Here is a 144,179-nt window from a genome sequence, read left to right as displayed (position 1 = left end):
GGTCCTTATGACCGCTAAACAATTTGTTTGAATTTCAATGAAAGAGAAGAGGGAGAAATGGGGTTTAACGTCCACTCGACACAAACTAGGTCATTTCGGGACTAACATATGGTTCAATTTTTCTACAATAATTCGATTGCCGTAGGGGTCTTTAGCAGTGGGAGAAAATCGGACAAGCGACCCTACTCCTTATCACGTATAACCGGGGAATCGAAACCGCGCCACTTGACTCAATGACAGACCTTATGATACAGCGCACACGCGCTAACTATTCGGCCATTCCCCCCTCCCCCTTGAATTTGAATGAGTTCAGACAGTGTCACATGTGTTAAATGTATTGCATTCATACAGTCCATGCTCTATTGAATTATTAACGCAATATAGGTGGCAGACGCGTGTAGTGATCTGTTAGCACAGAAACTTTTCCTAAACTCAGAACTCTTCCCTGAAACATATTGATCAAAATCGTATATTAAATCTCGATAGAGTAAGGAAGCTTCCAGCATTATTATACCGGGCTATACTTTATACCGGAAAACACCGGAAAACGCCATGTTATACTGAAAACACCGGAAAAACACTAAATACCGCGGAAAACACACTAAATACCGGAAAACACCCTAAATAGGGTGCCAGTCTCCGGGTTACCTATTTAGGGTATTTTCCGGTATTTAGTGTGTTTTCCGGTATTTAGTGTTTTTCGGGTGTTTTCCGGTATTCAGTAAAACATGGTGTTTTCCGATAGTTTTCGATGTTTTCCGGTTGTTTTCCGGTGTTTTCCGGTATATAGTATTGTCGATTTTATGGCTGTTATAGGCCCACGCGTTAAGGAGATGACATGCTTATTCAAAGTAGTACTGACACTGCTATTTTCAATCAAACGTCGCGAGTTGTATTGCTTGAGTTTGGGACACTGTCTGTACCTGCCATACACTATGTGCAGACCTACCCCACTACCTCTTTTACCAATCATTTACGGATATGTACCTACCCCACTACCTCTTTTACCAATCATTTACGGATATTTATGGATGTTTAGTCTCGTTCATCTAGTCGCTTCTTTACAGATGGCACTCGAAGGCATTCTTATTCAATCAAATAGACCAAAAGGTTCAGAAAGATGGGTTAATAATTGCAGTCTTTACGTTCAACATTGTTGTATTGAATACATTGGTGGCCTTGTGCCACTTAACAAATTTGGTGTAAATAGTTTTAAAACATTGGCTAGAATTCATAAGTGGCCGTACTATCCCCTCTGTGGTTAATGTAAACTATTGTTCTGACTATTTAAACAAATTGGCAATTAATATTATCAATGGCACAATTATGAGGATTTTGAACCATTTTAGCACCGTTATGTAGAATAGAAGATAAATTGTTTATATTTGCAATGAAGGGTAGACCTATATCAATTTAGGAGACGTTTACCCCGGTTGATATAATCCAGATACTGAATTACTTTAGTTTTATAAATAACTCAAAAAAGACCACCTATCTATTCGTTTGTACAATAGTGAGAAAATATATTTTTGAAAGGTTTAAGAAAACGTCAGAATAAAGAGATCATTAACAAGTGTGAAGACGTGGCTGTAGTTACCCAGTTGCCTTAATTTGTATTGAGTTCTAAACACTGAAGAGGCGGTCATCAGACCCATGAAATGCTGAAGAACCGTTACACCTTTGCAAACGCCTGGTGCTTATGCCTATCGTGTAATTTACAATTTTCTTTTCTGTTACTGATCCACCAGTTTCTCCACAAACTCGCTTTTTACATGGGGATTCTACTGTTTATCAACTTCCAGATATCGCACACTACTTTTGTCAAGTCATTGATCAAAAAGCCTACATGAGAGCGGTGTTCTATGACATCAGTAAAGCTATTGTCTGCAGGGTCTGCCATGCTGGACTAATGTCACAAGCTTGAAGCCGCGGCGATACGAGGAAACATTATACTTAGAAATGAAATGAAATGGGGTTTAACGTCCTACTGTTCTGCTCCTAAACTGGGCTAATGTAGACGGACATACGCCATACAGTGTGCTATGAGGGAAATTTTGCCCGGGCAGCGGCGCTACGGCCTACTCTTGTATCGAATTCCAACTGCCAAGGGATCTTTTACGTGCACGCCAATGTGTACACGGGACCTCGGTTTTCCATCCCATCCGAACAACTAGACAGCTATCCTTGTCAGGCCCTCCGTTCTGCATCACTGACTAGGAGAAACCACGCAGGATAATCTGGATGAACTTTCTCGGCCAATGCAGGGATCGAACACCCGACCTCCAGGCTAGCGAGAGAGAGAGAGAGAGAAATGGGGTTTAACGTCCACTCGACACAAACTAGGTCATTTCGGGACTAACATATGGTTTATTAATTTTATTTCAATAATTCGCTTGCGCGTAGGGGTCTTTAGCAGTGGAAGGAAACCGGAGGACCCGGAGAAAACCCACGAGGTTGGACAGGCGACCCTACTCCTTGTCACGTACAACCGGGGATTCGAAACCACGCCAGTCGACTCAATGACAGACTTTATGATACAGCGCGCGCACGCTAACCATTCAGCCATCCCCCCCCAGACTAGCGAGCCAGCGTCTTACCCACTTAACCACCGTGATCCCCCCATTATACTTAGAGGGACAGTTGGAAGAATAAAAGAAATCAGTGTAGTTATATATATTTTTTTTAAATTTGGCTTAGCTTAGCAAAAAGGACCTAGAAATTCCTTGAGCTGTGGGTCCTTATGACCGCTAAACAATTTGTTTGAATTTCAATGAAAGAGAAGAGGGAGAAATGGGGTTTAACGTCCACTCGACACAAACTAGGTCATTTCGGGACTAACATATGGTTCAATTTTTCTACAATAATTCGATTGCCGTAGGGGTCTTTAGCAGTGGGAGAAAATCGGACAAGCGACCCTACTCCTTATCACGTATAACCGGGGAATCGAAACCGCGCCACTTGACTCAATGACAGACCTTATGATACAGCGCACACGCGCTAACTATTCGGCCATTCCCCCCTCCCCCTTGAATTTGAATGAGTTCAGACAGTGTCACATGTGTTAAATGTATTGCATTCATACAGTCCATGCTCTATTGAATTATAAACGCAATATAGGTGGCAGACGCGTGTAGTGATCTGTTAGCACAGAAACTTTTCCTAAACTCAGAACTCTTCCCTGAAACATATTGATCAAAATCGTATATTAAATCTCGATAGAGTAAGGAAGCTTCCAGCATTATTATACCGGGCTATACTTTATACCGGAAAACACCGGAAAACGCCATGTTATACTGAAAACACCGGAAAAACACTAAATACCGCGGAAAACACACTAAATACCGGAAAACACCCTAAATAGGGTGCCAGTCTCCGGGTTACCTATTTAGGGTATTTTCCGGTATTTAGTGTGTTTTCCGGTATTTAGTGTTTTTCGGGTGTTTTCCGGTATTCAGTAAAACATGGTGTTTTCCGATAGTTTTCGATGTTTTCCGGTTGTTTTCCGGTGTTTTCCGGTATATAGTATTGTCGATTTTATGGCTGTTATAGGCCCACGCGTTAAGGAGATGACATGCTTATTCAAAGTAGTACTGACACTGCTATTTTCAATCAAACGTCGCGAGTTGTATTGCTTGAGTTTGGGACACTGTCTGTACCTGCCATACACTATGTGCAGACTTACCCCACTACCTCTTTTACCAATCATTTACGGATATGTACCTACCCCACTACCTCTTTTACCAATCATTTACGGATATTTATGGATGTTTAGTCTCGTTCATCTAGTCGCTTCTTTACAGATGGCACTCGAAGGCATTCTTATTCAATCAAATAGACCAAAAGGTTCAGAAAGATGGGTTAATAATTGCAGTCTTTACGTTCAACATTGTTGTATTGAATACATTGGTGGCCTTGTGCCACTTAACAAATTTGGTGTAAATAGTTTTAAAACATTGGCTAGAATTCATAAGTGGCCGTACTATCCCCTCTGTGGTTAATGTAAACTATTGTTCTGACTATTTAAACAAATTGGCAATTAATATTATCAATGGCACAATTATGAGGATTTTGAACCATTTTAGCACCGTTATGTAGAATAGAAGATAAATTGTTTATATTTGCAATGAAGGGTAGACCTATATCAATTTAGGAGACGTTTACCCCGGTTGATATAATCCAGATACTGAATTACTTTAGTTTTATAAATAACTCAAAAAAGACCACCTATCTATTCGTTTGTACAATAGTGAGAAAATATATTTTTGAAAGGTTTAAGAAAACGTCAGAATAAAGAGATCATTAACAAGTGTGAAGACGTGGCTGTAGTTACCCAGTTGCCTTAATTTGTATTGAGTTCTAAACACTGAAGAGGCGGTCATCAGACCCATGAAATGCTGAAGAACCGTTACACCTTTGCAAACGCCTGGTGCTTATGCCTATCGTGTAATTTACAATTTTCTTTTCTGTTACTGATCCACCAGTTTCTCCACAAACTCGCTTTTTACATGGGGATTCTACTGTTTATCAACTTCCAGATATCGCACACTACTTTTGTCAAGTCATTGATCAAAAAGCCTACATGAGAGCGGTGTTCTATGACATCAGTAAAGCTATTGTCTGCAGGGTCTGCCATGCTGGACTAATGTCACAAGCTTGAAGCCGCGGCGATACGAGGAAACATTATACTTAGAAATGAAATGAAATGGGGTTTAACGTCCTACTGTTCTGCTCCTAAACTGGGCTAATGTAGACGGACATACGCCATACAGTGTGCTATGAGGGAAATTTTGCCCGGGCAGCGGCGCTACGGCCTACTCTTGTATCGAATTCCAACTGCCAAGGGATCTTTTACGTGCACGCCAATGTGTACACGGGACCTCGGTTTTCCATCCCATCCGAACAACTAGACAGCTATCCTTGTCAGGCCCTCCGTTCTGCATCACTGACTAGGAGAAACCACGCAGGATAATCTGGATGAACTTTCTCGGCCAATGCAGGGATCGAACACCCGACCTCCAGGCTAGCGAGAGAGAGAGAGAGAGAAATGGGGTTTAACGTCCACTCGACACAAACTAGGTCATTTCGGGACTAACATATGGTTTATTAATTTTATTTCAATAATTCGCTTGCGCGTAGGGGTCTTTAGCAGTGGAAGGAAACCGGAGGACCCGGAGAAAACCCACGAGGTTGGACAGGCGACCCTACTCCTTGTCACGTACAACCGGGGATTCGAAACCACGCCAGTCGACTCAATGACAGACTTTATGATACAGCGCGCGCACGCTAACCATTCAGCCATCCCCCCCCCCCCCAGACTAGCGAGCCAGCGTCTTACCCACTTAACCACCGTGATCCCCCCATTATACTTAGAGGGACAGTTGGAAGAATAAAAGAAATCAGTGTAGTTATATATATTTTTTTTAAATTTGGCTTAGCTTAGCAAAAAGGACCTAGAAATTCCTTGAGCTGTGGGTCCTTATGACCGCTAAACAATTTGTTTGAATTTCAATGAAAGAGAAGAGGGAGAAATGGGGTTTAACGTCCACTCGACACAAACTAGGTCATTTCGGGACTAACATATGGTTCAATTTTTCTACAATAATTCGATTGCCGTAGGGGTCTTTAGCAGTGGGAGAAAATCGGACAAGCGACCCTACTCCTTATCACGTATAACCGGGGAATCGAAACCGCGCCACTTGACTCAATGACAGACCTTATGATACAGCGCACACGCGCTAACTATTCGGCCATTCCCCCCTCCCCCTTGAATTTGAATGAGTTCAGACAGTGTCACATGTGTTAAATGTATTGCATTCATACAGTCCATGCTCTATTGAATTATAAACGCAATATAGGTGGCAGACGCGTGTAGTGATCTGTTAGCACAGAAACTTTTCCTAAACTCAGAACTCTTCCCTGAAACATATTGATCAAAATCGTATATTAAATCTCGATAGAGTAAGGAAGCTTCCAGCATTATTATACCGGGCTATACTTTATACCGGAAAACACCGGAAAACGCCATGTTATACTGAAAACACCGGAAAAACACTAAATACCGCGGAAAACACACTAAATACCGGAAAACACCCTAAATAGGGTGCCAGTCTCCGGGTTACCTATTTAGGGTATTTTCCGGTATTTAGTGTGTTTTCCGGTATTTAGTGTTTTTCGGGTGTTTTCCGGTATTCAGTAAAACATGGTGTTTTCCGATAGTTTTCGATGTTTTCCGGTTGTTTTCCGGTGTTTTCCGGTATATAGTATTGTCGATTTTATGGCTGTTATAGGCCCACGCGTTAAGGAGATGACATGCTTATTCAAAGTAGTACTGACACTGCTATTTTCAATCAAACGTCGCGAGTTGTATTGCTTGAGTTTGGGACACTGTCTGTACCTGCCATACACTATGTGCAGACCTACCCCACTACCTCTTTTACCAATCATTTACGGATATGTACCTACCCCACTACCTCTTTTACCAATCATTTACGGATATTTATGGATTTTCGATATATATTATTTTTAATTTGACAAAGTCAGTTCTTTATTAAACAAAACAGGTACATTCAAGCAAGCAGTGCGCTTCTGTCCCCCTCTGTCAGTCGACTACCGAGTGTGCTAAAAATAGATCTACATTTAGCAATAAGGCCAACACAAGACAAATACAAGTTAATATCAATCTAATTAAAACACAGATCCTATTTCGTTTCGTTTTTTATAGTTCAAAATTTCGTTTTATTTGTCTTCACACTAGGATCTGGAAGAGTTGTTAACAGGCGTTCTATTTGATGTGAGGAATTAGCCAATGAAACGGGGTTCTCTGCACGGAACTGTGGGTAAACCCCTAGAAACGTCAACGCTGATTGATTAATCAATGTCTGGCGTCATAGGGTCCAAAGCCGCTCGTATGATCCCTGACGCGACCTCCCAGTACAACTGGTCAGATCTTCATGTAGGGTAGTCCATCGAAAGTATGAAAAAAAAACCGAAACGAAATATAGATCTGTATTTTAAGCAGATTGGGTTAATATATCAACGGGACACGACTTCCTCGTTCGTTGCGTTCACCGGTGCTGGGAGTTTGCGAGGGTTGGTATGTTTACCGCGAGGTGATCTCGTTGAACGTCGCACTTCCTCCACTGGGAAATGCTATTGATTTGTGTCATGACAGTCATCAGCTATATCGATATCCTCACCTCTCAAAGTCGAACCTGACTTGAAACCTATCTGAACAATATGACCAATGACATTGTCCGGACAAGGTTTTAAATCCATTCGATGCACATGCTTTGTTATACTTTTATTCGACTTGACAAATCGCATAAACATGATTATCAACACTGATGAGATCTACGACTTCATACACAATAGGGGATCAGTGGTCTGGTATCTTATTTCTGCCGAGAATGCCTCTAAAACTAGTTGTTCTGGATGCAACGGAGCATCATGGGTTTGCCCACCCTGCTCGTTTCTACCTTCAGCTGATATGAGTAATGGATTCAAAATCCTGTGAAAGGAATGTTGCAGGCGTTTTTGATGTTCTAATATCCAGGAATCTACGTTTTCATTCTCAATACCTAGTAGCGACATGCGCCTCCGCTAGAGGGCTCAGACAGTGCTGTACACAGGTAAGGACGATTTTAAACCCCATTTCATCTGTTTTTGGATCATGTTTTCGCGGAGCTAGTACAGACTTTTGCGACGGAATCTGAGTCGGAAACCACGTGATTATCTTTGACACGGGTCAAGCGTGCCTGGAAATATGGTTGATGGTGGATGGCATGCGATAAGTTGCTTTTTATTTTATTGTTAAGGGCGTTGCCATATCTAACCTATGGTAACTTCGCAATTAATTTTATATTATTTTTTAAACTCTGTTCACATAAATTTGGTATGATTGTTAAATAGACATCTGAAGCTGTGATTTAAGTCATGGTTTGGGCACATATCCATTGTGGTTTTAAAGATATTAAATTTTGAAATCGGCTTAAAAATGATCAATTTTCGTCATAAATCTAAAACGTTCTCAGTCTTGCCTTATCCGAATTAAATAACTTTTGGCATGCAAATAGCTAAACTAGTGTTTAATAAAATTACCGGAGTGTTTTTTCATGGTGCCAATAATGATGCCACAATTCCAGAAAATCACAAAATTTCATAGGTCATTATGTAAACTGGTCTGAAATAACATCTATAATCACAATTGGTCCCATAGAAATGTTCCTCCGAATGTAAGCTTCAATTTGATGCCAAGTTTGTTAAAATCGCTTGAGTAGAACTTGTATTTTTTCATCGTTTTCCTTGGTTACAAAGATAGGTTGCCAGGCAACGAAACATACGCCCACAGCAGCTAAATCGTCCAGGCAGTCAACAAGAGTTGTGGCATATTTTTATTTTTTTAGTAATAAAACATTTATAATACACTAAAATCTGATTAAGAATAACAACTCATTATGTAATTCGTTTCAAGACCTTAAACTCTGTGTATCAATCTGAAGTCAATCGGGTGATAACATAAGCCTCTAGAGCGACACAAGATTTTTCAAAGTGATCAAGGCCATACCTTTGGCATTAATTTTCGGAAATCGTTGAAAATCAACAGGATTCTTCGTCTCATGACCTCAAACACTGCGTATAAATTTAAAGTCTGGCAGTAATTATCCGAAATTACTGAAAATCAATAGGCCTTTTCGTCTCATGTATAAATTTGAAGTCAATCGGATATTATCTTTCGCCTCTAGAGCATCCACAAGGGCCATCACTCTGGCAGTAATTATCGGAAATTCCTGAAAATCAATAGGCCTCTTCGTCTCATGACCTTAAACACTGTGTATAAATTTAAAGTCAATCGGATATTGACTTTGGCCTCTAGAGCGGACACATGATATTTTGTAGTGATCAAGGGCCATAACTCTGGCAGTAATTATCCGAAATTGCTGAAAATCAATAGGCGTCTTCGTCTCATGACCATAAACACTGTGTATAAATTTAAAGTCAATCGGATATTAACTTTAGCCTCTAGATCGCCCACAAGCAATTGTGGACGCTGGACCGACGGACGGACGGGGCGACGACAATATCCGACCACATTTCAATGTGGGCGTATAAGAAAGGTCCTTTCGAATCGTGACGTATTCGTGTAATAAATAATGCTATTGTTAAAAAATTGGACAAAATATCATGAATTAGCAATGAGTAGACTTTGCCGCTCACTGTCTGTGTTGTTTACGAAAACTAATATGAGATCTTCGTCCCATACAACAAAGAAAACGAATAGAGTCATGTTTTCGTTATTGGCAGCTGTCAAAAAGACTGGTTATTCGAGATCAAATGAATTCCCCCTAGTCTAGTTTCTGTGTATCAGAAATGACCAAAACCAGGCTACAGAAGCATTTTTCTATGCAGAAACAAAGAAAAGCGAGCTACTATACCTACCGTAACGTTCAAAACAAATTCGGATACTATTTTTAGATCAACCAAGTTCAGGGATTCCCTCCCTTTGACCGACAATCATGTTACGATTTATGTTTTTAGGAGAAAAGGAGACAGGTACTAAAGTATCACCGAGAAATAGTTTGAAAAGTTAGTGCAAATCTTAGACATGGCAACGCCCTTAAAATTTTCTTACTTTTTAAAATTGTCTGATATGTGCATATACGCTCAAGGTGTTGCTTATAATCGTGAATATAAACAGTAAATTAGTGATCTAAAATATTCCTGGGAAGGGACACCCCCGTGAAAATTGGCAATTACTGGAAATTGGCACAGTGTCGGATTCCAAAGGGACGCAACTCCATCACAATATGGGTAGAGACCACAGTTAATACTTTAACTGATTTTGACAAAAGAAATGTCACTGAGCGACTAATTAGACTTTTAGGTGTAATTTAAAATGCAGATGTTACTTTTGAAAGTTTAATTAATACAGCCCATTTTAATTGACAGCATTACAGTTTCATAATGAATGCTAAATCATCAGATTCTGAAGATGGTAGCTTCCTTCTAACTATTGGTTCAGAAACTGAAGTAAGTACATGTCTATACAGGGAAGTGTTTTTGAAACCTGAAGTATTATCCGGTTGGTTAAAAAAATTCTGATTACACTACATATTTATTATTCCATTTAAAGATTGTACTACTTCTAGTCAGATATATATATTATTATATATATTTGTTTCAGAAAGAGTTTGAGAGTAAAATAAAAGGAGTATAAATTGACAAAGAGCTGCATGACCTGTAAGGGGCTTTTAAAGTAGGAGTTTTAATCTTAGTTAAGCTTTATAATTCATTAATTACTGTACCAGTATATGCTGCACAAGCAAGGTCCAAAAAAACAAAAGTCGCCCCTTTGAACTCTGTGTTACTCTATGCAAATATAGACAAACACGTGTTGCTTGCATTTTATTTTTTTTTATTTTATTAAATTTGTTTGCATTATTTGTCTTATAGTTATCTGTTTTTCTTTCTATTTTGTAAATATTTTCAGAGTTATTGGACAGATTCTCAGCCACCGTTATACGATTCCCAGCCACTGTTATATGATTCAGGGGGGGAGGGGTCTGAATGGTTAGCACGTGCGCGCTGTATCATAAAGTCTGTCACTGAGTCAACTGGCGTGGTTACGATTCCCCGGTTGTACGTGACATGGAGTGGGGTCGCCTGTCCAACCTCGTGGGTTTTCTCCTGGTCCTCCGGTTTCCTCCAACTGCTAAAGACCCTTTCGCCTAAGCGAATTATTGAAATAAAATTGAACCATATTTTAGTCCCGAAATGACCTAAGTTGTGTCGAGTGGACGTTAAACACCATTTCTCTCTCTCTCTCTCTCTCTCTCTATATATATATATATATATATATATATATATATATATATATATATATATGATTCAGACATCAGTCAACTGGACATCAGTGATTTTCAAGTATGCATTCAATCATATCTTTTTGCCTGTAACAAAATGATCTGCATTTGTCTTTGTGACCTTATCAGTTATTTTGAATAACTCTGATCCTTCTCCTATGATGTGTTATTATCAACGAGGGATTGAATGGTCCTACTCATACACTCTAGATCATAATATACTCTTTAAAAAAAAGTAGGGGATATTCAGAAACAATACAAAACTGCGTAAATGTATTGCTGTTTTTATTAGAGGTAACCAGTGTATGTTAATAACAGGCCAATTGCCTACACATGAACATAAACAGTTCATATGGGCGGCTTATCTGACGGCCCCATTTCACTCGCAAAGAGATACACTGTCAAAAGTGAAAATGGACGTTTTTGATTTTTGTCTTTATAATGAGTAATTGCTCCACCAATCCTCAGACATTCAGCAATTCGTCGTGGCATGCTCCTAATCAACCGTCCAATCAGGATTTGGGGCAATCTGACCCACTCCTCTTGCAGTGCCAGGGCCAATTCTTGCGGTGTTGTCGGTTGACGTTGACGTCGACGTCGACGAACATGTCTCCCGATCATGTCCTAGACATGCTCCATAAGGAAAAGGTCATGACTCATGGCTGGCCAAGGAATATGGACAATATGGCGACACCGGAGGTAGTCATTCACGACCCGGCGAGGTGGACACGAACATTATCATCTTGAAAGATGAAACGTCGACCTGCACGTTGAGCAAAGGGCAGAACTATCGGTGCCAGGATGTGGTCACAGTAGTACACACCAGTGACCCTCCCTTGTACAATATACAAGTCCATTCTGCCAGTCATGGTGATTCCTCCCCACAACATTACAGACCCACGCCCGAATCTGTCATGCTGTCTGACGTTAACGTTAGCATGACACTCATTTACACGCCTCCAAAGTGAGTAAATCTGGACTCATCTGAGAACATTACACACGCCCATCGACGATTACCCCAATTTCTACGCTGCCTACACCATTGAAGCCTGTTTGCTATGTGCTGGCGAGTTAATGGAGGCACAACACGCGGTCGTCGCGCATGCAAATGGGCTGCATGTAGCCGATTTCTAATCGTTTGGGGTCTAACTCGAATTCCTGTAACTTGGTACAAGTTTACAGAAAGCTAACAACGTAGCTCTAATCAATGTTTGTTAATGTCGTGATTTTAAGTTAGGAGAGGGTGACCAGGCTCCGAGTTACCTATTTAGGGTGTTTTCCGGTATTCAGCGTGTTTTCTGGTATTTAGTGTTTTTCCGGTGTTTTCCGGTATTCAGTATAACATGGTGTTTTCCGGTAGTTTTCCGGTGTTTACCGGTAGTTTTCCGGTGTTTTCCGGTATATAGCATAGCCCGCAAATAAGTAACAAGCTGATGGGGAAGGTTAAAACTAAAATTGACTTTTACCAGCAGTGACGAAGACGATGTATTTAGTAGCTAAACAGTATCTTTTCTGAGAGGATACAGATACTGTTGATATATATTCTACTTGATGGTATATACAATGCCCTTGCAGTATATATAGATTAAAATAGAAATACCTGCTGACGACAGCATCCACCACGGAATACAGAGCATGCACATCTGAGGATTGAGTTAGCCTTATCTGGACATGGTGTCAGTGTCCAAAAGAAAGCGATACACTATTGGACACAATGTTCGAGTCAAACCTCTCTGCAGCTATGTATGATTCTCTTGGGCGACTATTGGAGTAAAGTTCGCCTCAAACGACACAATCTACGTCAGCTTTGTCATCTTCGGAAGGAGAAATTTCAACGCGTTTTTTCTTTCTTTCTTGTAATGTCTTTCTGTTAAAACACATTATAAATAAAGTTCCGTGACACACCAATAGTTGTCGGGACTAGTGGCATTATTTGTTGATCTCATTGCAATATGTCCCTGTATCATTGGGGATGCTCGATTGTCAGTCCGGAACGTCCTGAATTGACAGAATCGCAATCAAGTGATACGGAATTCAGTCCTGTCACAGTTCTGCCAGTCCCAACAGCTGAGGTGGTGTGAGTAGAATCGTGACGTATTTTAAATAGCAAATATGTTTCAGCTGCCATGATTGGTTGAGATATTTTTTGTGCAGTCGGCACATGCGTTGTACTCCGAAATTCTCCTGTTCACTCGATTGACACTATTTTCGGAATTGAGAGAATTCAATTCCGGAACGTTCAATCGAGCATCCCCATTATCACATTTTGACATGCACCAAACATGGCTATTACCCAAAACGCACCATAAAAATCATGAAACAAGCTTTTTAGAACATATTTAACCGCAATTCGAACTCCATTATCGCTGAAATCGATGATAAAATTTCATTGAGATACAAATGAATAGGACAAGTCCAAATTAGGTGGCGGTGGTAATAAATAAACAATAAACCTGTAACAGTTTCATGGAAAGAACTAAATGGCTGAAAGAAAGTCAGAAATATTTCATTGGATCCTGGATTAGGTACAAACTTTTAGAGTAATAATGGCTTATTATTTGGACAATAAACTTTATCTAACTAAACTAAACGCGGCTTTAGAATATTAGAAAGTGTGAAAAGTACCCCGACCAACCCCGGTGTCCCTTACCGCACTATTCAAAATGTCTTTATAGCCCAAAAGTGACGTGATTCAGTTACAGTTATCTATTCTTATTCTAAAATGTCTCATTTTCATTTGTTGTAATTTTCTACAATGGTGTACAGAACAACTTGACGAAAAGCTTTGATATCCAGCTAAAGGGAAATAACTCTTTTCGGGGGCTTATTTCGCTAACCAGGAATGAAACATTTATTAATTTTTAGCTCGTGTCGACATTTCAACTGTTTAGAAACTTGAGGATAATGGTTTTACAAATCTTCACCGGCCCGGCGGAGTAGGGGGATGGGGGGGGGGGCTTTATCCTCCCCAGCCCCACCAATAATTTGGCCGCAAGTACTCTTTTATTCTGGTTATTGCACACAAGTAACTATTCTGTTAGATACCTTGACGTTATTTGACGAGGTCTGATTTTAACATAGAAGTGAGACTTCTAGAAGTCGAATGTAGGCTTTCCGAAGAAAAAACCTGCTATGCACAATACTGCTCCCTGGGTTAAGAGCACCCCAGTTGCGAGGGTCGCGATTAGTTAACTGAGCAGTCGATCTTAAATATTTCATTTCATCTGACTTCCATTGTATCAATGACAGATTAGATAATTTAAACACGACGGGACACAGTTTTTCTCACATTCTATTTCAGGCGCTATAGCTCTAGAAAGGAAGGTCTGATGCGTACCAAAGGCAAACTCGTCCAAGAACATTGTGGCCTCTGAAAGGTCAACTTCATTCATACTTCAAATTTTGCGTGAAAGGCAGGGACATAACTCCAGAACGGGCGCGCACCGAACTTAGCAAATCCACGAACTATATATATATATATATATATATATATATATATATAGTGATACTTAACACGCGTTTTAAGTTTTATCGAAATCAGAAATCTAGACGATCCACAACCTTTGTATTACATACTTTCACATTATTAGCGTAAAGGGTAGCGGCCATCTGACGCGAAGTTTCCGTCCGATTTTCAGGAAATTCGGACTCAACCATTAATTATGGTATATTTGGACGGATTTTACAATCATTAACCAGCGGTTGCCAGGCAAGATACGCCCACATTTTGCAAGAGATGGATAAAGAACAAGCTATAAACAAAAGCGATTTTTCGTCCAATCGTTATAATCTAGAACGTTATGGTCTGAAATGCGCGAATATGAAAAGGGACTGAGATCTGTGGGATATAAAGATAAGTTTTAAGTTTCATCAAAATCGGATAAAAATTGTAACCTCTAGAGGACCCACAGCCTTCGTATTACATACTTTTACACAATTTGCGTACAAAGAGCGGTCATTTTGTTGGGCAGTTTCATTTGGATTTTCCCGAAATTCTAGTTCAACATTCATTATGGTGGAGTTTTTAGATCGGATAAGTAACTGTGACCTCTAGAGAATCCACAAGCTAAAAATGCAATTTTTCGAACAATCAGGGGCCATAATCCAGGAAGCTACGTTCGGATATACGCGATTATCAACAGGAACCAAGATCTTTGGGTTATAAACATGTATTTCAAGTTTCATCAAAATCGGGTCAAAAGTGTGACCTTTAGAGGGTCTACAACCTTGATATACCAGATGTTTACACTATTTGCGTACGAGGGACGGCCATTAAGTCCAGCTGTTTTCGTCCGATTTTCACGAAATTCGAACTCAACCGACATTACGATGTAAGGGTGATATATTCGAGCCACAATTCAGGAAGTTACGATCCTATATGCGCCAATATCGAAAGGAACCGGGCCAAAATCCTTCAAGTGATGGTCCGATACATGCTAATATCGAAAGGAGCCTTGATTTTTAGGAGATAGGCCTATATTTTAAGTTTCGTCAAAATCGGATACAAATTGTGACCTTTAGAGTATCCACAAACAAATTGTGGACGGAGGACAGGGGCGACGGCATAATACGTCCACATGTAAATGTGGGCGTATAAAAATTGTGACCTCTAGAGGATCCACAAGCTAAAAATGTGATTTTTCGTAGAATCAGGGGCCATAATCTAAGATATGCGCCAATATCGAAGGAATCGAGATCTTTGGGTTATAAACATATTGTAAGTTTCATCAAAATCGAACAAAAATTGTGAGCTCTAGAGTGTCCACAACCTTGGTATTATTATGCATAGATTTGTCCAGTTCAGCATCACAGAAAGCACCATCGACTGCAGTGCTTTCATGGTAAGGGATTTCAAAAAGAATTAAAACTTCACTTCAATGCTGTGTAATTTTACTATGGTAGCGCCCCCCCCCCACACACACACACACACCCACCCCATCAAGAATAGGTTCCGATGGCCCTGCTTCATGGAGCATTTTGGATCGTTTACCTTTATTACTTACATATTACAGAACGACATTGCCTGTTATTGCGAGACTATTTTATGGATTTCTTTCAGCTAGGATATTATACTTGTGAAATAACGCCCTCAGAGTATGCGTGCAGCGCATTGGAAACATTGTACAGATATTACCTAGATATATATATATATTTGCGCCTACTATTTCGGGAATGTATCATAATTGTTTTTCAAAGTGTTTGGGTGTTCAGCTTACTCAGTATTCCATCTTAAATCAGCAAATTTATGTTAGTCGCCTTTTTATTTTGTGTTGGGTTTTTTTTTTTTTGGTTTTTTTATTTTATTTTATTTTTGACAGTGTATCTCTTTGCGAGTGAAATGGGGCCGTCAGATAAGCCGCCCATATGAACTTTTTATGTTTATGTGTAGGCAATTGGCCTGCTATTAACATACACTGGTTACCTCTAATAAAAATAGCAGTGCATTTCCGCAGTTTTATATTGTTTCTGAATATCCCCTACTTTTTTTTTGAAGAGTCAAAGGTAAAAATCAACGTTTTTGATTTTTGTCTTAATAATGAGTAATTGCTCCACCAATCCTCAGACATTCATAAATTGTTCGTGGCATGCTCCTAATCAACCGTCCAATCACGATTTGGGACAATCTGACCCACTCCTCTTGCAGTGCCATGGCCAGTTCTTGCAGTGTTGTCGGTTGACGTTGACGTCGACGAACACCTCCCCCGGACATGCTCTATAGGGGAAAGGTCAGGACTCATGGCTGACCAAGGTATATGGACAATATGATGACGCTGGAGGTAGTCATTCACGACACGAGCGCGGTGGGAACGGGCATTATCATCTTGAAAGATGAAACGTCGACCTGCGCGTTGAGCAAAGGGCAGAACTATTGGTGCCAGGATGTGGTCACGGTAGTACACACCAGTGACCCGTCTTTGAACAAGTCCGTTCTGCCAGTCATGGTGATTCCTTCCCACACCATAACCGACCCACGCCCGCATCTGTCATGCTGTCTGACGTTAACGTTAGCATGACGCTCATTTACACTCCTCCAAACGCGAGCACGCCTATCGGTGGTTAAATCACTAAAGCAAAGATACGCTAAACAGTAAATCTTATGCAAGAACCGATAGGAAAGCAAACATGGATAGGATAAACCAGCACGCGGCAGTTTTCATCAACCCTTCCTTGAAGATTTAAATTTGACAATGAACCCCTCCCACGTGTATGGCGCTATTGCGTGTCGCAAGTGTAGCTCAGTGGTTCTGTTTGGGCGATAAGTTCATCATCTGTGAACATACTCTCAAAGCATGTCAAGTGTCCATAACTATTTATCATATCAATTTCAATATCCCCTACTTTTTTAAGATTATACTAAGCAGCAAAAGAAACGTCAGGTTGGTATGTTAATCTGAATAGATGCATTGCATAAAACTTGCCAAATGTTTTTATTGTATATTTTTGACCACATCTCAAACTTTACCTGAGCAAAAAGGTTCCTTCCCAAACACAGAATTGAACCCAGGAAATGATTTCAAAAACGCAACCTGGCTTCTGAGATGGCAATGTGTTCTCCATGATTTTCATGTAACGCATACTGCACGTGCTGTTCACCGGGACCAGCCCTATAAAATGCAACCCCATACCTGGTTGAATAATTCACACTACAACGTCAGCAGTATGCCACGCCTCACGACAGCTCAGTGGAACCAGGCGCTTGGACGACTCGACGCTGGCCACACTGACCAAGCCGTTGCCAATCACTTCCAGGTCAGTGTTCGGACCATCTACAGGCTTCAGCAACGCTTTCGGGCCACCAACACCACGGATGATCGATCCCGAACTGGTAGACCCAGGGTTAGCACAAGGCGACAAGTCCGCCATGTTGTGCGACAGCACGTGCAGAATCCCTTCATACAGGCATCTGAGACAGCACGTCAGACAGTGGGAACACACGGAAACCCCATCAGTACCGATACAGTGCGCCGACGTCTCGCCAGAGAGAACATCCATTGCCATAGACCTTACTACTACGTCTACAGTTTGCCCAACAACACCAGAACTGGCGACACAGGCAATGGAGAGATGTTCTGTTCACAGATGAGAGTCGGTATTGCGTATCAACTGCAGATAGCAGGACCAGAAAATAGCGTCGACGTGGCCAGCGTTATTCTGACCAATGTGTCATGGAACAAGACTCATGGGAAGGTCCAAGCATAATGGTTTGGGGTGGAATCTGCCTTAACCAGATAGTGGGTCCTGTGGTGTTCCAAAATCTTGGTCCAGGGAGAGGAGGCGGCATCACAGCAGTGCGCTACATCGACCAAGCTCTCAGACCCCACGTCATACCACATTTCGCACGTCATCGAAACAAAGTTTTCCAGCATGACAACGCCCATGCCCACACCACCAGAGTTACCCGGGACTCTCTACAGCAGAATGGTGTCAACGTTATACACTGGCAAGCCCTTAGTCCGGACATTAACCCGATTGCACATCTTTGGGATGAAATTCAGAGGAGACTTAATAACGTCATACCGAGACCAAACATAGCCGATGGTTAGCGCCAGGCTTTTCTGAGAGTGTGGTTCCGGGTGCCAATGGCGTTCATCAACCGTCTGGTCCACTCCATGTACAGACGCTTCGCTACTGTTATTGATACCCGTGGTGAACACACCAGATACTGATGTATAGACTTTGTACAGACTCTAAACCTTCTCGTAATGTCTTGGAATTGTGATGAATTAATCACTAATGTGTCAACATACTGTTCACAAAAAATTGCTTTGATCCATTTAGTAAGTCGTTTTCTAGAATGATTTGATTAAAGTGCCTCTCTGATTTGGAAAACGTACTGACGTTTTTTGGGGGGTTATTTGCTGTTTAGTATATAAATATTTTGTACAATATAATATTCTATAGGTCTACATGTATTGTATATTAGTCTTCAGTTACAGTGTCTCATTTAGTACCATTATTTTTTCTTCCACACAACAAGTATGTAATTTTTACAGTCGGAACAAATTTCATTCATTTTGCCAGTTGAAGCCTAAGAACTCATCACAACAGGGAAATTGAAAAAGACGATTGTAAAATCAATCCTTGGTCAGATATAATGCATAGAAATAATATAACCGAAATTTCCAAATATTCTGAATTAAGGCATAAAGTGCCGATGTCGGCCGGATTCTTGTTTTTAAGAAAGATACTCTACAAAACTGTCAACAAATTTTAGAAATCCGGAAAAAGTCACTTTTGAAGTATGCTGAAATTATGCTCCCCAAAGTTGTATATGAGTTAACAGGATTTCATACGAAATGTTATAGAAGATTTATGGCGCTATCTAAAATTCAAAAGAAACAGAATGATGAAGTACAAGAAAAAGGCAATCCAAATTCCAATCCAAAATTAATGAGATAACATCGACATCTGCATCCAGTTCTTGTGTGTTCGGGGAAGGCTGCCTGTTTTGCAGAAAATCAACCAGAAAACATCAAGGTCACAAAGAGAAACTAATAACCTGTTTCACAAAGACAATCGAAAAAAAATATTCAAGAATATGCAACAATTCTTCAGGATGAAAATATGCTTAAGAACATCCGAGATATAGATTTCATTGCCAAGGAAATTCATGATCATGCAATGTGCAGAATAGAATATCAACGCAGAGCTGAAAAGATGCGAGAAGTAAGCGGGTCATATGATAAACGTGAATGACATGATGCTAGGAATATACATGCCAAAGCATTTGATGCTTTATGTTGTTTTGTGACTGACGTTATTCTGGAAAAACAAGAGGTCTGCCTGTTAAATAGCTTACTGCAATACTATCAGTCATGTTTATTAGAATTTGGTGGCGGAAACCATACCGAGTTGGGTATTTTGCCCAGCGATTTGCAGAACAAGCTGGTTAAATTCTTTGGTGAGAATATTTCAATTGACAGTGGAAATAAAAGACGTGGTAATATTATCTTCAGTAAAGGTTTTAATTTTGACGACGCTGTTCGCAAGGCATTTGACAACGCCAGAGAAACTGAACATAAAATTCGGGATGTCGCTTTCTTACTCTGATGAGAAATATTCAACACAAAGTAAATTAAACTGCCTGAAAATTTAACCATACAACATATCATAAATGGTGAAATAACTGTACCAGACATGGTCTCGGCTCTCTTTACACATCTAATAGCTGGTCCATACTCTTTGTGGGAAAAACAAAGTCAGGAGAATTAATCCCATTAGTCAGCATGTCATTTATTCTTTAACCGGGGGTAGGACTAAGCCATCAAAACACCTACAACTGGGTCTTGCAAAGAAAAGCCTTACAGGCCGTAAAAAGGTTACTGAGATTCTTAATCGTTTGGGACATACATTAAGTTAAAATAGCATTGAGAAACTCGAAACAGAATTGACATTTACATCCACACAACGCAACCAAGAAACACACCTATCACATCTATCAACTGGTGTTGCTTTTGATAAGTACGATAGATTTGTTGAAATTCTTTCTGGTAAAGACACTCTTCATGATACAGTAGGCGTTGTATTTCAGGATTTCGTTGAGACTGACAACCAATCACCAACAATTGGATATGAACCAATAAGGCGTAAGAGGAGAAGAAAATTTGAAGCATCCATGCACTCACTGGCTGTGATTATACTGCATCGTTTAGTAGGAAATGAAAAGTCTGACCTTTAGAATTATTAGAAAAAGCTGTTTATGTCCAGAAAGTCTTGTTTTCTCTCGGTAAAAGTGAATCCATTCCTTCTGAATTTGTTTGTAGTATCTATGGGATGCCTAAAATGTCTTCAGTTGATGATCTTCGCCTAGAAATATTTTTAAAGAAATACAAACCGAAAAAAATCGATGGATGTATTTCTGGTATTAAAGACATAGAAGCAAGCCCTTTGCCGCCATGCTCACGGGTATTAACTTTGAAAATCAAGAGAGCGAGTTATATTTGTAGTGTCTGGATAAATGCGTCAAAGAATAATCCCCCAATTTCTATCCAGAGAACAGTTGGGTGGGTTTTAAATGATGGTGGGATGTATGAATTAAAGTGGTTTTATGGTGATGTTTCTTCCGTGTCAGTTGAGAGTATTTGCATAGATGAAGAGAGTGACCAAGAAAGCGAGGACCCGATGACGAATCAAACAATTCTTGTAGTGATGATGAAAGTGAGACAGATTAACTATTGGCATAACCCAGCCACACTTACTCACTTATTTTAAATCATTAAAATGTTATGCAAAAACTATCGAATTCAAACCAAAGCAACTTATTAATCCAATAAATACTTTCGAAATATTTGTTTGAATTTTCCACTTTGCTATAAGATATTGAATAACATTCTGAATCATTGTTGAATGGGTCGTTGTGATGGAATTCAGAACGTTAGAAGGCATAAATTTAACTTATGACCTATACGCCCCAGCAGTGCCCGATCTGACCAATTGATTTTTACTCGTACGGACACTTGCTACATTTTTTTTTTGGGGGGGGGGGCGGTGGGGTAGTCAAACCTTTTGTAACAGATGACGATATTATTTTGTCATTAGCTCCTGGACTAATACTTACGTGACAGCTGACTAATGCCATTGTTAAACAGATAACGGAGCCAGCCCAACACATCCGTTAAATATAAACGGTAAGTTAACGACAGGTTAATGTTAACAGGGTTTCCACAGGCCCCTGCAAAAAGATTTGCCGCCCCCCCCGCCCTGTGAAAAAAATGTCAACCATAGATATACATTGTCCATCAATTTTTCAGCACCCCCTGAGAACACTTACCACCCCCCACCCCCCAGCAACCCCACCCCCACCCCCCTCGTTGCTCTGAGCTGGTTACGGCCATGGGTTTCCATCAACAGACTAAGATAAAGATCCATTAACTCCAATGTCAACGAGTCGTTAAATGTTAACGGCGCTTTTGAACAACCGGCCATAGAGCTTCATTAAGTTTGTAAGAAGCGGGGAGACGACCAACAAGACCAAAAGTACGTGTGGAATCTTGATAACAGCAAATGACTGGGAGATGCAAGCAGACCTGTTGTAATACTATGGGAGTTATTTTAGTTCTAAGAAAGGTGTTCTGTTTAATATAGAAATTCTTTATCTACATGATATGTGACTAAAACTAGGGTATTGAAGTACCTTGCATTATTCTGCTACTATTTTAGACTTACTTATCGACAGTTATGTCAGTATCCATTGCTGGAAGTAGGGTACTATCTTTCAGGCAACTGGTGCACAGATTAGTTCAATTAAATAGAATAAGGTTGGCGTATAACGATGCCCATACGAAACACTTACCTAAAAATGGTAATTGTCCCTTCCTAATAGCTGACACATCTATATTTTGTATAAATAAGAAAGAGCGAGGTTAAATTTCCCTCCAGACATTATGATGAGGCCGTAGAGACGACATCATTCGGAGGTCAGGGGAACATCATATCCACAGCCTCTGGTTTGAGGCCGCGATAGAGCCGTTAGGTCTGAGTGCTAAGCTTGTTATTAATGTTAGGCATTAATTTAATTTCATATAATTTTATGAATAAATAATCATTTTATGAATAAATAATTATTTAACAAACAAAATTGTTGTCATGTCATTTATCAAACATTACAGTTAAAACAGAACAAAAGGAGAGTCTGCATGATAACGGCTGCTATACTGGATATAAATTGGTTCAATACAACACAAGTTTTGTTGGTGGTTATACACAAGTTTGTATGAAACAACACAAGTTTCATAAATTTTAACCCAAGTTTTAGAAATTTCAACAACAAGTTTGTATGAAACAACACAACTTTCATAAATTTTAACGTTTCAGACATTTCAACACAAGTTTCATAAATTCCAACACAAGTTTCAGAAACTTTAACACAAGTTATGTGTAGATATTCACACAAGCTTCAACACAAGTTTGTGTTGTTTTATAAATTTTAACACAAGTTTTGTGTTGTTTCAACATTTAACACAGGTTTGTGTTGTAACACAAGTTTGTGTTGTTAAATAGAGACACCTAACTTTCATAGATGTTGTAGTTAACGTAAAAAGTGTTCCAGAGTTAATTGATGATATTATGCACAACGTGAAGTTACAGAAAGTCACAGCCTATCTCTTATTTGGAGTCCGTGACCAGGATAGTCACACCTGTCCCCATAGTGTCACAGGATAATGTCACATGAATACAAAGCTGAAGTTCCCAGAAGTTGTCTTTACAAACATGCGATCCGACATTGTGTTGTGGTCAAAAGGTACTAAGTAAGTTGTTCTGGTGGAGCGGACCGTCCCCTGGGAGGCAAGAATGGAAGAGACCTATGCAAGGAAATTCAGCAAACATTAGCCACTCCTAGAACAGAATGGTTGGAAGGCCTGGAATTGTCCTGTGGAGATAGAGTGCCGAGGATTCGTGTCTCAAACATTTTGGAGATCATTCAGGAACTTAGGTATCTCAGGACCGATGCGCATGGCCTTAGTGCCAAGGTGGACAAACATGCCGAGGAAGCCCTCAGCTGGTTATGGAGGAATAGAGAAGAGCAGTGGAAGTGCTAACTGGTTCTGGGCTGTCTGATCAACTCAGTCGGCGTACCTCGTTGTGGAAAGCGCCGAAACGCTTAGATATTTGGGACCTTCACCTGGTGACGGAACCAGTTTCGCAGTGGAAACACTGTATTCAAGATATAAAAAGTGCACAGAGTTAGATAAATAAGTTTTCAGGGTTTTATATTTAATTAACCATTGCGACAAAGACTTTAATCACCATCAAGTCAAACTAAGACAAGAGAGGTCCACACTGAAGTCTTTTTAGGGCCCGGGTCCTACGTCGTATTTCAGGACAAAGCTTTTATCGCTTATTTGACTGCCGTGACTTGGGGTCACGGGATATTATTATAGATTAGCATGGTTGGTACAGAAAAGTGGGGCATTAAACCCCGCTTCATTTCATTTCAAACGAGATTTACCACACTATTCTGCACACATTGACAAATCTACGTTGAGAATATATCTCTGCTCTGAATGGCCGCCATAATAAACAATTAGTACACTATTTGGTAATGTGGTTCTAATAAGTTTTAAATCATTCATACACACTAAAGACTAAATAAACATTTTTATTTTGATAAAGTGGAAGCAGAATAAATACTCAAAGTATACTTCGTGCTTTCGAATAAAATCGTCGATTTAGAAATTAAAATGTCGGTCAGTTAGTTTCGTATCTGTTTTAAGCGGAGCTAATTGTAGACAGCATAACTGACGTGTGCCATTCACACAAGTGGTGCTGTTTGATTGTTTCTGGGTACATAATAGTGTCTTGGCATGGTTATCCAATAATTGTCATAAAGAAGGAAAAAATACTAGTATATAGTAGTAGTAGTAAAATAATTCTATATTTAATTTTTAAAGAAAACTAGCTGGTATTCTATAGAATTTTTGGTTATGGGTCCTGTAACATACAATTAAATGGGGCCGCGGTAGTTCAGTGAGTAAGACGCTGGATCGCTAGCCTGGAGGTTTGGGGTTCGATCCCAGTCTTGTCAGTGGTGCAGCACGGATGGCCTGTCAAGGGCAGCTGTCTAGTCGTTCGGATAGTTCGAAAAACCGTGTACACATTGGCGTGTACGAAAAAGAACCCTTGACAATTGTAACTTGGTATACCTGTAGGTCGTAGCACACTGCATGACGTATACCCGTCTTTATTAGCCCAGTCAGTGCAGCAGAATAGGATGTTAAACTCCGTTTGTCACGGATGCTAAATAATACGAACAAAAATACCATGCCGGGTTAAAAATAGAGACAAAACTTTGTTAGTTTGAACCAAATATTGATTTCTGGTTATTTTTTATTATTAAAAATAGACCGATACTCTTCGCAGATCGTGAGACTTGCAAAAAACAGGTGAATTCCATCTATCTTTATTTTGCATCAGACTTGTTTGAAGTGAAGATTCCTCTTGATGTCACATGTTACTGAGACTACTCGGTCGCGGCACGGGTGTTTTGACGTTAAGGGCTTGTTTGAATTTTCTGAATCTAAAATCTAGCTGACTTTTCTTACATCTAAGATTTCGTCATTTGGATTTCAGCTTCAATCGTTATATTCGGGGATTGAATTTCAAATTTCGAGAAAAAAAAAGAAGTAAATTCCAAATGAGACCGAATCACACATAATTATGCTTTATAAACACTCCCTGCCCACCTCCGCCCCTCTCCCAATTATGCAAGATGATTATAGTATTATTGTCTATCAGTCAACAAATATTCCCTGTTAAAACACATTAATAATAGAGTTCCGTGACAGTAGCATTATTTGTTTTTTATCAGTTTGACATGCACCAAACAATGCTATTAGCCAATACGAACCATTAAAATCATTAAAAAAAAGCTTTTTTAAACATATTCGACCTCACTTTACTCCGCAGGATCGAACTCTATTGTTGCTGAACTTGGCGATAATATCTCATTGGGATACAAATGATTAGGACATGTAACATGCAAAATATTATCGGCAGTTAGTAACCCGTACTATGACGTATATCTACAGTGTTCATGGCATCGCAATATGGCACTGCGGCATTAAAGATACAGATAAAAAAACATTTCTAAACTCATTCCTCGCCGACATTGTCTTCTTAATATTAGCCACCCAACTTTCGAAATCGTTACTACGACCCTACTACTAAAGAAATAATTGTCTAAATGTTAAGTTTCCTAAAATTGATCCCTTAGGCATTTTAATATACGCCAACATTTTTATGTGGACGTATATTGTCGTCGCATCAGTCCGTCCGCCAGTCTGCCGGGGTCTGTCCGTGTGTCCGTTCGCATTTTCTTTTTGGACACTCTACAGGTCATAATTTTGTATTTGATTTTGACAAAACTTGACATATACGTTTATATCAGAAAGATCTCGGTTCCTTTCGATATTGGCATGTATCGGATCGTCATTCATGGATTATGGCCCCTAAGTGTACGAAAAATCATGTTTTAGCTTGTGGACACCCTAGAGATCACAATTTTTATCCCATTTTGATGGAACGTAAAATTTATGTTTATAACCCAAAGATCTCGGTTATTTTCGATATCAGCGTATGGTCCCTACTTACGATAAATCGCGTTTTTAGCTTGTGGACCCTGTAGGGGTCACAAGTTTTATCCGATTTTAAAATCTGTCAAAACATATATCCGTTACACCCTAATGGGGTTATGGTCGTATTTTGTGAAAATCGGACCGAAACTGCCTGAGACAATGGTCGCTCCTCGAGCGCAAATAGCATAAAAGTATGTAATACCAAAGTTGTGGACCCGATTTTATCCGATTTATTGAAACCTAAAATATTATGTTTATAAAGATCTGTTTCTTTCGATATTCCAACCTCATGGGGTTTCTCCGGGTCCTCCGGTTTCCTCCCACTACTAAAGACCCTTGCGCTCAATTATTAAAATAAAATTGAATTACGTGTTAGTTCCGAAATGACCTGGTTCTTGTCGAGTGGACAAGAAAATTTTATTAATTAAAGATACATTATCGGAGATTAGATAAAGAGCTAGCAGTTCTTACTATAATTGTTAAAAACTTAATAATGTAAAGGGGATTTGCTGAAAATTTCAGTCAAATTGATCCACTCTGAACCGAGAATTTAGCGATTGAATTTTCGACCTAGCCTCGATTATCATTACTAAAGTCTGAACGATAAAAAACATAGCGTCGATTATCCATTTCATGATTAAATCATGAATGAAAGTTGAGCAGCAAATCGGGTCCTAATCCAATAAATATCGCAGGCTAGCGATGACATCCAGAGTTGATTACGGTCTGGATCAGTTAATGTCTAATTAATAATTTAGATAACATTTCAGGCCTAAAGAAAGACCTGCAATAGGCAGATTTAGCTCTCGCATAATGACGCTGGTTCGCTAGCCTGGAGGTCGAGTGTTTGATCCCTGCATTGGCCAAGAAAGTTCATCCAGATTTTCCGGCGTGGTTCCCACTTCTCGGTTATGCAGGCCTGACAAGGACAGCTGTCTAGTCGTTCGAATTGGACGAAAAACCGAGGTCCCGTGTATACATTGGCGTGCAATTAATCAATATGTGTCATCTATTTATTTTGGAATTGCGGCGGGGGACATCAGCCTCACTCCTGGCTTGTTACATATTGCATTTTGAATTGGACTATTAAATTTTTAAAAAGTTGAAAGTAAAAAGGATGAAATAACAGTAAGGCCATTAAGATGATACAGACCTATGGCTAAAAACTTGAGGTGGGGGCAACTTACTTGATTGATGGAATAGGACTGATTGGTTGACAAATCTCCGAACCAAACAAATCAAGTGTGGGATTATAATGTGGTAATACATCGGGAGAGTTAGTGCAGTGTTGGTGTGTGTCCATCTTCAAGAATATTTGTCAGAGGTGCATGATAGAGGGCCTGGAAAGGAACTGTGTCTAGTCGCTCGGATGGACGAAACTCCGAGGTTCCGTTCACCATGACAGTTGGAATTCGATATAAGAGTAGGCCGTAGTGCCACTGCCCGGGCAAAATTTCCGTCATAGAACACTGTATGGCGTATGCCCGTCCTTATTAGCCTAGTTCCGGGCAGAACAGTAGGACGTTAAACCCCTTTTTCATTTCATTTCTAAAATCGTATATAATATTGAACGGAACGTTCTCTTGTATTACATACAAAATGAAATGAAATTGAGTTTAACGTCCTACTGTTCTGCTCCTATACTGGGCTAATGAAGACGGGCATACGCCATACAGTGTGCTATGAGGGAAATTTTGCCCGGGCAGCGGCACTATCGCCTTCTCTTTATACCGAATTCCAACTGCCAGGGGATCTTTTACGTGCATTCCAATATATACACGGGCCCTCGGTTTTTTCGTCTCATCCGAAGGACTAGACAGCTGTTCTTGTCAGCTTAGATATCTATGATATACAGATACAGAAGTCAGTTATACTGAAACCGGAAAACAATAGTAAATGATTTCCACCGCTAGTTTCTAAGGATTATAGACACGTCAGTTTTTTTTAAATTGGTTCCACGGGCCACGGGACGGATTTGACCCGCGGGCCGCAAGTTTGAAACCCCTGCTCTTGAGAGCACAATTTTGATCCGATTTTTATGAAACTTAACAGATATGTGTATATCAAAAAGATCTCGGTTTCTTTTGACATTGACGCATGTCGGATCGTACATCGTGGATTATGACCCCCTATTGTACGAAAATCGATTATTTTCTGTCCATCTCTTGCAAAATGTGGGCGTATCGTGGACGGCAACCGCTTGTTGTTTACTAATTAGTGAAGCGACGAACTCTATACGATTTTTTCCCGAAAGACTAAGTCGGCTGGTTTACTACTTACACTCCGGTGACAGGGAGGGGGTTGAGTGGCCGAATGGTTGACGCGTGTGTGTTGGATCACAGGGCTGTCATTAAGTCAAGTGGTGTGGTTTCAATTCCCCACTTGTACGTGACAAGGGGTAGTGTCGCCTGTTCAATCTCGTGGGTTTTCTCCGGGTCCGCCGGTTTCCTCCCACGGCAAATACCCCTGCCCTAAGATCATTAAAATGAAAATATGTCAACTTGTCTGCAATATCACGAGATACAGACATTTAGGAGATAAAATGAATATTGATCCCTTTTTTTACATATTGAACAGCAATAAAATGAACAGTAATAAAATGGGACTAATTTAGATGTGACTAAGATGTAAAATATTCTAGCAACTATTGATTTGATCGTGTCAGCTGTTTCATACATTGTTACTTTACGCCGACTACATCAAGAGATAAAACTTGCTTTTATGCGCAGAATAATATTTAATTTATTTTTGATGGCAATCTTTGAGCCTCAATCTGACACAGGGAAAGAATAAAAAGACATGATTAAAAACCATAGATGACTTAAGAAATGTAATTGGGTTTATTTTCCTACTTTGTGGTTTCTCTGGAACAGTAGGACGTTAAACCCCATTTCATTTCATTTTTTTTCTCCTTGTCAGTGGTGCAGGACGGAGGGCCTGGCAAGGAACAGTGCCTAGTCGTTTGTGTGTTGATAAAAACTGATGTCTCGTGTACACCTTTGCGTACACGTAAAGGAAACCCATTGCTGTTCGGACAAAATGTCCCTCGTGGTGCACTGCATGGCGTATGACCGTCTTTATTAGGACGTTCGTGTTCCTAGACGCCAATAAATATAGTGAACGAGATCCAATTTATAAAAAATACATGAGTTTTCACATATAAACAAGAATACGATCTGGTGCACATCAAAACGATCGAAATTGACATAATAGCTTTGATCACTTATATCGAGCACAATATTTTGGACACGAACTGAATCCCCCAGCTGTGTTTAAGTACGTGTTGTATTTATGTCTTGTACGACTTGAACACTGTAAATGGGATTTAAACAGATGTTTGTGAAATTTATGCACATGGTGTTGTATACATAGGTTTGTGTTTGTTCTTCTCTTGACATTAATACTGATATATACACTATGATATAGACTGTAGATAAAAGTATACGTGTCTAATAAATACATGCTAAATAGCGACATTTCCAATTAAAATCACCATAATTAAGTTACAATTCAGCCAACTGGATTAAACTTATTAGATCCAAAACAATTGAAATTATTGTATTTGGGGTTATTATGTCGATCTATTACTGAGATGCAAATGTTATTTTGAAAACTACGACTTCTATAGAATTTGCAGTGGGTTTCAAGTATTTCGCAACACAGTCGTCTGCAATTTTTTATGCGGAATCGGTTCGATGTTTTTGAGAACTCACCATCACGCGGTGTCTTTGATTCTTCGAAGAGTACGAACACCGAAAAGTAGCAAAATGCGTTATGATGATCGGGATATGCTTATTTCCGGTATATTTTTTTTATTTGTTTATTCTGCTGTAAAAATAAAACTATCGGACATTTCACACCGAACGAAGAAATGCTATAGGTGTTGAAGGCGTCTAATTTAAATACCATTTATTTTTCTTCATTCATCCAATTCCTTAACATATAGGTCTACTACTTTAACCATAACTTTGAACTTTACCCCGATCTGGGGGTTTTCCGTTTCTATTTATATAATATTGTATATAACATTATAGACTTAATAGATCCACATATATATTTATTGAAAATCCCAGCACTGGCCTACTAAGAGTAAATCAGCAGCGTTTGAAAACGTTTTTAAATTAAATAAACAAGTCCGAGTGAACATTCTATTCAAATGCAAAAAAAGCCAGCAAAAGTAAATATTTTAAAATAGGTGCCTTTTCATTATCAGAACATATCATTTTTTTTCGTTTCGTTGTAAAATTTCCGATTGAATCCCGATGACCAAATCACATTTTCTCTATTTTACGGGGTTCGCCATTCGCACTTTTCGGGAGATCACGCACGTGTCTGTGATTAATATAATATTCGATGTTTCTGTTAGAGTTAAGAAATCAAAACAACTAAATTGTGTCGTCCGTAAAGATAACCGATGCTTTAAATATCGACCACCTGAAATTATTTAAAGAAGAACAGCAGTAAACCCTCACGTTATGGTTTTTATAATACTGATTCTAAGATTTAACAAGGAACCGCCGGCACCCGGAGATGATAATTGTGTCAGTGCATGTGTTTCTTAATTTGTTTTTTCATTTTTATAAAAGGTGGGGTGGGGGATAAGATAAGGAATAAATGAATGAAATGGGGTTTAGCTTCCTACTTTTCTGCATCGACTGGAATAATGAAGAAGGGCTAAGATAAGGAAATAAAACATTCTTGTTTGACAAAGCCAGAGTTTTTGTTCAAATTTTTAATTAATTCCACATGTGGGTGAATGCGTATCTGTGAAAAAGCATCTGTTGTGGACGAGTTGTTAAGCCTGGAATTGTCTTCAATCAAAATTGAACGGTGTAACAGTCTGCGGTCAGGGGGACACCTTTCTTCTTCTTTTTGTCACCAAGAGATAGTAAGCTACCCATCCGTCAATGAATCAGCCAGTACTTAGGTCACAGCTGGAAAAAAACTACTAGATTGATTTAGAACGTTTACATTGTTTGAAAAAACCTAGAAAATTAATTAAACTGTATTTTCGTATGGGAACGCTGATGACAAATGGTGGTTTGTTTTGGGTTGTTTAATCAGCAAAACTGCTGTACAATATTCACATAGAAACATCGCTAATTACACAGACGTCGTTGAGATCGTAAAATCTGGAAAACATTTCTACAATTCCATTTAGAAAGAGTTAGAGATAAATAATTGTATGCACTTCGCTGTTCACAATCCCTGAACTCTCGATAAACTTTATGGAAGGGTATCCTTGTCAATATTAAATGCTCTGCTACAATGTCTTTTCCGTTGATTATGTAAAAAGTACAATGTACAAAGTCCTAATACCGGTAATGATTAAGTCAAAATACCTCTAAGGCAAGAATTGAATATAAAACGTCAAATGTAAAGTGTCAAATGACAAATGTTTTGTGGGAAAATGCTTTTTTTGACGTGTCTACATTTTACATTCCTCTCATTACATTTTACATTTGCGCTCTGCCACATTCCATTTGTCCTTCACGCTTTCTACATAGCATCTTTCGCACAGAATCAACTTTCGTATGCAAATGTAAGATATCACGTGACTTATTAAAATGTACGGAAACATGGCACACTATAAGCCAGAACAAGGATATCCACGACACTATAACAGGAAATCAGCTTAGCACACAATAAGAAATTTACTTACCATGACACTTTGGGTGGTACTTTACCATGATTACGGGCGGGGGACTGTGCAATGTCCAAATACGTTATTCCAGGTATCATGTTACATGTTAGTGAAAAGCACGTTCATTTCTATTTGTAAATATGTAAATACTTTTCTAGTACAATCGTATTTTCATAATTCAAATCCAATAAATATCAAAATATCACAGACTAACGATGCCATCGAGAGCTGATTATGGCCTGGTGGATTAGTTAATTTGCCTAATTACTAATTTAGATAATATTTAAGGCCTAAAGAAAGACCTGCAAAAGACAGATTTAGCTCTTGCATAATGCATGTTTAAGCGACTGCATGTGCGTGTGTTCGAGGGGGGGGGGCATTGTTAAAATACGAGTCTTGAGAGAAAAAATCCAAAATGTTATAATTGCTCTTTTCAAATAAGTAAATATCTTTCTGGCACATTCATATGAAAAACGATCAAAGTTGGATGGAACTAAAATCTATTGCCATGATTGTGGGGGGGGGGGGGGGGTATTCAATGTTAAAATACGGGTCTTAATCCGGCATTCTCGATATCATGCTACCTATCACTAAAAGCACGTCCATTGCTGTTTAAAAATATGTAAATAATTTACTGGCACATTCAGATTAGCATACCTTGAAAAACATCGAGTGGTACGAAACACTATTAAAGGGGTATTCAAGTAAAAATACTGGTCTAAATACGAAATGCCAGATACCATGTTACGTATCACTGATTGCTAATTTCAAATATGCAAATTGGCACATTCATATTTGCTTAACTTTACAAAAAAAGATTAAAGTTTAAGTGAAGGAAGGTTGGGGGGGGGGGGCTAAACTAAACTAAAGATACGGGGCTTAATCAAAGATTCTCTATGTCTATACTAAAAAAATGTATAGTCATTCCTCTCTTTAAATATATTATTTATTTGTTGGGCACAATGCTTATATATTATTGGGTTTTTTTTTAATGGAACAAAGTTAATTAGGCTGTACTCAACTCTGTTTATAGAAAGACCGTCAAAATACGGATATTAATACGAAATTCCAGTTATTGTGTTTTAAATTACTGGAAAGTATGTTTCTTTGGCTCTTGGGGGGTTGGATGGCCGAATGGTTAGCACGTACGTGCTGTATCATAAGACCCGTCATTGAGTCAACTGGCGTGGTTTCGAATCCCCGGTTTCCTCCCACTGCTAAAGACCCCTACGCGCAAGCGAATTATTGAAATAAAATTAATTAAACCATATGTTAGTCCCGAAATGACCTAGTTTGTGTCGAGTGGACGTTAAACCCCATTTCTCTCTCTCTCTCTCTCTCTCTCTCTCTATCTCTCTGGCTCTTTGAATCTATCAATTATTCACTGGCACATTCAGGATTACGCACGGTCGTCCAGATAGTTTCTTGTGCCAGCTTGATTTACTGTTATCGTGCGGTGAATATCCTTATAGTGTGCTGGTTTTATATTGTGCCAGGTTTCCGTATATATTTTAATAAGTCACGTGATATCCTACATTTACATTTGAAAGTTGATGCTGTGCGAAAGACGCTATGTAGAAAGCGTGAAGGACAAATGTGATGTGGCAGAGCGCAAATGTAAAACGTAATGTGAGATATGTAAAATGTAGACACGTCAATAAAAGCATTTTCTAACAAAATATTTGTCATTTAACACTTAACATTTGACGTTTTGCATTTAACTCTTGCCTTAGAGGAATTTTGACTTTATCATTATCGGTATTAGGACTTTGTACATTGTACTTTTTACATATTATCAATGGAAACGACATTGTCGCAGAGCATTTAATATTGGCAGCGATATCCTTCCATAAAACTTTATAAAAATTAGGTGGTGGCAATACCAATGATGTCAAGTGAAAATCACTCACTTCTGGTACCAGTTGATAAATGGAAAGTAGCAATTTCGGTAAACACCATACAAAGCGCAGGTATTATGGAATTAAAATATATTCTCGTGACTGGCAGGAGACAATCACCCGGATCCCTATATGCCCCAGAACTTCATATTCCTTATAAATACTAGGTTCCGGTAACGAATGAAAATATTATAGCTAAGATTTCATATTTAGACAAAATAATGTGTGAACATACAGAACAAATGGTTATCTCAGAAGCTCTTCAGGAGGTCTTCGGTTTAATTTTGGTTTAATTTGAGCCCCCCCCCCCCCCCGCCCATACACACCATGAATTTCATTGGTTCGTTGTTTGTTTTACATATTCCACTAATATTCCTTACTATTTGTGATGGGTATTGTGCTGAGTTAGATGTATAGTCCTGTATATCTTATCATCTGTTCATAAATACGTGTGAATATGGCATCATGTCACTAGGAAATAAAAACATCACAACCTTTTCTTCCTTCTTATTTCTTTCAAAGCCATAGCCGGGTTTATGATAGTCACTTAAAAGCTTTTGGGAGGCGGCAAGCGTTTTAATATGTCATCTAATTATAAAACCCAAAGTTATTGTTTGGTTTTCAATGATTTATTGCATTCGTCAAGTTTAAGAGGTGAGAAAGATCAACATTATCTTAAGGGCTAACTTAACAAGGGTTGGTTGTTGGTAGATAATGATATATCACCCAATTGTAATATTGCCGTTAGCTAAGTGATTGACACGTCAATACTTATATGATAATAATATAATGAGTGTATAGCACCATACGGTATGACAAACTATATTGGTTCGATACTTATTAGATCTTTTAATTACTGTCGGTTAATAGGGGATTTAATCTCATTTCATCGTGATTAAACTTATATGTCCAGATGCAGAATTTGACCTTTCAGTTTTTAATTATGTAATAAAAACGGTTATAAATTTATAAGGTCATATCAGCAGTTTTCTATGCTGTACGCGGGGAGGGAGGGGGGATGGTTAGCGCGTGCGTGTTGTATTATAAGGCCTGTCATTGAGTCAGCTGGTGTGGTTTCGATTTCCCAGTTGTAGTGACAAGGAGTAGGGTCGCCTGTCCAACCTCGTGGGTTTTCACCGAGTTCTCCAGTTTCCTCCCACTGCTACGGACCCCTACGCGCAAGCGAAATATTGAAATAAAATTAAACCATATGTTAGTCCCGAAATGACCTAGTTTATGTCGAGTGGACGTTAAAACCCATTTCTCTCTCTCTCTCTTCCCCCGTATGCTGTACTTACATGGGGTGGGGGTATAATATTTATGGATTTAGACCTACAGTCTATCTATGATCCATTCCGACTTAGTCAAAGAAGAGCCTTCAATAATTTTCAAAGTGCATTATCCCTTGCAAGTGGTAACTGAACTCTGCATGACAAAGAAAGCAATTCTAATCTTTCTGATGGCACTAAAATTATATAAGTTTATAGTGCACTTTGATACAGGGTTGGAATTTGAAGATGGCTTGTTGGACGCGCCTCTGATCGTTCAAAAATACATATTATTTATTCTCATTTGTAAATGATCTGCGAGATATTAACTCCAAAGACAGCAATATAGTTTTCAAAAGTATGTGACACATATGAATATGTTTGTCTTCATCTCAGACCAGTAATAATATAGACAATACGATCTGTTCAGCACTGTTTCAAAGTCAAGCAAACTGTTAGCAGTTAGAACATAAAATCTAACAATACATTAATACGTCACTATAAAATTACAGTAATTGGTACTTGACTAGTTTTTACACCTTTTTGATTGAGTATCATAACCCGGTTTAATATATCAACTATCATGCAAATTTGTATTCAAGTATCCTTCGTGACACGATAAAGATAACGTATACTACAATACTAATATTGTATAAATATATAGACAATAAACTAAAACAATAGATTGACAGTATTGTTATGAAACAATAAGGGTACGCATGATGTTTGACCAAATAGTACAAGGAAATGTATTACTAAGAATGTATTTTTGTTTTTATTTTTTGAATAACATAAATAAGTTAGATAATAAAAAAAATAAGCAGTTAACATAATATAATTTATTTTTTTATATCTAATTATATGTTTGTTTATATTAACAATTGTTTTGGCTATAAAACAAATATTGTGACATAAGTGTAAGTATACCGTTTATGATAATGAACTAGAATGTTATTAACAGGTAATTAAAACATTACAGAATTGATAACAAAGACATTCCGTGATTTTACACACACCTATAATTTCAACTGCGAAAGTTGCCATTTGAAACTATAAATTTGTAATTCTACAGATCATAAAAAATTGTGGGTTAGTTGACAATCTCCAGAAACAAAAAAAAAACGTGGGATAAAATCCCCAAATTTCAATGTTGTTGTTTTTTCTTTATTTTAAATGGTTTTTGATGGTCTTAAAATATGTAACCCTAACTGAATAAACATTAACAATGGTAAAAAGACATTATGATTTTACACTCAAGCTGGTCTAATTTTTTAATTTTTTTAAATTTTTTTGTTCTTCTTTAATTCAATAGAAGAAAAACACCAAATTTGAACAATCTCCCTTCTATGCATAGACTTTCTAGGTTGATGTTTGGGAATTTCAAACTATGTGCAAGTTTCGGCTGTATAAAATGAATAACTGACATATTATTGATTTCCAACTCTGACTTGGATTCCATATTACACTTTAAACATGAAATATGCAAATGTTTCAACATAGCGGGTTTATTAAAAATGACGAAGAGGTTTTATTGAATAAACAAAAGAAGCGTTATACATTTTTTTTTTACAGATAAGATTGAATGTTATTGCAACCCGTATAAATGTTCCATTTTATATTGGTGAAAATATAGTCAACGTATTAGAGAAATTTCTCCTATATCCATTTAAGAAGTTGGGGCTATAGATTTGTAAATTGTCCGACCGGCTTATAAAAAATTATCCTATAAGCAACACGCGAAGCTACCATTACCATTCTGTCTCAACCCAACCAACTCGCCTCTTCGCCCCACTCCCTTTTAGTTACACCACCACTGAAAGGAGAATTACCAAGATGTGTTTGGAAGCAGTAGACATGAGCCAATGATTAGGAATTGTTGGTTCTCAACAAAAGGATTGCCTTTACAATGATAAATATTAATACGTAATTTACTGTGTTTTATTTTAACCAAAATATCGGATTATTAGAACACGCGTGGTTCTTACTAATCTTTGTATACAGTAAAGCATCGACATTTAACTTAATGATTTTAGGCTGTGAATTTTCAGCCAGATACCTGTTTTGGTCGATGAGGACACCCTTTGCTTCAAGGGGAATAAAATAAAATCGTGAAATATAAAAGAGAATAGAAGATGTTTAAACATATCTTGCTTCAAGGGGAATAAAATAAAATCATGAAATATAAAAGCGAATAGAAGATGTTTAAACATATTAAGTTAAGTAGCTAATCTTCTTCTGACATCAAATGGTGACAATCTATCTTTTACCATGATCCCATTAAATCTAGTTTTGAAAAAAGGCAAATAATAAAAAGCTATTTAAATGAGGATATCACTCTCTAACTTTAAACAACTTATGTCAATAAAAAATACAGGGGTTATTTTGAGCCTCTTTATACACCTCAGGGGGGTCATTTAGATTATCTGTATACAAAGGTCACCGTTAATCTCATTAAATAGGTTTTTATTAGCCGATTTCCCCACTGAAAACTAATCCAAAAATAAATTTTGATGAAAAAATAAAACTAAGTTAGAATAGGTTATGTAAATATCATAATTAATATTATTTACCTTTCACAATGAGTAAATACTAAAATTTAATTTCTCTGTTAGCTGTAAATATTTAACCTTCAAAGAAACTGTATCTTCAAAAAATTCGTAGTACTTAAAATAAGTCTTTCGTTTGATCTTCTAACATTAGTACAAACACTGGATTTAGATGTTACTGTTTTGTGAAGTCCATACTCAAAACGTTATTGCCAATGGCTTAGATTAATTTAGTTTTGAGATAATTGTTATTTGGAATAGTGCGCAAGGAGATGTGAGGAATAGCGACAACTCCCAACTGCAGACAAATTATAAATACAATGCGCTTCCATTTGGGAAGATGCCATGTCAATTACTTGAAAACTTTCATTTATTTCATGAGAAAAATATTCTTCTCAGAACTAAAGCCTCCTCGATATGAATCCTATGATGTGCAGATGTGCAGACATTATCAGCATTACGAAACACGGATTCACATAGACTTAAAATATTAAGGAATAATGCTAAGGCATACATTCAGTATATCCGTGGACATAACAAGTATAAACAGTGCTTTTCACTAAAAGGAAACACGTCTAATGGTTTGTCATGGGAAACAAATGGTCATTTTTTAATGGGGCGGAGGTAGGGGGCCTTTTTGGAATAAAAATATGTAATTAAAAATTAAATCTTACAATTATATGTTATTATTATGTTGTGAATAAGACGAAAGCGTATCATTAACTACAGAATAACCGTTCATTTATTTCATATATCATAAAATCTAATTTAAATGAAATATATGATGTTCACGGGTATATTCATATCGATTTTTCACTCTAAAACTGTAACAGCTGGCTACACGTATTTATTCAGCATGCAATTGCTGGATGTCAATTTTATTTTATTATTTTTTTTTTTTGAAAAGGCAGTTAAATAACTGACTATATAGTGTTCAGAAAATTGCAAAATCGTAAATACTGTTAGGGTCGGTTATATTCTCAAGAAACCTTCTTACGGTCTAATCTTATAAAAACTTCCAATAAGTCACATGGTATTTGTTTATATTACGATCGAGTTGTAATTCAGATCCCGAAATAGACAGCAGTTAAATAGCTGTCAATCACATACCCAGGTGTGAAAATTGTCCCCGCCTTTCAATTAAATAGGGCGACCAGTCGCCACCCTGCATTATGTTATAATTTAGAAACAACAGACCGTCCATTACAGTCAGAGAGAAAGTTGTAAGTTCTAAACATATTGAAAGTTATGTTAGATTGCTTTTACCAGCTGTGACACTCAGTGCAGTCAGTTTACCTGAGCCGAAAAGTTGCGTGCGCACCACAGGTAAATTTCATTCACCGCCACGTTCCGCGCTGTTGGCCAATGAGCATTCGAAGTTGACGAAAGACGAGTAAAGGATCCATGCCGTTGAGAGTTGGAGCAAAACATTCGTCAACTCGCTCAGGTGAATCACACGGATAAATAGTTTTACCGGGGCCCAAGTGAATAATTTAGTTATGGCCGTTTCTTATTTGGTGGCCCTGTTTTGTGCCTCAGCGGGGAAAAATGGCGAAGAACTTGGATCGGATGAGGAGCAAGTTATACTTTTTGTGTACCTGTTATACGATGTGACTAATAATAAGGTAAGTTAAAACTGTATACTGATCGCCACACCTACTCCATATGGCTAAAACACACACTAAGTTTTAAAACTCTTATTTAAAGGGGACATTTTCTTGTGATAAGATTTTTGCGGGTGGGATAGTGACAAGTTAAGTATAGACATAACAACACATAACATGATCGCTAATTTGCATATATTACATATATACTTTCTTTGACATTTACAGGTAGTCGCATTGCAACAACATTATGTTAAACCACAGCCAAATGAACTTTCGGAGACTGTTCTAACAGAAGAATGCAAAACAGAAACTGGTTTAGATGAGAATATGATCAAGAATGGACAGCCTCTAGATCATGTTTTAGAAGAGGTAAACATTTGAATTCACATATATCCCCTCTCACTTTAAGACACCAATAAAAAAAACCTTGACATTTGTTTACAAAGGTTGTTTTAGTTTTTTGGTGTTCTTTACGAGACTTTCTGCTATATGTTCATTTACGTCTGGACGTTGAGGATTGTAAACATCGTGTCAGACACGTCAAAACTTTAAGAAAGTATTATACTTGTTATTGGTGTCAAGGCACTCTGCATTATTATTTTTATGAATATTAATTAGTTTATTTCACTGTTAGGAGTTGCCACAAATGATCCGTCAAAACATAGTTTGGTTCATATTATGTCTTACACGTTGACACTGCTATTTAAAGTTCCCATATGGAAGGCAGTTTGTGACAAAATCGAACGATATTGTTGACTTTGGCAGCTACTGGTTTGTTAAATATTGGTTGAAGTGCGACACCCGAGTTTTTATTTCTCTGGTTATAATTTTAGGGCGTGGGAAAAATGAAAGTTTCAAATCTATATAGAAAACCTTTAGACCCAGTATACCATGATATATCTGTCTAAATTACTCGAGAATAGAAATGAAATTTGGGTTGTCTTAATTGGATTAGATGGTTTAAGCTGGTATCTTAATGAATTATTGTATAATATGCCCTTTATTATTGATGTGGTCTGCTATCTCAAGTGTCGGTGTTAAATTCGGGGCTGGCGTAATGTGGGTATCTCTTTCCACTCTAATCGATTATTTGTCTATTCAGTAGCCTATAGGCGAGTCACAATCAGTTACGCTACCAACGTCTGAGCAACGCTTATTTTATATCGAATTCCTCACAAAACCTTTCAACTTTTCATAGTCTCGATTTTCCAGACGCTTTGTGGACAGTGTTATGATAACGGTATAATACTGACGTTAATGTCCATGACCGTTCTCCGTTACGGTAAATTACTTAATCAAGGCCATATAGGTCACAGGTGTAACAATTAGTAATTCAATTAAAATTACCATTGAAGTTCGTATTCTCATGTAGATTTATGATTTTATTTATCAGACTCGTTATGGATTAATCAAATTTTCATTTAAAATATATTTGAAAAGTTTTACAATTGAATAGTTCAAGATCGAGGGAGATTTTTTATTGAATATGTTTCTTTTGGTATTTACTTTCTTTTTGTTTAAAAAAATCAATTTTGTACAGCACTTGTAGCATTTTGTCTGAAGATTTAAGACTGGGTAAAAGAGACAATAAAGTCAGTCTAGTATAGATAACTGTTATCCAGTGATAAGATTGTGTGTGGAGGCATCTGTTGAACAATTGAACTTTTTGATTGACTATTTTAGCATGATTATTTTACCGTTAGTAACAGCTCACTGTAATTTAATGATACAAGTATGTGAAGTTTGGGTTCATGGGTTCATAAGCATTTCCAAAGAACAAAAACGACACAATATTGTTTTGGTTTTTTTTTTGGGGGGGGGGGGGTTACAAATCGCCGATATTCTATGTCAAATAACTATTTGCTGTTTTTAAATTGTTTATTGTGAACGTATCATTTCAACTTTGAGATTTTGGAGGGCATTAAGAGAGCGCGATTTTAGCGCGCCACTAATCGACATCTCGATCCATAAGCCTTGACCTCGCTCAGCCTCGACTTAAGAATCCGATTAGAAAGTTGTTTATTTTTAAAGACTTCCCAAAACTTTTAAATCTCTAAATTTTAACGACAAGCTTCCACACACAGCTTGTAAAATGTATATGTATAATGGTTAAGGGTTTATTTGTTCACCTCACTACAAGAGAGACCCCTACCTCTGTTAAATCCACAAAAACGGCACACATTTGCCTTTTAACAAACTAAATATCGCAATGTCTTTACTTTTCAGTTCGATCGGTTTCTGTACTCTAAGGGAGTCCATCCAGACCACGGTGGAAAGTCGTTTTGTTTCGTTAGTGACGGACCCAATCATATACGTCAGTGCTTCCACCCAGAAACGTGCAATAAAAACATTAACCTGCCAGCCTATTTTAACAAATATTATGACTTGAGAAAAGAATTTAAGAAATACTACAAAACAGACGTTATAAAGAATATCAAAGCTATGCTTGACTGTATCCTTTGAATTAAAAAAAATAATTGTTGGTCATCACAAAGATCAACCTGCATTCGAATTATCACATCAATATGGAAATGTTGTAGTAAGTTGAACATGTTTTATTCATCACATTACTTACATACATATACACCTATACCCTATCCTCTTACCCCAAATTATGTCCAATTAACCAAAATCTCTATACGTAAAGATCCAAATTTTCTATGTAAGCGAACGCTTTCTAATAACATATTAGGAGATGACTCTCTACTACTTAACATTGTAAGAAATCGGAAACTGTTTTTGCACCACACATGTATACATAAGCATATAATAAATAAGACATGACAGTTTTATGTCTCTACCCGAATGACACACTTCTACAATTCCTTTGATACAAATGTGAATAATGGAAATAGAACCAATATACTACATATGATCTGTAATAATAGAAATATATAGGTTTATTAGCTGTGGAACATTCAACTATACAAATGGCTACTATTTGTTCTGTGTATTATATTATGACTTCAATGGAATTCTCGACCTTGGTAATATACTATATGATTTACATGCATGACAAGTTGTATTATTCAATATATACATGGCTATTCAATTTGGTGTTAATTCAGACATATAATCTATGTTTTGTAGTTTCGAGTGTGACAATTTGTTCGTGTTCCTATTCTCGTTTTATATGATAAATTTTGTCCGACATTTTGATCAAAAATCCACATTTGCCAAGATATATTTTGGAAATTCATTTCGTGTGTATTCATTTGGATGGGGGGGGGGGGGGCGAATGGTTAACGCGTGCGTGTTGGATCCGAAACTCTGTCATCGAGTCAAGTGTCGTGGTTTTCGATTCCCCGCTTGTACGCCTGTCTAACCTCTTGGGTTTTCTCCAGGTTCTCCAGGTACTCCAGGGCCCTTATTCACGAAAACTTAAACTAAGATACAATCGAAATTTTAAGAAATACTGCAATTCGATTGGCTGACCAGTAAAATCAATTTGAATATATCCAATTTGCATATTGGTCAGCCAATCGAATTGCAGTATTTCTTAAAATTTCGATTGTATCTAAGTTTAAGTTTTCGTGAATAAGGGCCCAGTTTCCTTTCACTGCTAAAGACCCCCACGCTCAAGCAAACTCTTGCAATTCCTCTCACTGCTAAAGACCCCTACGCGCAAGCGTATTATTGAAGTGAAATAGAACCATATGTTAGTTTTTGTCGAGTGGGTGGGACCCCCCCCCCCCTCTCTCTCCCTCTCTCTCTCTCTCTCTCATTCGGATAGACTTTGTTGTATAAGTAGTGTTTCGGCGTTGATGTAAAACTATATATCTGCTGGACAACTGGGGCGCGACCTCTTAATTTTATCCGCTTCCTCTAATTGCAATTCCAACAGATACTGATGCCCAAGGTTCCAGGGAACTTCGTTAATCCATCCCATACTTGCTAGTTCAGCTGGTCTCGCACATGACAAATGAGAACCGATCTTGAAAAATCGGAAGGATTCAAAATTGTAAGGAGTTGTATTCTATATTTTATGTCATAAGTTCAAGATGGCCGCATGCATCTTGGGGTTTTGACGTACAAAAGAGCATGTTTACACAATAACATAAAATAAATGTCAGGCTTATAGATATAAATTTATTTACATACCTACTTAAACAAGATTCTATTTCAACTGTGGTTTTATATATATGTTCTATTCATGTATAGTCAGAGTTTATCTCGAGTTTATCTGTGGCAGCCAGAGAAGTTTGTTTGTTTGAGATACATACAAAAATCGTTAGCTATGTGTATTTCCCAAGTAAGTGATACGAGGTGTATCCAGTGTAAGCTTTGCCTATTTCTACGCACGTTATAAGTTACTTGAGCGAATTGCATTTCCCTCAACAGAATGTACATGGCATCATATTAATATGATAGATTACTGATGACCTATATTATATACTTATCTACTAGCCAGTAGCAAATTAAAATAATCCTCCACAGCGTAACCTTTTGAATATATGTATACGCAATGACACTTGAAAAGGAGTCCATGGTCCCCACATGACACCAACTAAGGTAGCCAGCGTGATCAGTAAACATCTAAAACAGAACCTGTTAAAATACATAGCTCATCACTGCTACATAGATGCATCTGTAGTATTGTCACTTCAATTGTAGGAAATGTGTATACCTACGATCGCTCAAGAAGGTTAAAACGTACTTAAGATTGTGTTTATTCAGGGTGGATTTACTGAAAATATACGCTCATTGGAGGGTAACATCCAACCAGGCACACAATGACAGTAATTAGATTTACTTAAATCACTTCAGTGATAAATTCATGGCCGAGAAAAGAAATATTCATGCCCCAGTTGAATTCTGATTATTTTTCCTTTAGTTCGTGTTCAGTTCATTCTCTACTGGTCAATAATTTTAATACCTACCTGTCAGATAATACCCAATAAAGTTTGATTATATATAGAACTGGATTATGTTATGTCCTAGATATTCAAATATATTCGGCATATTTCATATAATATTATTTTACGAGTAGGTCTATTCGTATTGTGGTATCATGTTAATTCATGCCTAAGACAGTGCTATTCTTTGGCTTGTATAATTAGCTGATAGAGAGTTTTTGGTCTGACATTTTTTGGACACCTCTTCTTGTTCCCGTTCTTCTTCTTGGGGGCGACGCTCTTAAAAAAAAAGCCTAAGGCTCCACAAATTCAAGTACGATTGACATGAAATTAGGCGTGCTTGTTCTTTGGACAATTGCACATTAATTTTTTATATAACGTCACAATTCCAAGATGGCGGCGGCGATGATGTCATGCTCAGTACCTGGTCTATATAGTATGCTCGTATACTTGTTTTCTAATAGTTTTACGCATAATCCATGTTAATACAAACTTGTAGATAGAAACCTGTAATTACTATCGATATGAAAGTATTAAATTTTAATATTAAAATAATTCAACATGGTTAAATAAAACACCCGCACTGCAAGATAAAGTTGTTAGGTATAACCTAGTTAGGTCAATCTTAAATTTAAAGATTATGTAAGATTTAGATAAAGAGCTGGCCGTTCTTGCTATAATGGTTCACAAATAGATAATTCAAACTTAAAATAGTGAAAATTTCATTCAAATTACTTTATTCGGGGCCAAGCTATCTATCACTATTTGTAGTTTTGACAAGACGTATGCATTGATTGTTTATTATCGTAACCACGGTACTGGCATATTCAAGTCTTAGCCTCGCTTCTCCATTTTTAAATTAAATCATTATATGGCCGAACCGTTCTAATCTAGTTAAAATCTCGAGCATCCGATGTCATCGAAAGTTGATTATGGTCTTGCCATGTTAATAAATGTCTAAGTAATAATTTATATAACATTTAAGACCTAAATAAAGACCTGCAAAGGCAAATTTAGCTCTTGAATAATGTATCTTTAAAACAGGATATATAAAAAAAATTTTAAGATGTTAAACATGACAGCTTGAGTCGGGGGGTTCAGACACAGTTGTGGATTTAGTTTCATTAAACATGAACAACTGTGTCAGTAAAATTATTTAGATTATTCACAATGTTGTATAGGCTTGCCTAAAAAGGGTAAATATTTACTTTCGAAAAACAAAACAGCGTACGAGCACGAAATAAAACTTTTTATGAATTTGAATAAATTACATTCATACGGATGAGAATATCGTTAAACTAGCTGACAACGTTTTGATGTAGCCCGACTGTTGCCAAAACCAATTACATTTTATGGGGTCTTTTGAAAGCAAAGTCAAGAGATCTTTATGGCTATGTCGTTTGCTAACTTTTTGCTGTTATTATTTGAAAGATGGTCCACCTGATGGATAAGCTGTCGAAAACTCTGTCCGGTAACAGATGCATGATGCATTTAAAATGTCGACGACGTGTGGTGATGGTCAGTAACCAAACACATGTTGCCACAATTTTTGTTGTATCGTAAGCTGTTACTCGTTAGTAGGCCCCAAGTTTCGTATTCATTAATTCATGGACAACTTTATTAGCATAACGTCGTTTTAACACCTTTTTTTTTAAAATTATGACTCGGATTTCGTTTGATGAAGCACTATCTTCAGCATTCAATGTAAATTTCTTTTCGTGTCAACGGTAACTTTTTTCAGAGGCAATTTTTTGTTTTCTGTTTTCAAGCTGAGTTATTTGGTACAAATGCAGTTAGTCAATTGAAATAAAATTTTCGGTTTTAAAACACAATAAAATCTATAGAGTTGGAGAAAGGCTTTAATTATTTAGTCGATTTCAAATGAAATCCTTTTAAAATGTTTTTGACGACATAGTTAGTCAATAATGCAAATTCCCTGATTACATAGTAAGCCGTTAATCAAAATATATGTTTATGGATATTGCTTCGAATGGAAACATTTCAAAACCATTACGAGTCTGATCACACCCAAGAGCTAGATTTGCCTATTGCATGTCTTTCTTTATGCCTTAAATGTTATATAAATTATTAATTGGACATTAATTAACTTACCAAGACCATAATCAACTGTCGATGTCATCGTATTGTCTAGATTTTCAACAGATTTGAATCCAATCTACTGTTCAACGGCGGTTGATGATTAACGGTAAAAATGGAAAATTGAGGCTTTGTTTATTATTGTAACAAGGGTAGCAATGAAAATCGAGGCTACAGTGTTTTTGAAATGAGAATTTCTGGACTCAGAGTGAAGTAATCGTACTGAAATTTTCAACATATGCCCTTTACATTATCTATTGTTTAACTATTATAGCGAGAACTACCAGCTCTTTATCTAATTTTCCATAATGCTGCTTTAAGATAAACAAAACTATTGCCACTTGAAAGATCACTGTGTAGATATACATGTATAGGATTATACTGTAGGCTATGTGTTTACATTTTCATACCGGGGGTGGCGGCGATGTTATCTACTGACCATGGTATTATTTAAATTCATTGACCGTGAAGCACAAAATGTGAAAAGGAATGACAAACACATTTGAGATCTACAAATACGATTTTCAAATTTTTCGCATGTCTTTAAATATTAATGAATAAAATGTTTGTTTAAATGCATTATGAATTACTAGGACAGTATTTCTTAATAATTTGTTAATTTACATAATAGATGAGTTTCTCAAGCAAGGCCTTCTATTTAATCCTTGGAACTGAATTATTAAGTTTTAGACATTACTCGTGGGGTTCTTTGTCGTTTTTATGAGTTAAGGTGAAGGTAAAAATGCAACAATTCTGTTGCTTGCAGGATTGGTCCAATGTTATCGACAGTGGGGGTAAAGAATTCGTCGAATTCTGCTGTTCAAATACTTCAGATTGTCTATTGTGTTTTATCGTGACCTGTTTGAGGCTTACTTCTAATCGTGTAAGCCCGACAAGAAGAGTCGTCATTGTTCTTCATGCTCTGTTCTCTTGGAAAGGTTTATATCAGTATAACACTCAAAATCGCCAAAATAGATCTATTTGTGTCAAATCGTATATTAAGCAAATCATATAGACCTAGAACAAGCATCAATAAAAAATGTGACAGTAACCTATTTCAGTTTTTTTGGGGCGGGGGGAGTCCTTGTGTTTTTCAAATTCGCATTTGCCAAGGAGACATCAATGCTATAGATTATAAAAATGTTCTGTTTATAAAGCAAGTCCTTACACCATTAGGGTTGGCATTTTGTTAATGCTGTACATGCCGTAATGAAGAATGTGTGTATTTGAAATTGAATATGTCATGACCTTGGAAGGACTTGTTCCAGATTTGGATTTGCTCCTCATAAGTTTACATAATAGATGGGGGCTAGAATTATGTAATATATAAATAGTAGTCGTATCTTACCCAAATCTTCAATGTTGACAAATAAAATTATAGAAGGAGAACTCAATATTTATGTTTGATATCAATCTGTACACGCATGAAATGAGACTTGTAGAACCGGGGCGGATACAGGATTCTTCAAAAACGTTTGGCACAAAATAGCCCGATTGGTGCTGACGTGCCATTAAACCACATTTCAGCTGAGCTGAAGTTTTGCCCGAACAGCTCTTATTTCGAATTTGAACTGTCGAGTTCTTTTACGTGCATGCCAACGTATACACGGGGCTTGTGGAATTGGGTAATACTACGTATAGAATTACGTGTATTATATCGAGTGGGTAGATCACCAAATAATATTCAACCTGGATGACAGTTCCACGAACAGTGATATGCGTTACTTCTAAACCAAGACCTATTTAATGTGATGGGTTTTTTTTGTTTCTGGTTGGCTAAAACATTAAGGTTACAGTACGAGAAGTCACATCTACGATCATGTACCAAGCAGTAAGTCATGTAGTATGTGTGAAAACAGAGAGCAAACTAGATCCGTATTTACAATCGTCTTATGGACTGTTGTTTTACGTCTAGGTCTTATTTATCGTCAGATCTACCTTTAGTTGAAGTTTTGGATATCGCTATATCCCGTTCTGTTTATAGACAGTCCGCCCATTTCGGTATATAAATGTTTATAATTTAAATCGTCCGGCATGGCGACCCCGTTTAATAGACACTTATCGGTTCGTTGATCATAGGGTTAGATGGAGAAATTTACTTTATTTCGCGAACTGCACATACGCGGTAATGTTATGATTTTAATTTAAAATGAATTATTAGTTGACTATTTGACGCGTTGGCGATAATCAACTTTTATGTATTACAAGTAAAATGGACACGTACGTTGATATTACCAAGGGCTATTGCAATGCTGAAATAATTAGTTAACTCATAACACTTTCAGTTTTACAGCTGCACCCAGCCGTACCCTGCCCAAAAAACACAAAACATCTTAAACTGTTTAAAAACAAAAAAAAGGGTTGTCTTCTTCTACTGTCCCGGGGAGTCACAGTGGCTAAGTGAGTAAGAAGTTGGCTCGCTAACCTAGAGGTCCAGTGTTCGATCCCTGCGTAGGCCGAGAAAGTTCATCGGGATTTCCGGCGTGGCGTGACCCCCCCCCCACCCTTGTCAGTGGTGCAGGACAGAGAGCCTGGCAAAGGAGAACGCACAGTCGTTCGGATGGGACGAAAACCAGAGCTCCCGTGTACACATTGGCGTGCACGTAAAAGATCTGGACGAGTAGGTCGTAGCGCTGCTGTCCAGGCAAAAGTTCCCCCTGTATGCCGTACGCCCGTCTTCATTAGCCTAGTCGGAGAAGAACAGTAGGACGTTAAACCCCATTTCATTTCTACTTTCCCGGCAGCAAAACAACTTTTTTTTATACAGTAGACCGAATGTCCCACTCACCACAAAGTGAAGACCTGGGTCGACCGACCTTTCCACCCGATCTAAGTATGCGATGACCCAACCCTAATGGGTTTTTAGTATTACTGCCCACTGCGGATAATATTAAGAGTTCTTTTTACACGATTGCTCTTATGGTAATGATATGAGTACAAAAAGTGATTTGACAGCCTTGAAGACAAAATCATCGAGTCTCCTAAAAGGTCATTTGTATTGTGTGTAAAATTGAGATTTTTGTTCCCGTTTTTGTCACGACCCACTTGTCACATTGTTTTCCAAGTCTTGTTTACCTAGTCGTCAATACTTCCGTGTTTTGACCTCATTGAAGCAGTCAACTCGTCTGGACTGGTTATTCGAGAGATAACCATCGTTTGTGAAAATTCTCACTGCCCCGGGATATGGACTGTTGAGGTCACTTACCTATATATTCTCATCACGACTATATTATACAAAATAAAAAAAACAATATGGAGGATTAGGTTCAAAACACAGCGCATGTCAATACGAGTTACACTCGTAAAATAAAATGAACCACGAGTCGATAACTTTTGAAATATGTTCACATAGTTATTATCCTCGTGAATATATGATTATAGGGACCCTGGATCAGAATTGTCAATATGAAATAAGATGACTTGCCAGGAAAATAAGTAGAATTATTCCTATGAGAAAATTGACTTAAGCAGCTCTCTCTTCACATATATAATGCTTTAAAATCAATACCAGTGTATTATTAGCTAAAATTTGAATACTTCAACTACAAAAATGAAATAAGAAACAAGAGCCACAGTCGCTTTGTATGTATATTATCATAACTAAGATTTCCAAACAATTTCTTTAAAGCAAAATGTCGTAGCATTTTAAATGAGGTGTCATGCATACATCATTTAATACCTTAAGTCGTTGATCGTGAAAAAAATGATAGTGTTAACCCCTATTTGGAAAATAATTATATGCAGCAGTGGTATCAACCGAGTCTGTGCCTTTCTGAGAGTATGTCATAATATATTGTGTCCACTGTTGAGAAATACACTGGGTTGATTTAAAGTAAAACCTCGACTAATATTTGTTCAGAGACGTTCAACACGGACGACAGATCGTTTATCTCGCAGACAAAGACCTTCTTGTTCCCCTAATACGTAAGGAAAACATTTCCGAATTCCTCTTCGATGCTTGTTTCTCTATTGGTACGTTAAAACAAAGCAAACAGGCCAACTCGCATGAAGCTAAACTTTATATTACAACAGCACCACGTTTCTGATAACACCCTTGTTGTGAGTCAACTTGACCGATGACGGATGACTCGGGTCTAACAAATTTGACCTAAGATAATAATTTCTCATAGTGATAGTATGGGGCGCCTTTAATCGTAAGAAATTGGTTGATGTGTTTGTTGGGAACCAAAACAAAATACCACAAAATTCTTCTCTATGCTTGATCGATTCGATTATTCGAACGTCACCATTCTGGGGTAATTGGCAATTACAGGAAAAAGTCCACCTTATTTGAACACTCTTCAGTGTCCCGGTTGGTGCAGAAAAACCGTGCTATAAATAATTTCTATTCAATCAGCCTTAATTTAAATAAAAGCCTATTATTGATATCGCATATTAAATTAAATTACGATCTTATGACCTTTTGAGGGCGGTCATTTTGAAAGATATTCCTAGACATTGGTATCATTTTGTTGTGTCCTCTCTTGAAAAGTTTGTTGTTGTATGTGAGATTTACATCATTTCTTTCCGACGGAGAGCTGTCAAAGAATTTTTCTAAAAATTTGTGTGCGCATACAGTGCGAATACCGGTAATCATCTGGAACTGAATGAGGTGACTATAGTAACGATATGTGGGTTTGAATACTTCCAATCGGTGTCTACATATATGAACCTTTTATGTAATCCCATCACACACACACACACACACCCACACACACACCCACACACTATAACATCTGAAGTATGATGTGATGTATATCAGAATGAACAAATGAAAGTGGTTGATTATTTAACTGAACGTATTTTTATTTTTTTATGTATTCATCTACCATATACATACAAGTACTTGTGCTTTATCTACTTTAAACTACATCTATTAAAATATTGTTTGAATTTACAATTCCGTTAAAGCATTATATTTATTGCACTTGTGATGTTCAAATCGGACATAGGTTAACTGTTTTCGGGGGAGGCAAATGGCCTTTCGTTTATGTTCTGTACCTAACATTACTACACGTACATCAAAGATAGTACTCATGCCAAAATCTTAATGCCGGGATTTCGACTTTCGGCACGATCAAAAGCTGAGACAAGTACGTGAATTATTTAGTTAGTGATTTATTGTATTATTAATTGAGATTATATCAATGGAAGTGACACATATATACACAACGTATATATAATATTTCTTGGTTGTACACATGGACTCATTTATATAATACGTATTTGTCTGATGCAAATTTATTCACGATATGAACCCATCCAGAAACTCGATTTATGGGCTCGAAATTTTACAAACAACTTTTCTAGTATGAAAACTTTTCGCTGAGCAATGTTTTATTTTGGGGGTTCTAAATGTCGTTATCGGGAAATTCTTGGACAAGACTTGGTTGCACAAGAAAGACAAAAGAGTTGCCATTTATAATAAAATATAAAGTTTAGCTCAGTTTTTTTTCTTGGTCAAATCAACTCTGTAATTTCTCCATGTGACATTAAAAAAAACATAAATTTTATGTCTAACACATTTTTGTTGTATTTTGATTGGTCTCACACCCATTTTGATTAGTATTTTTAGATAAACACGCATCAGGTAAAGTGATTAGTAAATGATTGATAGGTTGATGATAAGTTATAGCCCAGACCGGTACTGCCATCACCATTTTCTGTGCTAGGGGCTAATTACATATAAAATCATATATAAACTTAAATCGCACAAATGTCTTTAAGCGTCTTTTCCCCTTTTGAAACCATGATATACTAAAATTCGAAAATATGTTTAAACTATTGAATTGTTGTGTTTCGGTTGTGAGTAGAGCATCCCCATCTTGAATGTGGGGGCTACCCATACTTCGGTAATCTGTCTTTTAGATAATAAAAAAATACTTTTTGCGACCTTTCCAAGTAAAACTGGTGTCACTAGTCTGTGAGTTTAAACCTTTTGGTTTAGCTGCCTTTTCTTATTTTGATTTTAGACGCCTACAATAAGCTTATGTGGCCATACTTTACGCCATTTTCCACAGACTTAACATCGACAGAATAGATGTTTTCAATGGTTCTTTTATTTGATGTTTGACGGATGGTGTAATTAAAAATTCTGGGGTGTTTGGGAGACAAACTTTACCTAAATCTTGTCGTTTTAGTCAAACAAGGATGTGTCATTAGCTAATGTTTGTGGGTACGCACTCAAGAAAGGTAACTCCCTAACTGCAGTAATGTTCTAATTCTGTCTTCCTTGAATTTTTTGTTCCGATAAATCTGCGCAAGTCACGCAATCTTGGCTTGCGGTCGTGGTTTCGATCCACGATGTGAGCGTACATGCATCACAGGAAAGACCCATGCGCACTCTAAGAATAATAAAAAAAGACAACCATCGGTGAAGCGGACGTTAAACACTAATAGAAGAAGAAGAACTTCTGGCCCCTGACTTTGTTTGGTCTTTACTACTTAATTTCAGTAGAGCCGTGTCGCTTTCATAGGCTTTATATCACGCTATGTGACAGGCGTCTTGCAAGAGGCAGAGTATGCTGATAGCACTGTTTACTTCGGTTTTATGAGAGAGGAAGAGAGGGGAGCGTTTCGATCTGTTTCGAATTCATCACTAAATTCGGGTTTCTTTGCTACTTCACGATGTTTTTTTTATGTCACTGTGAAAGGCTTTGCCACTCACTTTGCCCTTTTGGATTTCCTGTATATTGCTCGGCAGTTATTCTGATGCTATGCTTAATCCGAAGATCTCATCGTATTTGTTTTTTTATCCCTTCAATGTAAATCACACCTGGGTGAATTATATGGATGAACTGCACCTGCAATATCTGATATCGAACATTTACTCATTATATTATTCTAAAGTATAAATTGCCCCTCTTATATTCATATAACAGAATATCTTCAAAGGGAATATGAAATAGAATTCTAAAATAACGGTAACGATATTAAGAAAAACACCTGTTTCAAATGATAGATTTTATTGTCATCAAAATGAACATTATACCCATTTCTTATTAATTTGAATCTATATACTCTTAATGAAATATTCCATTATGAGTAGGCTGATGTGAATGTTATCGATTGTGGTTTTGTTAATAACTAACAATGCCTGCAGAATAGATAAAGACCGAAGCCGTTTGTTGTTTGTTTTTTTTTATTTTTACATTTTTACATCGTACTATTATAAGTATGCATAAATTTCTCATTGCCTATTGATAGTCATATTTATTTCTGAAACATTGTTGACTCAGTGGGGAATATCTCTCTTTCTGAAACATAGTCTACCGTTAATTTTTGTTTTACTTAATTGTAATTAATTAACACATAAGTAACTCGATGTTAACATTTCTTGTTCTAAAACGTAGTCTACCGTTAATTTTTGTTTAAACATACATTATGCAAGAGCTAAATCTGCCTATTCTAGGTCATTATTTAGACATTAATTAACTTATCCAGACCATAATCAACCCTCGATGTCATCGCTAGCCTGTCATATTTACTGGATTAGGATCCGATTTGCTACTCAACTTTCATTCATGATTTAATCATAGAATGGATAATCGAGACTATGTTGGGTTTTTTAATCGTATCGTAATGATGATCGAGGCTAGGCCGAAATTTCAATCGCTAAATTCCCGGTTCAGTGTGGTTAAATGTGACTGAAATTTTCAGCAAATTGCCTTTACATTATTTAGTTTTTATACGACCACATTTCAATGTGGAATATTGTCGTCGTCTCAAAAAATCTTGTGGACGCTCTAGAGGCTAAAGTTAATATCCGATTGACTTTTAAAAATATACACAGTGTTTAAGGCCATGAGACGAAGAATCCTATTGATTTTCAACGATTTCCGATAATTATTGCCAAAGTTATGGCCCTTGATCACTTTAAAAAAATCTTGTGACGCTCTAGAACAAGTATATTGATTTTCAATGAATTTTTATGACTTGAACAGCTAAATCCATATTAAAAGTTGCGTATAGACGTTAGCACGAGGCAGAACTTTATAAAAACCAAACAAATTCTAATGGTTTTCTGATAATTACTTCATGAGTTGTTACTCTTAATCGGATTTTGGTGTATTATAAATGATTCATTACCGAAAAAAGTAAAAATATGCGACAACTCTTGTTGACTGTCCGGACGATTTAGCTGCTGTGGGCGTATGTTTCGTTGCCTGGCAACCTATGTTTAACTATTATAGTGAGAACTGCCAGCTCTTTATGTAATCTCCCATAATGTATCTTTAACTCAAATGTACTTAATTAATACATAAGTTTTTAATGTCGGACTCGTCACCGCTTTCTCAATATTCGGCGTTAATTTAAAACGACACACCTGATGTAAATAGATCAAAAGATCTTTAAATAGGTACAGCCCCTTCAGTAGTTGAGTACTATGTATAATCTACATAGTATTCAGAAGGGTCGTTTAAAGTAGATGTGTGTATATAAATAAAGCAATGCTTTATAGAGGGACATGTCAATTCAGATAAACGTGAATGGTAAAGCTCTCCCTTTATTTAGTAGTTACAATGTAAGGGAGGAACCGAGGTCGTCTGGTTTGTTCAGGTATCATAATACATAAATGGATGTCTGTAATGATACAGGTTATGTCTTATGAATATCTGGGTATCGTTTCTCGGGCATTTACTATGCAGGAATCCTGTTCTTTACTTGTTCTTTACATAGGCTATAAAAACGTTAGGTTAACTCTATTAAAGACTGGTCTATTTAAGATCCAAGATTGCTCATTTTGTTGTGAAATTGTAAAGCGGTGTAGAGTTGAGTCAATATTAACTTTCTGAGTCCTGTAACTAACAATAAACCCGGGTGTATCTATCGAACAGTTTATTTACTAAATCACCGTTTCCGATTACTTTTATCAATTATAACAAGCTCCACAGACATCTTCAATTGTCTTGCGTAAAAAAATCAAACCTCTTTGATTTGGGTCAGGAAAAGTGTTGTCGATTTCATTGGACTGTATAAATGTTAATTTGTTTATAGTGAGATGTCAATCTGTCTACGTCTATATAGATAAAGTCAGTGTTGGGATATAACCGATATTGTTATCTAAAATAAAACTAAACTTGGTAAACCATCCCATTTCCAAAACAGAATTGTAATCCTACAGAGCTCTCCCCATCACTTATCGAAGTAACACATTTGAATACCTGGTTTTAAGCCAACCCAAAGAGGTTTAGCTCCTTTAAAACTGAAAGTGAACATACAATGTAGTTCTATTAACCAATTTACTGAATTCGTGTGATTTTCAATCGTATTAACGACAATACAGTTATTTAAACGGGTTAGATTTTAAATTCATTATTTTGTATAGAAATAAAACATACCATTATGTTTGTCCCAAAATAATCTAGTTTGTATCGAGTGGACATTAAACCCAATTCTGTCTCGTTCTCTTATTAGGTATTATGTACATGTAGAATACTTAAATATAATCCATGTTTTTAGGTGTTGAATTAGGCGTTTTATTCAACCATTTAACTGATATCTTTACATATAAGTTTGAAAAGAAATAAGACCCATTCATATTAAAATCTAAGCTTATACTTATCTGCAACAATAAAGGTATATAATTTCTCACAGAATGATTCATATTTCTATATACTAAAATGGTTTACACCCTTAACATGTGATTAGATCTAGGTTTAGAAGGGGACCAGTCAGTTGAATATGGTGTACGACAGTGTCAAGAAATGGCCAGTATAGTTCATCGCTTAATCAATGATGGTAAGTTTTAATTTCCTAGCCGCCTAATTTAAATTTTCACTATCCTCTATTTATTCTTAAGCGTATTGCAGTCCCCAATTGACATTATTTCTCCGTCCATGCACTTTTTGATACACGTATATAAAGGTGTTGACATAGGTTGTGATATATTTATAAGAATTATATTTTCAAACCTTAATGAGGTATCTATAATTATTGTTAACCATGTAATTATTCAAGGATGTGGGCTATATAGTGACGTAAATATGGTGACCTATTGACCCCTATAAAACTCCAAATATCTCTTCTAAACTGTCAAGTTTTTTAGGTTATACGGTGATATGCTGGTATGTACCAACTTGAAAGAGCTGCTACTGGCAAATGTTCACCTTATTTGCCAACGGTTTTGTCACCGAGCGACAATTCGTGAGATCTGTGGTCAAATATTTGGTTGAGACCAACACAGCAGGGCCTTGTTCGCCTGAGGTCTTATTTGTCATTATTTGTTTAGTGTGCAGTCTACCGGTTTTCTAGATGCACTTTAAATATATATATTATTATGCGACTATTAACAACACCATTCTCTAGTCTTATTTACCAGCCTTTCATCTGGTGACGTACACAAGTAGGCTAACTCTTGCCACCGCCCGCCCCACCCCACCCCACCCCACCCCACCCCACGTCGTAATGATAGCACGTTTCATAACATAGAATATATTTTTAAACTTATGAAATCTGCCTGCCTTAACTTTATGTACATCTCTTTAAAATGTAGCCCTGTCAATTAAAAATAGCCCAATTAATACTTAATTGTACTACAAGAAAAACATTTCTAAATAGAAACACAATTTCAAGACGATATATCGTCAAACACTTTAATATTTGCACCGATCTTTACATAACCTTTCAACAAAACTTTGTGTAATTTCGCGACATTTTGCGAATTGCATAGGCAGTTGAGAATGACATATTCTGAACCTTGCCACCTGCGTTGCTTGCAAATCAATGGTCAAACGGATAAGCGATATGTTTGTGTTAATAAGATTGCAATGGGCGGAGACCTACTTGGATGTTTTCAAAGATCGAATGATGTTTTTCTCGAAAGGTGTGCAATGAAATTACGATCCCAAAACGCTTGCCATTTTATTCAAGATGTCTGTTGAGCGACAATTAACGTCTGCAAATATAGTCCTTTGACCTTTTTTACTGTTGCAGCTAAGAACCATATTCTTTGGTCTATGAGTATTTGACATTTATCCTTAGCTGAAATTTACATTTCTTCACTTGCGCATTTGTTTTCTAATGTTTGCTCATCAAACCAATAGTTGAAATTCTGTACTAAAATCGTTGGGTTTTTTTTATGTTTGTCCAGGTCAGACCGTTTCGTGGCGTTCTTTCGTACAATAATCAATGCATTGTTTTTATTGATATTGTATGTATTTGTAATACTTGTGATCATGCCATCTTGGCCTTTCCGTTTTTCAAAATTAAATAACAAATATAGCCGGTATAACTCGCTTTCACTTTTTACTCTTGTCCCTTTGGCTGTTTATGGGCATTATTAACGTCCCCTAAGCCGGCTTCAGAGTTACTCCAAGAATGTGTTTGTAAGTTTTGCGCCAAGGTTTCGTTTACCTTGTATGGCTAATTTCATCTGATCTATGACTGACAAAGGATGGACAGCTCAGACTTTTGTTTACAGTTATAATACCATATTTTGAAGAGGGTCAAAGATAATATTTGCCTGGATTCGTTGCTTCAGTAGTGGTAGTAGTAGATACATTGGTTCTTCCCTGTCTTGCACTATGACCCGTGGGAATTAAATCTTTCTTATTGATCCTTAAACATTCTGGGTTTTTTTAAACCACTAAATGTAAACTGGTAACTTTTAAATTGAAAGACGCTGGGGTTATTGTTTTTGAACACAAAAAAAAATCTGAGCAACGGTAGATAATCAACGTCGTTCTATTCTACAAAAAAATTATTAGTACGTGACATGACGTTCCTCTTCTTCCATTTTGCATTTGTAAACTCATTCAACGTGTTTTGATGAATTTGTAGACAAACTCAGGATCTACCAATACCCTCACCAATTGGGTAAATAGTTGCGTTAGACAGTGCATTTCTTTTCTTTTTTTCTTTTTTTTAAAAAAAAAAAGAGTTGAAATGTATTGCTTCTTTGAATATTTAAGTTAATTCGAGGACAGAAACATAATCTTTCTTTACACCGGTATTGACTTGATTTGAATAAAGATAAAGAAAACGGTCTATATGTACATACGTACCATGTGATTAGTACCGTGTTTCTACATATTATATAGGCAAATAAAGGAATTATATACAAAATACATAACGAATTAGCCTATATACATCTTGTAGTCGTTAACCCATTGTTATTTATATTGTCATCGATTATACCATAATATTAGAAGATTACGTTTATATACTATTCAAAAAAAGTAGGGGATATTTGATTTTGGGGGCATAATACTAAAATATGCAAATGACTACGAAAAAAGTCACTATAGAACCTAACAGAAGAAACATTTCCAGTTACATGTGACGCCCAAACGCACCAATAGTTACCGCATGGAATGCAGGTGATGCTTGGGATCATCATGGGGGTCCAACCCAAGATTTGCACGACTCTGACTTTGAATGTTACAGTCATTGTGGCATTGAAGTCCAGGGTGGAAACATCAGTTTAATTGTTTTAGTGACCAGAAAACAAATTTTGATATGCGTCGGCTTACCCAAAATGAAAGGTTACGTGCCCTTGGCATGCTACAGATCGGCACAACACAGGCGGTTGTGGCGCGGACGATGAATGTTTCTCAGTCTGTCATAAGCAGGCTATGGTCCAGATACCGTGATACACAATCTGTACAGGACAGACCACGCTCAGGTCGACCAAGGGCGACAACTCAAGCCCAGGATCGATTTATCCGTACCTTGGCCTTGAGAAATCGTGTCATCACAGCAAATCAGATCAGCGCTCGTCTTCAAACAGACACTGGTGTGAGAGTGAGTGGCCAGACGATTCGGAATCGACTGCATAGGGGTCACCTTCGCGCCCGACGGCCTCGCGTGATCCCTTGTTTGAGAGATCATCACATTCAGGCAAGACGTCGTTGGTGTAGGGATCGTCAACACTGGGATAATCGACGCTGGAGCAATGTGATGTTTTCAGATGAGTCAAGGTTCACTGTTGATTTTTTGGACAGACGTAGGAGGGTGTGGCGTCGTCGAAACGAGCGCTTCCAAGACGTTAACGTCATCAGACATGATCGATTTGGGGGTGGTTCTGTTATGCTGTGGGGAGGCATCACTGTTGCTGGAAGAACGGCTTTACATGTTGTTGCAGGGCGTGTTACAGGCCAGTACTACCGGGACAACATCTTGGCAGTCCATGTTGTGCCGTTCGCACGACGTCATGGCCGCCGTTTCATCTTCCAGGATGACAACGCAAGATGTCACAGGGCCAGGATCGTTACAGGTTACCTCCAACAACAGAACATCACCACAATACCTTGGCCAGCACTGAGTCCCGACCTCTCCCCCATCGAGCATGTCTGGGACATGCTTGGACAGAGGTTACGTCAACGTCAACAACGTCCTGCCAATGTCCAAGAACTTGCTGCTGCGTTGCAACAGGAATGGGACAATCTGGACCAAAATGACCATAGACGTCTCATTAGGAGTATGCCACGTCGGATCAATGCTTGTTTGGCAAACAGAGGAGGATTTACCCGTTACTGACTTGGTTGTGATGCTGTGGTAACTTTGCTGTTTGACCCCGGGTATCATTTTACCCTTATAATGGTCAGTCTGTGCCTTACTTAGTCTAACGATCATTTGGAATAAATCGATGAATGTGAACTTCATTTCATTTTGTCATTTGTTTCTTCGTCAGTTTCATTAGGTGACTTTAATAACACTTAAAAATCAAATATCCCCTACTTTTTTTGAATAGTATATTAAAAGTAATGCAAAACGAATTGAAGTAATATCGAAGTTTGTTATTGATATACAGTTCGTTTTTACAGACCAACACCTTAGTATATTTATGTAGAAATTCCGTTTAAAATCAATAGTATGAAACAGCTGTGTTCAATTTTGTTGAATATTAATAAAATAAAACCAGATAGCATATATATTATCATGAATAATTAAACACTTCTTACTAATGCAGTTTATTTTAGTTTCAATAGATAAGCCCAATTCAGCTAACTATAACCCAGCTAGCGCATAAAATACGAAATCGCAATAATTTTAATCGACTCCATGTGGATAGGGGTAATATTCTAGAAAATATCACTGGCGGGGATATCGCTGTGATCTCATCCGGTACAAATTCGTGATTTGATGATGCATTAAGTCTGTTTGCAAGTCGCTGACAATGTGGTAAATTTAACTGTAGGGAGCCCATTGTCCACCTAGTACTTATCCAACAGTTTAGTATCAAGATCCAACACGTATAGGTATTAACAAACCATTCAGATGAAGCATGTTATTCATTTTGTGTATCAGGATAACATACACACAAAAATTGGGCGTGACTCCACCCCACCCCACCCCATTAATAACTGTATTGAGTATTGTTAGAAAGGTTATGACTTATGTCATTGTCGATAAATCAGTAGTGTTGTGTATAAATTTTAACACAAAAGTAACGCGAGTCCATTTCCCCAGGCCCCATTTATGTGTGCTTAAGTCTTACGTGTGCTTCGTGAAACGGACCCGGGACTATATTTTCTGCAATACCACCATCAGCGATTTTTAAAAAAAAACAAAAAAAAACCCTACTATGTCATATCGGCATGAGTCATTAAATATATGTGTATTTGACATGCTAGCCTCGAGCACGTCAATCAATATTGTTAGATCGAGTAATCTTAATTAAGCACTCACTTACATTTACTTGCACATTTTCGATTTAAAAAAAATAAACGGTGTTTTTGCTAAAGATCATGTTCAACCTGTGTTAAACGTGCTTTTTTTTTATCTGCAATAAAGTGTCAATCAAAATTTTTCAGCTTAAATTGACGGCCAAGTAACTAAATATCTCTGTTATTGGGTATGGGTTTAATGGTTTGAAACCCAACATCTAATTATAATTTATGTATTTGGTTTTTCATTGCTTTTACCATAAAAATGTCAGTAACGAAGTCAAATTACATTTAATGTCATAGATGATTGGTATTAGATTAAAGTTATTAAGTTCATTTATATCAAAACGAAATTTTCCTACAGAACAATATCCAATAAAAGAATATATAACTAGGTTTATATTGACATCATCCTTAAACAAAATTTTACGAGTGTGAAGATTTCTTTTTTTTAATATTTCAAATAGACAGAGTCGATACACAAGAAATATATTTATTTTCGAATATCGTAAATTTCAGCTTATTCGTTTGAAAAAGAAATAGATAACATTGGCTTGGTGCGAGATCCTTGTCTTACCAAAATTCTATGATCTGATGACAGTACAGAATGTGGATTTGTCCATGCTGTATTATTTCAGTTGAATGCAATATTCGTTGTAAATCAGTATAAGTAATCAGGAAAACATTCTCTACTTTTTCATTTCACCAATTACTGTTCCTGAAATACATTTGTGTTTTTGTTGATTTGTTTGCCCAGAAACAATTTTATTCGTTTAGGTTGATTATGTATTAATATGTACATCGCCCAGTGTGTTCATGTAAATCATATTTAGGGCGTTGTTGACTTTAGAAACAGCTAAAGGTTGTTGATGAGATTTTATATCTATTCATCCATGAACACAATATATTATTTCGATACAGTTGACTTACTACACTTAGCAACCAAATATGCCCCCGGCGTGAACCTATATACGTGTGATTTAATATTTGTTGTCTAAATATAACATATTAATGTTGCAGTATATATGAATTATGATGGTTTCAATTCAGTTATCTTAACCCTTGCCATCCCTTTATCGTTTGGGTTTTTTTTTACAAATGAAATATAACATAGCCTAACCAACTCCAATAATGATTTTTCTATAATTTATTTCTGCAGGTCATGTATTTGGTGAATCAGATATTGTTAGTGAGCGATTGGAACCTGGTATATGGTAAGTTCGAAATTGGTTATTTAGAACTTCTTGCAACGGAATGAAATTCATAACACAGTTCTCTATCTCCTCTTTGTATCATTGTGGTTGTTTACAGAGAAAACTGTTTCGTTTGTTTGAGAAATTATTGTAAACCTCTTTTATTATTATTTAAGGAAAATCAAGTGATAAAACGATAGGCCAAGAATAAACAGTATGATATGGAAACCACATAAAGGAAATATTGTAATATTTCAACGATTGATCTCGATGTATTTGTTTGCTCGAAACTAGCCCTCCTTGCTCTGGAACCTAATCAATGACTCCCGAGAGTTTTTTAATTGTTTAAGATATGGAAAGTCTGTACATAATAAGCTGATATATTATCTGAGGTTTTCTATAACAATGTATTCCCTTGTTGTACAAAATGCGCGTCTATAATATAGGCATTTTTGATATTTTTCTCAGTAGCCTCCCTTTAATTCAAATAGGCCTTCCTCTTCTGTAAATTTACAACACTGGTGAAAAGGTATACCAATGAGTTTGTTCAGAATGTTGAACATGCAAATATTTTCTCCGGTTATGTTTAATGCCTTCCAAAGTCAGTTTTTATCCTTCGTGGTTCTGTGGGTTTAGAACAATAAAGCCGGCAATATGGCGTCTATTGAATATTGTTTTCAATGGAAGAAAATATGAATTAAAAGACTGCTGTGACCAAACTTAAATTTATGTCTTTCTTTAAACTATTATAACGCTATATTTTTTATCATTTGATCGGTTCTGTCGCTTTATTTCACCGAACACAGTACTATGCATGCCTAAATGTTTTAATGATTAGTAAAGTAATTAATAGGAGCGGGGAGGGTGTGTTTTTTTTTTGTTTTGTTCTTTTTAATCAGCCGTACCTCTTTATAATGCCATAATTTATTGTAGACATTAAAATATATTTATCAATCGCTAAATAAATCCCTTTCTCTTTAACAGCAGTAAAAATGAATTTGTTGATGATAATTCAGTTGTACGAGCACGTGGGTTACCATGGCAGTCTTCAGATCAAGATATAGCTAGATTTTTTAAAGGTCTTAATATTTCAAAGTAAGTATTAAACTTCTAACCATTATTGTTATTTGGTTATGTTATTAAACATGTCGATTTTCTTTCTTTACACAACCCTTTTCTATCAAAATTTGTAAATGTAGGTCCAATAAACCGTTTCAAATCGTTGAAAAATGTATCGCCTACTATTTTAACTAATATTGATATTGTGCTTAATAGTTTGTTATGATTTATAAGTATTTATAAACAGTTTAGAAAATACAAATTGCGTCGAGGGCCTGGCAGATGCATTTTAAAGAGTAATGTCTATAGTATGTTATCTTTTGTGTTGATTAGAGGAGGAGTAGCCCTCTGTCTCAGTCCACAGGGTAGACGAAATGGCGAGGCTTTAGTCAGATTTGAATCGGAAGAACACAGAGATTTAGCCATTAGAAGACATAAACATCACATAGGACAACGTTACATAGAAGTATATAAAGCAACAGGAAAAGATTTTATTAATGTGGCAGGGGGTTAGTACTGTTTCTTATTTGTAATAACAATCATATGTGTGATTAAATGAAAAGCTTGTGGACCGCAATATAATTCAACTTCTTTTGTACTAAAAACAGTTTTACTAATAGTGTTTAAGTTTATAAGCCTTTTAACATTGCAAGCCTAGTTCTATGCTGTGTTGTGAATATGTCTGTTGGCTGTATAGCTAATACTGAGAAGCTATAATGCACAATTCAGTGGAATTATATATTGAGTTTCTTCAATGCATGTATGGTTCTAAATCTAGGCATAGGGAGATGTATCTAGAATACGACTACATGTATCTGTAAATCTGCCTCCATTGTCAATTCAGTTGCATTGGTACTTGTAGTGTAATATAAAATATTTAAATTCGACATGTAAAGTACTTTTTTTGTCGAACGAATTATGAATTATCAAACGGTACTTCTACAAGTGTTACATAACATATATTTCTATATGGATTCAGACAATATGTAGGATTTAAACAACATATAGGCTTATATTATTAATGTACATTATTGTGTTTCTAGGTAGTAATACAGAAGCTCAAGCATTTTTATCACGTGGTGGACAAGTTATTATACGTATGAGAGGTTTACCGTTCACAGCGACAACACAGCAAGTGGTTAGTACTTATTTATATACACATTACTACTTAAAGCTAACATGAACTATTATTCATAGATTTTTTTAAATTCTAAATGCAAAACAAAAACAAGCCAATTTTTAATGAAAATACGCCAAACTGTTCATGCAATGTGAAGCACTCGGAAACTTTCCATTTTCTTATCATTTACTATTTTTTTCATTCGATGTGCACCCATATTCATTCCCCTCGTACCAATAATCATTCCATTTGTACCAATATACATTTCATTTGTACCAATATTCATTATTCATTTTTCATAACCTCTATCTAACACAAATTTATCATTGACTAATTCATAACTCCTTATTGAGCACCAATGCAAGGCCATTCATTGTTTCTTGACAATAAGACGTGATCGTAGCCTTATATAGCCGTAGTAACCCATCTAAAATATTGTTTATTGGAAGACTTCCATTTTGTACACAAATTATTTCCCAAATCTGATGTACACATTATTTTCAGTACACTTCACTTCAAGTTTTCTGATTTGAAATCAGATAATTTCATTGACTGAAGGTAAGTCTTAAAGGGCAAAGGGAGATAACAACGATTTGGCGTGTGGTTATTTGTGGTTGGTCGCATCCAGGTTTTTAATGGTCCAATCATATTTGCAGGTTAAAGGACGGTGCGGGGAAGGTTGCTGGCTACTTCCAGTTACTTTTACTATATCCATATTATTATCATTATTATATCATAGGCCTGACTTTTTCTTCCAATCACTGGTTTTAGCGTAATATTCTTCACGTCTATTATTATTATTACTATTATTATTATTACTATTATTATTATTATTATTATCATACTACTTGTATTTTTCGCTGATCACTTAACATGGCTTGGGGCAGAGGGAATCGAGTATCCAAACTACTATTTATATACGGCTCGGATTGGTGTGGCATGTGGATAGAGTGGTGTTTTCTTTTTTAGATTTAACCAGTGTTAATTCCAGGGTTTTCTTTTGCTTTTTACACCCTAATATGCATTTCTAGACCCCTCAGTATATCCCTGGGTTTCACTGACCTTGGAAATGGAGGGTGTGCGTGCGTGCAAGTCAGATTTATATGATTCCTTAAACCAGCGACAGGCATTTAATTGTGAGGGGGTTCTTTCTGTCTTGAAAAGGGTGCTATACATAATTCTAAAATCGATTATCAACCTGTTCGCAGATTACCAAATACTCTTTAGTCCTGAATTCGCACAAGTAGATTACTAAATTAGAATTGCACATGTAAGGTGGACTTGTAAGATATGCTTGACTTATGCTTAAGAATGTAACTGAAAGGGTGGATGAAATGCTTTCCATGAAATGGTGGTCTAACCGGTTATATTGTGTCGAGTTACGATAGATGTGTTGGGTATTAAATTTGTATGAAAGAAATCTGAGAGAAAAATATGGACGTTGTCGATCTATTATATTATCTTACTGTTTCATTAATTCTAACCAAAAACGTTCTATATGCATTTACGATGTATTCTCAGATGAAAATTAATCAATGAAACATAATTATGACCATTTTAAATTTGCTTTTGTAATGTTCTTCTTGTGTAAATCCTCTGCCCCTGCCATTTAATGTGGTTATTGGTTGTAGTCTGTTTCCTTGTGTTTGGAATTATTGGGTCTGATGTCATGGAACAAATCTTTTCAGCTGGACTTCTTTTCAAGAGATCCCAACCAGTGTATAGTGCTTGATGGTGAAGATGGTATTCTGTTCGTCCACTATCCAGATGGACGATCTACGGGTGATGCCTTCGTATTGTTTGCATCGGAAGAGGAAGCTAATAAAGCCTTAAAGAAACATCGAGATATCATGGGTACACGATACATTGAACTTTTTAAAAGTACAACAGCAGAGGTGCAACAGGTAAATTATATTCTAAAGTTGAAGGATTTTATTGAGTTAACATGTTACCAGGTTTTCGTCAATATTCCAAATGGTCACCTTTGAAATCGGAAGATGCTGCTGAAATTACCTGACATGTCACCAACAAAGATCTAGTGTAGGACTAGTTGAATCTTCAAAGTATCCCATAAATAAATCGGCATAGCTACGCACCGTCGCAGTACCCATATCGACCCCATCAGTTTGCAGTATGCTGTATTATATCGGGGGCGGATCTACTATGAAACACTGCTAAAAACTGACTTTATTTACAGATGTCAATGAAGACTGGTTGACATCGCACAAACAAATCAACATATGAAATCTACAATTTCATTTAGTTTGAAATCTACAATTTCATTTAGTTTCAAATCAAAGAGATGTAGCCATTTCAATATGCCTGGATCCTGGAAGTTTGTCTTATCATTATTAAAAAACAATTAAAAATCGAAATCATTCCACATCCGACTTTAATCGAATTAATGTTAACGCTGGACTTTGTTTTATAGGTGCTAAATAGAAGTATGGATCCCAGGAATCCGGAACAGCCTGCCGACAGTCAACTTTCACCTCTTATAGCACAAATACCACAACAAACGGCTCTACCCATGCTTCCTCAGAACTTCATTACGAGTGGTACACGAAGAGACTGTGTCAGATTACGAAATTTACCGACAGGTGCTCAAGTGACCGATATCCTCACATTTTTGGGAGAATACTCACAATTTATAGTATATCAAGGTGTACATATGGTGTATACCTCCCAGGTAAAGATATTATTCATGTCAATCCCTTTATGAATTTTATAAACTATCCAAACGAAACTAACTACAACTATATTAAATTTGCTGCATATTCAGAATAGTTTGTTTATGATTATAATAAATTTGATTTCTCAAACCTATAGGGTGAAGCGAGTGGAGAAGCTTTTATACAAATGGAGTCGGAAGAAGCCGCAGTTCTAACATCTATAAACAGACATCGTCGTCAGATGATCTTTGCTAATAAGAAACGTATCATTGACGTCATCCCATGCTCAGGAGATGATATGAGTTTAGTGCTAACAAATGGCATGCCCATGACGGCAGCTTTACCGCCAGCAGTGGCACCAATGATCCAGCGACAATTAATTCCTACGGGTCAGTATATTCAGTTAAATTAAACTTTCAATGTAGCTTTTGGTTTCTACAATTTAAGCAGAGCTGTATATGCCTCTGATTTAAGGCAACACGCACAATCAATATAACATCACATGGATGCTAACTATGACTCTTTATTATATTTCAGCTGTTTCACCTCCGACCATGATTCCTACATCATCGATAGCTTCCTTACCATATCAGATGCCTCAACCAGCGCCCATGCAAGCCTTCCAGCATCATCCAGCCATGACGCATATTCCAGCACAGAGGCCAGCCTACTTTCCTCCTATATTATACTGGTACCCTAGTCCTCCTGTTTCTCCTCAGAATTACTTGGCCCCATCTGGGCCCTCGGTTATTGTAATGAGAGGTCTTCCTTTCAATGCGAGTTGTCAGGATGTTATGAATTATTTCCAAGGGTTCCCAGAGGTATGTGATTGCTGATGACGATTCTACCATACCCTGGATGTGCAATGTGTGGCAGTCAACTCTTAATCTCTTATCAAATTTCTGTACTCTCTCTTTTTGGAGCAAATGTTGTTTTCTTTCCCTTTCTGTGATCCTCAGCATTTTTTTTTATTTCCTTAGACATTTTGTTTTTGGTGGAAGACTCCTCATTACAATCCTCGTTTTTGTTATTGTTTTTAAGTTTTGCTTTTCACACTGTGTTTATTATGTTGTTTCCGACCTCTTGTATGTTTGAATCTGTTAATTTTATAAGCAGCTTAGAAACAATCTTATCTATATACAACCAAATGGTTGTTGCATGGGGTAACGGTCATTTTTGTGAAATCTGTAGATTTATGCTTCGTTCTATTGATGTTGCTGTTTTCACGAAGCACGAGTTTCCGACTTAAAATAGCGCAATCGTAAATTAAACTGAAACGAACTGAAGATTAATGATTATATGGCCAGTTGTATTTATTTAATATTAAATTATACACTGGAGCCATATCTAAAGCAGTGGTAGTCCACAAAAATGAATCTTTGCGTGCTGCATCAAGAAGAAAACTATACTTGAATGATCTCTTGAATATCATATATTTTATTTTATAAAAGGTATCTTTATGAAATATTTATTACAGGCCTTTGTTTGCAGTTTTGCTTAAAGATAACACTTGTATCATTTCAGGTAAACCCAGAAACCATACAGCTTCAACGCAATACAGAGGGAAAACCTAATGGGGATGCTTTGATTACGTTTTCTTCACGTACTGAGGCGGAACGTGCAATACTAGAAAAGAACAGGCGCATGCTCGGTAATCGCTTCATAGAACTATTCCTGGTTTCCTAACAACCGGCTTCCATGACAACTGCTCAGTAACCCACAGAAACGTATTTATTAAGATATTTAGATTATTTATATTGATATTTTAAGATAACGACAAGGGTACGACCAAATTTATTTATATATATTTTTCTGTGCTGTTTGTAGTGAATGATACATAACCTAAGTAACAAAATGTAATCTAATTCATGTTGATTTTTTTGTCTCATTTTGGTTCCTCATTTGAATGGCCATAGATGGTGCAATTATATAATGTACACCATATAGATGCTATATTTATTACGTGTACAAAATGGCAGGTACAATAAGTTTGCTAACAATACCACTAGTCATTATAATTTCTACTTCACATATCTTTTTATCATATCATCCATATAATATTATAGATAAATTCCAATTTAATTGTTTTTTGTATTCATTTACAATATAAAAAAGTGCTCTTATTTTAAGCTTTAGCTTAATTAGGTCTTCCAAACTCTATATGCAAAGCTTAAAAAGCGAAAAGATCTTCCCCAAAACATTCCAATATTCCACCTTTTATATAAAAATAATATTTATTTTTTGCATACATTCCCAATATATTTGATATAATTCAGATGTAAAGATAATATTTGTAGGTTTGTTATAATATAGTAAATAAAATAGGTATTGATTATTATGAAATACAAAACAAAATCAAGTACAATGTAGTAAAATAATTATAACACAAGTGATAATATTTATTTATTTATAAAGTCAAATTAATTATCCTGCAAAAGATTTTTAAACAAATTTATGAAACTTTAATGAATATGGTCTATAATTTGAGAATTAAGTGGCCGATAGCGTGTATGAAAAAATAATAAATTTGATTTTTTTAAAAAATAAAATATAGTGTAAACTATATAGCATTCATTTAGTATAACCAATATTATATGTTCCGTTAAAGATAAAATATATATTATATATAACTTTATTAATATTATACCTTTTAATGTATGTGTTTTGTGTATGCGTGTGATTTTTTTTGTCTTTAATGCTCATTGTACAGTGTATATTGTTTTTGTTTTTTAAAAGAAAAGATATAACCATTCTGTTATTGAATGCTATAGCAAATATCAAGTATGAAATTTATTGATTAGCAAGTGAAATTACATTCCAGCCAGGAATTTAAAATGATTTTATCTATTTTGTGTAAAATATGGATTATTGATAATATATATTATTTTCTTCAAATTTCAAAAATTAATGTTTATAGTATATTCATTCTAAATTATATATTCTAGTCAAATGAGTTAATATGCATGTTGAACTAAGTAAATTACTTAGAAAAGGAAAAGTGCATTTCGAATTTATTTTAAAAAAAAGTGCCTTAATGTAATTGCACAAGTTCAGCATTTGTATGGCACCTATTACCGCAATCTCATTTTTTTTTGTATATATCGTATATATGCATATGAATATATTGGCGTTAAAACGTCACATTGTTATAGTTTTTAGTTAATTTTTCTTCAAAATTGTTTTATTACCAAAATATTATGTTGACGCGTTTTGTAAACCACTATCTGGACATCTAGATAAACATTTGTCTACCTGTATATAGAGATATATATATTATATTACATATTTATGTGCAATACACGGAGCCGAGTCGTGCAAGATGAATCATGGTTCACAAAATATGCACATTTGTAGTTTTCAGTTTTAATTTAAAGATCTCAAGACGCGTTCTCTTCTTTCGATCCAATGCAATTCAGTTTATACAACCATTTTATCTTTATTATTACATTTTACTATACAATTTTTGGATTTTATTTTTAAATATAACAAGATAAAAAGTTTAATAACAAAGATTTTATTATTTTAAAATTGCTGAAATAATTTGATTAAAGAAACATATGATAATTAATTAATTATTAATTGATTAGTTGCTTGAAACTGTGACCTTCGTCTTGCATTCCACCCTCTTGAAAAGCGCAATTAAATGATATATTTGTATATAGTGAATATTTGATGAATATATTTTAATTGGGAGAACGCTTACTTGTTTCCCAACTTATATTATTAATTAAGTAGTTTGAATTTTATGACAATTACCTGCATGTGTACTGCTTATGTATTATGATATTATATCTACAAGAAGTTTGATCTGTTTTTAGAAAGAAAAAAATATATATACTAATTATAGATGTTTATACATGTATTATGGAAATGTAGTGTAGCTACGCATAATCTCGAAAATAAACATCTAATTTCAAAACCCTGGTGGCGGTGCCTCTTTTTATTTCATCTCATGGTGGTGGTTTCCGATCTTTATGATTTCAGTAGCACTTTTTCAAGAGATATTTAATTGAAGGCATACTGATTTCTTTCTATTAAGAAATTTATTTTAACATATACCTGGCTCACTTTGTAAGCCTCGTTTTTATTTCATTCTTATGAACAGGGTTATTTCTCTTTGACAATATAAAGGACCGATATTTCGGTTGTCTAGGGTTTAATATCTTCAATTGAATGTCTCTTCTGTGTAAACAGATTTTGGCTATGAATCCTGCTTATTAGTTTTTCCAAAGTGTACATAGTTCAAAACTTTTCGAATTTCTTTTTGAAATTGAACTAAGTTAAATTTATTTCAAGGTTCATCTCTGGATTTAAATTTTAATTTTTATTTTGATTTGTCTTAAAGCTTAATCTTTTTGCTAATCATACCCAAGCTCTGTTTTTAATCCGCGGTGTCGATTTTGATCCCTCTGAAGCTGCTTCCGTTTATTGTTAACTGAATTCATACGCAAATCATCTTTTGCTATGAATTCTTAGTCTCTGCTGAATTGTCTGAAAATTCTGGTGGAAGTTCCCCTTTTCACTAAATTAACTAACCACCAGCTAAATCCATTTTCTTCTTGGTTGTAGCCTAGCCCATTCAATCAAACACTAGTCTTCTTCTTTTTTGAAAAAGAAAAAAATAATCCTGGAATATTCCAGCATACCGGTTTGTTATGATGACAAGTCACTTTCACTCGTTAATCTGTTCTCGTCTGCCTGAAACTCATTTGTACGAAACAGTATATCCACATCCGGTTCGTAAGTTTTACACGTATTAGAAATAATTTTAAATTAAATTTTGAATATGGTGTTCTTTAAGATAAATTTAATCCAAATGGATTTATCAAATTTTGATGAAAAGCTACCAATTAATGCCAAACATGCTTTACGACAACTGATGCAAAATAAAAAAATAAATTAGGGCACATGTACGGAAGCGTATAGGGGTCATGCAAAATTTTGTAGAAGACCTCGAGATCCTGGCGATACCGTGATACTTTCTCGAAATCTCAATTTAATGTTCTAGAAATCTCCTAATAATTTTCTCGAGAATCTCTCATCCTGTGTTAACGATCTCGAGAATTCGAGTTAATGTTATCGGGATCTTGCCATCCTGTGTAAATTTTCTCGAGATCTCGGGTATTTTAATGTGCGCGTATTTTTAATGTATTCTCAGCGCCCCGCAACCTGTCGTTTCGGAGTTACCCCCACCCTACCTTTTTCCGAAAACCTTGTTAACGCAATAGAGGCTACAATTTCTAACTGATTTTGTTTTTCAAATGTGGTGTGAAGCACTAGGACCTTTCGATTTTCAGTACTCCACAAACTTCTGTTCCAGAGTTATCCTCGTTGTCCGTATTTTTTTTTTTTTCAAATATGGGAAGATGAGAGGACGAACCCTATCGATATTCAGCATTCTGTGGCCCACTATTCCTCAATATACCCCACTCCTTGAAAAAGCCTTGTTAACGTCATAGAGGCCTCACTTTTAAATTTTGTGTGAAGAATTGGGGTCATGAACTTTATTTATTTTCGGCGTTCCGCGGGATTTATCCTTGTGAACGGATAGAATCTAGATTTTTGGAAGGATAAATTTTTAATTGTTGCCACTAGAGAATAAACCTGACATTCTGTTATGGCGTTATTCCTATTTCCCATAAACCTTGTGAACGCGAAGCATTTGTGTCACAAGACAATAAACTCTGTGTCTAGCTTTATTCTACAAAAAAATATGGTCTGAAAACCATGCAAAAAAATTATATTTTCAATAAAATGTCGCTCACACATTAAAATGAAAGAATTTAACAAACGTGTCTGTAATTCAAAGCGTCACACATTAAAAGCTAGCGTGGTAAGGTTTTGATTTTCAAAATTTGGCGAGGAGTATTGGGCCCATAAGACGATGAACCCTATCGATTTTAATCATATTTCAAATTTAGTGTAAATCATGAGTACCATAAGAAAATGGATGAACCCTACCGATTATTCGTTTATTGGTTAGCAGTTTTCCTTTGTAACAAATGCTAGAGTTTTTTTGTTTTGTTTTTTTTTATCAAATTTGGTGCGAAGTATTGGGCCAATGGCTGCTTCACATCGTGTAGACACTATCATAAGATTTCATATTAACTCGGGATCTTGAGAAAATTTACCCAGGATGTCAATATCTCGGGAAGATTCTCGAGATCGTTAATTCAGGATGGAACTATCCCAGGAAAATTATCAGGCGATTTCGAGAACATTAAATTGAGATCTCGAGAAAATTTCCAGGTGATCACGGGATTTCGAGAAAGTATCACAAGATAACTGGATCTCGAGACCGTCTACAAAATTTTGCATGACCCCTATACGCTTCCGTACACATATGCGATCCATTTTTGAGCAATTTCGTGTTGGTGCGTAAGTTTGTGCTCGGACGAAAAAAAGGAAAATTATACTTTGAAGATAAGATACCCTTTACCGATACTTTATATAAAGTTCCTGCTGTTTTTTTTAGATATTCAGTTATGATCTTAAATTAATTTAGAAGCGCCAATACAATTAGTAAGAGAGAAACGTCATGACGACCTCATTTTATTCCACAAAATTGTATACGGATCAGGATTCCCTGTTGGGTCGATAGGCAGTATACTTATGGGCCGTTTATACCGAGCTCAAACAAGGTAACCGCATTTGATTGATTAAATTAGTACCGTTTGAATAAAGTCGTTTATACTGCGGGTCATCGCTGGATAATTTTTATTCGTGTGAAAAAACCGCGGAGTTTACCTCCAGGGCACTGTTTCTAGAAATTTTAAGTACTAAAGATAAAATCCAAATTTTAGTAGATACTAGTACTTCAATTTTGATTGGCTAAGCGCTAAAATCAATCTAATATTATCCAATCAATTTACTAAAATTTGGAATTTATCTTAGTTAAGATTTCGTGAAGTAGGTCCAGGGCTAATTTTTGGAAACAGTTCGCGCGATCGATTTTCATAAGCTAATCAGAGTGTGTGATCAAATCTTCAATGAGCCAGTTTTATCTGCGAAATTACGCTCGTATCGCCGCTGTCAGTACGAATGATTCGCGCAGAAAGTCACAGTGGTCAGTGATCGCGTTCGGGCTCAGTATAAATGACTCCTAACAGACTGTAGCTTGCGGTCAATAAAACTGAAGTATCAACATAAATGTTTCGCGAAAACTGCCCCAATGCCACGTGTCATCACATGGTGCCGAATGTTGTCTTAGATTGCCCCTTATTTCGTCACATATTCGACTCACAAATTAATCAACATATTTAAAAAATACATATATATATAGACACATAACACAGCTTTAGATCTAAATTCTTTTTTATGTTTTGTTTAAAATATATATAAGTCTGTCCTCTGAAGTCTACTAGTCTCAGTTTATCATTTTATGTAGAACTTTACGGCATGACGTTGTTATCATTATTGTTGTTTTTTTTTTTTAAAAAACAAAAAAACAAAACCTTGATAATTGTTATTTTTATTAGTGATTATTTTCATATTAACAGTCGAATAATAAATATTGAAGTTACGAAGATTCTGATAATTTCCAGAAAATTAGAAATTTTTAGAGTTCTGAGATGCAATTTATATTATATTTCTATTTTTATTATGAGCCTGATACTCTTATCGACCGTTGCAATACGACGCCTAGTCAAAGAGAACATACATGGTCGCTAATCAGAGAGATTGTTTTACTGTATGAATTTTAAGAATTGTTAATACCGCCATCTTAAATATAGAAACACGCGATACAATGTGTAGCCAATCCAGATGACTCTTGCCAGGTGAAAACCTAATCGGGAGATATTTATTTTATTTTAAAATGCCAAGTAATATTTATATTTTTGGCCGTCTGTTATAATGTATTTAGCATGTAAGTATTGTCATTTAATTTATTCACGAAATAAATATCTATATTATAGCTGAATATCAATTTTTTACTCAACACTTTCACAAATACATTAAGAAAAAACGAGGGACATGAACTGAAAGAATAACTTTTGGCCAGATTATTCGGATAATTCCTTGCGGCATAATGTTTGCAAAAATGATAAAAAAATGCGGTTTACGTTCTACTTTTCTGCACTAACCGGGATATTGAAGACTCAGTTAAGTATCATACTCTTTATGCGCGCTTTGATTTCTTATAATTATATCTCAGACAAAACGCCACTAAAGGTCTGCGAACACAAAGCAAAGGGTTTGTTGGCCGGTGATTTTTGGGCCTACTGGCAGACAGTTCATCGCCAACAAACTACCTGGGCTGATATATATAAAATCTATACTTGAAGGCTAGCACCCACCCAGGAATAATCATAGATTAGTGGTATATATACAGCGCGACAAATTATTCCAATCGGTTAATGTACGGCACTGGCCAACAATCCTTCGTTTGATGGAAACCACCATGTTTAGTTTTGTATTAACCCGTAACGGTTGAACGCAAAGGCTATACTGTGATCCTAGTCAAAATTTGTAAAAATATTTAATAACCCGTTGCCCTGTCACAAAGCCCACACTCAACCGCCTTACCATGTATTGGCTTCATCGAGGATACCTCTTGTGTATTGGGAGGGGAAAACTGTGGTGAAGACAGACCTGTTCTGTTAATTCGTATCTCATCCTTAATTTTCGTGAAATGAAATGAAATGAAATGGGGTTTAATGTCCTACTTTTCCACTCCATCCGGGCTGATGAAGACGGACAGTGAGCCATGAGGGAAATTTTGTCCGGACAGCGACGTTACGGAACCTCGGAGTTTCGTCCATCCGAGCGACTAGACGCAGTTCCTTTCCAGACCCTCTATCCTGCACCCCTGACAAATATTCTTGAAGATGGACATTTTGTAAAATAGACACACACCAATACTGCACTAATTCTCCCGATACATTACCACATTATAATCCCACACTTGATTCGTTTGGTTCGGGGATTTGTCCCCACCTCAAGATTTTAGCCATAGGTCTGTATTGATAGTTTGGGGCTCATGGATCATCTTAATGGCTTTACCGTTATTTCATCCCTTTCCTTTCAATTTTTTTTAAAATTTAATTGTCCAATTCAAAATGCAATATTTAACAAGCCAACAGTGAGGCTGATGTCCCCCGCCGCAATTCCAAAATAAACAGATGACACATATTGATTAATTGCACATTTATCTTTTACAAAAGTATCGAGCAATCAAACTGATTGTCTGTAATTAGTCTAAGCAGAAAATGTTCACAATCGAACTCAGTCAAGGTTTTGAAGCTCCTGGTAGTGAAACTCTACACTAAGTTTCCCCATAAGTTAGAACCAAAGTTATCTTGTCCCAAAGCATCGACCAATAAAATCAGTTTATCTTCCTTGATAAAATGTAAGTAGTTATAGGTAGTCTGGAATGTGTGTCAGTGGCACGGCAACCTGGTCGGCTGGGTTGGCGTTCGCCGACAAGTTGAAACTGGTGGTCGACAACAGGTATTTTGCCAATCCACTTTTCTGAATTTATGTTCATAGATAATTTTGCATTCTTTAATATGTAGCCATGCGACCGCGTTCGCCGACAAGTTGTAATTGGTGGTCGGCAAAAGGTATATTTTTGCCAATCCACTTTTTTGAATTTATGTTCATAGATAATTTTGCATTCTTTAAAATATAGCCATGCCACCAGTCTCTGGCAATGATCTCATATAAAATGTACAGCTATGTATATTTCAGCTGCCAGGAGTAGATCTAGTAGGTATATTCACGCAGATATACTAGAAAATGTCTCTAGGATACAGCAATTTCCCATAAGTTCCTACCAATCCACTCAAAATATAGTTTATTATGCTTGGAGTAAGTGTCCTGGGTATTTTTCTTTGTTTTACATTCATTTGTAATGATTACATGCCGCCATCTGTATGCCACTGTCTGGTGACTTTTGCAAAATATTTGATTTTGTATCGATTTGTAGAGATCTAATCCGGTATGTGTCTAGGTCCTCTGTTGCGTTGCCTCTCAAAGAGATAAATACCTGTTCCGGCATATCTAGATTTTTAAAAGAGATGTCACGATCAGTTTTAAAGAGACAGAATAGGGTTTAACTTCCTACTTTTCTACAGCACGCTGGAAAATCTCGGAGAACTTTCTCAGCCAAAAACGGGATTGTGCCCTGGACTTCCTCCCAGCTCCTTCGCTTGTGATTTGGAAGTTGTCGAACCTGCTGTTTTTCCAGTTTGTTTTACTCATGAGGGCTTTGATGTATGTTCTGAAATGATTTTCCAGATCTGCATTACCTATGAGAAGTAACCGACAACGGGTAGCAGGGTCCTTTCTCATGTAGACATAAGGGGGTATGAAGTTATGAACGTATAGTCGGGCAAAATAGTAGCCCGGGCATTCCAGCAAGAAGTAAAGTCGAACGGCACTATAAAGTGCTCGAGCCTCGAGACATTTTACTTGCAACAATGCTTTATGTTTGAGCGAGAAAGACAGGTAAATTCTACGGTCTTGCTGTCAGACAGTGCTAGATCGTAGCCAGGGTGTAAAGGTGGGTCAGTCAGCACCCGCCTGCCGCCATCCCAAAGTTTCAGATGAGGTTACATGGGTTAAAACTTGTTCCCAGAAGCAACACTTTTAGATTGAAGCGAAAATATCCCTGTTAAGGTTCCATTGGACATTGTATCTCAAAAGATACGACTGCAACTTTAACTACGGGATAGGGACTGTAACTCGCCTCTCAGTCATGAATCGCTACAAGTTTCCTAATAAACATTTATCTGCGATTTAACCCTATGTGGAGGCGGACGTTAATCGACAATTTATTATCAGACTGCTTCAACGACGACATCTACAATGAACACAAAGACAGTTCTACTTGGGTCATTGACCATGAAAAGACTAAATAAATTTGCGACGACTGCTGATCCCAAAGAGAACGACATCCTATGCAGTCTCAGAGGCTAGTAAGCCAGATACAGACTTAATCTAGCAGACAATAGTCATAGACAGCAGCTTATAGAAGGAAAACTAAGAGGTTGACCAAATTTGATAAGGATCCTTCATGCCGTCAAGAAATCTGATCTCTGTCGTGTTCACAAGTTTTTCCTGACACAAAGGATATCTCTGGAACAAAACATCCTAGAATGCTGAAAACCAACAGGGTTCATGCTCTCTGATCCCAATGTTTTACACCAAATTTAACAATCAACAGAGTTCACCCACCACTGATAAATACACATCCCTTTTTGGCCCTGATTTTTATTGAATTTAAATGAGCAAAATGCCTTGGAAATATGTCTTTAATCAACCAATTTAACATTAAAAACATTGATAGCAAATAGGAAAAATAAAATAAAATGTAAATCTTTAAATATACTTTATAAACATAAATAAATGGAGCTGGTTTGGAGTTTTCTGATTCTCTAAAAGTAACAATATCTTTTAATCAATAATCTTCAGCAGATTAATATTATCAAGTTTTTCTAGAATTCTGCATTTTATTTATATTATCAAGTTTTTCTAGAATTCTGCATGTTACTCTTTTTTGGGGAATTATATTATGAAAATGTTTGCTGTTTTCAATATTCAAATAATCACTTGTTCCATCCATATCTAGTAACCATTCTATTAAAAGCTTGCTTGGCTTCGTCCAGTGTGTACTCTTGGTTTTCTTTACTTTTGTCTAGTCTGGCATTTTTATCACTTAAGATTTCTGTTCGAACTTGAATAAGTATTAGCTGAAAATGAAAGCAGAGAATAGTTGTTAAGCCTGTTGCACAACTTTTCCCAAAAACACAGAATTCATGTAATCACATATGGTACATATTTTATTGCATCAACATGTGATTTTCAGACATTGTGCATATTACACCACCCCACATCAATTTTCATTGGTTATTCTAGTATAAATATCAAATAGGTTTTTATCAAATTTAAAATATAATCATAAAGTACCTAATAACAATACCAGCCAATTTAAAAATATGTTTCACCAGACAGCAGAATTTTATAACTAACCTCTATATCATTACTTGGACTCCATCCACTTTTAGTCAACATTTGTAAACAAACACTTCCACCAATAGTAACATGTCCTTAAAAAAACATGACATAATATACATTATATAATATAATTCCCTTTTCAATCTTCTTTTTTTTAAGGTGCTAAACCTTTTTGATTAAATGGGGGAGAGAGAGAGAGAGAAATGGGGTTTAACGTCCACTCGACACAAACTAGGTCATTTCGAGACTAACATATGGTTTAAATTTGTTTCAATAATTCGCTTGCGCGTAGGGGTCTTTAGCAGTGGGAGGAAACCGGAGGACCCGGAGAAAACCCACAAGGTTGGACAGGCGACCCTACTCCTTGTCACATACAACCGGGGATTCAAAACCACGCCAGTTGACTCAATGACAGGCTTTATGATACAGCGCGTACGTGCTAACCATTCAGCCATCCAACCCCCCTTGATTAAAAGTAGCTAAGTCTCTAACTCAATATTTTCCATAATATTTGAAATTAAAAACACAAATTAGAATTCAATATTGATCAATTTCAATCAATATTGATGTTGTTATCTTGCGGTGAAACTATAGGATCCTAATATCCAATATGTAAGACACAATTAACATTTTAAAATCAGGACACAGGTCGTGTACCCTATGGTTTCGGGTGCCATTTTGTAATGAACAAATCAAAACATATCCTACAACACAATGAGCAAGTAGTTAGTAAAGGCTGATTCACAAACGACAAAATAATAATTTAATAAATGTGTTGAAAGCTACTAAGCAGGCATAACGACTGCCGTTCAATTTGTACTGTTCACGTATATTTCACCGAACATAATTTATTAGATATTACAATATTTTTTTTTAAAAATTGAATATAAATCACTTTCATACATTCATATTACATTAATATGTGCTTTTAGAAAGATTTTTGTCTATTTCAAGGTTAAAAAAAATAGCCATACACCCTTTAAGTTTTATCATCCCATACAGCCAATCAACACATACAAATCAACAGACAATTTGATATTTGGACCCAAATTAAAGTTTAAAATATAACTATACATTAAGTTATATATCTTGAAAACGTCAATCTTTAGTATATTTGCCATTTTCTAACCAACATACAACTTGATGAAACTTACCTGTTAAAAACTGAAACTTTGGCCTCAGAACTCTAATAAATGGCGGACTAAAAGGATAATCTTTAGGAAACTGCATTTCCATATTTACTACAGCCTAGAATAAATTTGTAAAAAAATATGCATTATTAATGTTCCTGTAATTCCTTTTTAGATGCAACTTCAATAACCCAAGGTAAATCTAGTTTAAATATATAGGTAATATTCTAACCATATCAAATTGTGTAAAAAAAACTGTTTGTGCACAATTAATGAGATTGAAAATAATTGTGTAGTATTAAACAACATTCTGACTCAAATGATTGTATAGTATTAAACAAGCCAACAGTGAGGCCGATGTCCCCTGCCGAAATCCCAAAATAAATAGATGACACATATTAATTAATCGCAGATTTATTTTTTTCAAAATTATCGAGCAATCAAACTATACACTAAGTTTCATCACTCTCTATCAGATAGAATCAGAGTTATCTTGTCCCAAAGCATCAACCAATGAAATTGCTTAGCTCTGCTTAGCTTTAGTTCGAAATGTTAATCATTGAACTCAGTCAAGATATTCACCTAATAAACATCTACATCAAGTTTAAACATTCTACCTCAATTAAAAGCAGCGTTGTTATGTTCCAAAGTCTTGACCAATAAAATTGTTTATTGTTCTTTAGCCTAAGCAGAAAATTCTCACCATCGAACTTAGTGAAGGTAATGATATAATGAATCTATACTCAGAGTTTCATCACTCTCACTTAGTTAAAACCAAAGTTATCATGCCCCAAAGCATCAACCAATCAGATTGCTTATCTCTGCTTACATTAAGCAGACAATGTTTATCATTGAACTCCATCAAGGCATTCACCTACTGAATGCATTCACCTACTGAATGCCTCAATTAGAAGGAGAGTTATTGTGTTTCTAAGTCTTGACCAATCAAATTGCTTAGCGCTCTGCTTTCCCAGAGCATAAAATGCTCATTATCGAACTTAGTCAAGGTATTGATGTGATAAAACTATACACCCAGTGTCATCACTCTCACTCTCAAGTTATTATGTCCCAAAGCATCAACCAATCAAATTGTTTATCTCTGCTTATCCTAAGCATTGACCTAATAAACACCTACACCAAGTTTGAAAATTCTAGCTCAATTAGAAGGAGAGTTATTGTGTCCCAAACAGTGTGACGGACAGACAGGCAGATGGACAGATGGACGGACAGACATACAGACACTCACGGGGACAACAACATTCTGACTCAAATGATTGTATAGTATTAAACAACATTCTGACTCAAATGATGGTATAGTATTAAACAACATGCTGACTCATTTGATTGTATATTAATATTAAACAACATTCTGACTCAAATGATTGTATATTAGTATTAAACAACATGCTGACTCAAATGATTGTGTAGCATTAAAAAATATTCTGAATCAAATGGAATGACAATTTTAAAAAAACCCCATTGATTCTCTATTCCCAGTGATCAATATGACAACAAACTGCCACTTTATAAGTATTTCAAATATTAATTGATTAATTGTGTCAATTCAAGTCCAGTGTTGATGTTGACTCCGCACCCCACTGTATCTTAATTCTATCTGGGTAAATGTCTGTGGTGTTGAGATTGTGTTAAATATCGTCTTGTTTACATCACATACCTCACGTTTATATTTTTCAGAATATGCTTTTAGATCTTTTCCCAGTACAGTATCTTCTGGTATATCTGTTAATTTGACATCCTATTGTAAAATCAATTATAGACATCAAGTTAAACAACCCAGATAAGATAACAATATGAGGCATAAAAGTATCTAAATACCAGTTTTCTCTTGCGGAGTGCAGTGGCGACACCCTTAAAAAGTTAAAAAATTAATGTACATAATTTTCAGTGCAACCTAGCCATATCCAAGCTTCATGAGGTAAAATGCAATTATATCTGTTTTTTATTGTGCTGCTCATACAGGACAAATACTCCAAATAGATTACTTCGCTAGAATTTTTGGAAATATTCTAGGAACGTAAACCCAACCATCCAAAATATTTAGGAAAACCAAACCTCACTATATATGTCATTTAATAATAATCAATATGGTCACATTTGCATTGCTAGAGAGGAGAATAATGCCCCAACAGGAATGGTTCCCTCTATTCCTCTTCAAATTTCATCACCATGTCAATACCTTTTATGTATGTTGCCAGGGTGTTCATGGAACCTCCATTTATTGTCTAGACATACATGTCTTGCTGTTACCCCACGTGAATAAACAAATATCACTTAGTAGTTTCTAGTTAGTATTGTTTACTTTAGAAAACGTGAGCTTTAAACATACCCAGACAAATAAATTATCACCTCTAGGATGGGCTTCTATACCATATTTTCCTGATATTCTTTGCATATTCTTCATATCTGAAAAATAAATTAGTAAATATTAAACATATTTATTATGTGATCATTTTTTATACACAACAAAATTCATATGGCCTTATATTGTTGTCATCTGTGTCCGTTGTCGCATTATACTTTTATTGTGAATGCTCCGATACACCACATGTCTATGTTTACAAATGTAAATGAGATGACCAGATGTCCATTGTCAATAATTGTAATGTTTCGACTAGCTCAAACTGTTTTCCAAGCTTAAGCCAAATCAGAGAGCTTGGGTTTAACATCCACTCAACACAAAATAGGTAATATGGTAAATTTTATTTTAATAATTCGCTCGCGTGTTGGGGGGTTTAGCTGTTGGAGGAAACCGGAGAACCCAAAGAAAACTTTATGATCTACGCTTTACACCACCCCTAGTTCAAAATTATATTTAGTCTTGGTTACCTTGAAATGGTTTATTCTACTAGATGTCTGGCTTATTGCAACTACTGGTTTGATAACAGATATATTTTAGTAGAGAAGTAAGTCAGTTGACAATGAAGCTGTGTCAAAGTCAGGTTCAACTCAACGTTTTCAGTGGGGAAACAACATTATAACGATGTCAGATGAACCAAGTTAATTCAATACTAGGGTAGTGCTAGATCATAGCAAGTAAACAGAAAGTCATTTTACTTGATTAACCCTTTAATCTCAACCCATAATACCTGGTACAGAAAAAGGTACCTAGATTTTTATGATGGTTTCACGTGTTGTTACTGACTATACAATAATATCCATAAACGTTAGTTACACACTGGTATTTATAATGAGAGAGATTGTGTTATTCGGGGTTTAAGGTCTATTTGATAACTAAGTGTATATACCTTTTACTAATCTGGCCACTGCTGTTGGATCTCCTTGACCTTCAAAGAATTCACCATCATCTTCATCATTTTGATCTTCAGAATGATCCCTGAAAAAATATAATCACATCCATATATATAATTATATGAACTAACTGCCAAATATTTGAAATTAGTTGTAAAATTCAGTGTGTGAGATTAAGTGTTGATAAGGATTCTTTGTTATATAGATATGAAAATGAAATGAAATGAGCTTTAACATCCTATTTTAATGAAGACAGGCATTCACCATGCAGTGTGCTATGTGGGATGCAGTGTGCTATGTGGGAAATTTTACCTACTCTTATTTCGAATTTCAATTCTCAAGGTTCTTTTATGTGCATGCAAATGTGTACATGGGACCTTGATTTTATGTCCCATCCAAACAACTAAACTCTGTTCCTTGCCAGGCCCTCCATCCTGCACCACTGACAAGGGGGAAACCACGACGGAAAATCTTGAGAAACTCTGTGAAACTCTTACTCACTGAGCTGCCGTGGCTCCCTGTTATAGAATTTTAAACTCTTTAAAACATTTTGATTAATAGGAGCAATTTAGAAATAATTACTTAGTTTTCAATATAGTAGTGACTTCTTCATCAACATCATCATCATTATAATACCCATCATCATCATAATCACCATCATCTTCATCGTTTTCATCATCATCCAATCCTTCATCACCATTATCACAATCTTGGAATTCATTCTCACTGTCATCATCATCAGCAGTGTTTGATTTTTGGGCCGTTGTTTTGGAATGCAGCAACTGTAAGATCAAACGTCTGAGCATTTCTCACCATTTCTACTAATGATTTAAAAATTTAGTTGGATGCTTTCCAGCGTCACCCTATTTAAAACATGTATCTTGAATATAGGATTAAAACAGATCCTATTTCATTTCGTTTTTTATAGTTCAAAATTTCTTTTTACTTGTCTTACTACAATAAGATCTGGAACAGTTGTTATATAACCCATGTTCTGTATAATGAAACAGTCTGTTACGGCAAGCTTTTGGCGTGAGGTGCAGGGAACTGTGGGTGACCCACTAGTAGAAACATCAACACTGATAGGTTAATCAAATGTCTGATGTCATAGGGTCAAAAGCCACTCGTATGACCTCTGACTTGACCTTCCACTAAAACTGGTCAGATCTTCATGTAGTAGAGGCCATCCAAAGTATAAACCAACGGCTGCCAGGCAGGATACGCCCACATATTGCAAGAGATGGCTAGAGAACAAGCTAAAAACAAACAGGATTTTTTGTACAATCAGGGGCAATAATCCAGAAAGTTATGGTCTGAAATGCCCAAATATCGAAAGGGACTGAGATCTTTGGGATAAAAAGATATGTTTTAAGTTTCATCAAAATCGGATAAAAATTGTGACCTCTAGAGGGTCCACAACCTTTGTAGAATACTTTTACACAATTTGCGTACAAAGTGTGGCCATTTTGTCGGGCAGTTTCATTTCGATTTTCCCGAAATTATGGTGGAATGGTGATATATTTAAACGGTAGGGCTGTGTATTGCGGCCAGAAATTGTATCGCATTATATTGCGATACTTGACAAAAAGTATTGCAATGTATTGCAGAATTGCCATACTTCGATAAAGTCAGGGTTTACCACAAAGCAGTTTTATTTTGAATAGTTTTATTGTTTTCACAACTTTGGTGTTGGACACTTATTGTTTACTGCAAAGCCTAAATGTATAATATGACTGATTATGTGAATAACATTTCACTTTATATTTGTTTTTACAACTTTGGATTTGGCTTAGCAGACTTATTGTTTACTGCAAAGCCTAAATCATATGACTGTTTATTAAGTCTTTATAAACAGTGTAGCTAACATTTGAATATAAAATAAAAGTAGAAAAATATTGATACGTAAAAAAATATCGATACAGTGTATCGCGGTTGATCGTATTGCAATATATCGATATAGCAATATTTTTTGACAGCCCAATTAAACGGTTTTTAAAATCGGAAAAAAAAATTTGTGACCTCTGAATCCACATGCAAAATATGCGATTTTTCAAACAATCAGGAGCTATAATCCAGGAAGTTATCGTGTAACAGTGATATATTCGAACGTTTTTTTAAATCATATAATAATTGTGACCTCTAGAGGGACCACAAGCTAAAAATGTGATTTTTGGTACAATCAGGGGCCATATTCCATTAATTTACAGTCCGATACATGCCAATATCAAAAGAAACCGAGATCTTAGGGTGATAAACCTATATTTCAAGTTTCATTGAAAACTGATAAAAATTGTGACCTGTAGAATGTTCACAAACAATTGTGGACAGACAGACGGACGGACGGACAGGGACGACGACAATATGTGTTCACATGAAAATGTGGGCGTATAAAAAACGAAATATAGATCTGTATTTTAATCAGATAAAGACAACTGGTGCATTTGTTAAGGAATCGGAAACACTGTTCAGAGCATACAGGGATCTGAAGTGGAGTGAGGCCAACAACAGGATCAAATTTTGGACATCATGGTTAGTGAGCCAGCGCATTACTCATTGAGCCACCTCGGCTACCTGTTAAAAGTAAAGTTTACTATATATGTGAGCATAACCTGTACAAAGGTGTCCCTTGTATCAGTGATCTAAATTGAAAAACAAGATCTAATAGCTAAAATTTTGTAAAATGCACTATAGGAGGGTGGGCATAATAAAATAAAATATATAAAATCTGAAATGAAAGTTATTATACTACAGTAGTTAAATTGTCAAGACCTAGAATTCTAAGGAAAACCATTAAATCTATATAAATCACATTTGTTGAAACATTTTCTTATTCCAAATAACTAATCATACAAATATTTATGAATCTAAATGCTTGAGGATAAAAAACAACAACACTAGATAGTGTGTCTTTAGGGATGCTTGATGACTTCCAACCGAAACAGGACAGAGGGAAATAGGGTTTAACGTCCACTCGACTTTAACTAGATCATTTTGGGACTAACATATGGTTCAATTTTATTTCACTAATATGCTTGCACGTGGGGGTCTTTCGCAGTGAAAGGAAACTGGAGCACCTGGAGAAAACCCATGAGATTGGACAGGCGACCCTTCTCCTTGCCACGTACAAGCGGGGTAAGAGAAACAATGCCACTTGACTTAATGACAGACCTTATGATCTAAACCGCACACCTCAGACCATACAGCCACCCAACCCACCTACCAAACCAACCGAAAGAGTGTGTCTATACAAATATATTCAAATATGAGTCCAGATACCTGTAGCAGGTAAAATTACCACATTATTATTATCATGCTTACCTTTTTTAAACAATGATAAACTTGATCTAATAAAGATGTTAATGATTTTTTTGAGCAGGAACTACAAGATTCAATAGCTGGATTTAAATGAACTAAAAGGTCTTCTTTATCACTCCACAAATGCTGCAAAATATAATGCAAATGTATACTAAATACTAAATACTAGCACATTATATAGCAAAACCAATGTTTGAAAACAATTAAATGAATCAAAACTCCATAATGTTATTCTTTAATTCATTGGAATGAAGGTAACCAGCAGCTGCCAAGCAAGATATGCCCACATTTTCCAAGAGATGGATAGAGAACAAGCTAAAAACAAAAGCGATTTTTATGTACAATCAGGGGCCATAATCCAGAAAGTTATAGTCTGATATGCGTAAATATCAAAAGGGACTGAGATTTTTGGGATATAAAGATATGTTTTAAGTTTCATATCGAAAATATCGAAAGGAACCAAGATCTTTGGGGTATAACCATGCATTTTAAGTTTCATCAAAATCGGATCAAAATTGTGACCTCTAGAGAGTCCACAACCTTGATATACCAGATGTTTACACTATTTGCGTACAACTAACAGTTTTGGTCTGATTTTCAAGAAACAGTGACATATTCGAACGTTTTTTTAAATCGGATAATAATTGTGACCTCTAGAGGGACCACAAGCTAAAAACGTGATTTTTTGTACGATCAGGGGCCATAATTCAGGAAGTTACAATCCGATATGCAAAAATATCAAAAAGATATAAACATGCATTTCAAGTTTCATCAAACTCGGATCAAATTGTCACCTCTAGAGGGACCACAACTTTGATATACATGTACCAGATGTTTACACTATTTGCGTACGAGGAGAGGTTATTTTGTCCGGAAGTTTTAGTCTGATTTTCACGAAATTCTAACTCAACCAACATTATGGTGTAACAGTGATATATTCGAACGTTTTTTAAATTGGATAATAATTGTGACCTCTAGAGGGACCACAAGTTAAAAATGTGATTTTTCGTAAAATCAGGGGTCATAATTTTAGGAAGTTAGGAAATATTTTATTCTGAGATGGATTTTAAACAATCAGAGGTAACACCAAGCGTGAGTGGTAAGGGTTTTCGAGTTGTTTATCGCTAAGTTTTGGTAAATATCAAAATCTCTGATTTAAAAAGTAGATTGCTCTGACACTTATCTGGTCAGTAATTTATTATTCATTGATATAAATTTTTTTATTATAATGGTCCGGTGTGGGAAACCACACCGGAAAATCCTGAGGAATTTTTACATCCAACAACGGGAGCAAGCTCGAGACCTCCAGGTTAGCGAACCAGCGTCTTACACACTAAGCCTAATGTAGATGAACAAATGCCATGTAGTGCGATTTAAATCGACAGATATTTAGCCATAACTCACAGTGGCGCTACAGTCAGGAGATCTTTAACATGATACCAATGCTATTCACGTGACGTAGGTTTACAGTAACACAAGATTCTTAGCAGATTGACCTTATTATAGTTCTGGGATAATGCTTATTACACATGCCAGCCACTGCATAGCCTATATAAATGTTCAACCATGTATTTTCAAATATTCTTTTAAACTGCCAATTCGTGATTATTTTCTATATGGAAGCAGCATTTGATAGTTCTTTTATTATGATAAATAGAAAATGAATGTAAATATTTATGGTTTTTGTTCATGCATGAACTGATTTGCAATTTAAGAAAAAAGCTAAATTTTCATTATATACTAAGCAGCAAAAGAAAAGTCAGGTTGAATAGACACAGAATTGAATCCAGAAAATGTTCTCAAAAACGCAACCTGACTTCTGAAATGGTAATGTGTTCCCCATGATTTTCATGTAACTCAAGCTGCACGTGCTGTTCACTGGGACCAGCCCTATAAAATGCACCCCCCATACCTGGTTGAATCATTCACGCTACAACGTCAGTAGCATACCGCGACTCACCACAGCTCAGAGGAGCCAGGCACTTGGAAGACTCGACGCTGGCCACACTGCCCGAGCCGTTGCCAATCACTTCCAGGTCAATGTTCGGACCATCTACAGGCTTTAGCAACGCTTTCGGGCCACCAATGCCACGGATGATAACCTCCGAACTGGTAGACCAAGGGTTAACACAAGGCGACAAGACTGTCATGTTCTGCGACAGCACGTGCAGAATCCCTTCACACAGGCATCTGAGACAGCGCGTCAGACAGTGGGAACACACGGAAGACCCATCTGTACCGATACAGTGCACCGACGTCTCACCAGAGAGAACATCCATTGCCGTAAACCTTACTGTGGACCAACTGTCACCCTTCGCCATCGACGTGAACGTCTACAGTTTGCCCAACAACACCAGAACTGTCGACACAGGCAATGGAGAACTGTTCTGTTCACAGATGAGAGTCGGTATTGCGTATCAACTGCAGATAGTAGGACCAGAATATGGCGTCGACGTGGCCAGCATTATTCTGATCAATGTGTCATGGAACGAGATTCATGGCGAGGTCCAAGCAGAGAGTGGGTCCTGTGGTGTTCCAAAATCTTGGTCCAGGGAGAGAAGGCAGCATCACAGCAGTGCGCTACATCAATCAAGCTCTCAGATAACACATCATACCACATTTCGCACGTCATCGAAACAACATTCTACAGCAGAACGGTGCAGAATGGTGTCAACGTTATGCACTGGCCAGCCCTTAGTCCGGACTTAAACCCAATTGAACATCTTTGGGATGAAATTCAGAGGAGACTTAATAACGTCATACCGAGACCAAACACAGCCGATGAATTGCGATGTTCATCAATCGCCTGGTCCACTCCATGTACAGACGCTGCACTGCTGTTATTGACACTCACGGGGGACACACCAGATACTGATGTACAGACTGTGTAGGCCCTACAGACTCTAAACCTTCTCGTAATGTCTTGGAATTGTGATGAATTAATCACTATATAGTGTCAACATACTGTTCACAAAAAATTTCTTTGATCCATTAGTAAGTCGTTTTCTAGAATGATTTGATTAAAGTTCCTCTCTGATTTAGAAATCGTACTAAGTTTTATTTTTCTGTTAAGTAAGCTATATTTAGATTGATGCAAGTTTCTGCATCATTAACTAATACAATACTTACCCATGTATTTTGACTGCTGTTTTTCGAAAAGACTATATAAAAAGATATATCACTATTATCAACAACATAAAAATCTATTCTATTCTCAGTTTCATCATTTTCATCACAATCACCACAGGTTAAAATCTTAAATTGATTATCACTTTTTGATGTCCATGTCACAGCCTCTTCTTTTAATTTTTCATATTCTTCCATGTTTAAACGATTAGTAGCCATAATAAATATGATAAATACTTCACCATTAATAAATATATTGGTTTCAGATTATGGTCTCTGTTTTTACTTCCCTGAAAAGAGCTTGGACTTGTTATTTGTTGGTCTACTTTCGCTTTCTATCTCGGAAACTAAAAACACAAACAGCAGCAATAATATTTTTTTTTTTAAATTTGCAATTAGCCTAGGGCAATAAATAGAGAAAAGATTCAGCACTAGAATGTAATCATACTTTATTATCTCACGTATATTATTCACGCTATATATGAATTATTACAACATTTTCGAGCAAGAAGAGCAACATTTGCTGTAGTGATGAATAAGAAACTATTTTTAGAATACTATTTTTAGAAGCGGATGTCGATCGAACAGTTATTACATCGCTTACGCCCATGTAAAAGAAAAATAGTTAACTTACCGAAACATAAATTTTAACATGTTGAGCTTTTTTAGCTCACACATTACAATATGTGTAACAGAATTCTCTATTTTTCGAATCGAGATGCTCGGTGTATAGCTAGACTGTCGGCAATTTAATAACATTTCACTTAGCACTGGAAGACCGAGTTATCGAATGCACACGTGATTGTTAAAATGGCTGCGGTATATAGGCCTAAACAAACAAAAACAAACAGCGAACAAATAAACAAGCTAACCCGCAATTCTCAAATTCTATTAGCTTATAAAGACAAAGTTGACTTTACGTATAATTAATGGAATGGCAAGTCAGGGTGTTTTAGATACTGACAGTGAAGATGAAATACCCCCAGGCTGGGAAGAAAGAGTGACATTTGAGGGAAAAGTATATTATGCAAAGTAATAATCGTTTGACTGAATATCTAGTAGGCCTAATCTACTTTCGCTTCAGTTTACTGTCTGTGATCTATTTGTTCTATAACGGAGTAATTAACAATTATAAAACCCTTATCACTAAACAGTTGTCTAAAATCGAATTCACAATAAAATATTTCCATAAATCAAACAATTCTCACATGTTGATAGACCTGATCCATGCCCAATATATGGTTTTATAAATGTTGGAGGTTATAGGTTTTTGATATTTTCACATATCCTATTCAGGCCACACCTCATATTGTGTTTATTCATTTATTGAAAGTTTTCCTGCATCACACATTCCAGAACCACTTTATGTTATTGAATGGTACCTGGCAATGAAGTTAGAAATATCAATTTGTGGGCAAATTGTTTTGGACAGAACTTTCAACAAAATAAAATTGACAAATAAAAATTCAGCAAATTTAAATAATTTTATTTATTTCAGTCATGAATCAAAAGATACTCAGTGGACACATCCTTTGACAGGGAAAAAGAAGGAAGTAAAGGGAGGTAGGTCTATGTATTTTTCGTGATGTTTAATTTTCATTTTCTGAAAACAAATATCTCTTTCTCTGCTTAGTAATTAAAATTATAAAACTAAAATGTTGTTAATTAAAAGCATTAATTATCCTTTGCTTTAATAGATGAATCTTGCATTTATTGATTACACTGACGGTTAAATTGTCCAAATAAAACTCACCAGAGTGAATCAGTAGTTCAAGTTCCACAATAGAGCCCTTGATTCCATTTATAATACTAAGTTACTTTAATATACATAATAGATAAACTGTGATTATTATAGAGCTACCTTATGGTTGGGAAAGAAAGATATCTGATACAGGTGTTATGTTTTTTGTTGAGTGAGTTTTAGTAATTATATTTTTCATATATTTTATAACAATCTGGTTTATATTCTATATATCAATCTATTTTAACAGACATACTTTGGCATGTAGTGTTTTATCATTGCGTTGTTTTATTACTTGAGCATACTACATAATGTGAAGATTCTGTCACACCTCTTTCTTTGATCTATGTATAAATTCACTACAATTTTGTGCATAACACATACATTGAAACGACAGCAGTTTTGAATGTATGTTAGATCTTATTTTATCCATCAAAATGAAAGCAAATGGAGATATAATATTTGTTAGGTTGTTTAAGCTTATATAAGAAAAGAATGGGTAAATTGAAGTCAGTATTTTGAAATAAAGAAAGTAGTTGTTATTTTTACAATTTACTATTATTATTACCCGGCAGTTTAGCTGAAGTTTTTAAAGATGTATAAACCATGTGTTCCTTTTCTTTTTTGATATATTAAAGTCATGTGAATGAAAAAACAACATACACTGATCCCAGATTAGCCTTTGCTCAAGAAAAGAAAGATTCCCCTCTTGATTTTCGTCAGAAATTTGATGGTAGTTCTACAGCTCTGTCTGTATTACTAGGAAGAGATTTAAGTAGCAAATACATGATAGTAACAGGAGCCAGCAGTGGTATAGGTTAGTAATAATACAATTGCACCATAGCTGTATATGTACTGTACATTAATCTTAATCGCTGCAGTCCTGATTGTCTCCACTTCAATTGCACCCATGTAATCCAGAGTGTCAAAGATCATAGAGAGTTTACCATCCAAAGTATTGTTAATTGGTGAATTGAGAAATAATTTCCCAAAGATCATAGCCTGAACAGTTCACACAAAAAAATAGACTATCAGTTACCATAATACACAATTGACACTATTTTGTTTCAACCGATATTCATTACAAACATCACTATATATGTACGTGAACTGTTAGAATTTTAACCAGACATAATGGAATCAGAATTTTATGGGCTAGTGAGTTCATTCAGTAACCATTATTCTTTTCGAGAATTGATAGATGCCCTGTTATCTTAGGGTGTCTATTTGATAATCATGACGACCATGCACAATATAACTTCAACAGATATAAGCATGGTTATCCAGGCACTTATGAAATGTGGAAATTTCAGACTTATGGCAAACAGTCACTAACCCCACATGGAAAAAAGTTTGTTGTTCTTCAAATAAAGTATCACAGAGCTATAAACAGTTGAACGCAACCATTATAAAGATAACAGGGGGGTTGGATGGCCGAATGGTTAGCCATGCACTGTATCATAAGGTCTGTCATTGAGTTAACTGGTGTGGTTTCGATTCCCCCGTTGTACGTGACAAGGAGTAGGGTCGCCTGTCCAACCTCGTGGGTTTTCTCCGGGTCCTCCGGTTTCCTCCCACTGCTAAAGACCCCTACGTGCAAGCGAATTATTGAAATAAAATTGAACCATATGATAGTCCAAAAATGACCTAGTTTGTGTCGAGTGAACGTTAAACCCAATTTCTCTCTCTCTATAAAGATTACATGCACTAAGACGCTTTAACACAAACTGAATCTTTTTTTTCACTAATGTTATGAATAACTTTAACAATTTATGGTCAATTATGACAATGTAGCTTCATTTTGAAAATATTTTACAGGTTTTGAAACAGTTCGTTCTTTAAGCCTACATGGTGCTAATGTTGTCATGGCTTGTAGAGATTCAGAAAAGGGTAATGTTTGTGTGGAAGAAATAAAGAAAGGCAACCCAAAAGCTAATGTTGAAGTAATGTATTGCGATCTTGCAAAACTCAGTACAGTTAAACAGTTTGCTGAAGATTACATGAAAAAAGACTGGTCAGTTTTCTATTCATCCACTGTTATTTTTTACACTCCCACATTTGTAATGTAGATTCACAGAAAACCCAATCAAGTCACAGAGTTATCTCCCCTTTAATGTTCAGGTTGATTTTCTAAATTTTCGAAATGCTCTTGTGAAGTTATCTTTTTGATCCTATTTATATGCCCACATTTCAGTGTTGTAGTATATATGTCATTGCCTATGTCCGTCAGTCGGTCCTTCAACAATTTGGCTTGTTAACGAGATAGTTGGAGCTTTTATGCACCCACAATTTATTTGTGGACACTCTACAGGTCACAATTTTTATCCGATTTTGTCGAAACTTGAAATATAGGTCTACCTCCCAAAAATCTTGGTTCCTTTCGATATTGGCATGTATCGGACCATAACTTCATGTATTATAACCCCTGATTGTTCGAAAAATCATGTTTTTAGCTTCTGGACACTCTAGAGGTCACAATTTTCATCCGATTCTGATGAAACTTTAAATGCATGTTTATAACCCAAAGATCTTGGTTCTTTTCGATATTTGCATGTATCGGTTCATAACTTCCCGAATTATGGCCCCTGATTCTACAAAAAATCACATTTTAGCTTGTTGTCCCTCTAGAGGTCACAATTATTATCTGATTTAAAAAAAACATTAGAATATATCACTGTTGAGTGGTATTTGTTGGGTGAGTTCGAATATCATGAAAATCGGACCAAAACTGCCTGACAAAATGGTGACCCCTCGTACTCAAATAGTGCAAATATACATGTATGGTATATCAAGGTTGTGGACCCTCTAGAGGTCATAATTTTGATTCGATTGTGATGAAACTTGAAATACATGTTCATAACCCAAAGATCTTGATTCCTTTCGATATTCGCGCATATCATATCTTACCTTCCTGAATTATGGCCCTTGATTGTTCGAAAAATCACATTTTTAGCTTGTGGTCCCCCTAGAGGTCACAATTTGTATTCAATTTTAAAAAAAAATGTTTAAATATATCACTGTTACATATCGATGAAGGTCGAGTTCCAATTTCATAACAATCTGACCCAAACTGCCGGACAAAATGAATGCTCTTAGTTTGCAAATAGTGTAAAAGTATGTAATACCAAGGTTGTGGACACTGTAGAAGTCACAATTTCTATCAGATTTTGATGAAACTTGAAATTTATAATTATAATCCAAAGATCTTGGTTCCTGTCGATATTTGTGTACATCAGACCGTAACTTCTTGGATTATGGCCCCATATTGTACGAAAAATCATGTTTTTAGCTTTTGTCCGATTTTAAAAAACGTTTAATATATCACCGTTAAACCATATTTATGGTCAATTTCGTGAAGATCACATATTTCAGACCATAACTTCCTGGATAATGGCCCCTGATTGTACAAAAAATTGCTTTTTTCTCTATCCATCTGTTGCAAAATGTAGGTGTATCTTGTCTGGCAACCGCTGGTTAAATTAAATTTGGTGTAAAGCATTGGGGTCAGTTAAAGCATGTGAAAGCCATATATGATCCCAGCCTAATATAAATATAGTATTGTTCCTTAATTAAAGTATTAATTTTCAAAATTTCCAATGCATTTTGGGAAGTTATTTCTTGTTCACCTTATTGTATAGGCCTACATACATGTATGATTACGTTTTCAGGCCACTGCACGTATTAATATTAAATGCTGGTGTATTTGGTCTGCCATATGTTGAAACAGAGGACAGTTTAGAAACAACTTTTCAAGTAAATCATCTGGCTCAATTTTATCTTACAAAACTATTAACGGATTTGTTAGTAAAATCAGCTCCAGCTAGAGTTGTAGTTGTTTCTAGTGAATCTCATAGGTATGTATATCAGTTCCTCCAACAATTTATAGCAAAGAAATTATCATCCTCAGTATCCCCAGTGGTCTCATTCCGTTCTACTCCACTATACCCTGTGTTAATCCATAGGGTTTCCACAATTTCAAATGATCTGCCCTGGCCTTGATTGTAGCTAAAGTCTATAAACCAATCAAAAATCAGTTTATAAACCAGTCGTTTCGCCTTGGTTTTTATATGGGTAAATAACCATATTCATGTCCATTTACATTATGTAAATAATGTATATATTTCTAATTCATATACATGTATATTTAATTGTATTATTAAAGTAGCTAAGTCTCTAACTCAATATCATCCAAAATCTTCAACATTGAAAACACGATTTATTTGTCAAATTAAATCAACATTCATGTTGTGATCTTACCTGAAAAAGATGGGCTTTTGATATCCAATATTTAAGACAAAATAAACATTTTACCATTGGTACACGAATCGTGTACCATAATGCGCTTCAGCCCCAGTTGTATCAAGAGACTCGAGGGACCAGGCTAGACACATTGCACCAAATCAAACGGCGTATGTAGACTGGAATAACCAGATTAGAAATTTGCTGGCTTATTTCGCCGAACATAACTGATTTGAAATTGGAGTAAAAACGGAAACTATTGAATGTAAATCAGTTTATATACATTCATATTACAGTATTATATGCGTTGCGACCCACTTTTGTCAATTCTAGGTCCCAAATGTTAGTGATTTAGCTCCTTTAAGTCTCCTCTGAATTTCATCACAAAAATGTTCAATCGGGTTTAAGTCCCGACTAAGGGCTGGCCAGTGCATAACGTTGACACCATTCTGATGTAGAAAATTCCAAGTACCTCTGGCGGTGTGGGCACGGGCGTTGTCATGCTGGAAAACGTTGTTTCGATGACATGTGAAATGTGGTATGACGTGGGGTCTGAGAGCTCGATCGATGTAGCACACTGCTGTGATGCTGCCGCCTCTTCCTGGACCAAGATTTTGGAACACCACAGGATCCACTCTCTGGTTCAGGCCGATTCCACCCCAGACCATTAGGCTTGGACCTTTCCATGAGTCTCTTTGCATGACAAATTGGTCAGAATAATGCTGGCCACGCCAACGCCATATTCTGGTCCTGCCATCTGCAGTTGATACGCAATACCGACTCTCATCTGTGAACAGAACAGTTCTCCATTGCCTGTGTCACCAGTTCACGTGTTGTTGGGCAAACTGTAGATGTTCATGTCGATGGCGAGGGGTGAGGATGGGTCCATGGTAAGGTCTACAGCAATGGATGTTCTCTCTGGTGAAATGTCGGCGCACTGTATCGGTACTGATGGGTCTTCCGTGTGTTCCCACTATCTGACATGCTGTCTCAGATGCCTGTGTGAAGGAATTCTGCACGTGCTGTCGCACAACATGGCGGTCTTGTCGCACAACATGGCGGTCTTGTCGCCTTGTGGTAATTCTTGGTCTACCAGTTAGGGGGCGATTATTCGTGATGTTGGTGGTCCGAAATCGTTGCTGAAGCCTGTAGATTGACCTGGAAGTGATTGGCAACAGCTTGGGCAGTATGGACAGCATCGAGTATTCCAAGCGCATGGTTCCTCTGAGCTGTCGTGAGTCATGGCATGCTGCTGACGTTGTAGTGTAAATGATTCAACTAGACATGGGGGTGCATTTTATAGGACTGGTCCCGGTGAACAGCACGTGCAGCATGAGTTACATGAAAATCATGGAGAACACATTACCATCTCGGAAGTCTGGTTGCATTTTTGAGAACATTTCTTGGGTTCAGTTCTGTGTTTGGGAAGGAGCCTTATTGCTCAGGTAAAGTTGGAGATGTGGTCACAAATATACAATAAAAACATTTGACAAAGTTTTATGCAATGTGTCTATTCAGAGTAACATACCAACCTGACGTTTCTTTTGCTGCTTAGTATATATAAACACCTGGTCTTCATTAATATATTATATACTCTTCAAACAAAGAAACCCATCACCCATTTATCATCATTTTTATAGGTGCACATTATGGATGTATATTGCCATGGGTGTGTGTGTGTGTGTGTGTGTGTGTCGACTACAGGCGCCAATTCTTAAGTGATCATCTTGAAACTTTACATACTTATTCCTTATACCCTAAGGATGATCCCTATTGTTTTTGGTGCATGATCGACCCCCGGGTCAGAGCCACACCGAATTTCTTGTATTTGTTTGTCTGTCGTCTACAGGCCGCATTTCTTAACGTATGTATTCCCTATACCCTAAGGACGACAACTGCGTATCCCGACCCCCAGGAGCAGAGCCACGCCTAATTTTTGTGTTTATCGTTTACAGGCTGCAATTCTAAATGGATCAAGTTTCGACGAAACTTGAAATATAGGTTTATCCCCAAAAGATCTCGGCTGCTTTTGATATTGGCATGTATAGGATCGAAACTTCATGGATTATGGCCCCTGTTTGTACGAAAAATCACGTTTTTAGCTTGTGGACCCTATAGAGGTCACAATTTTTATCCAATTTTGTTGAAACTTGAAATGTAAGTTTATAACCCAAAGATCTCAGTTCCTTTCGATATTTGCGCATATTGGACAGTAACTTCCTGAATTATGGCCCCTGGTTGTACGAAAAATCAGGTTTTTAGCTTGTGGACCCTATTGAAGTCATAATTTTTATCCGATTTAAAAAAACATTCTATTATATCACCGCTACACCCTAAGGATGACTGAGTTCGAATTTTGTGAAAATCGGCCCAAAATTGACAGACAAAATGGCCGCCGTTCGTTCCCAAATAGCGTAAGAATATGATATATCAAGGTTGTGGACCCTATAGGGGTGACAATTTTTATCCGATTTTGTTGAAACTTGAAATGTAAGTTTATAACCCAAAGATCTCGGTTCCTTTCTATATTTGCCCATATCGGAGAGTAACTTCTTGAATTATGGCCCCTGATTGTACGAAAAATCATGTTTTTAGCTTGTGGACCCATTAGAGGTCATAATTTTTATCTGATTTAAAAAAACGTATTATTATATTACCATTCCACCCTAAGGACAGTTGAGTATGAATATTGTGAAAATCGCCCCAAAATTGACAGACAAAATGGCCGCCGTTATTTCTCAAATAGCGTAAAAATATGGTATATCAAGGTTGTGGACCCTATAGAGGTCACAATTTTTATCCGATTTTGTTGAAACTTGAAATATAAGTTTATAACCCAAAGATCTTGGTTCCTTTCTATATTTGCCCATATCGGAGCGTAACTTCTTGAATTATGGCCCCTGATTGTACGAAAAATCATGTTTTTAGCTTGTAGACCCATTAGAGGTCATAATTTTTATCTGATTTAAAAAAACGTATTATTATATTACCATTCCACCCTAAGGACAGTTGAGTATGAATATTGTGAAAATCGCCCCAAAATTGACAGACAAAATGGCCGCCCCTCGTTCTCAAATAGCGTAAAAATATGGTATATCAAGGTTGTGGACCCTATAGAGGTCACAATTTTTATCCGATTTTGTTGAAACTTGAAATGTAAGTTTATAACTCAAAGATCTTGGTTCCTTTCGATATTTGCGCATATCGAATTATAATTTCCTGAATTATGGCCCTTGATTGTAGGAAAAATCACTTTCGTTTAGCTTGTTTTCTATCCATCTCTTGAAAATGTGGGCGTATACTGCCTGGCAGCCGCTGGTTGTATTTATCGTCTACAGGTTGCAATTCTGAATGGATCATCTTGGAAATTTGCATATTTATTCCTTATCCGTTAGTTATTTAGTTATTCATTACCGTATAAGGATTTACATCACAATTCTGCGGCCCGTAATGCCTTAAGACGTGGTCTAAAACAAATAAATGTGAGATATATGCCGTGGATAATTATATATTTATCTTCATTTCGAAAGTATTTTATTACAACTCAAAATTATCCAGGTCAGTGTGTTTTCTATAGAGCATGTTGTTATTAAGTGTCGGCTACTGGAATGGTTTTTCTACGACCAATTCAGCTATTTCGATTATTTAAGTAGCCAAAAGGGAATATTTAATTAATAAATAATTATCAAGCCTTTCTAATATATCATTTTTAAGTCCAGTATATATTTTTTTTGTGTACCCCATGCTGACAAAGAGGTATACACACATGAATTCACAATTCACAATATCCTACCATGAATAAAAAACATGAAATATGAATTTACTTTGAATAGTTTTCGTGCATTATCAAAAATGACCAGCAGTGAAAATTTTGAAGTGGAAGCCCTGCCGTAAAGACATCAACTATTTATTTTGGTGTATGCCCCGACCCCCTGGGGCAGTGTCACACTCATCTTTTTTGTTAATATTTTGCCTGTAAATTTGGCAAAACAAATCCCACGCCCAGCCTTCTTTGCCTCTTGTCATATTACAGCCATTTCATATTTCATTCTCTTCATTTTAAAAAGTACCATATCAATCAAAGCAGGAATGTGGATGTATATTGCTATGACGGGGGATTTGAGTCAAAAGTCAGTGCTATGTTGTTAGTGCTATTACATGTCCAATGTTGCAAATGTTGAATGTAATGTGTAAATTGGACTAAGTCAAAAGTAAAAATAAAAAATCCTGTAATACTGACAAATACATCGTGTAAAATGACATCTACATTTTGTCATTAAACATTTCACAACAAGCCGAAGTCCATCAACCCAGAACTTTAAACACTGAACTCTAACATCTTCTCATTTGACACTCGCCCTATGTATTGTACCCTTCGACATATGTCTTGTGTATCGTAACACAGAACAAGTAATGAAATTAGCCAGTGTGCAAATTAGTTCACACGGTACCTATTTTTAACCACACGAGATCTAAGCTGTATGACTGTCTCTTTTTGGTGCTGTCATCTTTTGCATTCTAATGCTATCCTGTTTATAAATTATATAATACCCATCCATGAGCCATTGTTCATTCTTCTCCTTTTATTTGTTAAGCTATTATATTTTGTATTATGTATACTTCTCATGAAGGGCAGGATGGTTGTTGTGGCAACTTTCTATGTCCATGTCTTCGTAGGAAAGTCTATGAATTCTATGAACAATCTCTTGTGTTATATGTGGAAGCCGAGATATTTTACTTTTCTTTCTTTATGTAGAAAAAAATCAAAAAAAGCCGAGATATTTTACTTTTCTTTCTTTATGTAGAAAAAAATCATGAAATCAACACCCGGTTGCGGGTCTCATGCCGGGGGAAATTCCCTGCTTGAAAATTATGTTTTCTCCACGCGAGATGTCACGTGATTAAAAATAGGTACCGTCTGAACTTATTTGCATACTGGCTAATTTCATGTCGTGAGTTCTGTGTTACGATGTAAAAGTGAAATGTTGAACGGCACAATACACAGTGCACGTGTCATCTGAGAAGATATGAGAGTTCCAGTATTTAAAGATCTGGGTAGATGGAGTTAAGCGTGTTGTGGAAATTGTGAAATGTCTAATGTGAAATGTTTAATGACAAAACGTAGATGTCAATTTACACGATGTATTTGTCAGTATTACAATATTTTGTTAAATTTAATGTCCTCCAATTTACAAATTACATTCAACATTTGCAACATTGTAGATGTAAAAGCACTAACAACATAGCACTGACTTTTGACTCAAATCCCCCGTCATATATTGCAGCGTTAGCGATGCTCTTGTTTTATTTGAACGGGATCGTTGTTTCCATAAATTTTACGTGTTTATAATGTCAATATGTAAGAATAAAAGAAATTCATGATTAGTTTTAAATCTAGGGACACTAATTGTGACTGGTCATACTTTTTGCCGAAATTTATTTTCGCTTGATTGCACCAAGACACATGAGTTTAACAACTTGGCAAGCTTTTCGCATGAACCCCAAATCTAAGGCCTTTAAAATCCTGGGACTCTCAGTTTCAAAATCAGTTGCTCATGTAAACACTCAACGAAGACCAACACAACAATGCTATTGGTCGCTTACAAGCAGGTGAATCCCAGACAGATGTAGCCAGGCTGGTGAATGTTTCTCAGAGTACCATCTCTCACCTTTGGGATAGGTACCGACAGCGAAGTTCAACACAAGAGTGACCTAGCCTGCCCTGGATCGTCACATCCGGTTACTTCATTTACGGAAATGGTTCTTAACAGCGACCTCTACTGCCGCAGCAATCCTGGACGACATAGGATCTCAGACCAGACACTCTGTATACACTTACATGAAACCGGATTACGAGCCAGACGTAATGTTGTTTGAAATACGCCAACATTGTGAAATTCGAATTCAATGGGTTCAGACACACAGGGTATAGTTACAGTAACACTGGAGAACAGTTTAGTTCAGCGACGAGTCGCGGTACCTATTGCAACGAGGCGATGGTAGAGCGAGGGTATACTGACGACGAAATGTCACTATGCATTTCTTTTTTTGAAGATAATAATTGTAATTTGTTGTTAATAAATTTGCATTTAGTATAATTTGGACTTCTCTCATTTAGGCTACCTTCTGGCTACTTCCTAACCTTGTCTCTTGAAGTGGAGCCTTTGCGTTTTGCTTACTTTACCCGATGTGAGTTACTTCCCTTTGCCAACTTCCTTTGCAATTAACGATTTATGGGATTGGTCCTGTCCATCCATCAGTTGTTTGTCCGTTATCAACAATTGCTAGTGGGACTCTCTAGTGGCTAAAGCTTTGATCCGATTGACTTGAAATTTATACACACTACAGGATCATGAGACATCTGATTATTAGAAGAAATGAAATGAAATGAAAAGGGGGTTAACGTCCTACTGTTCTGCAATTAATTGTAGAACTAGAAGCCTACCTAATTTTGATTATTTCTGGTAACATTACCTCATTGATTAATCATTTTTTAGTGTCTGTAAATGCTCCTATTATCTACAAGAGAATAAAAAGGAGACAGACATTATTGACTGCTCGGAGTAGCTTATGTTTTGTTACCGGGCAACCTATCTTTTTAATGGATATATCGCAAAACAAGAGTCATTTATTAATGGTCATACAGACTTCCTGCTATGACAACAGTGTTGTCTTTTTAAAATTAAATATTAACTTTATAAAAATGTAATTTATAGGGAAATGGTTATTTATAGAGTGGTTAAAATCTTGTTTTATTTCAGATTTACAGATTTGAATAAGTCAAACATCAGTGCATCAAAGTTGTCACCAGGAGCTAACAAATATAACGATATGAAAGCATACAATATGTCTAAACTATGTAATGTAGTATTTTCTAATGAACTGAACAGACGTCTTAGAAGTCGTTATGTAACATCTTTATCATTACATCCTGGTAATATAATGAGTACGGGTTTACAGCGTAATTGGTGGATATATCGTTTACTCTTTATGATTGTTCGACCATTTACAAAGTCAATGGTAAGAATTCATCATGATAAAAAAAGTTATTTGCTAGTAACAGTCACCACATGAGTGCAATATAAAATTATAATATGATTTTTATTAAATCCTTAATTTACTGTAGGTATATGTTTATATAAAGTGTTCATGTTGGTGTGACAAAGAAGCTTCGAATTACTCTTAAAGCTATTGCCCTTGATCACTTTTATCGCCTTGATCATTAGTTTGAACTAGAAGTCAACCAAATTTTAATGAGTTCTGATAATTAATTCACAGGTTATTATTCTTGATAAGTATTACCTTCAAAGTTCAAAGGAATAAATATGCGGCAACCTTTGTGGACTGCTCGGATGACTAAGCTACTATGGGTGTATATTTCCTCCCTGGTCACCTATCTTTTTTATATTTCAATTACAGCAACAGGGAGCAGCTACTACTGTACTTTGTGCAGTATCCACAGAACTACAAGGGATAGGAGGAATGTACTTTAACAACTGTTTTCATTGTTATCCATCAGAAGTTGCAACAGATCCTGTTCTTGGAGACAAGTTATGGCACATCAGTGAGAACATGCTGGAAGATTCTTTGAACACTCATTCAAAATGAAACAGTGAGTTAAATGTTTTACAGCATGAAGAAGTAAAGCATAACATTGATACAGTATTATTTTTCTGCCATTTCTTTACCTACACATAATAAATGGTATTCAAATAAAACCCAACAATTACTATTCCATCCGATTGTACTATTGGCATTGTTAGTAATGTCCATCAGAACAGTACAAATGAACCTTTTAGAACTGCTGTAACTTTATAAGCATAACCGGAGGTGGAGAGTTGATCAAATTTTCAATGACAGTATGCATAAGCTGTGGTAAGCTGCCACTTTAATATGTGGTTGTTGTCATTTCATGGTTTGTTTTCTGACTACTGGTAATCGAAATAGTTGATTATCTTCTGGTGGTTTCACATTGCACTTCCATTAAACCTATGTCTGTTATAATTTACAAAAAGATGAAGTGGCAGAATAAGTACAAGTTTATTTTCAGGTAAATGTGTCAAGTCATAAACAACATACAATAGTGACATGGGCATGGTTCCTTGAGAAAATAAGTTTTCTGTTTAGATTTACCGTTATAGTAAGTGCAGGAAAACTGCGCCACACACAAACAAACAGAAACCCAGGCAGGTAGTGATTACATGCTTCACTCAAAATGAAAACAAACTCCCAAAAAGGGAGACAATAGACAAATAACTGTAATATTTTCCCATCATTATGTTATTTGAGTGTCTGTCATGATGTTTACAAGATTTTTCAATGTTAATACATTGCATAAATCTGTTTATAAACTCAGTTTATAGAAATGGGTGTCACAGTGGCTTTCTGATAATTTTCTGTTGTTACTTTTGATCTGTTTTTAGTGCCTTTTATATGCTTACATTACCTATAGAATAAAAGATATATATGCAGCAACCCTTAATGACTGCTTTGACAACTGCTGTGGTCAAATGTTTTGTTGTCTGGCAATCTATCTTTATTTTCTTTATTTTGTATAAGTGCATTTAGTTGACAATATAGAACATATAGAACATATTTTTTTGATAGAGAATCAGGAATGTTAATGTATTTTGTAAAAAGATGCTAATACACAATAAGCTTACCCATATAATAAAAAATGCAATAAATCTAATATTTTGCCACCTTTAAATATGTGATTCATATAACAGCGGTTGCCTGTAGAAAACTTCTCAGATTTTCAAGAGAAAAAAGAAAGCCATGTTATTAGTCCCAGCCTTTAACATCATTTCCAAAACTATCCAGGTACCGGTAAATACACAAATCTTATAAAACTGGAAATATTAAAAATAATTCTTCAAAACTCATAAATACAGTTTTTATCATTATCCATCATATATATGGCACAAGTTCTTTTTAAATATGCACAACAAATTAACCATTGGTCAAGCATTATTAACGTGCGATATTGCCTATTTCTCAACAGTGGATCAGGTTTCATATTAATGTGATCTTATATCTTCATGTCTTTTTTTCATTGAAGTTAAGAATTAAAATTCTTAAAAATTAACGAAAAACACACATTTGTTTAAATTATAGCCTTTATTATATAATGACATCATCAACCATGATCTGAAATTGTGCATCTCCATACATAATTATGGCTACTGTTTTTGTACAAATAGTGCCTTTGAGGTTTTGTTGAAGTCATGATTAAAATATGAAAACAGGATCAACTTTTTATACGCCCAAATTTTCATGTGGACGTATTATTCCGTCGCCCCTGTTTGTCCGTCTGTCCACAATTTGTTTGTGGACACTCTTCAGGTCACAATTTTTATCCAATTTCAACAAAACTTGAAATATAGTTTTATCTCCCTAAGATCTTGGTTTCTTTCGATATTGGCATGTATTGGACCGTACCTTCATGGATTATGGCCCCTGATTGTACGAAAAATCATGTTTTTAGCTTATGGACCCTATAGAGGTCAGAATTTTCATCCAATTTTGTTTAAACTTGACACTCTACAGGTCATGATTTTTATCCAATTTCAACAAAACTTGAAATATAGTTTTATCTCCCTAAGATCTCGGTTCCTTTCGATATTCGCGCATATCGGACCGTAACTCCCTGAATTATGGCCCCTGATTGTATGAAAAATCATGTTTTTAGCTTGTGGACCCTATAAAGGTCATAATTTTTATCCGATTTAAAAAAAGTTGCAATATATCACCGTTACACCCTAAGGATGGTTGAGTTCGAATTTCGTGAAAATTAGCCCAAAACTGACAGACAAAATGGCAGCCCCTCATACTCAAATAGCGTAAAAATATGGTATATCAATCTTGTTGACCCTCTAGAGGTCACAATTATTATCTGATTTAAAAAAACGTTCAAATATACTATTCAAAAAAAGTAGGGGATATTTGATTTTTAAGTGTTATTAAAGTCACCTAATGAAACTGACGAAGAAACAAATGACAAAATGAAATGAAGTTCACATTCATCGATTTATTCCAAATGATCGTTAGACTAAGTAAGGCACAGACTGACCATTATAAGGGTAAAATGATACCCGGGGTCAAACAGCAAAGTTACCACAGCATCACAACCAAGTCAGTAACGGGTAAATCCTCCTCTGTTTGCCAAACAAGCATTGATCCGACGTTGCATACTCCTAATGAGACGTCTAAGGTCATTTTGGTCCAGATTGTCCCATTCCTGTTGCAACGCAGCAGCAAGTTCTTGGACATTGGCAGGACGTTGACGTAACCTATGTCCAAGCATGTCCCAGACATGCTCGATGGGATAGAGGTCGGGACTTAGTGCTGGCCAAGGTAATGTGGTGATGTTCTGTTGTTGGAGGTAACCTGTAACGATCCTGGCCCTGTGACATCTTGCGTTGTCATCCTGGAAGATGAAACGGCGGCCATGACGTCGTGCGAACGGCACAACATGGACTGCCAAATCGATCATGTCTGATGACGTTAATGTCTTGGAAGCGCTCGTTTCGACGACGCCACACCCTCCTACGTCTGTCCAAAAAATCAACAGTGAACCTTGACTCATCTGAAAACATCACATTGCTCCAGCGTCGATTATCCCAGTGTTGACGATCCCTACACCAACGACGTCTTGCCTGAATGTGATGATCTCTCAAACAAGGGATCACGCGAGGACGTCGGGCGCGAAGGTGACCCCTATGCAGTCGATTCCGAATCGTCTGGCCACTCACTCTCACACCAGTGTCTGTTTGAAGATGAGCGCTGATCTGATTTGCTGTGATGACACGATTTCTCAAGGCCAAGGTACAGATAAATCGTTCCTGGGCTTGAGTTGTCGCCCTTGGTCGACCTGAGCGTGGTCTGTCCTGTACAGATTGTGTATCACGGTATCTGGACCATAGCCTGCTTATGACAGACTGAGAAACATTCATCGTCTGCGCCACAACCGCCTGTGTTGTGCCGATCTGTAGCATGCCAAGGGCACGTAACCTTTCATTTTGGGTAAGCCGACGCATATCAAAATTTGTTTTCTGGTCACTAAAACAATTAAACTGATGTTTCCACCCTGGAATTCAATGCCACAATGACTGTAACATTCAAAGTCAGAGTCGTGCAAATCTTGGGTTGGACCCCCATGATGATCCCAAGCATCACATGCATTCCATGCGGTAGCTATTGGTGCGTTTGGGCGTCACATGTAACTGGAAATGTTTCTTCTGTTAGGTTCTATAGTGACTTTTTTCGTAGTCATTTGCATATTTTAGTATTATGCCCCGCAAAATCAAATATCCCCTACTTTTTTTGAATAGTATATATCACTGTTACACACACCATAATGTTAATTCAGTTCAAATTTCGTGAAAATCGGGCCAAAACTGCCGGACAAAATGGCCGCCTCTCGTACGCAAATAGTGTATAACATCTGGTATATCAAGGTTGTGAACCCTTTAGAGGTCACAATTTTCTTCTGAAGTTGAAATACATGTTTATAACCCAAAGATCTTGGTTCCTTTCGCTATTAGCGCGTATCGGATTATATCTTCCTGAATTATGGCCATTGATTGTAGAAAAAATCACGTTTTAGCTTGCGGTCCATGTAGACGTCACATTTTTTATCTAACTTAAAAAAAAACTTGTGAATATATAACCATTACACACTAAGATCTTGGTTCCTTTTGATAATCGCGTATATCCGAACCAGTGGCGGCGCCGGGGGGGGGGGCAAATGAGCCCCCATTAATCTGGTCTGCCCTCTGTTTGCCCCCTCAATAATTTTAGAAAATAAAAAAAAGTATTTGTGATACGTTTCGGTAATCAATACCTTCTACGGTGAATGAATCCCACATCCCCACTCAGTCATAAACTTGCATGTTGTAGAGCATTTCCGACAGTCTATTTTTAAAATTGTCTTGGCGAGGTCCCCAATGGACTCGCTACTTTGGCGCTCACAAGGGGAATTCGTTTAGGTCAGCAAGTCCGTTCGTTTGACATTTTGTTCTCTAATCGGATATAAACTAGTGATCAGGCGATGAACGGTATCTGGGCAGATCTATTTATCTCGATGATCGGTGCCTGACAGAATACTGTAAGACAGCATTCCCGGCAGTCTATTTTTCAAAATTTTCTGGGGGAGGACTCCCTACTTTGACGCTCGTGAGTGGGCTTCGTCTTTATTCGCAAGTCCGTTCGTTTGACCCTTTACCTCATCGATCAGTGCCTGAAATACTGTCAGGCTGCATTTCCGGCAACCTGTTTTTCAAAATTTTCTGGGGAGGCCCCCTACCCCTAGTTGAAGCTCGTACCTTTACCCACTTAACCTTGGACTTTGCCCCAGCTTTGCCCCTCCAATCACCGACGGCAGGCGCCACCACCGATCCGAACATAACTTCCTGGATTATGGCTCCTGATTGTTTGAAAAATCACATTTTTAGCTTGCAGATTTTTTTTCCGATTTTAAAAACTGTTTGAATATATCACCATTTCACCATAATGAAGGTTGAATTTGAATTTCGGGAAAATCTAAATGAAACTGCCGGACATAAAGATGTCTAACATAAAGTGTGAGTATACCCTGCATTAAACACAACAAAAGGCAAGGCTACATGGTGGAAGGTAATTAGGTTGTTATCTAGACAAAGCTTCTACAAAATGAGAAATCTTATGCTATGTATCATCTTTTATTTGATTTTATTGCATTTCATTTATTAGTATTTACAAGCTGTTGAAATGGTTTCTTGTTTTAATTTCCACTTCAATGATTCAGTAATTTCTTGATAATACTGCCTTTTGTCTGAATAGTTCCAGTTCAGTGAGGGTTTTGTTTTCATTCCATTTTATTAAATACAACCTGGAAGTGATTTAATACAAGCATGTATTTTACTTATACTGTATGCTATTTGCTGTATATCCTAATGACATTGATACTGCATGATACAAAATAAACTATAATAATAACTAGACCTGCAAGCAGCACTGAACTGGCTTTCAGGAGTCAGACAGGAAGAGTGTCATACAATAGCCCATTCATCAAGCTACCAAATGATAAATTAGTGTTTTGATCCGGTGACACCCGGATTTTCTCAAGAGTACTTATTTTTTTCAAAATATCGGATATTTTTTCCACTACTTCCGGTTTACAGATCATTGTCGGGATAGATTTAACAAGTGGTATGGGAACTTAACTTCCTGTACCAGAAGTTTCAGAAACATCCATTGAGCAGTTTAAAAAAAGAAAATTAGAAGAGCATTTTCAGTAATTCAATGATTTTTCGACTTTTTTCAAAGATTGATGCCCTTTTTGGACCCTTCATATCATATATAGTCTTTCAAATTCGGATTCACACCCTAGACCACAGAGAGGACTCTGAGTAACAGAAGTTTAAGAAAAGAAATAAGAGTAGTTTTCAAAATAAAATGCGTCTGAATAGGCTCCAAAAAGGAAAATACTAGATTTTCAGCATCTCATAATCTATTGCCTAACCATCAAATTTGTATCATTTGGATGTCATAAAACTGTCCATTATTTGGGCTATCTAATGATATTTTAGTTGTTTTGATTCGGTGAAATCTGGCGTAGTAATCACTTTTTTCGCAAGAGCACCATTTTTTTTTACTTTTTACATTTTATTTTCAAAATATCCGATATTTTTTCAACCTCTAGCGGTTATTGGATCATTGTCGGGATAGTTTTAACAAGTTGTTTGGATACTTAACTTTCAGTACCAGAAGTTTCAGAAACATCCATGAAGCCGTTTTCAATAAAAAAGAAATATAGAAGAGCATTTTCAGTAATTTAATCACTTTTCAACTTTTTTTAAAGATTGAGGTCCATTTTGGACCACTTATCTTATATTATTTCAATGCTTTTATTTTTGGATTCACACCCTAGACCACCGATAGGACTCTGAGTAAGAAAAGTTTAAGAAAATTAGGTCCCAGATCGGTATCTGTTACATGTACTGAGAAATAGGCTCCGGGGATAAAAAAAAAAAATAATAATTAGACCTGTTCTCGAAACAGGTTTGATCATTAATTTCAACATCTAATAGATTCATATGTTGTCCTGATTTTTTTTTTTTTTTAAATCTGCACAGGGGGGTTGGATGGCCGAATGGTTAGCACGGGTGTGCTGTATCATAAGGCCTGTCATTGAGTCAACAGGCGGGGTTTCGAATCCTTGGTTGTACGTGACAAGGAGTAGGGTTGCCTATCCAACCTCGTGGGTTTTCTCCAGGTCTTCCGGTTTATTGAAATAAAATTAAACCATATGTTAGTCCCGAAATGTCTAGTTTGTTTCAAGTGGACGTTAAACCCCATTTCTTTCTCTCTCCAATCTGCACCAGGGACATGAGGAAACCTCGAGGATCTGTCTCGGGCAATACCAGTAGGGAACCTGCTGGTTACAAAGGCAGCGCATTACTCACTGAGCCAACTTGTGGGTTTTCTCTGGGTCCTCCAGGTTTCCTCCTACTGCTAAAGACCCCTACTCGCAAGTGAATTATTGAAATAAAATTGAATCATATGTTAGTCCTGAAATGACCTAGTTTGTGTTAAGTGGAGGTTAAACCTTCTCAATGAGCCACCGCAGGTCTTTGAAAAATAAAAGTAAGATTAGATTTTCAAACGCGAAGAAACCCATTTTGGCAGACCAAAGCTAGAAAAGGCTCTAGCGTTCTAAACGACACCTATATATCTTCAAAGTATGTGAAAATTGTTTTACTTATACGTTAAAACAGCAGGACATGTTAGCTGTAGTTTTACTGGTATTCAAAGAAGTCATCATGTAGACAAAATATATGTCATTTGATGGCAAACAATTACTTACTCAACTGACTTCATGACTTCATAAAATTGAGAAAAACAATTAAATGGCCAACACCGGGATCAAACTCATGGTGTCCTTGCTAGCAAGCGAAATGCATGCGTAGACTAACTGATTCAGTCATATAAATTCGATGGCAAACAATTGCATACTCAAATGACTTATTTTCACTGTAGAAGCCAAAAACACATATTTTGGTAAACATTTAAAGTAAACATAATCAATATTAAAGGTGCTGTGCCATAATCTATCACATTAATATTTTTTAAAAGTTGCACAGAACATTTGTTTACATTTGTGTTTTTGATGAAACTTTCAGAATTAGCACCAGATGATGAAATTTATCATTTGCCATTGACATTTTACCTGATTTCAAAGTCATACACTATATTTTTAAAAACTTCAATTTTATGACGTCACTTTAAAAAAATCTAGGTCAAATATCAAAATTCTAAACGCGTCAATCGATTGTGAATTGTGAATGCTTTCCAAAAATATGACGATATTGAAATTGGATAAAAATTGTAGCACAAGTAGAATTTTTAAGATTGACTTACATTTTCAAAATCGTGGCACTTCCGGTGAATTTGATAGACGACATATATTGACAAATATTTTTAAATAAGGCAAAAATTAAAGAAGTTGAAAATCTGACTTAATCCTCCAAGGGGAGATAATCGGAAAACTTTTGTTGATATTTTTGGCTTAATCCACCCATTTTGTAATGTATTCTGAAAGTTTCAAGTCGTAATCTTCAAAAATAAAAAAGTTACGCTCAGAATTTTCACTCTTTTTACTTTTGAGCTTATAATTGTGCCATATGCATGCGTCGTAGAGGCCACAATGCCCGACATAAAAACTGAGAAATACAAACGGCTACAAATTCAAATTGGTGAAACTGCATTCAAATTGGTTGAAAAACAAAACAGTTGTCTCTGATGTCTAATATTGGTTTATTTTCGTTAATGACTCACTTCCTATTATCATTTTTAAAGTTTTAGTTACTCTTTCACGTTTCCAACTAAATACCTTTTGGATAGTATAGAGTTTAATTCTGTAGAATATGTACTTTTTCCCAAAAATAATAATAATAATAATCTGAACAAAAACAATTGTTTGTATACTACATAGTAATATAAAAACTAATAATTCGAACAAATACAATAGTTTTTATACTTCGTGGGAGTAGAAAAACTAGTAATAAAAATAATAATATTAGTAAAAACAATAGTAAAAGCCTAATAATATTGTCATTTATCAAGCGTATTAATACTGAAGAACAGCTTCTAAGGCGTAAAAGGAGCGTGATCGCTCTCGCTCTCCTGGACGTGCCCGGATGTCAGTCAAGGTGCGCTTTTTATAGCTCGCCTTAATGTCTAAATTGACTTCTCTGAAAGAAAATAATCAGGAAAAATATACCGGTAACGAAAAATACTGTCATCTTGCTTGGCGACTACAATAACAGTCATCTGGTTCATAATCTAAGTAATTAGCACATTTAACAGTAATTTTGATCATTTAAATAGTTATTGAATAATCTCTAATAGAACACAGGATATCCCTAGAAGCAATAATATATTTTTCTGCCAGGATCTCCAATGCTTTACGATTCCTGATAACACGTGACATGTATTTGTTGGAATTAGGTCAATAAACCAGCATTGCTAGATTTAGTTTTAAATACTATAGCGTTTTAGTTTTTATACGCCCACATTGCATTATTTAAATTAGTGAAACGAAGACGCCTATTGAATTTCTGCAATTTCCGTTTATTACGTCTAGAGTTATGGCCCTTGTTTCACTTTATTGATCCTTGTGAACGCTCTAACGTCAAAAGTTATCATCTGATCTTTGTGAAATTTATATGCATTATTTAGGTTACTGAAACAAAGAAGCCTATTGAATTTCAACAATTTCCGTTTATTACGTCTAGAGTTATGGCCCTTGTTTCACTTAATTGATCCTTGTGAACGCTCTAACATCAAAAGTTATCATTCGATCTTTGTGAAATTTATATGCATTATTTAGATTAGTGAAACGGAGAAGCCTATTGAATTTCGGCAATTTCCGTTTATTACGTCTAATGGCCCTTTTTTCACTTTATTGATCCTTGTGAACGCTGTAACGCAAAAAGTTATCACCCGATCTTTGTGAAATTTATATGCATGATTTAAATTACGTCTAGAGTTATGGCCCTTGTTTCACTTTATTGAACCTTGTGAACGCTCCAACGCCAAAAGTTATCATTCGACCTTTGTGAAATTTATATGCATTATTTAGATTAGTGAAACAGAGAAGCCTATTGAATTTCGGCAATTTCCGTTTATTACGTCTAGAGTTATGGCCCTTTTTTCACTTTATTGATCCTTGTAAACGCTCTAACGCAAAAAGTTATCACCCGATCTTTGTGAAATTTATATGCATGATTTAAATTAGTGAAACGAAAAAGCCTATTGAATTTCAGCAATTTACAATAATTACTTCTAGAGTTATTGCCCTTGTTTCACTTTGTTAAACCTTGTTAATGCTCGATTGATGATATTATCATCCGATATGTATGAAATTTATATGCATCATTTAAATTTGTGAAACAGGTCTATTGAATTTCAGCAATTTCCGTCAATAATTTCTAGAGTTATCGCAATTGTGAACGTTTGAATGACAAAAGTGATCATGTGATCTGTATGAAATTTATATGCATTATTTAAATTAGTAAAATGAAAAAGCCTGTCAAATTTCAACAATTTCTGTAGATTACTTCCAGAGTTGAGACCCTTGTTTCAGTTTGTAGAACCTTGTAAACCCTCAAACGACAAAATTTATAATCTGATCTGTATGGAACTGTCTTGTAAAAGCCCCCAATTACCTACAAAGAAATAAATATGCGACAACCCTTGACGACCGCTCGGACGATTTAGCTGCTGTGGCCATAGTAGAGAAATCCTAATTTCGATTGACTGATGATATCTGTTTATCCATCGAATAAACGAAGACCGTAATTTATTCAGGAATATTACTGACTTGAACTTCAAGTCATATATTAGCCTTTCAGAATACAACATTCTCTATAACAAATTACCAAAAATTATTTTTGTTTGAAGTCTGGTTATATTAAAGTTAACGGGAGCTTCTAATTACCCTATTTCCTACCGGGACCTCATTTGACCCAATTCTGGCCTGTTGGTTTCAAAATGGATTAAAATCCATGTTCTTATCACAAATGCTGAAAAAGCTCTCCTCAAGAGATTCAGGATAGCTTTCTCAAGAGAGCGATTTAACCTTTTTGAACGCCCACATGGAAATGTGGTCGTATATTGCCGTCGCCCCCGTCCATCCGCCGTCCACAATTTCTTGTGAACACTCTACAGACTACATTTATCATCTGATTGTTTTGAAATTGATATATGTTGTTTGCATTAGTGAGATGAAGAAGCCTATTTAATTTCACAAACTTCTGTTAATTTCTTCTGGAGTTATGGCCCTTTTTTCACTTTTTTGCACCTTGTGAACGCTCTAACGACAAAAGTTATCAACCGATCTATATGAAATTTATATGCATCATATAAATTAGTAAAACAAAGATGCCTATTGAATTTCAGCAATTTTCGTTAATTACATCTAGAGTTATGGCCCTTGTTTCACTTTGTTGAATCTTGTGAACGCTCTAATGACAACAGTTATCATCCGATGTGTTTGGAATTGATATGCATCATTTAAATTAGTGAAACGAAGAAGCCTATTGAATTTCAGCAATTTCCGTTAATTACACCGTGAGTTATGTCCCTTGTTTCACTTTGTTGTATCTTGTAAATGCTCTAACGACAAAGGGGGGTTGGATGGCTGAATGGTTAGCGTGCGCGCGCTGTATCATAAAGTCTGTCATTGAGTCGACTGGCGTGGTTTCGAATCCCCAGTTGTACGTGACAAGGAGTAGGGTCGCCTGTCCAACCTCGTGGGTTTTCTCCGGGTCCTCCTGTTTCCTCCAACTGCTAAAGACCCCTACGCGCAAGCGAATTTTTGAAATAAAATTAAACCATATGTTAGTCCCAAAATGACCTAGTTTGTGTTGAGTGGACGTTAAACCCCATTTCTCTCTCTCTCTCTCTAACGACAAAAGTTATTATCCGATCTGTATGAACTTTATATGTATCATTTAAATCAGTAAAACGAACAAGCCTATTGAGTTTCAGCAAATTTCTGTTAATTACATCTAGAGTTATGGCCCTTGTTTCACTTTGTTGAATCTTGTGAACGCTTGAACGACAAAAGTTATCACCTAATCTGTATGAAATTCATATGCATCATTTAAATTAGTGAAATAAAGAAGCCTATTGAATGTCAGCAATATCCGTCAATTATGGCCCTTGTTTTACTTTGTTGAACCTTGGAAACATTCGAGTGACAAAAGTTATCATCCGATCTGTATGAAATTTATATGCATTATTTGAATTAGTAAAACGAAAAAGCCTGTCGAATTTCAACCTATCTTTCCAATTTCAGGAGAGCTTTTTTTGCCTCTCTAGAAATTTATTCATGTGAATGCCTGGATGTTGGTTTTTATATTGTTTAACTTTAACCAAGTTATTCCAGCATTAAAACTATGTTACAACAGGTGGCACTCTACAACAGGTGGCAATCTGGGGTCTTTGGCGCAAAGGAAATGGAGCCGAGGTGTAACTAAGATTGCAAAAGTGCCACCAATAATTCTTGACTATGTGAACTTCCCAAGCCAATAAAAAGTGTTATCTGGTTGTCTATTAATAATAACTTTAGCACACTCTACCCAGACACATCTCAATTGATAATATTGTGATCGTGATAGGGGCTACAGTTTTTATACAGCCACATTTTCGTGTGGACGTATATTGCCGTCGCCCCTGTCCGTCCGTCCACAATTGTTTGTGGACACTCTACAAGTCACAATTCTTATCTGATTTTGACGAAACTTGAAATATAGGTTTATCTCCCAAAGATCTTGGTTGCTTTCGATATTGGCCCCTGATTGTAGCAAAATCACGTTTTTAGCTTGTGGACCCTATAGAAGTCATAATTTTTATCTGATTTTGTTGAAACTTAAAATGTAAGTTTTTAACCCAAAGATCTCGGTTCCTTTCGATATTCGCGTATATCGGAAGGTAACTTCCAGAATTATGGCCCCTGATTGTATGAAAAATCGCATTTTTAGCTTGTGGACTCTATAGAGGTCATAATTTTTATTTGATTTAAAAAATGTTTTAGTATATCACCGTTATACCCTAAGGATGGTTGAGTTCGAATTTCGTGAAAATCAACCATCCCTCGTTCTCAAATAGCGTAAAAATATGGTATATCAAGGTTGTGGACCCTCTAGAGGTCACAATTTTCTTCTGATTTTGATGAAACTTGAAATGTAAGTTTATAACCCAAAGATCTCGGTTCCTTTCGATATTCGCACATATTGGACCGTAAGTTCCTGAATCATGGCCCCTGATTGCATGCAAAATCGAGTTTTTAGCTTGTGGACCCTATAGAGGTCATAATTTTTATCCGATTTAAAAAACCGTTTGAATATATCACCATTACACCCTAAGGATGGTTAAGTTCAAATTACGGACCAAAACTGACGGTATTTGCGCATATCGGATTGTAACTTCCTGAATTATGGCCCTTGATTGTACAAAAAATCACTTTTTATACGCCCATTAGAAGCCTATTGATTTTCAGCCATTTCCGATAATTACTGCCAGAGTTATAGCCCTTGATCACTTCAAAAAATCTTGTGGACGCTCTAGTGGCCAAAGTTAATATCCGATTGGCTTTAAATTCATACACAGTATTTAAGGTCATGAGACGAAGAAGCCTATTGATTTTTAGCAATTTCTGATGATTACTGCCAGAGTTATGGCCCTTGATCTTGGGGACGCTCTAGAGGCAAAAGTTAATATCCGATTGACTTTAAATTCATACACAGTGTTTAAGGTCATGAGACGAAGAAGCCTATTGATTTTTAGCAATTTCTGATGATTACTGCCAGAGTTATGGCCCTTGATCACTTTGAAAAATCTTGATGACGCTCTAAAGGCCAAAGTTAATATCCGATTGACTTTAAATTTATACACAGTGTTTAAGGTCATGAAACGAAGAAGCCTATTGATTTTGAGCAATTTCCGATAATTACTGCCAGAGTTATGGCCCTTGATCACTTTGAAAAATCTTGTTAATATCCGATTGACTTTAAATTTATACACAGTGTTTAAGGTCATGAGATGAAGAAGCCTATTGATTTTCAGCGATTTCCGATAATTACTGCCAGAGTTATGGCCCTTAATCACTTTGAAAAATCTTGTGTACGCTCTAGAGGTCAAAGTTAATATCCGATTGACTTTAAATTTATACACAGTGTTTAAGGTCATGAGACGAAGAAGCCATTTGATTTTCAGCGATTTCCAATAATTACTGCTAGAGTTATTGCCCTTGATCACTTTGAAAAATCTTGTGGACGCTCAAGAGGCCAAAGTTAATATCCGATTGACTTTAAATTTATAATCAGATTTTAGTGTACTATAAATGTTTCATTACCAAAAATTAAAAATATGTGACAACTCTTGTTGACTGCCCGGACGATTTAGCTGCTGTGGGCGTATGTTTCGTTGCCTGGCAACCTATCTTTGTTTAGCTTGTTCTCAATCCATCTGTTGCCAAATGTGGGTGTATCCTGCCTGGCAGCCGCTGGGGTTTTTTTTGTCTCCCACCTTTTGAAGAAAGCAGGGGACTATTAAAATGGGTTCGTCCGTCTGTCTGTCAGTCTGTCTGTCTGTCTGTCTGTCCGTCACACTTTTTGGGACACAATAACTCTTTCTAATTGAGCTAGAATGTTCAAAATTTAGTTCTAATTAAGTGAGAGTGATGAAACTTAGTGTATAGTTTCATTACATCAATACCTTGACTAAGTTCGATAATGAGCATTTTCTGCTCAGGGTAAGTAGAGTGATAAGCAATTTGATTGGTCGAGACTTTGGAACACAATAACTCCCATTCTAATTGAGTTAGAATGTCCACACTTGGCGTAGGTGTCTATTAGGTGAATGCCTTGATGGAGTTCGAAGATGAGAATTTTCTGCTTAGGGTAAGCAGAGATAAGCAGTTTGATTGGTTGATGCTTTGGGACACGATAAACTTTAGTTCTAATTAAGTGGGAGTGAGGACACTTGGTGTATAGCTTTATTACATCAATACCTTGACTAAGTTTGATAATGAACATTGTTTGCTGAGGGTAAGCAGAGTGATAAGGTTGAGACTTTGGAACACAATAACTCTCCTTCTAATTGAGGTAGAATGTTCAAACTTGGCATAGGTGTCTATAAGGTGAATGTTTAAACTTGATGTAGATGTTCATAAGTGAATGTCTTGGCTGAGTTCAAGGATTAACATTTCGAACTGACGCTAAGCAGAGCTAATCGATTTCATTTGTCGATGGTTTGGGACAAGATAATCTTGATTCTATCTGATAGTGAGTGATGAAACTTAGTGTATGGTTTGATTGCTTGATACTTTTGAAAAAAATAAATTTGCAATTAATGAATATGTGTCGTCTATTATTTTGGGATTTCGGCGGGGGACATCAGCCTCACTGTTGGCTTGTTTAGCTTGTCTTCTGCTCATCTCTTGCAAAATGTGGGCGTATCTTGTATGGCAACTTGTTTCAGCATTCCGGAGTTACACCCCACTTTTTCAAAAACCTTAGTTTTTATCAGATTTGTTTCAAATTTGGTGTGAGGTCATGAGAGGACAAAGTCTATCAATATTTAGTGCTTTGGAGTTATCCCCCACTTTTTCAATGTGATAGAGGCTACATTTTCTAACATAGTTTTTCATGTTCGATGTGAAGCATTTGGAAAATGAGAGGATGTACCCTATTGATTTTCTGGGTTCTCCGTCCATCACTTGCAAAACATGGGTGCATCTTGCATGGTGAACAACTGTATATTTCATTATGATTAACAGTACTTTTATCATTGTTGTAACAAATTATATCCGTCTTAATCTTCATCCCACAACACAAGCATCTTCAATGGAATCTGGGGCTCCCCCAAGGTGGTATATATTGCTAGTGATCAACCCTCAATCTTGGTTTGGAAATATTAGATTTTATTTAAAGATTTTACAGTTATTACAGCATAATTATAATTACTTCTTGGGTCATAATTTTAATTTTAAAGACCAATACGCCCACTAGATAACATCTGTTTATTATAAAATCAATTTCTTTAACACAACAGCCTTTTCATTCAGGAGTGGTTATAAAACACAAAAATTTCCATATGAATTTCGCCATTTTCTTAAAAAAGAAATTCCGACCAGATGTTACCTCATAATTTGTTATTTTATAGATCTGTTCTGAAATGTTATAAGATTAATTCAACTATTTTTTTGATTAGATAAAATATGTTTTTTTGGCTCGTACTGTACAGATATGTCTTTTCATCTATGACAGACTAATTAATATATGCATTGTGTATTTTGTCAGGGCTGTATTTATGAATAGTAATGCTGGAAGTATTGAAGACAGAGTATATTTGTCATTTGTATTCCGGATTGACTGTCTTTATATTATTAAAATAACGTTTTCAAGCACAGAGTGGAACAAGCCCTATATAAAGTAGAACTTTGTAATAACTAGTGCTACCACAATGTCCTGCAGGGAATTAATTTCAATAAATATTTTAGATGTAAGGCTTAATTTTTATTATCCCCAAATATGCCGTTTATTATGTGGTTGCCCATGTACTTTTGTCAACAATTGGCTTGTTAACACCATAGAAGCTACAGATTTCTTTCAAACTTGGTGTGAAAAATTGGAATGAACCCTATCGATTTCCGCCTCCCTTTTTGGCCTTTTCTGAAAACCTTGTTTTGAATGGATTTTTCTTCAAAGCTGATGTGAATCATTGGGGCCATGGGAGAATGAACCCTATGTAGTATCAACCTTCCGTTCCAGAGTTACCCTTAGTTTTCAAAAAAACCTTGTGAAAGCGTAGGGGCTTCAGTTTTAAACGGATTTCTCTTAAATTTGGTATGACGCATTAGGACTGTAAGTGGAGTGGATGAACTCTGTTGATTTTTAAGCATTCTAGGACTTTCTGTTTCAGAAAAGCTTATGACCGCGATAGAGATTAGATTTCTTGAAGGCATAAATCCAAGTTTTCTTTCAAGAAAAGCTGCTGTCTTTGATTATACATGTTTGTATTTTGAGACAAAGCTGCTGTGTTGGCGTACTACAATGCTTTGCGTGGCTATCATTCTTTTGTTAATATACTGTTACCTGTCATTTATGTAGGCTGGTAATGGAAAGAGCCGTTTGGATTCACATCAAGTTTTAATAACATTGTAGTTAAGCTGCTTGTAATATCATTCAGAGAATCTTTCTAAAACTCTGTGACATCACAGTTTTTTTCCAGTCAGGAAAATGGGAGGATATCTTTTGTATGTTGCCGTCGCTTCTTTTTTTTCTGCCCAACAGTCCATCCACAGTCAAACAATTTCTTGCGGACATTCCAGACTCTAGAGACTACATTTATCATCCAATCTTTTAAAAATTTATATGCATATATGTAGTGAGACAAAGAACCCAACTGAACTTTGATGATTTAGGATAACAACTCCCAGAGTTATTATCCTTGTTTCCTTTATGTAATCATGTGCCCACACTAGCAACAAACAAAGATATCCTCCTATTTTCCTGAAATCTATATGCATTGTTTAGTGATTATTTAGACAAACTTATTGCCCTTGCTGACTTCATAGAATCTTGTAAATACTCCAGTGACAGAAGTTATCAGCTGGCTAATCTGCTTGAATTTATGCATCATTCTGTGGATGAAGTGGCAACAATCATTAACATCAAATCTGCCTTGAAATATGGTCATATATTGTCATCTATTGCTTGAAAACACCACGAGACTGTAGTTATAATCCAATTTACTTTACACAATGGTTATGTTCATGAGATGAAGAAGCCTATTGGTTTTCAATGATTTCCAAAATATATACTGATGGGAGTTGTGGCCCTTGATCTGTTTACCCCCCCCCCCCCCCCCCCCCCCCCGAGACCCAGGCTGCCACTCACTTGTTTAAAATGGATGAAAATTATGTATTCACCCAATCAGAAGTTGACCATATCCAGTACAATTTTAAAAGTTTTCTATTTTTTGACCATATTTGGCCATGTGACATATATGTCACATATTGGGCTTCAAAGGGTACAAATTTTGGATTTTGTAATGATTCTGCCAGTGTTGAAAAGCTGCACTTTAATAACATAATCATATTAATTTGAAGGTGCAATGTCAATTTATAACTCAGGACAATCTTCAGGACAGTTAGTAGGTAATCTAAAATACTTAACTTTATGGAATTTAATTACTGGTATTATTTTACTGGTGAATTTTCATCTGCAATTCCCCACTGTTGAAATGGTGACAGAAAACCAATACCTGTATTGGAATCCATAAAGCTACATATTTTTAAACCTATTTCTATCTCTAAAACGAAAGTAGAAATGGTTGAGAATATGGTTGAGTTTGAACATGCCTGGTAACGCTGAACTTGTTTCTGTGTTTGTATATACAAGTATTGTATCTCATCGTATTTATAGAACAGACCATTGAATTTTAATGTCTCCTTGAAAGGTTTTTATAAGTGAGATGACCTGATAACAAGTAGTCCAACATAAAGAGTAAATTTGTGTAATAAGTCCAATCAATATATAGTAATCAAGAGATATGCCATGCTTGAGTAATTTCTCTTTCCTCCTCTATCCTTAATCATTTTTTTATCTACTTTATCGGTTAGTGTACTTGTAGGTAATCTGTGTTCCTGCTACCATGCAACTAAATAAACAAATCATTATTTGATCAACTCAGAGTGTAACTGTTTTTATTTGTTTACCATATTGAATACGAAATCTGTTGTTCGATATTCTCTCATTGTCTTTACAAAACAGCGTTGACAATAAAATATATTCTAATGTGGCAAGATTGTTTGCTAAGTTATGATGATGTACCTTATCATTTCAAATAAAAAAAGTGCAATTCATTATCTTTGAACATGTCCTATTTCAGAAAATTATTTAATAACACTGAATTTACAGCAAATATTAAGTTTTTAAAGATTATGGACTGTGGGTGGTGTGGAGGTCAGGATGGGAACAAATAGCCCACAAATTATGTTTATATCACCTAAGCTCAATGAGGTCAGATATGATTTGGTTATATAGAGAGAGAGAAATGGGGTTTAATGTCCAATTGACACAGACTAGTTCATTTCGGGACTAACATATGGTTTAATTTTATTTCAATAATTCGAATGGCCGAATGGTTAGCATGTGCACACAGTATCATAAGGTCTGTCATTATTTCAACTGGCGTGGTTTCGACTCCCTGGTTGTACGTGACAAGGAGTAGGGTCGCCTGTCCAACCTCGTGGGTTTTCTCCAGGTTCTCCTGTTTCCTCCCACTGCCAAAGGACCCTTCGCGCAATTGAATTATTGAAATAAAATTAAACCATATGTTAGTTCCGAAATGACCTAGTCTGTGTCGAGTGAACGTTAAATCTCATTTCTCTCTCTCTCTCTCTACTTTGTTCAGATTGATTTGAATTAAGCGAGTATTTTGTGGTACAGTTAAATCGAAAGATTTCTTTGAAATAATTTATGATTAAACACGAAATGAAATTGGGTTTAACATTCTGTTTTCTGCACCAACCGGGCTAATGAAAACAGGTGACACATTATATGAGGAAACTTTTGTCCGGAAGCATCGTTACAGCCTCCTCTTTTTTTTAAGTCCAACTGTCAATGGTTCCTTTACATGATTGTCTACGTGTACACTGTACCTCACATTTTTTGTCCTTTATGATTCACTAACAAGGGGGAAACCTTGTAGAAAAATCCTGAGAAACTTTCTCGGCCAACACCTAGATCGAACCCGGGATCTCCTCGGTAGCAAGCCAGTACCTTACTCACCGGGCCAGCACCGCTCCTGATTAAAGATGCCAAATAGGGCTAGACTGCATATATTATAAAAATTATAAAAATGTTGTCAAAGAGATTGCTACAAAATTGTAAAAAAACAGTAATGTGTTTGATTACAAATCTAACAGCCTATCAAAAATAGTATTCTGTGACTGTAACAGTTAATTATCTAATTAGTCACACTGCGTAGCTTGTGTTAAACACTACTGTTTTTGTTAAGATTATTAAGCTTATTGTTTTTGTTAAGATTAATATTACTATTTTTTTTTTTGTGTGTTTTTCCTGCAAGTCTTATATCTCAGAATCTAACCATGGGATCTTTCTGAAATTTTGACCTATCCCGCACCCCAACAATGGGTGGTGGCTTTGGAATTAATATAGTTTCAAAACGTTTTACGAATTCATCCGAAATTACCGAATTTTACGAATGAAAAAACTGACACTGCATAGTCGTAACTTTGTGGATTTTTGGCTTATTTTATTCATTCTTTTTTCTTTGAGTACCTTGGACAAAATAATTTTCATCTGTAATTTCAGATTTTCCAATTTCGAAATTCATCGCTGTGATTTCGACCCGGAAGTTGAGACCAAGAAGCTTTATTAAACTGGAGAGGGCATGACGTCATTTTACCATTATGACGATTGAAGCCAGTGACGCCATATTGGTTAACCCAAAACATTAAAATTAATTGATTGTGTGCAGTGAATAAAACTTTTTTATTTAAAACAAGAATCAGATAATACTTCATTATCCCAGAGGAAATTTGTTTTATGTGAAAGCAACACATGTACAGATATAAATAATAAATTATTTAAGTTATAATAAATCATGTAGGCCCTAATTTCCATAAAGATTGAAAATATCATCTCAAGCAGAGTACAACGAATTGTAGAATATTGCATTTATTTCGATTAAAGACCTTGTGTGATTCTCGTGCTACATTAATCCTCTCTGCAAACTATTATTGTTAACGTGGAATACCTGTCCAAAAATGACTCAATTCCACCAATCTATGCGACACCCTATAACAAGGTAGTTGCTATCTTTATTTGCCGTGACCCGAATTGATGGACCAGTTTTTAATCCGACTGAATTCAATTAAGCTGAGATATTATCTAGCGTTTGTATTTTGATTTTGTTGTCTTAATTAAATGTTAAATAATTATCCTGAATACAGTAGGTCTACATATTGGGGTGGATTCAACTGTGAGAAATTTGATACCTTCCTAAAAAGGCAAATCACGCATCGATACTGCCAGGATTAAAATATATATTACATATACATTAAAATGTCATGATATGCGCAGTTGCACAGAAATAGGCAATTTTGCATGTGTCACTTTTCACGCTTGTTTGCCTGTAAAAGAGTCAATTATCATTAGATTTTCATTTTTATACGCCCACATTGAAATGTGGCCGTATATTGTCGTCGAAACCATCCGTCGGTCCGGTGTCCACAATTGCTTGTGGCCGCTCTAAGGCTAAAGTGTTTAAGGTCATGAGACGAAGAAGCTTATTGATTTTCAGCGATTTACGATAATTACTGCCAGAGTTATGGCCCTTGATAACTTTGAAAAATCTTGTGGACGCTCTAGATGCTAAAGTTAATATCGGATTGACTTTAAATTTATACACAGTGTTTAAGGTCATGAGACGAAGAAGTCTATTCATTTTCAGTGATTTTTCGCTAATTACTGCCAGAGTTGTGGCCCTTGATCACTTCAAAAAATCTTGTGGATGCTCTAGAGGCTAAAGTTAATATCCGATTCACTTTAAATTTATACACAGTGTTTGAGGTCATGAGACAAAGCATCCTATTGATTTTCAACGATTTCCGATAATTACTGTCAAAGTTATGGTCCTTGAAAAATCTTGTGACGCTCTAGAGGCTAAAATTATCATCCGATTGACTTCAGATTGATACACAGAGTTTAAGATCTTGAGACGAACAAGTATATTGATTTTCAATGAATTTTTATGACTTAAACAGCTAAATCCATGATATTAAATGTTTTGTATACAAAACAATAGCATGGGGCAGAACTTTATAAAAACCAAACAAATTCTAATGGTTTTCTGATAATTACTTCATGAGTTGTTACTCTTATATAGTCTTAATCAGATTTTAATGTATTATAAATGTTTCATTAACGAAAAAAGTAAAAATATGCAACAACACTTGTTGACTGCTCGGACGATTTAGCTGCTGTGGGCGTATGTTTCATTGCCTGGCAACCTGTCTTTGTTTTACCATTTCATGCCTTATGCCAATTCTGACTAGGTCAAACCAATTTAAAATTTTCACTGTCACATGAACGAAAATGACGTCATTTGGATAAAAAACTGTATTTTTAGCCTTCAAAACAGATATTTTATTCAAATGAATCTCATTTGTAATGTTTTTAAAATTATGAAATTTGATTCCAATCAACAAATAGAATAAACCCACACTTCCATTTTATAACACGTGTGCAATGCTTATGTGAAAATCTGTTTAATGTGAAAATCTGTTTAAAGGTTTCATTGGTACTGGAAGCAGTGCTCACTCTGGGTTTCATTTTTTTTCCACCAAATTTTCATTTTAATTTATTAGCCATATATTTTCTCTGCCAAAATAAAGAACAAATATCTATTAGATTTTTTCAGTATTTTCTTTTTACATAAGTACATACATTATACATATGATATTACAATTTACAATATTCTTCTCTGCTTTGCAGAAGCCCATTTTTTGAAAGCTTTTTCAACATCTTGGTTAACCACTTTTCCATTACTTAGTAACATTAAATTACACAGTGTATTTGTTTTTAATGAATATCTGTATATCTGAAAATTTCCATTCATCCTTAAAAGATCTAACTTTTCAGTATGCGCTTAAACAAAAATGGATAATTGAGACTATGTTTTGTTATTGTACCGACTTTAGTAATAATGATCGAGGCTAGGCCTAAAATTCAAACGCTAATATCGTGGTTCAGAGTGCAGCAATTTCACTGAAAGTTCCAGCATATTCTATTCACGTTATCTATTTTTAACTATCATAGTGAGAACTGCCAGTTCTTTATCTAATCTCCCATAATGCCTCTTTAAGATTTTTCTTTTTCGAAATTTGAGGTAGCCTAATGCAGACCTATTGTAGAAGTTGATATCGCTTCAACAGTCAAGGATGTAATAATATTAGATGGACGAGAGCTGATCATGTCAGTATCACCTGTAGACTTGGAGTATTTTGGTGGTGATATACTAAAATAATCTGACATACTTCTATCGGACGTTAACGAAGGCTGTTCTATTTTTCTTTTACAACCAATGGCATGTGATTTGATGATAACTGACTTTCGACAACCCAAAGAATATATACGCAATTATATATTCTGGCTACAGCAGTAAGAAAAAGATAAAACAGACGTTATAATTCAATAATACCAAACAAATCAAACAAGTATTATTCACAGTGTCCGCCATTTTGAATATATAGAAACCGTCAAAAAAGTCACCGATTCGTATTTGAATCTTTTGTCTCTTAATTAGTTTATTACTACTCTTACTGTAAATACTAATCAACGCTAATCCGAGATTGATCAAGAGACAAAAGATATCTCTATTATTGCACCTAATTAATTGATAACTGACTCAGCCAAGCGCATAATAGACTGTAATGTGTATATATGCACGGCGTGGAAATGAAAGCTTTGTGGCAAGAAAAATTTATTGCGTGAAACGATTATCGCCAAAAATTTCGCCAGATTGCATATTTTATCGCCAAAATTATATTTTTATCGCAATTGGCATCCCGATTTTAACAGAGTCTCAGAAATAAAAGCCTGTGTACGTGTGAGATTTAAGCATTTCCAGATGAAGACTGACAGGTTTAACTTGTTTATGTTGTTTCAAAACGTATCATGTTTATTGAGTTAGTTGCTCGGACCTATCGAAGAGGTTTTTAAGGACTTTTCACACAAAATTAAGCAGTTTTATTTTCCAAAATATAATCAAGATTGGCCCTTTAACTTTAGTACATACAGCACTTTATTAAATGATACTTTGATCTTATAATTCTGATAACATCTTAGAATGATGTTTTCGCGATCATGTAAACTGCTCGTGGCTGCTAGAGGTGCATTACTGAATTTTGATTTTTAAGTGCTATTGTCTTCTATTTCCTTGTGCCTACAGTCATGCCTGAAATCACATTTCTGCTGCATTATATCTCATCAGCACTCATCAGTCAAATCAGTGCCAGTGGTGCATTTTTAATGTATCTTTACTATGGTATTGATGCCACTATTACCTATGAGGGCAGGCTGAAAAGTACTAAGCCTGAAAAGGATAGATCAAGTGGGTTGAAACAAACTTTTGCCACCAAAAAGTACAATCAATGAATAAATCATATACATAAGAACTACAACTGTAGTGTTATTATTGTCTTCATACCAGACCATGTTGTGAACCTACCCAATTAAATCACCAGAAATGGACAAAACTGGCTATAGGGCAGTAATCAAGAGTAACTGCAACTGCCAACATGGTCTCCAACTTCAGGGCATGATGCCCCTTCCTTTTCCACAGTTAAGAAATGGGCTGCAGAATTTAAGCATGGCAGAGAGAGCCTTCACTATGACCCGCATCCTGGAAGGCCATCAATCAAGCAACCTATCAAGAAAACATTACACGGGTGCATGATATGGTGATGGCTGATCGATGATTGACTACTCGACATATATTAATTGGCAGCATATTGTTGGCATCTCTCATGAGAGGGTTGATCACATTATCGCCAATGAATTAGGAATGACAAAAGTTTCTACAAGATGGATGCTAAAGCTCTTGACTGCAGATCAGAAACGTGTTAGATTCCTGATGTCCTGTGACAACCTGTGTCGTTTTGAAGCAGATCCTGATAACGTTCACCTGTGAACAAAAGTGTACAAAACCTGGAAGGGGACTGTGTATAAAAGTAAATGGAAACCATCAACTTTGTACAGGTCTTTCACAGATAGGATTAGAACTTATCAGCCCAATGGGTGACCAAATGGTCTATCTCTAACTTGTGCATTATTGATCAAAAGGTCATTGATTCTATGGGATGGTTTCGATTGCCAGCTTGTACGTCACAAGGAGTATGGTCCCCTGGGTGACCACATGGGTTTTACTTGGTTCCTACATATGCTCCTCCCACTGCTAAAGATCCCTATGCGCAAGCAAGTTATTGAAATAAGATTGATCATGTGTTTGTCCCAAAATGACCTAGTCGTGTCAAGTGGACCTTAAACGTCATTTCTCTCCTCACAAATAGCTCAGTACCTATTGCCATTCAAAATAACACATTTCCTGTTTACCATGGAAATTACTACCCCATATTGTCTTGTTAATGGACAACAACCATGTAACAGTTTATTTTGTTTTTTGCGTACTATGTTACATTAGGCAATAATTACATAGTTATTAGAATATCTGTCATGAGAAATAGAATTATGATAAACACTATATAAGTAAGTTATTTGTGCATCTGTTGCCAAGGTTTTTTTTATGCTGTAAATGTGGAGTGCAAAGACTGCTGGTTATTCAATAGTTAATGTATATGATGGAAATAGTTTAATTGATGATTGATTTATATCTGTTGTGTTCTTTTCAAGAAATCAGTCGAGTGGAACTAAAAATTCTTGTCAATCAATATGCTTCATTATGGCCAGCTCTGACCTTTATTAATGATGCATCTTACAACAATGTGTTCTAATTACGAAATTGCATGAATGAAATGGGAAAAAAATCAAAATGCTGATTATTGAAACAAAACTTTACACATTATTTGCACAGAGACTCATGCACTCTGTTCGACTCAGGCATACAATACAGACAGAGAAAGAGAGAAATCGGGTTTAACATCCAATCGACACAAACTAGGTCATTTGAAGACTAACACATGGTACAATTTTATTTTAATAATTCATTTGTTATAGTGGTCTTTAGCTTGAAATTGAAAATATGCCAATTGATTCAATGACAGACCTTATGAAATAAAGCACATGCTTAGATCACTCGACCACCCATCTGAACAAAGTGCCAATCACAAGTTGTTTGCCATGCAAGCATCTGATTATCAATATTGCAACTTCCCTGTCAGTTTGATGCATTTGGTTAAAAGTTGTATAGGATTGGTTAGAATTTGAATTTATTTGAATTTCTACAGCCACGTTCTGGGTTAAATGGCCGTGAATGATGATCAAGGCGTTGTTACGAACTCAAGCAATATGTCTGGATTGTCTCCTATGGTGTTTTATAGATCCAATTATATGTTTAAGACAAAACTGATTTTTGGAGGTTTTTTTTATGAATTTGGAACAAAATAACCCACATGGAAATGAAGTTGTGTATTGCCATTGGTCTGTCCGTTTTCCGCAATTTCTTGTAAACACTCTAACTTTAACAGACTACATATTATATCATCTGATCTTTTTAAAATTTATGTACATTGTGAGACAAAGAAGCCTATTCATGAATTTCCGTTAACTACTTCTAGAGTTATGATTCTTGTTTCACTTTGTGGAACCCTGTGAATGCTCAAACGACAAAAATGATCATTTGACTGTTTGATATTTATATAGATTATGGCCCTTGACCCTTGTTATCATCCAATCTGTGTCAATTTTCTATGCATTATTTAGATTAGTGAAACAAAGAAGCTTATGGAATTTCAATAATTTTGGTTAATATCTTCTCGCCCTTGTTTCACTTTTAATTTGAATTATTAAAATGGACAACACTGTCAAATTGCATCAATTTCTGTTATTGACTTCTGGAGTTATGGCCCTTGTTTCACATTGTGAATGCCCGAATGACAAAAGTTATCATCTGATGTAAGAGGTAAACTGTTAGGGTTAATATATATTCATAAATATAGTATAGAGGTGGTTACGATTAACACTGTCCATAAAGATTAACATCATAGAAACTGCCGAATAACCCTAACCCTACTGACAGCATGTGAATTCCAATTGCCTAGAGATTGTTTATATGTGCTGTGGACACAGGATCTTGCTTTTTCTTTCTCAGCTGAATGACCATAGACACATTTTGAGAATACTCCAATAATTTGAACATACGATTTTAATGCAGAACTTTCTAAAATGTACACAAGACATGTGTTTATTATGTACCGGTACCTCAAATTCACAGTAGACAAATTATAGTCTATCCATTGTGGTGCGTAGAGGATGGTGATTTCCATTAGTACCAGTGATTAAATGACGAATTATAGATTGATTACCGATACCTCAAATTCACAGAAGACAAATTACAGTCTATCCATTGGGGTGTGTAGGGGATGGTGGTTTCCTCTAGTACTAGTGATTAAATGACTAATTATAGATTGATTCCATTTTTTGACTAGTCAATAATTTTTAGTGATGATAGAACGCAGTGAGAAGCAATAGCCCAATCGCCCAGCTGGCCATGAGCACATTTCAGGCCACATGTAATGGAACCGTTTTGTTGCCACTGGCCAAATGTCGTACTTTAAAAAAAAAGATTGTCCAAGGTGGGTAAAAGTAATGAACTTCACTGAAAGTTCTTAATTTGATTGTTGGAACACATTTGGCTGCAATCTATCTGTGTCCACTATTCGGTCTTGGGGCGTAAAGCTGTTGTGTTTGATCGCAGGGAATTTTTTACTATAGAAATACACCCACACAGCAGCTTTGTCTTGTCTGCCAATAAAATATAAACTAAAAGAAGTTTACACAAGTATGCTACTTTTTGCACACAGATAAAAAGCGTTAAAATATTTAGGTGTCATATCTGTTTTGAAAGTCTAGTTTGTTGTTTATTTTTTAAAATATAGTCTTTTTAAATTTCAGCATAATGTGACAGAGCAGTGAAAAGAAGATTATGACATTCCTGGATTTGTGTGATGTAAAACATCTCATTATGAGGCATTAGGTTTGAGATTTGTTTTGAAAGTGGAACCAGAAATCTAGCATATAAGAGAAAAAGGATGATGTTTATGTGAATGGTATTTCAGTTTTAATGTTCAGATAGTGTGAGAATTTTAAACAGTTGGACATTTTAACATGTTACAGACATACAAATTTGAAACATCTTACAGAAATATGACTTTTCCAACGTGAAAAACAAGATAAGAAAAAAAGGAATTCAATTGTACATTTTGCTTTTTTTGATGTACATTTTTTATGTGGACTTTTTAAATGCCAGTTGGACATTTAATGGAAAATATGGCCTAAATCAGAATACTGAACTGTAAGCAACCATTAAAATAATTTTTTTAAAAATTGACAATTACTGTATGATACACATACTCCCACATTGAAACCTTGTTGGTGAATATTGTTGTCACCTCTGTCCATCCGTCCATCTCACGTCTAAAATTGCTCAAGAGACCAGAATTAACATCTGATTGACTTTAATTTCAACAATTTATGTTAATTATCCCACGCCTTTCGAAGAAAGCAAGGGACTATTAAAATGGGTTTGTCAGTCTGACCGCCTGTCTGTCCGTCACACTTTTTGGGACACAATAACTCTCCTTCTAATTGAGCTAGAATGTTCAAACTTGGTGTAGGTGTTTATTAGGTCATAGCCTTCATGTAGTACGAAGATGAGCATTTTCTGCTTAGGGTAAGCAGAGATAAGCAATTTGATTGGTTGAAGCTTTGGGATGCAATAACCTTCGTTCAAATTAAGTGAGAGTGAGAAAACTTTGTGTATAGTTTTACCACATCACTACCTTGACTAAGTTTGATAATGCGCATTATCTGCTCAGGGTAAGCAGAGCATTAAGCAATTTGATTTGAACACAATAACTCTCCTAAATGAGGTAGAATGTTCAATCTTGGTGTAGGCGTTCATTAGGTGAATGCCTTGATGGAGTTCGGTGATAAACATTGTCTGCTTACGGTAAGCAGAGATAAGCAATCTGATTGGTTGATGCTTTGGGGCACGATAACTTTGATTATAATTAAGTGAGAGTGATGAAACTCTGAGTATAGATTCATCATATCATTACCTTGACTAAGTTCGATGATGAGAATTTGCTGCTTATGCTAAGGAGCGATAAGCAATTTGAAAAGGTGAGGACCTTTTAACATAACAACCCTGCTTTTAATTGAGGTAGAATGTTTAAACTTGATGTAAATGTTCATTAGGTGAATGTCTTGACTGAGTTCAGTGATTAAAATTTCAAGCTAAAGCTAAGCAGAGCTAAGCAATTTCATTGGTTGATGCTTTGGGACAAGATAACTTTGATTCTATCTGAAAGAGAGTGAAGAAACTTAAAATTAGTGAATAGTTGATAATCAGTTTGATTGGTTGATACTTTTGAAAAAAATAAATGTGCAATTGATTAATATGTGTCATCTATTTATTTCGGGATTTCGGCGGGGAACATCATCTTCACTGTTGACTTGTTACTTCTAGAGTTATGGTCCTTTTTTTATTACTTTGTTGAACCTTGTAAACACTCTAACGACTAAAGTTATCATATTAAATTTACATCTGTTATTTGAATTAGTAAAACGAAGTAGCCTACTGAATTTCAGCTATTTCCGTTTAAAAGTTCTAGAGTTATGACCCTTGTTTTCTCTTTGTTGAACATTGTGAACATCCAATCTGTATTTAATTTGTATTATTTGAATTAGTAAAACGACGAAGCCTATTGAATTTCAACAATTTCTGTTTATAACTCTTAGAGTTATGGCCTTTGTTTCACTTTGTTGAACCTCGTGAATGCTCTCAATTAAATTATCGTCTGATCTATATTAAATTTACATGTGTTATTTAAATTAGTAAAATGAAGAATCCTATTGAATTTCAGCAATTTCTGTTAATAACTTCTAGAGTTATGGCACTTGTGAATGCTCTATCGACAATAGTTATTATCTGATTTGCATGAAATTTATATGTATTATTTAGATCAGTAAAACAAATAAGCCTTTCAACAATTTCTATTAATTACTGCTAGAGTTATGGCCCTTGTTTCACTTTATTGAACCATGTTAACGCTCTAACGATTAAACTAATCATCCGATCTCTATGAAATTAATATGCATTATTTAGATTAGTAAAACGAAGAAGTTTATTGAATTTCAGCAATTTCTGTTAATTACAATTAGAGTTATGTCCATTGTTTCACTTTGTTAAACCCCTTGCGAATGCTCTAATGGAAAATGTTATCATCCGATCTGTCTTAAATTAAATGTATTATTGAGATTAGTAAAATGAAGAAGGCTATTGAATTTAAGTGATTTCTGTTAATAACTTCTACAGTTATGACCCTTGTCTTCCTTTGTTGAACCATGTGAACATTCGATCTGTGTATGAAATTGATATCAGTGTCTTGTAAACGCTCCTATTACCTACAAAAGCATAAATATGTGACAACCCTTGTTGACTGCTCGGATGATTTAGCTGCTATGGGCATATGATTCGTTGCCTGGCATACTATCATTGTTTCAGAAATTGTGCATGAAAAAAGAAGTATTTACCATTACTGCATATATGAAAGCTTGTCATTTATTTATTTAGGCCTATTGTTGTCATCCAGGTATAAATTAATAATTCTGAGCATGCAAAAATTTAAAGTAGGCCTAATGCACATAATGTCATGTTTCATGCCCAGTTTACTGGAAAGCTAATACAATTTTCTTTTTATACGCCCATATTGAAATGTGGTTGTATATTGTCGTCGGTCCGTCCGGCGCTCCGGCATCCACAATTGCTTGTGGAAGCTCTAGAGGCTAAAGTTAAAATTCTGAGCATGCAAAAATTTAAAGTAGGCCTAATGCACATAATGTCATGTTTCATGCCCAGTTTACTGGAAAGCTAATACAATTTTCTTTTTATACGCCCATATTGAAATGTGGTTGTATATTGTCGTCGGTCCGTCCGGCGCTCCGGCATCCACAATTGCTTGTGGAAGCTCTAGAGGCTAAAGTTAAAATTCGATTGACTTTAAATTTATACTCAGTGTTTAAGGTCATGAGACGAAGAAGCCTACTGATTTTCTGATAATTACTACCAGAGTTATGGCCCTTGATGACTTCAAAAACTCTTTTGGACGATCTAAAGGCTAAAATTAATATCCGATTGACTTTAAATTTATACACAGTGTTTAAGGTCATGAGACGAAGAAGCCTATTGATTTTCAGCGATTTCCGATAATTACTGCCAGAGTTATTGCCCTTGATCACTTGAAAAACTCTTGTGGACACTCTACAGGCTAAAGTTAATATCCGATTGACTTTAAATTTATACACAGTGTTTAAGGTCATGAGACGAAGAAGCCTATTGATTTTCAGCAATTTCCGATAATTATTGCCAGAGTTATTGCCCTTGATCACTTCTAAAACTTTGATAATTACTTAATGAGTTGTTACTCTTTATCAGATTTTAGTGTATTATAAATGTTTCATTACCGAAAAAAATAAAAATATGTGATAACTCCTGTTGACTGCCCAGACGATTTAGCTGCTGTGGGCGTATGTTTCATTGCGTGGCAACCTATCTTTTAAAGAAGAATTAAGAGTTAAAATTATTATTCATTATGAGGTGATGTGAACAATATATATAGGTTGACTATTCTTATTTTGTCCAACCTCGTGGGTTTTCTCCGGGTCCTCCGGTTTCCTCCCACTGCTAAAGACCCCTATGCGCAAGCGAATTATTGAAATAAAATTAAACCATATGTTAGTCCCGAAATGACCTAATTTGTGTCGAGTGGACATTAAACCCTATTTCTCTCTCTCTCTCTCTATTCTTATTTTTATATAAGAAGATAGAAATTCAAACTCAAATACTTAAAACAATTAGTAACCAGTACTTGATCAAGGTCTAAAACTCAATAGTTTTTAAGTAATACTCTTTTTTGCCTTGGTTTTTTAAAGAAATGAAATTTGTGATTCTGTTATGTCTATAAATAGTATTAAAATGCAATTTGTTCTATGTTAGTAAATTTGACTGATTCAGACAATATTTTAAGACTAAAAAGAAAGGAATTTATGACACTTAGAACAAGTTTATTTTTAGATGCATAGTTGAATTCGAAGTATGGTATGGTTGTCTGATACACATGTGCATGCGTGCATCTGATTTATGTTACTGTTGCATTAAACTTGATTTGAAATGCAAATGTGGTCTCAAATGGTATGTTAAAGACACATGCAGTCTATTTCACATGTTTATTTTTTGAACGGCCTTAATTCAAACACAAGGAAAGATTAGTTGTATACTTAAAGATTTGAAATGTCAAAAGGATGTGCATGTGTATGTGTATTTATATGTACATACGATCGGAAGTATGAGTAATAAATTACCATCTGTTAAACAGAAACGATTGAATTGAAAAAATATTGGTTAATTTGGCAATGGTCTGTGATATCTGACTTTAAAACTTGAATAGGATGTACAACAAATGTATTATGAAACCAATACATACAAGTGTACAATTTAGTGAACAAATTTAATAGCCAATAATCATGATGTATGTGACAATATCACACTGTAGACATGGTTATCTAGACACTATTTTAGCTGTCAATTTGAAAACTTTTCCCCAATTAAATGAAGATTGATTGTTTGTTTTCTTTCGAACAATTATCACAGAGCTTCAAATAATACACTTAAAAGATATCCGGGATGTTTATTTCAAAGAACAGAATTAATGCCACTCATCTTCACTGATTAAAATTCAAACATATAAGTAATGAAATGTTTATTCAAGAATGTTTCAGCCACGAAATGTCTGTTTTCTTTGGATGAACTTTTTTTTTTATCTTTATAATATACATGATATCTTTGATATGTTTCCCATGAGAATTGACAGTACAGATGTTAACTTTTATACTCTTATACATATACTATAAGTTATAGGCCTAGCATAAAGTTATGATTTGAATAGACTGTACATTAGCTTCAGAATTTTAATTCGTCGATTATACAATTATTTCTAAAATTTTAGAATTTTGAAAATTTTAAAGAAATAGAATAACCACATCTCAATAATAAGAGCACTGTTAATAAAGGTCAAAACTTGGGTTAAAATATTATTGATCTTAAATGTAGATTAACGTCCTACTTTTCTGGACCTAGTGGGTTTATGCAGACAGGCATATGCCATGCAGTGTGCTATGAAGGACATTTTACCTAGACAGTGGTGCTCCAGCCTACTCTTATTTCGAATTCCAACTGTAATAGGTTCTTTTACTTGCATGCATGCTGTTCCACTGGCAAGGGGAAACCATACAATAATCTAAGAATCCTTATTCTGATTAGTTAATAAGCCTAGCATTAATTATTTGTAGAGTTATTGCCCTCGCTCACTTTGTAATGTTTTGTTAATGCTGTGGCGATGAAAGTTAACATTCCATCTGCTTAAAATTGATATGCATGGTATAATTAAGTGATACAAACACGCCTATGTAATTTCTGTTATATGGAGGCAGACCACCATTAAATTTCACTATCTTGTGACCCAAGATTTGTGGTTCATCTATTCATAGCAATTCTCTCTTTCTCTGTCTTTTCTTACCTTTTGCATGGCCTTTGTTGGGCCATACTATATACTGGAAAACACAGGAAAACAACCGGAAAACAACCGGAAAACACCATTTTATACTGAATACCGGAAAACACCGGAAAAACACTAAATACCGGAAAACATCCTAAAGACCGGAAAACACCCTAAATAGGTAACCCGGAGCCTGGTCCTCTGTGTGCGGTTTTGGACCGATGAAGGAAGGTCAAGGTCATTACGATGTTCGTTTTACAAATAGCCCCCCCCCCCCCAAAAAAAAAGAAAATTCCGAATTTTTTTTTCCAAAATTTTGTTGATGCCTATTATGTTTTGAATGATTCTCGGACAGGCTGTAATCTGAAAAGTGTTTATCCTTTCCAAGAGCTATCCATCTCGTTGGAAGGGCTAAAAATCTACTTGTTTCTGAGCTTACTTTCATTCCAGGGTCAAATATAATCACTTGAACCATAATAATATTCAACATATTCCATCATATTCCGAGGGCCGCACACAGAATTTTTTTCTGGATTACTCTTCGAGCTTTTTTCCCCAACTTGTTGACCAGTTTTCCTTGAGAAAACCCTAACTTTCGCCCAATTGTCCATGAGAAAACTACATAATCTATCTTACTGCATTGACGGGAAGTGGTAAGCTGGACGTCTGTGAAAAGGGTTGATCGATAAATTTTCAAGGAAGCAATTGTTGTTTTTGTTTGTGAAATAGAGGACTCTAGCCGATGAGGCTACTTTCCCCCCGAGAACCTCAGGCAACCAATTTGTTTTATGTAGTACTATCGTAATAAAACGTTACTATGTTAACCACTTCCTGGTGGCTGAAGACTTACACCGAATGCCTATTCGGAAAAAAATGGCCCCGAGAAAATGTTTTTTCCGACAATCGATATTCGAGATGTCTTCTTTTGCACAAATTATGCTGCACTGTGTAAGAACTTGCATCCTTTGATCTGAAGATTGTAGATTGAAGTATCATTTGCACTATTTCAAAGTAAACCTGCATTTTCGTATATCATCCCATAATTTGTGATTAATGACAATGACTGTGGAAAAAATATGGGTTGAGGAACGGAAGATTTATGTTCGTCACGTGACTGGACAATTTCACCCCCGTCCCAACCTGACGATGATCCCTCCCGCAGCGGCGCGGTGCGGCGCGCTCTCTAAAAAAATCTCAGGCACAGTTTACTCTTCTAAGTTTTCCGGTAGCTATTTAGTAACCCGAAGGTTGGTCCTCTTTTGTGGTTTTGGACCTGGTGAGCGCTGATGAAATACGTTTATTAACATACAAGCGAGCGATCGCCTACGGTCAAAGAAAAATTTCTTTTCAGATTTTTTTTAACAATTTCTTTTCCTAAATTTCTCTCAAAAAAAATTCAAATTTTTTTTCCAGTATTTTTCTCTGTAAAATTATTTTATACGGAATGTTTTTTTGTAAAACCAATTTTTTGGAAAAATTCAAATTTTTTTTTTGTGACAGAAATTTGTTTTCGAAAAATAAATTTTGGAGAAAAAAAAAAATCGGAATTTTTTTGGGGTGGGGGGGCTATTTGTAAAATGAACATCGTAATGACCTTGACCTTCCTTCATCGGCGCTCACTTGGTCCAAAACCGCACACAGAGGACCAGGCTCCGGGTTACCTATTTAGGGTGTTTTCCGGTCTTTAGAATGTTTTCCGGTATTTAGTGTTTTTCCGTTGTTTTCCGGTATTCAGTATAAAATGGTGTTTTCCAGTTGTTTTCCGGTTGTTTTCCGGTGTTTTCTGGTTGTTTCCCGGTGTTTTCTGGAAAACAACCAGAAAACACCGGAAAACAACCGGAAAACACCATTTTATACTGAATACCGGAAAACACCGGAAAAACACTAAATACCGGAAAACATCCTAAAGACCGGAAAACACCCTAAATAAGTAACCCAGAGCCTGGTCCTCTGTTTAGCGGTGGAAATATAACAGAGTGAAGAGGTTGGTGACTTATATGTGCGGTGTATAGTTGCATGTTTTTAGTTTGTTACTTCAAGTTTGTCTATCTCAAAATTTACATGGTCAACCACATACAAAATCTGGAGCAAAAACATGACCATTTGTTGTCCTCTCTGTAGTGGAAAGCTTCAGCCCAATGAAAATTTGGGAAAAAGTTGGAATTGGACAAAGAGACCAGAATTAACATTGAAGTCAATGGGGAAATTAATATAGGACTGTCTCCATATACTTCAAGTGTTATTGGCCTTGCACACTTTGTAGAATCTTGTGAATGCTCAAGTTATCGATGATCTGCATGAAATTCATAAAAAAAAGACTGGTTTTAAAAGTTTATCAGGATGTTACATCCAACAAAGCCCTGAAATTATACAATTAAATAACATCAGAAGTAGAAAATTCATTCATTCATTCTCATTAAATATACTCATGTATCAAGTAATTTAAAGAGAAACTAAGATACCCAGTATGAAATATATAGGTATAATCTAATTTTCTTAAATCTTAATGATAGTACGCTCATGCCATAAAAGGGGTTTTAATAAATCAGCCAGAGACAAGACCTCCTACACTCTGCTGTCTCTCTGTCGGGTGTTATGTGAGATTTATTTAAAAGTCTATGAACAACAAATGTCTATTTAAGGTGAAGTACTTTAAATAGTTGAATTGTGTATTATGGAATATAAACTTAGAATAAACCAATAAGGACTACTTTTTATCCAGAATTATTTAGAAATCAACATGGCTACTGCACCTTAAACAAAGATTTACAAATAAAAATAAAGAAGTCGATTGAATTTCAATACTCAAATAAAAGTCAACACCTGATGTACTTGAGATTTAAGTTCTTTTTTTTAATGAGTTCGATAATGAACATTTCCTGTTCAGGGTAAGCAGAGCGATAAGCAACTTGATTGGTTGAGACTTTGGAACACAATAACTCTCCTTCTAATTGAGGTAGAATGTTCAAACTTGGTGTAGGCGTTCATTAGGAGAAGACCTTGATGGAGTTCGAAGCAGAGATAAGCAATTTGATTGGTTGAGATTTTGGAGCTCGACAACTTTGATTCTAACTGAGTGATAGTGGTTAAACTTTGTGTATAGTTTCATTACATCAATATCTTAATAAAGTTCGATAATTGAGGTAAAGGTTCAAACTTGGTTTAGGAGTCTATTAGGTGAATGCCTTGATAGGGTTCAATCATGCTCATTTTCCACTAAGGCTAAGCCGAGATAAGCAATTTGATTGGTTGATAGTTTGGAACACAATAACTTTGGTTCTAAATGGGTGATTCATTATATCATTACCATGACTAAGTAGCAATAAGCAATTTGATTGGCCAAGACTATGGAACATAATAACTCTGCTTTTAATTGAGGTAGAATATTTAAACTTGATGTAGATGTTCATAAGGTGAGCAGGGGCAGATCCAGTAATTTTTACAAGAGAGGGTGTGCCAGGCTCCTGTTAAGGAAATTTGACAGTTGACAATGCATGATGCCACCATCATCTTTAAATTACGTAGGATAGTACATACACACTGAGCTTTTTAAAGAAAGAAATCCAACACCCCGTTGGACCTCTATGAAAGGATCATATTGTGATTCAATTTCATTGGTGCAAAGCATTAAATTGAACACATGCCTATATCATTATTTCCCGCTTTGAATGCCCATCCCATCCCACCATCTGAAGATAAAGTATAAAGCATAGGACCCTTACAATATGAGAAAATTTTGATTTAATCATCAATGAGCATTGAGCAGCAGATCAGATTCAAATCCAGTAAATATCGCAGGCTAGCGATGACATCAAGAGTTTATTATGGTCTGGATAAGTTAATTAATGTCTAATTAATAATTTAGATAACATTTCAGACCTAAAGATAGACCAGCAATAGGCAGGTTTAGCACTTGAATAATGTATGTTTAAACTGCATTTTGTAAAAACTGTTATCAGTTTAGGAGACATCAAATCATCAATGTGTGAGCTGTTGACATTCATTGTGAAAAGGATGAAGTTAAGGTGTGCTGTGGCTAATTAGAGGTGGAGCCATAGAACATGTTAAATTACCAGGTTAAAGCGCAATGAACTTAAACTACAGTTTAATCGCAGCTTTCAGGTTGGGAAGTAAATGTTAAAGTCACCTATTATTTCTTTATTGTTAAAGTTTTTGAGGTTAGAAATCTGTATCTTATTACACAGATAGGTGGGCGTATAATCAAGTATATGTAACACACCTAGTTAATAGATAAAGTATATGTACCCGGTTTATTTTCTAAGATATACACAGCATTGGGGTAACCATTAGTTTATCTTGATATTTCATTTTGTCAGTTTTTGGACGATTCCCACAAAATAAAAATATGATTGAGAAATCAGAACTATGTCAGAGTAAAATTATCTCTGGAATAATCAATTTCATTCACTTAATTGTTTTATTTCCTTTATTGTGACCAAATTCTCTGTTAAATGGAATTGTTATCATCTCTGTCTGTTGGTCTGTCTGTAATCCTGCTTGTAATTCTTATAACTCTTTGAACCTGGAACTGATTCCAAACAATTGGTAGTCTTCTTATTCTTGTTCTTCTTGGAGCAACAATCTTCAAAAATAACCTACATCTCCACAAGTTCAACTAAGATTGACATGAAACTTCGTAATCTTGTTCTTTGGACAATGGTACATCGATTGGTAGACCTTCGTTTTTTTTGATGATGTCATATATAATTAGAAGATGGCTGCAATGATGTCATGGTCAGTTCCTGTTTCAAATAAACTACCACATAAAAGAAAGGTGAGACATGTAAATCCAGTTTTATCTATATAATAATGTTGCAATAAGTTTAGATATTATCAGAAAACATTTGACAAAATATACCCACTGTACACATCACAGTCACTGAACACAGGATATGCAGTGATGAAAAATCGTAAAACCAGGATTGTGGATATTTTCGCCACACATTAAATTACCTTTGCCCTGCATGTTTTCCTGACAGCAGAACCTCCTCTCTCAAACTGACATCAGCTTGGGTAAGTTTTATTGCAAAGGATTCCAATGTAGTCATAAGACAACCGAAGACATCCATGAAGAGACGCCTTTTGGCATCTATCGATGCCCACGGCGGCTACACACGCTATTAAAGCACTGTAATGATAATCTGTTTCCAAAGTGTCAAAAGCTGCAGAGAGATCCAGGAGAACCGACGTGTATATAGCTGTCAATGAGTAGCTTGGTGAATTATTAGTAGGACCTTTTCAGTACTGTGGTATTATTTGTAAGGTAAATGAATATAGATGTTTAGTTGAAGGAGTACACATTTCTCAATAAGCTAAAATTTGTATCTTTAAGTAGCTAAGTCTCTAACTCAGTATCATCCAATGTCTTCGACATTGAAAACACAAATCATTTGTCAATTTTTAAAATCAACATTGATGTTGTGAACTTACCAGGAAAAGATGGGCTTCAGATATATCCAATATTTAAGACAAAATAAACATTAATTTACCATTGGTACAGAAATAGTGTACCATAATGTGTTTTAACGCCATTTTTAACAAGGGCCTCGAAGAATGAGGCTAGACGTATTCCACAAGTCATGTCAAACAGTGACGCCATTATCTTATCTGGAGAGCATGCACAATAAATACTATTGGTGTAGACTGGAATAACCAGAGGCTAGAGATTGCCATTTGATTAAGACTTCGGACGTATTTCGCAGAACATAACTGATTTGAAATTAGAGTAAAAACGGAAACGATTGAATTTTAAATCAGTTTATATACATTCATATTACTACATTATTATATGCATTGCCACATTGTGACCCATTTGTGTCAATTTCTAGGTCCCAAATACTAGCGATTTAGCTCCTTTAAGTTCAACTTTAGAACGGTAGCCAATGACATTGACTTCTGTCTATTCTGTTTATTGATGAAATCCAAATTGTCATATTTTTCATGCAAAAACTCTATACTTTTACTGCTAGTTTATTGAGGGTGGTGCTTGAAATGAAATGAAATGAAATGGGGTTTAACGTCCTACTGTTCTGCTCCTAACCTGGGCTAATGAAGACGGGCATACGCCATACAGTGTGCTATGAGGGAAATTTTGCCCGGGCAGCGGCACTATCGCCTACTCTTATATCGCATTCCAACTGCCAGGGGATCTTTTACGTGCATTCCAATATATACACGAGACTTCGGTTTTTCGTCTCATCCGAAGGACTAGACAGCTGTCCTTGTCAGGCCCTCCGTCCTGCATCACTGACAAGGGGGAACCACGCCGGAAAATCTGGATGAACGTTCTCAGCCAATGCAGGGATCGAACACCCGACCTCCAGGCTAGCGAGCCAGCGCCTTACCAACTTAGCCACCTGATCCCCGAGGGTGGTGCTTGAGATAAAGTTGTTGTATTAGAGACATATGTACTTCATATTCTGTCTTATTCACAAGAAATATAGACATTTTATGTTACTTATATTTAAAACTTGGCAGATTTATTTATACAAACCACTGTTTTTAACCCATTAAGCGTGACGTTTTTAAAACCTAAACTACCCCCTATTGTGTAATTAATTTGATGAAGTGACAAAGAACTATGTACTATGTTCTAAGAGTAGGTTGGGGAAAATACCTCCAAGGTGTTATATTACACAGTACACACAGTGAGTGGCAGTTATCCAGGACGTAATATAACGTCCTACACATGCTGCGATCGTGGGGGAATTCCCAAGGGATTCCCCCAAGTGACGAACTATGTTCTAAGAATAGGTTGGGGAAAATACCTCCCAAGGCGTTATATTACGCCCTACACACAGTGAACAGCAGTTGTCCAGGACGTTATATAACGACCTACGCACTTAACGGGTTAAAAGTTTCCCATATATGTATATGTGTCAACTTCTGTATTAAAAGAGTCAGGGTTCAATACAGTATACAGATTACCAGTACTGATCTGTAATACAGACTTAGTATTTATTTTTGGAAGGTGTAGGCCACTACATTACACCACACATAGTTCCTTTAAACCTGCAGCATGTATAAATATGAGCATATATTCATTACTTTGATAAAAGGACCATGTAAATCAAATATATTGATAATTCAGAACAAATAAATAATAGTACACATATTATTAGGAAAAGTATATTTTAATATGATGCAAAAAATTTAAGTATCAATGATTCTATGTTTGAAACCAATTTTGTGAAAGATCACAGCATCCTTATTATAACATCTACAGGTATTAGCCTTTAATGTGAAAGTTCTTTGTCTATTAAGAATTTCCTTTATTACTTATCAAGTTATTGCTCTTGCTTACTTTCAAAAATCTTATAAAACCTTTTTTTTATCACATCAACCCAAAATTTCGTAATTTCTGTCCAATGTCAATCCATCGTTAAAAAGTACCGGTTATTCAAATTTTTACAGAGCAGATTTCAACAAAATTGGGTAAGCCTGTTGCCATTGTGGGTGTTTTTTCAGATATGTTCAAATGAAGTTGCTTGCCTCCATCGGGGCTGGGCAGGGGCAAAGTTAGGTTTTCTTTAGAAATATTGGTTTTAAGAAGTATCAAATGGATTTCTTTTAAATTTTGATGAAATTATGGTCAAGATAAAAGTTTGTTAAATATAAAGGAGTGGAGCAGGAAAGGTTGTGACACCGAGGCAAATTTAAACATTTTGACTGAAACTGGATGAAGAAATAAGATAATAAGACTTGTTCAAAGTTGCTTGATCTCGTGAGTGGGCAAATTTATGTATTTTCAACTGCTTCTCCAAAACTGATTTCAACTAAATTTGGTTGGTTTATTGATTGGGTGATACTTGATCAGTTGATTTAGGTAAATGTATTCATAATTTTATGGGGGGTTGGATGGCTGAATGGTTAGCGTGCGCGCGCTGTATCATAAAGTCTGTCATTGAGTCGACTGGCGTGGTTTCGAATCCCAGGTTGTACGTGGCAAGGAGTAGGGTCGCCTGTCCAACCTCGTGGGTCTTCTCCGGGTCCTCCGGTTTCCTCCCACTGCTAAAGACCCCTACGCTCAACCGAATTATGTAAATAAAATTAAACCATGTTAGTCCCGAAATGACCTAGTTTGTGTCGAGTGGACGTTAAACCCCATTTCTCTCTCTCTCTCTCTCTCTCTCATAATTTTATGCCTTTTTGTAGTGTTTTAGAAAATGTCTGATTGTCCATTTGATGTAATCAATGAAATAACAATGATAAATGGTCTGATGTTGTAGGTAGAAAGTGAAATCTTTAATGCTCACATACTCTTAACCGATGGCAGATTAAGGTCCTTGGGTATATTGTTTACCAAAAGATTCACAATGCGACAACCTTTATGCACTGCTTGGACTGCTGTTGGGATATCTTTCATTCCATGGCAGCCTATCTTTGATTTCTGGATTGCCTTATCTGTACTGTTTTTTTTTTTTGTCAAATGCAGCAATTCATATTTAACAGTAGGCTACTAATAAATTGTAATGATAAATTTGTTTGATGTTTATAAAAACT

General features: G+C 36.0%; 3 protein-coding genes across 9 annotated transcripts; 2 read left to right on the top strand and 1 right to left on the bottom strand.

Annotated features, from left to right (window-relative positions):
* Positions 1-38,491: 38,491 nt before the first annotated feature.
* On the top strand, positions 38,492-74,423 carry LOC126815321 (epithelial splicing regulatory protein 1). 3 transcript variants are annotated; one of them, XM_050540894.2, is made up of 13 exons: positions 38,500-38,914; positions 39,122-39,265; positions 41,123-41,348; positions 55,501-55,590; positions 61,618-61,672; positions 62,636-62,746; positions 63,044-63,219; positions 63,754-63,848; positions 65,519-65,734; positions 66,262-66,519; positions 66,660-66,891; positions 67,040-67,323; positions 68,027-74,423. In XM_050540894.2, exons 1-13 carry the CDS (start codon positions 38,789-38,791, stop codon positions 68,186-68,188), a joined length of 2,175 nt encoding a protein of 724 aa, XP_050396851.1. In that variant the 5' UTR covers positions 38,500-38,788; the 3' UTR covers positions 68,189-74,423. The 3 variants fall into 3 exon arrangements, with proteins under 3 accessions (XP_050396854.1, XP_050396851.1, XP_050396853.1); XM_050540896.2 differs by having other exon boundaries at positions 38,526-38,914; positions 67,040-67,193; positions 68,027-68,168; XM_050540897.2 differs by lacking the exons at positions 66,262-66,519; positions 66,660-66,891; positions 67,040-67,323; positions 68,027-74,423 and adding an exon at positions 64,335-64,388 and having other exon boundaries at positions 38,492-38,914; positions 65,519-65,644.
* Positions 74,424-77,739: 3,316 nt separating this feature from the next.
* Positions 77,740-90,059, bottom strand: LOC126815326 (ubiquitin-conjugating enzyme E2 Q1). 2 transcript variants are annotated; one of them, XM_056099388.1, is made up of 10 exons: positions 89,936-90,059; positions 89,305-89,648; positions 86,179-86,301; positions 83,443-83,642; positions 82,857-82,945; positions 81,938-82,014; positions 81,266-81,346; positions 79,615-79,708; positions 78,476-78,552; positions 77,740-78,195 (listed from the first exon to the last, which is right to left on the bottom strand). In XM_056099388.1, exons 2-10 carry the CDS (start codon positions 89,518-89,520, stop codon positions 78,052-78,054), a joined length of 1,101 nt encoding a protein of 366 aa, XP_055955363.1. In that variant the 5' UTR covers positions 89,521-89,648; positions 89,936-90,059; the 3' UTR covers positions 77,740-78,051. The 2 variants fall into 2 exon arrangements, with proteins under 2 accessions (XP_055955363.1, XP_050396863.1); XM_050540906.2 differs by lacking the exon at positions 89,936-90,059 and having other exon boundaries at positions 89,305-89,842.
* A 26-nt stretch (positions 90,060-90,085) lies between these two features.
* Positions 90,086-132,382, top strand: LOC126815323 (WW domain-containing oxidoreductase). Of its 4 annotated transcripts, XR_008787443.1 has the most exons (10): positions 90,086-90,333; positions 90,800-90,864; positions 91,157-91,214; positions 91,681-91,859; positions 92,861-93,056; positions 94,711-94,896; positions 102,043-102,301; positions 102,701-102,893; positions 121,226-121,356; positions 122,674-122,911. XR_008787443.1 is itself a non-coding variant. In XM_050540899.2 (9 exons), exons 1-8 carry the CDS (start codon positions 90,236-90,238, stop codon positions 102,887-102,889), a joined length of 1,230 nt encoding a protein of 409 aa, XP_050396856.1. In that variant the 5' UTR covers positions 90,086-90,235; the 3' UTR covers positions 102,890-102,893; positions 129,994-132,382. The 4 variants fall into 4 exon arrangements, 3 of the variants coding, with proteins under 3 accessions (XP_050396856.1, XP_055955362.1, XP_050396857.1); XM_050540899.2 differs by lacking the exons at positions 121,226-121,356; positions 122,674-122,911 and adding an exon at positions 129,994-132,382; XM_056099387.1 differs by lacking the exon at positions 121,226-121,356 and having other exon boundaries at positions 122,674-122,910.
* The last annotated feature ends 11,797 nt before the right edge of the window (positions 132,383-144,179 follow it).

The sequence above is a fragment of the Patella vulgata genome, chromosome 3 (genome assembly GCF_932274485.2).
Source record: "Patella vulgata chromosome 3, xgPatVulg1.2, whole genome shotgun sequence".
Classification (NCBI taxonomy): Eukaryota; Metazoa; Mollusca; class Gastropoda; family Patellidae; genus Patella; species Patella vulgata.
This window is presented reverse-complemented; position numbering and strand designations above follow the sequence as displayed.

What these genes read in the sequence shown, in the direction of transcription:
- LOC126815321 (XM_050540894.2), top strand. Translation starts at nt 38,789, where the DNA reads ATGGCCGTTTCTTATTTGGTGGCCCTGTTTTGTGCCTCAGCGGGGAAA. An exon ending in TATCAAAGCTATGCTTGACT is followed by an intron (nt 41,349 to 55,500) that starts GTATCCTTTGAA and finishes ACATGTGATTAG; the next exon opens with ATCTAGGTTTAGAAGGGGAC. An exon ending in AAAGGTCTTAATATTTCAAA is followed by an intron (nt 62,747 to 63,043) that starts GTAAGTATTAAA and finishes TGTGTTGATTAG; the next exon opens with AGGAGGAGTAGCCCTCTGTC.
- LOC126815323 (XM_050540899.2), top strand. Translation starts at nt 90,236, where the DNA reads ATGGCAAGTCAGGGTGTTTTAGATACTGACAGTGAAGATGAAATACCC. An exon ending in GATTACATGAAAAAAGACTG is followed by an intron (nt 93,057 to 94,710) that starts GTCAGTTTTCTA and finishes TTACGTTTTCAG; the next exon opens with GCCACTGCACGTATTAATAT. An exon ending in GTTTCTAGTGAATCTCATAG is followed by an intron (nt 94,897 to 102,042) that starts GTATGTATATCA and finishes GTTTTATTTCAG; the next exon opens with ATTTACAGATTTGAATAAGT.
- LOC126815326 (XM_056099388.1), bottom strand. Translation starts at nt 89,520, where the DNA reads ATGGCTACTAATCGTTTAAACATGGAAGAATATGAAAAATTAAAAGAA. An exon ending in AGTGGCCAGATTAGTAAAAG is followed by an intron (nt 82,015 to 82,856) that starts GTATATACACTT and finishes TTTATTTTTCAG; the next exon opens with ATATGAAGAATATGCAAAGA. An exon ending in GTCCAAGTAATGATATAGAG is followed by an intron (nt 78,196 to 78,475) that starts GTTAGTTATAAA and finishes TTTCATTTTCAG; the next exon opens with CTAATACTTATTCAAGTTCG.